We start from the raw sequence: 144,179 nt of genomic DNA, 5'->3' as shown, positions 1-144,179 counted from the left end.
GATGATGCGATGGTAGAGACATACTTTACATGGGCATTGTTAGAGTCAGTCTGTTCATCCCTCCGTCAGAGATCAAAACTCTTTTTGCATTTCATGTTTAGGTGTCCCATCTCGCTCGATCAGTTGCATTTTGTTAGGAGCATGCCATAAATCTAACGGAAGGACTTTTTTCATTCATCCCCCTGATGCTTTGCACTGCTGGCTCGAGTCTGCTCATCAAAATCAAGTCTTAAAAGTCATTTGCAGTCCTGTTTCAATTTCTAGGTCATAACAGTCATTTTAGTCATTAGGTCTAGGGTTAGTCAATTTGGTCTTCAACAAGGTCTAATAAAGCTAACAGTTCAGAGGGAGGTTCTTAATAAGTTGTTATTTCAAAGATTTTTATCGTCATATGGATGGATTGTGACTTTTCTTCAAAACTCTATTTTGAAGACAAGTCAACATTTCATTTTTGTAATAATTTTCCAAAATTTTCAGTTCTTGAAATCTTCAGGAACAGCCCTGGTCTCCTTTGCCAAATTCCATGTCAACTATTCCTGCAAAAATTTGCCAAGAATTTCATCATTTCAACCAAAAAATCAAGGAGGAAACAAAAAGACAGAGTTGTATTAATTGTGCAAAAGTGCCAATTTCAAAACATTACAAAAATGGGTTTTGAAGAACCAAAAATCAAATCAATATCTTTATAAGCTTTTGCCATGAAGATCAATGTCATTTTGCATGCCAAGGTCAAAGAAAATCATTTCAAACTGAATTGGGTGAGCAAGTGCGTGTTTTGGGGTGAAACTGCTTGCAACTAGCTGGTGTGACGCACAGAATAGGTGGCGCGTCACACTGGAAGCGCGCGACGCATTGGGAGAAACTGCCCAGTGTTATTCTGAACAGGCACGGCACACTGGGAGCACACGACGCACTGGGTTCTTGGCGCGGCGCATACAGTCCATAGCCCGATATTGCTTGAAATTTGTCCAAGTTGCTCATTCCTTACGTGAATTTACCAGGTAGGGCCTTCTTCTTGATGTTGCATCAAATTTTGTGATAAGTGTTGGTGGTTTATGGGTGATAACGGTTGAAACAAAAATCCAAACCCTACATCTAAAGTGCCTTCAAAGGAAGATTGCTGTGGGTTCTTAAATCTTTGATTTGTCACCAAGGACTCTCCTTCTTCCCCATTTCTCCCTTGTTTCATCATTTCCTACCCCGCCCCACTAAGCTCATCAATCCTACATTTTCTTTCCTACATTCAAATCCCAAAACCCCAAAACCCTAGCCCTTATAAAAATCTCCCAACCCTATACAACAATCCCAAACCCTAAACCCTATTCCCATACATAAAATTCCCCTCCTCTCCCCAATAAAATTTATTTCAATATTCCCTAATCCCCTACTTTTTTCCCCTTCCTAACATTCCCTGGTTGCATTTTTTTCCCCTTGGTGGAAGAATCCAACTACGTTATAAAAGAGCAATACACAGTTTCATCACCAGCACTCATTTCTCCAAGGCAGTTTATATAGCAGTAATTATGTCATCCGATCCTTCATATGACTATGAAGGGGAGACCCAAAGTGACTCACTTATGGAGGGACATGTACCCAGGAGGCTTTAAAGCGGTGGCAGACACATCATTACTTGTCCTGGAACTTGGTGTGCAAAATGAGAATCAAGGTGAAGAGAGCATTAAGGAGGAAAAAAGTGGATGAAGGACTTCAGATATTGTCCAAAGCCTCCTTGGCTCATCATAGTTCTTGATAAAGAAGGTCCAGCCCAAATTTCAAGAAATTTGGAGCAAATTTTTCATTTTGAGAAATTTTTGCACTAAAAAACAGGGTTTTTCTCCTTGTGCACCGCGCCACGTGGTGCACGCTTTTGATAGGAAGCTCCAAATTCAAAAAAGTTTATATTTTTACATTTTTCATGAAAAATCATGAATTTTGGTGCATGCCCAAGAAGTTTGGGCAAGTTTTGAGTCCTCAGGAGGTCAAGAACACCCTAAAAATGACCTCTCTGCCCCTAATTTCACACACAGGAAGCAGTCTTGGGAGATTGCAGTTTTGGAGGGGTAAATGGGCACCAAATTCTAAAATTCTCCTTGGGTTGGAAAGTAGACAGGCAGGGCTTTCCAACAAGCACACTTGGGCTCAATTTTGGATTTAGGAAGTGCCTCAAACTCAGCCTGAGAGTGGCGCAATGCATACAGATTTTGGCACGGTGCATAGAGGATTTTTGCTCAATTTTTCACCTTCCAGCTCAGAAATTCGGCCAGTTTGACTAGTTTTTCTTTGTGATGTAATTTTTGATCTATCTTGACGTAATTGTAGGTTTTAACCCTGTACAGAAATTACCTGCATACGAATTCTAAGACACAGAAAATAAACAATGCGAGAGCATAACACATAAAACACATACACATAGATTTTCCCCTGGATCCAAAAACTGGGACTACCAACTTGATTTTTCATTATATTCCTTTCATTGTTACAATACATATTTATACATGCCGAAGCATCCAATACCATGGAATGAAAACCATTGCATCCAAAACCATGGACCGAAAACCATAGGTAGGTTCGCCCAACCTAATATAGGGTCCAAAAAAAATTTTGCCGAGGTGCTGCCCCGGACCCCGTAGAGGGGGGCTACCCGCCCCACTCAAACCCCCCAGATAGGGGGGGCTACCGCCCCCGCTGTGACCCCCCCACTGCGCAATCGGCGCAATGGAGGGGGGGCTCCGCCCCCCCTCTAACCCCCTGGTTCACTACGTAGGTTAGTCGTGGAAAGAATATAACACAACCCAACAATCTCCCACTTGTTGTTTTCTTTCCACAGGGGGCCACAGGAGAGCTTAGGCATTTTTCCAGCCCTGAAATGCCCATTGTTTCTCTACACCAAGAGAACTTCTCAGAGCTCACAGATTTTGTCAATGCATCTGCAGTATTCTTCAAAGTTTCCACCTTTACCAGCAACACCTTTTTGTCTTCTATCATATCCCTCACAAAGTGATACTGAACTTCAATGTGCTTTGTCTTTGAATGATAAGCAGGGTTCTTTGCCAAGAAAATTGAATTTTGGCTATCACGGTCTATTCTTATAGCTCCCTGTACTAACCCCATACTTGAACACAATCTCTGCAACCAAACTGCTTCCTTGCTTGCATGAGTGGCTGCCATGTATTCTGCCTCTGTAGTTGATAATGCCACTACAGATTGTTTCTTACTCATCCAACTAACTGCAACTCCAAATAGGTTAAACACATACCCACTTGTAGATCTTCTCTGATACACATCTCCATCCCAGTCTGCATCAACAAAGCCATGAATATCCAACACTCTGTCCAATCATGGTCTTCCTTGGTAGCACAAACCATAATCACTAGTGCCACGCAAATACCTGAACACCCACTTCACTGCTGTCCAGTGCTCCTTCCCTGGTTTTGACATAAACCTGCTCAATACTCCCAACGCATGTGCAATGTTTGGTTGAGTAAAGACCATTGCAGACATCAGGCTACCGACTGCACTCACATATGGAACATGGGACATGTCCTCTTCCGCTTCTTGTGTCTTGGGACACTGTTCAGCAGATAACCTCACACCTACAGGAATAGGAACCTTCACCGGTTTACTATCCTACATATTAAAGCTCTGCAGTATTGTCTCGACATACATCCTCTGGTTTAACCAGAGCTTCCTCTTTTCCCGATCTCTTTTAATTTCCATGCCCAAAATATAGTTTGCAGCACCAAGATATTTCATGTCGAATTTGGAGGACAATTGGGTCTTCAAATCCTGGATAATTTCTTTGTCATTTCCAACCAGTAACATATCAACCTCATACAAGACTAGATAAATAACACAGTCACCAATTAATTTAAAATACACATAGTGGTCTGCTTTGCTTCTGGTGAAGCCAAGTCCCCGTATAAATGTATCAAATTTCTGATACCACATCCTTGGTGACTGTCTTAACCCATACAGAGACTTCTTTAACTTTCATACCAGTTCTTTCTTACCCTTCACCGCAAAGCCTTCAAGTTGCTTCATGTAGATTTCCTCTTCCAAATCCCCGTGAAGAAATGTTGTCTTCACATCCATCTATTCTACCTCAAAATCAAAAGCAGCAGCAACAGATAAAAGTAACCTAATAGAAGTTACCTTGGCAACAGGTGAAAAAATATCACCAAAATCAATTCCCAGCACCTGGGAGTAACCTTTTGCTACCAACCGAGCTTTGTATTTCTCCACCTTCCCTTCTGCATTTGTCTTCTTTTTGAACACCCATTTGCTGCCAATGGGTTTCCTTCCAGCCAGAAACTCCACCAAATCCCAAGCCTCATTTTTGTGCAAAGATGCCATTTCATCAACGATGGCCTCTTTCTAGAGTTTTTCATCCTCTGAATCCACTGCTTCCTTCACAGTTCTGGGATCATCATCAATAACAGACAAAGCAAAATTTGAACAGAAAGCAGATGGACTATACCTTTCTGGCTGCCTTCTTTCTCGAATTGATCTTCTCAGAGCCGAAGTTTGTGGCTCTTCATCTTATGATTCCTCCTCTGTTGTAGAGTCTGATTCTTCCTCCTTTAGCTCAAACTCTATCTTCTCAGGTTCCTTTGGTTGGACTTCATGTTTAATAACATCTTTCACCTCTCTGAACACCACATCTCGGGTGTACACAACCTTCCTTGTTACTGGGTTCCAAATCTTATAACCCTTTAAACCATCCTTATACCCAATAAAGATGCACTTTTCAGATTTACTATCCAACTTGGTTCGTTTCTCCTTTGGAACATGTACATATGCATCAAATCCAAATACCCTCAGATGTGAAAGAGAGGGTTTCTTACCAGTCCATACTTCTTGTGGAGTCTTATCCTCCAACGTTGATGAAGGTGACCTATTGACAAAGTAACATGCAGTATCCACCGCCTCTACCCAAAATTCCTGTCCTAACCTGGCACCACTGAGCATGCTTCTTGCCCTTTCCATCAATGTCTTGTTCATTCTTTCTGCGACTCCATTTTGCTGAGGTGTATATGGAGTAGTCTTTTGCCATGCTATACCACACTTCTTACAGAATTCTTCAAATTCCTTGCTGCAAAGCTCTCCACCATTATCTTTCCTCGACACCTTTATCTTCTTCTCTGTCTGATTTTCCACCAGAGCCTTAAATTCTTTAAACCTGTCAAAGACTTCAGATTTCTTCTTAAGGAAATATATCCATGTATTCCTTGAGAATTCATCTATAAATGATACATATTACACAGACTTACCCAGTGATGGAACCTTCACAGGTCCAAACACATCACTGTGCACAAGCTCTAATATCTGTTTCGCCCTCTTAGCACCAGAGGGGAAACTCACCCGATTCTGCTTCCCATATAGACAATTTTCACAAAATCAAAATCCGGAGAGCTATTACTCATACCTTCTACCATACCTTTACCATGAAGTATTTGAAGGCCCTTCTCGCCAATATGTCCAAGCCTTTGATGCCACAGCATGGTCTTCTCTCCAGAGACCACTAGAATTTCAGCTCCACTTTCAGGAACTACAGAACTGTTGCACCCATCAACAACAGTGCTACCTTGCAGCTTGTATAGAGTTCCAGTCCGAACTCCCTGCATCAATACCAGTGCTCCCTGAACCATCTTGCAGGTATCCTTCTCGAACACTATTTTTACACCTGCATCATCCAACTTGCTTATAGAAATCAGATTTTTGGCCAATGCAGGAATATGCAGAACACCCGGAAGTGTTCTAACCCTTCCACCTTGCAACTTCAACTTTACTTTTCTGCGACCAATGGTTCTAGCCTTCCTATCATCTCCTAAGAAGACATCACCACCATCATATTTATCATACTCACAGAACCACTCTCTATGGGGAGTGAAGTGAAAGGATGCACCTGAGTCAATCAACCATGCCTCATTATCTACATGCGTTCTTGAAGAAGCCAAGTACACATCCCCACCTACATCTGAGGTGGTTTTCACCTCTGCAGAAGGAGCATCATCAGATCCCTTTCCTTTATTAGGAGCTTTAGATTTATAGTCCCTTTTGAAGTGCCCTTCCTTTCCGCATTTCCAGCACACCACCTTTACAGGTTTTCCTAGAGATTTAGATCTCCCTCTAGATTTATATCTCCCACTCGATGACTTATTTTTGTTTCTATTCTGGGACCGTCCTTGTACAGAAAAGGCATCACCATTCTGGCTCTCCATATTTTTCCATCTCATCTACTCTGTCAGCAAGGCTGAGACTATTTCATCAAACTGCAAAGCAGTTGCATTGCTACCTATTGCAATAACCAGACTATCCCACGAGTCTGGTAGAGAACATAACAAACTGATGCACTTATCTTCATCTGAAATTTTAATATCAACAGACGGTAACTGAGTTACCACAGTATTAGATGCGTTCAGATGCTCTGTCACTGAGTCTCCATCTTTCATCCTCAAGTTATACATCTTTTTCTACACGAACAGTTTATTCACCAGAGACTTAGATTGGTACAAAGTCCCTAACTTGTCCCACAAAGCCTTCGTCGTAGCTTCCCCTAATACATTCAACAATACTGAATCTGAGACACGCAATCATATTGTGCTCTTTGCCTTTCGATCCAACTTCTTCCATTCTTCATTGGTAACTCCCATTGGTTTAGTACCTGGATCTACCACGAACCACTGATCTTTATCCACCAACAGATCCTCCATCTTGAGTTTCCACAACTCAAAACTCTGACCATTGAACTTCTCGATCTCTATCTTTCCGCTGCTCGCCATTTTCTTTCACCACTAGAATCGATCTCACAGATCTCCCACTGAACAGGGTCTACCACAGGCCTGATCGAAACCCCTCAGCAACAAAGGTGTCCCCTTGAAGCCAAAACAGCTCTGATACCAAATGTAGGTTTTAACCCTGTACAGAAATTACCAGCATACGAATTCTAAAACACAGAAAATAAACAATGCAAGAGCATAACACATAAAGCACATACACAGAGATTTTCCCCTGGATCCCAAAACCGGGACTACCAGCTTGATTTTTCATTATATTCCTTTCAATGTTACAATACATATTTATACATGCCGAAGCATCCAATACCATGGACTGAAAACCATCACGTCCAAAACCATGGATCGAAAACCATAGGTAGGTTCGCCCAACCTAATATAGGGTCCAAAAAAAATTTCCTGGGGCGCTGCCTCGGACCCCGTAGAGGGGGCTACCCGCTCCCCTCAAACCCCCCGGACCCCCCCGCTGCGCAATCGGCGCAACGAAGGGGGGGCTCCACCCCCCCTCTAACCCCCCGGCTCACTACGTAGGTTAGTCGTGGAAAGAATATAACACAACCCAACAATAATTGGATAAACATGATGTAATTTTCGCACTTATTTACTTCTTCTAGAGTATTCATTCACTAAAAAGTGAAAATTTAATGAATGAATCAGTTTCCTAGCATATAGGGGTAAGTTGTTTGACTACCTAGATTTCAGTTCCTTGTTTAGAATTAGTTCAAACAGCTCCTAGAATGATGAGCTCGACCCCTAGAGGCAAGGGCATAGGTTTGGCTTGCCTATATTATGTAATTTCTAATTCATTTTTAGGGTTGGACTCTTGGGAAAAGTTTGGCACTCTATTGTACATTCACTTCTACATTTTTGGCAAAGGAAATACCAGGGTTTTGCACCATTGTTTGGGATCCATGAGGCTTTATGTTTTGATGGTGTGCTTCTCTGAGTAATTGTAAGTTCATTAATGTTATGTGTATCATTTTCCTGCTTCTTCTTCTGAATTTGAGCAAATGAGTGATTAAGGTAGGATCCATAACTGCTATGCTCTACCTTTGAATTTGTTTAAACTTTCATGTTTTCATTTGTTTAAGGAAAATTCTTGAGACTCTCTTGCTCTCCTTAGCTCTTCACCAGTCTGATCTATCCATCTCAGTCACTTTAAAGCATCAAAATGATTGCCTTCCTTGCCCCAATTAGAACTCCGCAGAAATTGTGCCCCATCCCCGAGCCCAAATTTTCCTTTCCCATTTTTCAACAAAACTCACAAAAAACAAAATCAAATGCCCGCACTTAATACCTAGCCTAAGATCAGTTGCAAATTTAGTCATCTCGAGCCTCATCGATTACCTTTTGCCAAGATTGACCTGGAGAGAGCCCTCTCCTGTCCTCGTAGGGCTAGCTACATGGCTGAGCGTGGTTTGATGTGGACCTAGAACCTTGTCTTTTCAGCCTAAGACAAATCTAGGCTCTAACAGGCACCTTAGTTAGAACCTCACTGAAATTGGTTGCCCATGCTGCTATACTGAGTAGGCTTAGGAGTCCTCTTTAGTCCCGCCATGACTTGTGCATTGAAGACACATTCTCCTTTCTTCCGTGCTGATTTTTGGCCTTATACCCTAGAGGCTCCTTTGTGTTGAGTTGTACTACTACATTGAATTTTGACTATTTGCACCTTTTGGCCTTGAGCCGGCTTCACCTGTACTCGTGTTTAAGCCACTTATTTGACCATGTCTTCTACAAAATCAACCATGCAATCACTTAGCTTGAAACTTGATGCATCCTTTGACCCATGGAAAGAACATCCCTTTGAGTGTCCTTGACCAGTTTCACCTCCTTGCATTGAGCATCGAAATGTTCCCATCCTAGGAACTAGATCATCTATTTCTCTGACCCTCGTTCTTTCCATTGCATTATAGCATTCTTTTATTCTTTCTCCAGCATAAAAAAAAAAGACAAAAAGAATTATATTTTCCAAAAAGAGCGAGAACAGGACAACATTTCCATATTTTGTTGGTAGCTAGAGCTAGTCGTGATGCCCTTGAACAAAGCACTCAAAAGAAAGTCTCTCCTCCATTTTGGGTGGGATTTTGTTTGACTTAGGTATGCCTTAACCTTGTTATTGAGTCAGTACTCCTCTGGTTGGTTACCTCTTCCAATCATCTGTAGAGTTTTCTCGTGCTTCCTGCATGAAGAACTTATATAGAGTTATCATATGCTGCGATATAGTCATCATTGAGTCATGCTTTTGTTCAAGGGAAGTTAGCCAGAGTCGGCCTCTCTGCAGTATCCCTTGACCTATTTTTCAGTCGGCCATCCCTGGTTGTCAGTTTCATGTTTGTCATCACATCAATTATATCGGTCCTTTGCTCATGCCAGTTTAAGAAGGTCTCCATTGACTTCTTGCTGGTAGGTCTTGTCCTTATTGACGACGACATATTTCTCTGAGGGCAGACCTAGAGCCACACCCTGGCCCTATTTTCATTATTTATAGGTCACCTTGTCCTTAGTATTGATCAGTATCATGGGTCTTTGACTGAGTGGTTTCCCTTTTGTTCGACATCGGCTTTCATTATCACACATTGGGATTTGTGCAGTGCCTCGGTTTCCATTTGACCCTATCGGTGGATTCCTCGCCTCTGTGTCAGCTTTCATTATTGGTTGGTTCAGAGGGTTTCTATCGTGTGCTAGCTACATCTTGTGTACACTAGAAATGTGCTTCAGTTGGGTTACTACATCTTTTTCATCTGATTCCTTCCACATTATTGGCCTGTGGGTTACACTCATGCTAGATTGATGAAGGATGCCTTAATGCCTTCCTTCTAGTGGATCTTTTCCTATTGACTACAGCTCATTTGCTCTGGGAAAAAGATCTAGAGTCCATTTGGCAGTGCCTTGGGGTTTGCAGTCATCAGTGGCAGATTCCTTCACTATCGACAGTCGGAAACCATCATTGTCCCCTGATTGATAGATTCTTCCAAGTGTTCAACTTTAGCTCATTTATTCGCACTTGTTAGATTATACTAGGTACCCTGACTCTCATGTTCATTATCAGTGAGTAGTCTCGCATTTGTTAACGGTATACATCAATTACTGGTAATCAAACGATTTCTCATGTGGTCAGCCTCAGATCATTTATTCCCATTGTGTAGAAATGTACCATGGCGGTTGGTGAAGACCTCGAGTTGCATTACATGTCTTGGTTCACTTGTCAGTTTCTCTTGTTGCTGCTAGTTGACACCATCCGCCATATATGTTACAGTTCTTCATAGCGACATTTTATATGCTGGCATCTGGGATGTGATGTAGTATCATTTTATTCCATCATGTTCATTTGGTATTGTTGGGATCAGTTTTTGACATCAGTGATTAGCTTCATCTTTTAGCTTCATTGATCGTCTTCTTATATGTGATATTCAGACATGTACTTTTTCGATCACAATCAGATGATCCATTATGTACTTTTAGTTCTTTGTACTTGTATACATAGTGGATCTGCTTGTACTTGATATGTAGACATGCTTTACTTTCTCTAAGCATGGGTATGCCCACCTAAGACAACATTTTCTTTCTGATCTCTTTAGATGGCTTAGCAGGCTGAACTCTGGTGAAGTCCTTCTCAGTTTTCACAAGATTATTTCAATACACTTAATACATTTCAGCCATCATGTACCCCTTTTGACCTCATATATTATGGGTAATCTATTATAGAACTCGTTATCACCCCAAGAAACTCTCCTAGGTTGTAGCTTGGAGATGCCTAGGAACATATAACTTCAACTTATTGTTGCAAATGGATGAATGGAAGGAATGATGCTTGTTCAAGCCCGATATCCACTCCTACTTTGTTTAACTCCAGAAATACGTGAATAGCCCCCAACTACAAGGCTTTAGACCACCAATTACTCACAGTTTAAGGATTGGGTGAATATGCAGAATATTGACCACACCAGCAGATGCACAAAACCATGTGATGGTCGGCTGCAACTAGTAAAGAAGTCTGCAAATCTAATCTACCAATGCACAGACAGGATGACAGCTCTCTGGCACCAGAAGAAGAGAAGCTTGAGTAACTCATTCAATGATACATACAAGACTTTAACATAGAAATAGGATGACAGCTATTCTAATGCTAAACGTCAAGAGTTCAGGAATACAACATATCAGGCACAACTTAGAAGAGGAAAGAAATGGAAAGTGAGCAATTAACAACAAAAGAAGCTTGTATTAGCTGAAAATGATGACGAGACGTTGCAAGTATCAAAATAGTTACAGTTTCCATAAGTTGAACCTTACATCAAAACATCAACCATCAACCATCAACCCTGATTACATCTTATTTTTGGGTATATATAGAGTTTCATTACAGAGGAACTTGGCCAATTTAGGTATGGAGGGGTTGTAATTGACCACCAACCGCATTTAACTACTGGGTTGAGTCTCTGAGTGTGCTTACTTGTCTTAGTGAGTGAATTTGATCTCCTCAGGTGCTCCGCTGTCCTCTCAGGTGGCTGGAGTGTCATATAGGGTGAAGTTCCATAACTGTTAAATGCAGTTACCTGTTCAAGCTCTGTCCTTTTCCTTCTCAGCCATACTTTTTGTTAAATATGGTTGTTGAGGAGCAACTACGAGTGCTACTAGAAGGCCAGTCACCTTCGTCCTTCGGACATATGGAATGGTCAAGGGAATTGGACTGCGTGGCAAACGGACGATCTGGATGAGGGAGAAAGATCGGCCGTCGGATCGGAAGGATAGACGGTGAAGATGACTTGGCAGAGGGCATCGAAAGAGGTGGGTTTGGAGTGAACATGAGCCGTTGGATCTCGGGCAAACAGACCCAACGATTAATCAGAAGGAGAAGGCATATGTCAATTATCTGGTGAGTACAGAGGTTTACGCAGTAAGCGGTTTTGATCGCACTGTCATTGGATGTTGGGCAGTAAAAGGGTGAGGACGCGCGACCCCATTCAGTGTGCGACACATGGTAGTGGGAAGAGAGGAAAACCACCCTCCATAGCGTGTCAACGGGTCATTACTTCATGGGCACAGTGAGAGTGAATGTCGTCCAATCATGGTGGAGATGATCAGATGACGAGGGATCAATCGTGCAGATTTTCCATTAGATGTGATGGGAAACCATTGGATCGAGAGGCGGAGATCGATGGCGGAGGTTACAGGTGAATAGTTTGTGGAGGCACAAGGTCATATGGGATGCGGTTTTATGAGGTTTTGGGTTTTAACACCCGGGGCTTAAGAAAGAGGGGTGTTGCTGGTTTTTAGAAGAAAGCGGAGGGAATGGAGATAATGGAGGGTATGAGGGGTAAGAGAAATGTGAAAAAATGACCATTGGGGGCTCATTTGAAGTATAACCGAACCAACCAAACTTCTTTCTGATCCTCCAATATCAACGATATGTAGCAAAGCTAACACTAACTCCTTCTGGGGATGAGATCCTCCCTGTGAGGCCTCAAGAACTTTAGACCAGTGCCTTTCCTGTCAAAACTAGATGACCAAAATTTCCTAATGCTCCATTGGGCATGGAGTCTAATTAAGCTTACATCTAAACTAATAAAACAACATATTTACAATTTAAAGGCATGAAGACCTTAAACAATATAATTTTTCAAAAATTGCCCATTTACTGGGCCATCAAAAGTTGTCTATCCTTCCATACTTTGCAGCATGAAAGTATTGTTCCCCTGGATCTGAGTGATGACAAAAGGTCTCGTCCATAGGGCATCAAACTTCCCATGATTGCCTTTCTTCTCTTTCAGTGCATCCCACTTAAGAACCAAGTCTCCAACCTGAAAATTATCTGTTTTTGCCCTCCTGTCAAGGGCTTCCTTAATTCTCTTCTGATGTGCCGCAGATCTTTCAACCAGTTGTTCTCTGATTTGATACACTTCTGCCAAATCACTGATCCTCCTAGCCATGTAATTTTCTTCATTTTGTCCTTCCTGCAAGAATTTTTCCATAGGGAGAGCTAACTGAATTGGGAATACGACCTTAGTTCCATAAACCAACTTGAATGGGGAATTCCCTATGGATTTCTTGGTTGTGACTTTGTCAGCCCACAATGCATATTTCAGCTTGGAATCCCAATTCTTTTTGTTGCCTTCCAATAGCTTTTTAATTATCCTTATTAGTCTCTTGTTGGAAGATTCTGCTAGACCATTCCCTTGAGGGTAATATGAGGTGGAATGAACCAGCTTAATGCCCATTGAGTCACACATGTCCACCAATTCTTTTGCCCTGAAGGCTATTGCATTGTCTGTAACTAAATTATGTGGACAGCCAAATCTGGTGAAGATATTCTCTGTCAAGAACCTCATGACGACATGATGATCAACCTTTCTGGTAGGGATGGTCTCAATCCATTTAGTGAAGTAATCTGTGGCTATTAAGATCCATCTGTGCTGGCCACTGGAATGTGGATTGATTTCTCCAATGAAATCCAAACCCCACTGTTGAAAAGGGTCGCTAGCATGTATGGGTTCTAAGGGCAGGGACTTCAATTGTTGTTTCCCTTCAAATCTTTGGCACCTATCACAAGATTTAACAAAACAAAAAACATCAGATAATAAGGTGGGCCAATAGTACCCAGCTCTAAGGATATTATGGGCTATAGTTTTCCAATAGTGGTGTCCTCCACACATGCTGGAATGAAACTGCTGCATGACTTTAATGGACTGTTCTTTGTCCAGACACCTCAAAAAAATTCTAGAGGGGTCCCTCCAATAGAGCAAATTTTCATGAATGCAGTATTTGGCTGGCCTGAGCTTGATAGTTATAGCTTGGCTTGAACTAAGGCCTGGAGGAACTTCTAGCTCCAGCAAGAATTGAGCTATTGTAGAATACCATTCACAAGAAGCTAGATTTTTTGCCAATGATTGATTTTTCCCTTGTTCAACTATCTCCTCTTCTATCTGACTATTCTCTGAATTCATGATTATAAAGTTCATTTCCAACATTCTGCAATTTTCTTCAGCCATTAATCTAGCAAGGCCCTAAGCTCTGACAAGCTTGGTGGGCTTTAGTTTATGCTAAATTCAATCAGCTTTGCAATCCATTTAGCCCTTCTTCCATCAGCATTTGGCTGCATTAGGACATATTTTACTGAAGTAGAGGGCACATATACAATTACCTTGGAATGCAGAATGTAAATTCTGAAGGCTTTCAAAGATTTGATAAGGGCATATGCCTACTTTTCAATGATATCATACCTCACCTCAGCATCTCTTAAGTTTTTGCTAAAAAATGCCACTGGATGTTCTGAACCTTCCTCATCTGCTTGCAACAAAACTGCTGCAAGGGTATCATCAGAGGCAAATGAAAATATATGGAACTCCTTGTTGTAATTTGGGCTGATCAAAGTAGGAGCTTCCATAATAGCTCTCTTGATGGATTCAAATGATCTTCTTGCTGCTTCGGTCCATTTGATTTCTGACCCCTTTTTCAACATGGAGGTAATGTGTTTTACAAGTTCTGCAAAATTTGGGATAAACCTCCTTACAAAATTTATCTTGCCCAGAAAGGACTGGATATCCTTCTTTGATCTCGGGACAGACAAAGTCTGTATTGCTCTTACTCTTTCTGGGTCGATTCTAACACCTGCAGCAGAAACAACATGTCCTAACAACTTGCCCTCTTCTAAAGAAAACTGTGACTTTTAAGGATTGACTGAAATCCCAAACCTTCTGCATTTCAAAAATAGTTTCTTCAAATGCTGAAAATGGTCATGATGGCTGCTGGAGTACACCGTTATATCATCTAGGTAGATAATGACAAACTTATCCTTCACTCCTACAAATGTTATATCCATATCTCTCTGAAAGGTGGCTCCAACATTCATCAGCCAAAAAGGCATCTTGGAATAGATAAAAGTGCCCCAAGGAGTGGTGAATGCAGTCTTCTCTTGGTCATCTGGATGTACAGCAACCTGGTTATACCTTGAAAATCCATCTAGGAAAGACATCACTTTGGCTCCTGAGACTTTCTGCAGAAAATGCTCCATCTTGGGTAGAGAATAGTTGTCTTTCTTAGAGCATTTGTTTAAGTTTCTGAAATCAACGCAGATCCTGAATTCTCCACTTTTCTTCCTTACCACTACCAAATTGGCTACCCATTTTGAATATCTGGGAGGGACTATGATTTTGGCAGCCAGTAACTTCTTAATTTCCTTTTCAATTAGAGGAAGGAGCAAGGGATTTATGGGCCTCAGCTTCTACTTAAAAGGGATGGTGTCTTTCTCTAAAGGGATTTTATGCTAGATGATATTTTTGTCATATGTTTTCATGTCACTATATTCCCAGGAAAAAACATTAGCAAATTGCTTCATTAAATTGCAGTACTTAGAACTTTGGGCAGCAGATAGATGGGTGGACAGATTTATGTATCTTGGATGCTCTGGACTCCCTATGTTATGCTTATAGACTGCAAATTGATCTTCTTTTTGGGCAGCCTTATAAGGCACATCATTCTAGTCAAACAACTTTTCTAAGGGAACTAGACCTTTAGGTATCTGATTGTTGGGCAGTTGGACAATGCTATCTTTTCCAATTTTGTTTCTAAGCTAGGGCTGGAGACTTTATTCCAAGGCTTCATTCTCTTGGTCAATTTTCATTTTGGAAAATTCATCAATTACCTGAAGAAACCTATTTACCTCATCTTCATCCTCAAAAACTTTCCAATGCTGGACATTATCAGGCAAGGATGGTCTATATTTCATCTGGACTTCATGAACTAGTCTGGGAGGCATGGGAGGGATAAACATGCTAGCAGATACAGCAAGGGAATCAGCAAGCTGATTTTTTACTCTAGGGATATATGAGATACAAAAATTATCAAAAGAATATTTGAGTCTCCATACCTCATCTCTATATGCTTTTAGCCTTGGGTGCTTTTCTTGAAATGTTTTGTTCACTTGATGAATGATAAGATCCGCATCTCCAAACACCTCTATGTTTCTGATTCCTCTGTCTTTAGCTGTGTTAAGACCCAATATCAGAGCCTCATACTCTGCTATATTGTTGGTGACTTGGAAAGCCAGCTTAAAAGACAGATGTGTGCTTTCTTGTTTTGGAGATATCAGCACTACCGCTGCTCCTGCAGTTTCCCTTGAACATGCTCCATCAAAAAACATCTCCCAAACCTGATTTCCTTACTCTCCCAGGACCTGGACTATTGGTTTCTTGAGTTGCATGGAGGCCTTCTGAGATTCTTCTATTTGGAGAATACATGCTCCAAAGTCAGTGTCCACAGCGTAGATAGGATGATTGGAAGGATTCTTCTCATCACTGATGATGTAGGCCAGTTGTGCTTCTCTGTACAATCTCCTGCTTTCTCCCCCAAAGACTAGGATAATGGCATAAGATAAGTCATTTTGTAACGTCCCACCTAGTCTCTTAATCGATCCTCTGGACAACAGCATGCCAAACTTGGGAGGGACGTCTGCTACCACAATGTCCATCATCATGCTCTTCATGGGCAGCTAAGTTAGGGTAATAGCCTAAATCTTTGATTAATCCCAGACATTTGACCTTTCTTGAATCAAAGGAAAATAGATCATGATACGGTCTGGTAATATCAAGGCCTAACTCTTCCATGACAGCTTTGGGCATCAAATTGTGGTTGGCCCTTGTGTCCAGCAGGAAATTGTGGAGGATTTTGTCATGAATGGTCAAGGAGAGATAAAATGATGGAGAATTATCATCAGCAAGTTTAGTCATTGGGCTAAGGAGAACTACAGGCTTATCATCTTGCAAATTGACGTAGTCAGTGGAGGCTTGTGAGGCTTTCAGCTCAAGAGCATCAAGGATAGGCTTTCTAAAAACTTCACTCTTTGCAAGTTCTATTAGAGGCACAGATATTTTTAACTTCTAGACTTCTGATTCAAAGCTGAAAGGGGAAGGAGACTTGTCCGGACCTCTTACCTCTTGAGTTGTTGCTTTGAGGATGACTAGGTCGGTTGTTGACCTTTTATGTTTGGTGTTCTGATGCTCTGTGGGGATAACAGCTCTTTGGATATGACTCTCCTTGACATTGCTTGTTCTTGATATCAAATTATATCTTTGTTGTTCATCAGTCTGTATAACAGCCTCTCTATCCCACTCTTGACTAGTTTGATCCTGGAGTAATGATTCTTCATAGGCAGCCAATGTCAAGAAGGCAGCACTGCCCTTATCTTCCATGCAATGAATTTCATCCTCTTCTTCAAACTGCTCCTCCTCCATGACTACATTTTGGAAAGGAGCCTTAACCTTTTGTTCTTCACCAGCTTCTTTACCCCTCTGAATGATTTGCAATTGTTCATTTGCTCTTCTAAATGGATTTGGATTTCTTGGAGCAAATGTGTTTGGAAGCCTTGCCTTCCCTGAACTCTGCTCAACTGTCAGCTTAGATATCTCAGCAGCCAATGACACTATCATTTTAGTCATTTTGTCCAACTTAGGTTATGAAGATGAAGCAGAGGAAGTAGAAGCCTCACCTCTCTACCTCCTTCTATCAGCATGACCTTTGAGCTTTTCTACGGCCATGATATTAGATTCTACCTCTAGGACTGCATCCTGCATTTCAACTAGAGTGACACATCTTCTTTCTCTCAAAAGTAGGCAAAAATCAGAGTCAAAAGCATTGGCATAGGTGAGTTTGGCAGAGGTGGGTGTAGGGTTTACTTCAGCTGGTATCTTACTATACATATGATTGAATATTTTATTGAAATCAGACAATAATTCCCCATTTTCCCTCTTCAGGTTACCAAACTCGGTATGATAATAAAGCAGGTCTTTCTTATTCCCCCAATGCTTCAAAAATGCATCATCTAATGCTTCAATGTCTATTATAGACCTAGGGGCTAGTTATCTGAACCATTTCCTAGCCTCTCCATCAAGGCTCTAGACAAATACTCTCATCCACACATCATCCTCACTGATATCTAGGTTATCAGCATAACTATAAAAAGACTCAAGATGTTCTTCGTCTGTTACTCCCTTTCTACCAGTTAACTTAGGCATGTATTTTTTATATTCTCCTGCAGGCATGGCATTGAAAGGAACAGGCAAGACCAGGGGTCCATACCTTGCAGCTATGATTCTTTCCATCTTTGTGGGAGCTTGTTGGCCTGCCATGATTGGGGTAGGTGGATGGATACTAGAAGTTTGAAAGGTAGGGAGCTGTGAAATGAATGACAGAGATGAAGGAAAATGATGGACTATGTGGGAGGCTGTCTTTGGATTGAGATCCAAAGGGGAACTTATTGAACAGGGAGCTTTATGAATCTCTGGAATGATTTCTTTGCTAACAATGCTAGGCTCTATACTCTCAACACGTACATGCTCAACTACAAGACTTTGTTGCAGAGATACATAAGATTTTTTAGACTTACCTGATCGTGATTCTCCTTTCTGTGATGTTCTTCTTTGCTTAACAATATTCTCAGGGTCAGGCACTGGGTCAGCTGGTGATTTCTGAGGATTTCTCTGAGTATGCTGCACAAACTGAGCCAGAACTGCAATGTGGAGTCGCCACTAGGTTGGTTCTCCTGTAGAGTCGCCAGATAGATGATTACAACCAGAAATGTCTCCAGAATTTGACTATCATCAAAGCTGGAACTGTGTCATTCTCCCACGGAAGCTGAGCTTCAATCTCCTCTCCCCGGCAACGGCGCCAATTATGTTATCACCCCAAGAAACTCTCCTAGGTTGTAGCTCGAAGATGCCTGGGAACATATAAATTCAAATTATTGTTGCAAATGGATGAATGGAAGGAATGATGGTTGTTCAAACTAGATATCCACTCCTACTTTGTTTAACTCCAGACATGCATGAACACCCCCAGACTATAAGGCTTTAGACCACCAATTACTCACAGTTTAAGGATTGGGTGAATATGGAGAATACTGGCCACACCAGCAGATTCACAAAACCATGTGATGGCCAACTGCAACTAGTAAAGATGTCTGCAAATCTAATATACCAATGCACAGACAAGATGATAGCTCTCTGGCACCAGAAGAAGAGAAACCTGAGTAACTCATTCAATGATACATACAAGACTTTAACACAGAAATAGGATGACAGTTATTCTAATGCTAAATGTCAAGAGTTCAGGAATACAACATATCAGGCACAACTTATAAGAGGAAAGAAATGGAAAGTGAGTAATTAACAGCAAAAGAAGCTTGTATTAGCTGAAAATTAAGATGAGACACTGCAAGTATCAAAATAGTTATAGTCTCCAGAAGTTGAACCTTACATCAAAACATCAACCATAAACCCTAATTACATCTTATTTTTGGGTATATATAGAGTTTCATTACAAAGCCACTTGACCAATTTAGGTATGGAGGGGTCATAATTGACCACCAACAACATTTAACTGCTGGGTTGAGTCTCTGAGTGTGCTTACTTGTCTTAGTGAGTGAATTTGATCTCCTCGGGTGCTCCATTGTCCTCTTAGGTGGCTAGAGTGTCGTATAGGGTGAAGTTCCATAACTGTTAAATGCAGTTACCTACTCAAGCTCTGTCCTTTTCTTCTCAGCCATACTGTTTGTTAAATATGGTTGTTGAGGAGCAACTACGACTGCTACTGGAAGGCCGGTCACCTTCGTCCTTCAAACATATGGAATGGTCAAGGGAAGTGGACTATGTGGTGAACGGATGAGCTGGATGAGGGAGAAAGATCAGTCATCAGATCAGAAGGATAGATGGCAAAGATGACTTGGTAGAGGGCATCGGAAGAGGTGGGGGTGGAGTGAACGTGAGTCATTGGATCTCAGGTGGACAGATCCAACGGTTAATTGGAAGGAGAAGGCGCACAATAGTTATGAAGTGGGGACGTAGGTTTATGCGATAAGCGGTTTTGATCGCACCATTGTTGGAAGTTGGGTGGTAAAAGGGTGAGGGCACGTGACCCCATTCAGCGCGCGACACGTGGTAGTGGGGAGAGAGGAAAACCACCCTCCATCGCGCATTAACGGGCCATTACTTCATGGGTGCGAGGAGAGAAAATTCCATCCAATTGTGGTGGAGATGATTAGATGGCAGGGGTTCAATCATATGGATTTTCCATCGAATGTGATGGGAAACCATTGGATCGGGAGGTGGAGATCGACGGTGGAGGTTATGGGTGAATAGTTTGTGGAGGCACAAGGTCGTACGGGGCGTGGTTTTATGAGGTTTTGGGTTTTAATGCCTGGGGCTTAAGAAACAAGGGTGTTGTTGGTTTTTAGAAGAAAGTGGAGGGAATGGAGATAACATGAAACTGTGAAGGTGTTTGACTAGCCTTGGTATCACTAAAGAAAAAGAAGGGGCATTGAGCATGATAATATATTGGAAAGAAACAATTTTTCTCAAGATTTTTTCCTTATTTTATTAGTCATTTTGGATTTAAGGAATACAATATATATTGATAATGGTGCAGTGAGCAGTTCTTTTTTTTTCAAGGGCATGGATGCTTGATATATCGTATGAAATAAGGTTGAAAATACAAATGGTGATATTCTATATGGATAAAATATAGTTTTTCTCTTTACCACCAGAAGTACTTTTTTACAGTACACAGATTTTTTCTTGCTAGTAGAAGTATTTTTCTATCAGCAGAAATAATTTTTTTACAGAATGCATTCAATCATATCCATGGTGGGAATAGTTCTCACTGGCAAGGAGAACTATCCTGAATGGTCCCGGATGATAAAACACACCCTAATTTTCAATGAGTTGTGGAAAGGAGAGTGTGTCAGAGACAGAGACAATGAACTAGTACAGCCTACCTCAGACAAAGAGCTCGTCATTTGGGAAAACAAGAACAGAAAATCTTATGCATTAATCGCAACATCTGTAAATGAAGAGGCGAGTCGCCATATTTCGTCATATTCAACTGCCTTTGAAGCCTTACAAATGCTTAAAGAACTCTATGACTCACATTCTGCACTTGAAGTTGTTCAACTCATGATTAAACTCTTCACTCTTGAACTGCAAAATAATGATCCTCTTGCTCTTGCATCTGAAGTAAATTCTATAATGCATGATATCAAATCCACTAAAGTTGAATTGGATATTCCACTTATTGCTTTTCTCAAGGCACGTTATCCTACTTACTCCAGTTATCTTGAGTCATTGCAAGCAAATGGAAATCCCAAAGATATAACCTTTGACTCTCTTGTGAAAATTTTTGTTGAAAGAGAGAAAGCTTTTGGAGAGAAGACAACCCCTGAATCTTCTGAAGAGGCTGTGTGCCTTTCTCATAAAGAAAAGCATCCTGCTCAAGATTCTACAAGAGGAAGAGGTGGTCGAAGAGGAAGAGGAAGATATTTCAGAGGCAGGGGGGGCAGACATTCTCAAGGAGAAAAGGCAAATTTGCACTACATTCGCTACAAAAGAAATGGATCACATGATGCCTCTACATGCAAGCTACCATGGGACAAAATTGAGAAGAAAAGAAACCAACAGAAAGGTAAAACTGATGATACAGACAAAGGTAAAGCACATGAATCCGCTCACTATGTTGTGGCACAATGTAACATTGGAGTAAATGAAGATTTGTTTAATGCTTCACTTGCTTCTTGGAAAAATGATTGGTTGCTATATTCAGGAGCAACCTGTCACATGACTCATAGAAAAGATTTTTTTGAATATTTCATTGACAATGTTGATGGAGTAGTATACTTGAGGACCAATCAAAAATCAAGCCATCAGCGCTTGGCACAATCAGGCTTAAACTGCCTGGTCTTCCAGACTTTCTTCTGCATCATGTTCAATATCTCCCACAACTCAAGAGAAACTTGTTGTCCTTGGTCCACATCTGCCAACAAGGTCACTCCCTTCATATGTTTGATGGCAAGCTTGAGGTAAGAAAATCATTTGACCACTCACCTGTCATGAGGGGAATAGAAGAAGAAAGGCTTATCAAGCTGCAACGAACCTCTTCTTGTGCACAACATTTCTCATCATGAAGAAGGTACACTTCCATCAAGTTTATTATGGCATGCTAGATTTGGACATTTGAACTATGACAGTCTCCGCTTGTTGAAGAAAAATGGTGTTGCTGGTTTGCCTACAATTCCTAGGAAACTTAAGCAATGTGATGCTTGCATTCTAGGAAAGCATAGCAAATAGTCTTTTCATCATTCACATTCAAGAGCACATAGAAAACTTGAACTCATTCATTCAGATTTATGTGGTCCAATGCCTATTCCTTCTGCAAATGGAAATAAATATATCATGACATTTATTGATGACTACACCAGAATCTGTTGGGTTTATTTATTGAAGAACAAATCTGATGCTTTTCAAACATTCAAGAATTTTCATAAATGGAATGAAAATGATGCACAATCTTATATTGGGTCTATTCACACTGATAATGGAAAAGAATACACATCAAATGAATTTGAAAACTATCTTCACCAACATGGGATCAAACATCAAACAACTCTGCCTTATAATCCCCAACAGAATGGTGTAGCTAAAAGAATGAATAGGACAATCATAAATATGGTACGATCCATGCTTTTCTTCAAAAATGTAAAGATAATGTTTTGGGCTGATGTTGTTCTATGTGCTACATATATAAAGAATAGATGTCCATCTAATGCTATAAGAAACAAGACTCCATATGAAATGTGGTATGGACCTGTTCCTTCGGTAAAGGGTCTTAGGTACCTAGAAACAAACTTGGTGCTAGAAGTCGTAAGTGTATCTTGCTAGGGTATTCAAACACCTCCAAAGCATACTGCCTCTATGATGAAGTAAATAAGAAGTTTGTTGTATCTAGCGATGTAATTTTTCTCGAATCATCCAAAACTAACAATGTTGTTGAGCGGAAACTTGATCACTTGGATAGATTCACAAAAGAAAAATCATTTCAAGAATTTGATAATCAGATTCTACATCTTGAAGGGGGGATTCCTATACTAGATCAACATGTGGAATCTTCTGCTAAAGAACACTCTCCCCCGCATGAAACTCCAACAATGGATGATGCTTTAAGTGATGTAATTGATAGAATTGGGAGACTCAATCTTGATTCAGTCCCAACTCAATCAACGGAGCAGCCTGGACCATCTGAGAAAGGTCCCCCAAAATGGCAGACAAAGACACTTGAAAGTGTACATCCTGATGAAGTTGGAAAGACAGGAACCAAAAATTCAAACCGGCAAAATGGAGGTGATGTAGATGACTCTAATTCACCTGTTGATATGGATGTTTCTTATGATTGTGAATTGAACTTGTCTACATATTTTGAACCAACTTCCTTCAAAGAAACTACTTCTCATGATGAATGGAAAGAAGTGATGCAAAAGGAGTATGATGCCCTCATAAAGAATGGCACTTGTAAGCTGGTTGATCCTCCATTAGGAACCAAACAAATTGGTTGCAAGGGGGTCTACAAGAACAAGTATAAAGCTGATGGCTCACTTGACAAGCACAAAGCTAGGCTTGTGGCAAAAGGTTTTGCACAAAAGGAAGGGGTCGATTTTGAGGAGACTTTTTCCCCCACAACAAAATGGGCTACCTTCCGGACGCTCTTTGCACTAGCAACTCAGAACGGTTGGAAAGTCCATCAAATTGATGTAAAAGATGCTTTCTTGAATGGAGATCTAAAAGAGAACATTTTTATGTCCCAACCTAAAGGATTTGCTGTGAAAGGACATGAACATAAAGTATGAAAACTTGTGAAGTCCTTGTATGGCCTCAAACAAGCACCGCGAGCCTGGTATGAAAAACTAACTAAGCATATTCTGAAACTCAATTTCAAACATTATGATCTTGATGATGCAACTTTATTTGTCAAGAAAGTTGGCAAAAAAGTTGTATATCTTGTGGTATATGTAGATGATCTTTTGATGGCAGGGAACAATGAAAGCTACATTGCATCCATAAAGAAGGAATTGGGGAAAAGTTTTGAAATAACTGATTTGGGCTATGTTCATTACTATCTTGGCATTGAAGTAACCCAACATCCGAAATCCATATTTCTTTCTCAAAAGAAATACATTGGAGATCTGTTGAACAGGTTTGGCATGACAGAATGCAATCCTCTTACTAAAAGCTCACATCTATTGAAGGAAAAGAATTTGAGGATGCAACAAAGTATAGACAGCTTGTAGGAAATCTCAACTACCTAACTACTACCGGACCAGACATTTCGTTTGTTGTTGGAATCCTCTCCAGGTTTATGCAAAAGCCTTGTGAGGGACATTGGTCTACTGCAAAAAGAGTTCTAAGGTACTTGAAGGGAACTCAAGACTTTGGAATCAAGTATACACAGGTGGACAACTTCAGTTTGATTGGATATTTTGATTCAGACTTCGATGGAGACAAAGAAACTGGGGTATCAACTTCAGGATATGCTATGAGTCTTGGATCAGGAGTTGTCTCCTGGAGATCACGCAAACAATCAGTTCCAGCAGATTCCACAATAGAAGTAGAATACGTGGCAGCAGCTGAAGCAACAGAAGAAATTGTATGGCTCAGGAAAATTCTTGAAGATTTGCAGGTAAAACAAGTACAATCAAATCCACTCATGATTGCCAATACCTCTGCAATAAAGTTGGCCAAGAACCCAAAGTTCCATGATTGAACGAAGCACATCAATACTAAATATCATCTGATTCAACATCATGTTGAGGCCAAAACAATCCATCTCCATCATTGTTCCACAAATGAGCAAATTGCAAACATCTTCACCAAAGCGCTTGGAAGAGAAAAGCTTGAACGATTCAGAATGATGCTTGGACTCACCAACATCCCTTCAGATTAAGGGGGGGAATGTTGACACCTAATCCTTGTGATTGGGTGAATTTATGTAAATAGATAAATAGGAAATATGAACAGTCATCGGGAGACGAACTGAACAGTCTCTCTCTCATGTATATAATGAAGACCTACCTGATGGAATAGAACACATGAATCATTTTGCCTTATGGAGTTACTGCCTAGCCTGACAGAAATTGACTAAATTTGGGTCAGAGCTTCTCATCGAGTAGAGAGATAGGTTATTCACATGTAGGTTGTGCTCATAGCGAGAAAGAAATTATAATACATATCTATTCAACTTATTAATGAAAGCAAGTTTAAGGGGTTTCTAGCAGTTGTTTTCCCTTGGAAAAATTATCTGCATGTGTGTTATTTATTATAGCATGTGTGTGACTATTGTTCTGAATTGTTAATTAAATTTCATAGATCAGTAAAGTAAGATTGTGTCTCTTGATTTTAGATCAAACTTCTTGAGTATTTGCAATTCTATCACCATGTTTCTAGATGTAGACATTAGGTCACCATTATAATCATGTTGATATTGGATGGCCTTGGTTGACCATCATTGATCATGGTTGGCCATGGTTGATCGTTGTTAATAAATAATTAATATTAATGTTATAATATATATATATATATATATATATATATGTTAATGTTATAATATATATATATATATATATATATATATATATATATATATATATATGCACTATAAACTCTAATACTAAACCCAATATTACAAACCCTAATATTAAACCCTATATTATAACCCCTAATATTAGAAACCCAATACTATGACCATAATGGTTGAGCATATTCAACTAGGTTTGACCATGGTTTACAACAATTAATAGTGGTTGACTAGGTTGGCCATGGTTGATAATGGTTGACCGTAATGGCTGATGATTGTTGACCTTAGTTGGCTAAGGTTGAGCATTATGGTTGAGTATAATTGATCATTATAACCATTCTAACACTATTGATATTGGTTGACCATGGTTGGCAGTTGTTGATCACGGTCAATCATGGTTGACCTTAGTAGACATTAGTTGACCATTCTAATCATGTTGATCTTGGATGAACTTTGTTAACCATTGTTGACCTTAGTTCATTTTCATTGACCATCATTGGCCATGGTTGATCATGATTGACCATATAGACCTTGATTAACCATTATGGTTAATTGACATTATTTGACTATGTTTGAATATTATAAATACTAATATTATAAGTCATATGTTATAAAACCTAATATTAATCCCAATATTATAAACTGTAATTTATTAAAGCTTATTTTATAAACTCATTATTATCACCATAATGGTTGACCATGGTTAAAAATATTCAACTAGTTTTGACCATGGTTCACAATGGTTGATCATAGTTTACCATGGTTGATCATGGCTCACCATGGTTGATCATGGTTGACCATGGATAATCATGGTTGACCATGGTTGATCATGGTTGACCATGGTTCATAATGGTTGGCCATTATGAGTGACCATATTGGCTAATGATTATGGATGATCATAATGGTTGACTATGGTTGACTATTATGTTTGACCTTGGCTCAACATAGTTAACCATGGGTGACGATTCTAATCATTGTGATATTGGTTGACAATAAAGGTTGGCCTTGACCATCGTTGACACATTTATGACCATAATGACTAACCATGGTTAACCATTATGGTTCAACATGGTTTTCCATGGTTAACCATTATGGTTCAACATGGTTTTCCATGGTTGACCATTATGGTTGAGGTTTTTCGATGGTTGATGATTATGGTTGAGGTTTTTCCATGGCTGACCATGGGTAACCCTTATGGCTGAAAATGGTTGACCTTGGTTGGCCATGTTTGAACATTATGGTTGATCATAATTGATCATTCCAACCATTTTGATATTGGTTTACCATGGTTGAAAATGGTTGATCATGGTCGACCATGGTTAACCTTTGTCAACATTGGTTGATCATGTTCCACCATGGTTAACCTTGGTCAACATTGGTTGACCATTATAATCATGTTGACATTGGATGACATTGGTTAACCATTGCTGACCTTGGTTGATGATCATTGATCCTCCCTAGACATGGTTGACATTATTTGATCATGGTTCCTCATGGTTGACTATGGTTGATCATGGTTGGCCATTGTTGGACATAGTTTGCTATGCTTGCCCATTGTTGGCCTTTGTTTTCCATGGTTGATCACGGTTCACCATAAAGGCCTTAATTAATTGTTATGGTTGATAATGTTCAGAATTGGCTGACTTTTTTTTTACTATTTTTCTATGTTTGAGTAATGTGGTTGACTATGACTGATGATGAATACTAACTAAGAATATTATAAGGTGATAGTGTTTGACCCAAGTTGAATAGTGTTGACATTGGATAAATTGCAATGTAATGTAGCATTGCGACAATGTTTGTCAGATTGACCATGTTTGACCATATTAACCATTGTTGGCAATGTTTATCATGAGTCGACCATGGTTTTCAAAGGTTCATTATGGTCACTATGGTTGACGAAAGATGGACATGATTGAAAATGGTTGACCTAGGTTTCCCATGGTTGAACATGACTGGTCATAGTTTCACATATTCAGGCATGACTGACCATAGTTTTCAATGATAGATTACGGTTGTCCATTTCGACAATGTTTAACCACGATCAACCATGGTGGATCATGGTTGACAGGTTTTAGCCATTCTAACCATGGTTAACCTTAGTTGGCCATTAGGAATGGGTAGAGAAAGGGATATTCTAGGTTGAAAGGGATGACCATGGTGGATTATGGTTGACTATGGTTGACCAAGGTAAATGTTGTTGATTATGGCTAAATAAAGTTATGTATCATTGAGCATGGGTGATAATGAGTGACCATGTTGGCAATGTTTGATGATGTATTACCATGTTTGAGTTTGTTTTACCATGTTATATCACGATGCAAGAGCATAAAAAAAAATATCTTATTTTCTTAAGACCAAGGGGATCATTTAAATTTCTAACGAATCTTACTTTCCCTCAATTCTATTGTGTATAAATTAGAATTAGCAGGATTTTTGTAATGAGGCCAAGTGCCCTGATTATGGGATGGATTCTGTTAGGATATTTTGATGAGTTAGTTTGGGCTATGTGATTCTCTATAAATATTGACAAATGTCCAATTGAGATGTTAGGAATTTTTTTGTTTGTTGGGATCCATGTTCATGCAATCTAGGATATGTTAGGACATATTTTGGCTAGTAAATAGAGATATGTTTATGGAATAATGAGTTCAGAGGATAAGAGTACAAGGGGGGATTTTGAGCTTGTCGCACTCAGATAGAGAGTGTAATAGCTATTGTAAATATTATTTTCTTGGAAAACGAATGTAGTAGCAATTCTTCCGATGTGTATGTGTGTATAGCTTCTTCATATGGCTAGATTGTGCATGTAATTTTATCGGTCTGTTATTAGTATTAATAATATCTTGTCAGGTAGAGAAAGTGTAGTAGTCTACAAACACATTTATTAATTTTGAGTCGAAGCTTGAAAATGGGAGTAATGGATTGAAGGGAACAGGAAGACTAAGAAAGCTTAAACCACAAGCCCATAGTGTGTGTGTGTTAAGTTCTCAAGAGAATGAGACCGATAAGATCCAGGAGAAGGAATAGAGAAAGGAAATGCTCGCTCAGGTACAAGGTTAAAGAATTTGGACTTTTTAGAAGCTAAAATTCCATAGAACTATTGAGGGGTTCAATGTCTAGAGGGGACACATTATTTGTGTGTGAAAGAGCCTAGAAGACTAGGAATAAATAAGACGTTGGGAACTCTAAAGTTATTGTGCCAATATAGAGTGCTAAAAATCGAATCATGGTAAGTAATGTTTGTGAATGAATTCTGTTTTTTTTTTTTGACGAAAATAATTAATCCCACTATACTTTAGAATCCTTCACCTAACAGCCCTTCCGAACATGAAAAATCATGCTTAGTTAAACATAACATATACACAAATTCAGAGAGGTTACACATGAGTGCTCGTGTAGTCGGAACACTAGTCAGCCCTCCATAGACAATTCACCTAAAAATATAAAGGAGCCAGATAATTCTGATCCCAACGTCCAGAGGGACCCATGAGGTCAAGCCCTACTTTAGTCTAGCTTCAAGGCAAGTCGACTTCAACCTTTGTTAGTTTCATTAAATTAGTTGTTGTGTTTCACCATGACATTTTTGAATCCTCACCCAGACTAACAATAGCCATAACCTAGGGTCAGCCCTGACAACAACATCATAGTGGGGTCCATGAGTTCAAATTTCAAGGAATAAGATCCATGGATAATCATGCTTAGGCTGAATCTGAGATAGGAGTGTGGAAACAGATTTTGGAAAATTTTATAGGTATAACCATATAGCAAAGATGAAGGGTTCAAAAAGATATTTTCCTTTTGTGTCTATGCATTTCTTTTATTGGTAATTAACTCCATTAAATATGTTATGAGCAAGGTCCTGGCCCTTGATGGTGATTTTTGTTTCAGATTTTATGTGAGCTAGGATTCAAACATAAAGAATTTGGTGTCTCATTGTATAGAAGGTACTATTGAATTTCTAACATGTTTGAATTGTATCAAGTGGTATCAAAGTCAAATCTAAACTTTCATTTGAATAAGAACTGTTGAAGACGAGAGTTAGGGGGAGAAGGTGGAGCAACATGCAAGGTGACTTAAACAAAGGTTGTTGTATGAGGCAAGAGAATGGAAGTGTCAGGAACACAAAGGAAGAAGAAGGTAGAAGATAGAAGTTGAAGAAGGGGGAGAATGAGTTTCTCAAGGAAGTGACCAAGGAAGTCTACAATAATAGACAAGACAGTTGATGGCAGAAATATTTGTGAAGAGTGTCCAAGATTGAGGAACAAAGCTCATAAAATAGCAGAAGGGAAGAGATTGCATCAAGGGAAAGAGTTAGATGAAAAGGAATAAATCCCAACCAAGTGAAGGGATCTCAGGTACAAATATATTAGAAGTAGAAGGAACTTAATAGCTAGTGACTCATAAGGCATTGTGGCAGTGTGTAGCAAAAGGTAAAGGAATGTGGAAAAGGAATTGTGATAGAGAGGCTACATAAAGAAAGTGATATTTTAGCTAATGTTAGAATAGAGGGGACAACTTCCAATTACAGTTGGGTAGAAGTTGTTGTAGGAAGTTCCACAATTGCAGTTGTGGGTAGAATTTCCAAGAGAGGTGAGTAGAGAAGCAATATCAAGAGGGTAAGGAGGCTAAAAAATTCCTAGAGAATGACTATGATACCAAAAGACCAAGTCCTGAAGGAAAGCTCATGGTGAGGTGTCTTGTGGAGGCTTGTTGGTAGCTCACAATGAGTAAGGAAAAGCTCATGTAGAAGGAGAAAAAGATGGCCATTGTTGTTCATAAAGAAGTTCTAGGTGTATGCCATAGTGAAGAGCAGAAAACTGCCTAAGTGGATGGCATAGGAAGAAGAATGAGTCAAGAGGAATTTGACCATAATTAACATAAAGGAGAGAGTTAGCGTAATTTGATTTAAAGGAAATAGTTTGCATAATTTTGTAGCTCCTAGAAGAAATGGAATAATCCTACCGAAAAGGTCGGGTGTTAGTTAAGAAGAAGGTGAAATGGCCTCTATTAGAAAAGTGGGTGAAGCATATCTTAGGTGCTTCATTATAGATGAAGGAACAAAGGATGATAGAGTATGAAAGGAACATTTTTCACTTTTTTGAACCCAAACAAGGATCAATCCCATAAGAGGATGATGACAGTGGTGAAATGATAATTGTCTTAGTTGATACTATATTTCTAGCTAAGTTTTCGTTTGAATTTGCAAGCACTTAGTGTCATCATGATGAGCAAGTACTAAATATTACGAAGGATGTAGTACCTCAAGATAATATGAGCTACATGGCTGTATAATAGTAGGAAGAAACTGATTTAGATGATCGATAGTCTCAAGGAATTATCACAGGGGAAGTCGATGCCGAGTTAGCTCATGAAGATAGCATGGAAGAAGGTTATAAAGGAACTTAGGCTAGAACCCTTTAAGTATGTTAGAGGAAGAGTACACTTAGATCTATATTTAAATGGTTATGTATTCTCTTACTGAATGTTTTATGGATATTTTTTAAACATGTTTTGTCATGGATTAAAGTCCTATGGAAGTTGGGAAAATAAAGGATACCACATGTTTTGCAGATGTGTGGATTGGATCAATGTAAAGATGGTGGAGGAGGGCCTAACAAGAAAATATCGGCTCGATACATTTTGGCTAATCCAAGGGAGGAGAAAAGGAATCAATGACAAGAAGACAACCAAGAATCCATCATAAAGGGATATGATAAATCATTGTATAATATAATTAGGAAAGGGAGAATATTGTCTTATGAGGATGTCCATGAAGAATGGCACATAGAATTACCTGAAAGAGGAAGAAACCAAGGCATAGTTAGAGACAACCATACAAAGACTTGTAAAGAGCAAACAATTGTCGTGTGGAACAATAAAAATAGTTTCATTCAGGAAGTTGCGGGAGATGAGAAGAGAATTCAAGGAGGAGCTCATAAACATGATGAGGCAGAGAAATATGAAGTTTCCAAAGAAATCCAAAAAAGTGAATTTTTTTTATGTAACATGATTGTTGTATGTGCGGATGTGACTAGGATTGAGAAATTTGGAAGGGACGATAAACAACCTTCCATGAGGATAGTAAAAGAGTTGGAATGGAAACCATATACCCTGAATATTAATGAAATAGTTCTTGGAATTCCTACAGAGAACAATGTGGAGCTAAAAGGGAGTTGTAAAGGATGGAAGATTGTAGCATACATAGTTAAGTTGACCATCCATAAATCTGAAGATATGACAATTTTTCTCCAAGTGATGGTGTACATAGTTGACACCAAACAGGCCTTCGTGATTGATTCAAAGGGATGAGAAATATATAGATATCGTGAATATCGACAAGAAGAGGAGAGTCAAATCAAATAAAGAAACAATGAAGAAGTGTTGGACTAGTTGATACAGAGGGAACATTTCCACATTAACAAAAGCATGAAGTTTTATGAGGGTGAAGATGCAGAAAGTTGCACAATAGAAGCAACCATACATTGGTGTACAACCCTTATGGTGTTGTTGCAATTGGAAGATGGGTGACGAATGCTGGTAATAAATGCAGTGAACTATAGGACAAGATTAACTGTAAGAGATTTCGACAATGGAGTGAACAAACCATAACAGAACAAGGAATGGGACCTTGGTCAAGCAACAAAACTAAAAGAATAGCGAGGACAACAACAACATTTTGTATGTTATCCAAGAGGACCAAATGCATTCAAGACATATGACTAGTAGGTCATCCTTTTTTTTTTGTCTAGGGAGTCTCATGCAGGAACATCAACCTAAATATATTATTTGCTTAATACCAAAAGGATCATGTAAATTGTGGATGAAAATCTTACTTTCCTTGATTTCTATTTTGTATAAATTAGAATTAGGAGGATTTTTGTAATGAGGCCATGTGCCCTAGTTCTAGGAAGGATCTAGACATTAGATTATTATCATATTTTGATGAGTTGACATTTTGGTCTCAGTGAATTTGTGTAAATATTGACAAATGTCTAATTAAGGCGTTAGGCAGTGTTCGAGCACAGATGTCCAGAAATCTGGGTAATGTTAAGAGATATTATAGATAATCAATAGAGATGTATTTATGAAATAATGAGTTTAGAGGATAGGAGTTCAAGTGGGATATTTCAAGCTTGTAGCGCTCAGGAAGAGAGTCTATCATAACTATTGTAAATATTCTTTGATTGGAAAATGAATGTAGACCAAAAAAAATAAAAAAATTCCATGTCTTTAGGTGTGTAGCTTCTATGTATGGCCATATTGTGCATCTGATTTTATGTTTGTTATTAGTATTGCTAATACCGTGTGAGGTAGAGAAAGTGCATTACTATAGATAAATTTTGAGTCAAAGCTTGAAAATAGGAGTAGAGGACTCAAGGGAACACGAAGAACGAGAAAGCTTAGACCACAAGCCCACAGTGAGTCCGTGAAGTTCTCCACAGAACGAGACCCATAAGATGCGGGAGAAGGAAAAGAGAGAGGAAATACTCGCTTAGGGCCAAGGTTAAAGAATTTCGACTTCTCAAAACTCAAAATCCTATAGATCTGTTGAGGGGTTCACTGTGTAGAGGAGACAGAATATTCACGTTTGAAACAACCTGCAAGACAAGGAAGTGATAAGCTGTCGAGAACTCGTGCTAGTAAAAAGTCCCGATCGAAGGAATCATGATAAGTAAAGTATGTAAATGAATTGAATTTGTTTTTGGGGAAATATTTAATGCCCTTGTACTCCAGAATACTTCATCAAACAACCCTTCTAAAGGTTTAAAACCGAGCTCGATGGAACAGAACATATACACAAATTTATAGAGGTTTCAAGTGGGTGGTCCCGTAATCGAAACACTAGAAGTTGGCCCTCCATAGCCAATTCGCCTGAAAACAGAAATGATCTAGACAATTTCGACCCCAACCTCCACATGGACTAGCGAGGTGAGGTCCTAGTTTAGTCGGTCATCTTAGAAAGTCAGCTCTATCCTTTGTAGTGTCATTGAATTGGTTGGTGTGTTTTGGTGTGAGACATTTCAATCTGGAATAACAGCGTGGGCACGAATTTTGGAAAATTTTACAAGCATAACCATAAAACGAGGATAAAGTTGTCAAAAATGGATTTTCTTTATCTGTGGAGGCGTTGTTGATTGCTGATTGACTCCAGTAAATATGTTGTGAGCAAGGTCCTAACCCTTGAATGTGATTTTCGTTTGGGATTTTATGTGAGCCTGGATTCAAACATAAATAATTTGGTGCACCACTGCATAGAAGGTACCATTGGATCTCTAATGCATTTCAGTTGCGTCATATTAGAAGTACTAGAATGTAAGCATGTTATTTATTAATGTTAATCATAATCGGGATCATGCTACTCCAATCATAATACTATTTATATGAACAATGTTAATATAATACTAAAATTGACAAAGTTGACATTGTTAATCATATTGTTAGAGTAAATAGAACTGGTAATTTTATTATTAATTATTAAAAATAAATATTATTAATATTATTTATCAATATTAATGTTGATACTATTTATATTAACAAAATTAATGTCATTAATAATATTAATATTTTCTATTGTATTAATATTATTATTCTTAATATTATCGATTAAATATTATTAATGTTAATATTATAAAATTAAATGTTATTAATAATATTAATGTTATTATGTTAATAATTATAAAAAAATTAGTATGATTAATAACTTTACTAATATTATTTGTCTTCAAAGGAATCTTATCATAATTTTAGTTGTAAAAGTAGAAGGTTGTCCATAATAGAGTAGTATTTCACTCTTTCAAGATGTCTCTCGCTATATTATTATTAAAAAGTATAGTACTATTTCACTCCTGTGTATGAGACCCCCTTGTTTGTGGGAGAAGGGACCCACCTCCATGCAATGATTGGATTTCTAAGTCTACAAAGGCATACATACTCTACCCCTCCAGTTTTGAACATGTAACCTCTTAAGAAGAAGCACATGCTCTTAACCATTAGGCCTACTCAAGTTGTTATATTATATTAATCATACTAAAACTTAATATTATATATTATATTAAAACTTAAAACCTAAAATGAATATTACAGTCTAAAACCATATTAATATTGATTCTAAAACCATGTTAACATTTTAGGAGTTTGATGAAATTGCAATCATTAAATAGAATAAAAATATATATAGGCAATTACAATTTTGAAATGCACACTTTTAGAAATGTAAACATGATAATGTAACATTTCAGTCCAACACTTTTTAATATTTTTAATTTTAATTTTATTTCTCTAATCTTAGTAAGTTGTGATAAATGACTACTACAATACATTTTTAATACGTGTTTTGTAAAAAAATAATTTATGTATGCTTCAAACATATGATCTAGTTATGTAAGGAAATTAGTGGTGTGAATTCCATCCATTGATGTAGAAGTGACTACAAGAATATAGTATCATCTTTAAATTTACACCATTTGATCAATTTTTTAAATTAAATAAAAGATTAAGGTGCCTAATTAAAATACATATATTTTTTTTAATAATTAATAAATATAACAAGATTATATATATATATATATATATATATATATATATATATATATATATATATATATATATTCGATTGAAATATTATACTTTTATCATAAAATATATAAATTCATACAAATGTCTATAGTATAAATAAAAAGCATATACATTTAAATTATATAAATTTATATATTAATAAATAATTATATCAAATATATAATATTTCCATAAAATATTAAAGTATTATATAAAATATATAAAAATTAAAACAATATATTTGTTAATTTTGAAAATATAATTGTTAATTATATAGATAGACCCCCTAATTAAAAGGTACATTTTCATTAACATAAAAAATAAACATATAAACATTGTGAAAATAAAGATAAACAAAGGTGAAATCTTGTAGAGATTTTTAAAATCTTGAGTTTAAGTTGTTTAATTTGTAGAATTTTCAGGGTCCTGAATCTATTTGTGAATTCAAAATTGTATTTTAAGCAACCAAAGATGACATTCTTTCTTAAACTTGTATCATGAGATTCTAACCAAAAAAACTATTTAGTCTATAAATTAGACTAAACAAATAGAAATGAAAAATATTATTTATAAAGAAAAAGTCATGTTCCATGTAAATTAACAATAAGACTACCGACATTCTCCCAATGCTAGCTTAACTTGTATTGGACTTTCCATAATTGTCAAGTTTTATGTTAGTGTAGTCAACCTAATTTTTTTTAAACCCAACAGGTTCTAATATTTAGGGTTTTATTGTTTTATTTTTATTTTTTTATTACAAATCTTTAAATTTTATATGATTTCATAACAAATTTGAAAGAAATTTCATTAAAGTTTTAGACAAACTTAATGAAATGGTTCGAGTTAATGTATGGCTTGTTTGTGTGCAGCTTGAAATTTTTGATAACTACAATGAATATATTCGAACTACAGTGAATATATTCACCCATGAATGAGATTAGGTGAGTTTCTAATTTAATCAATTCTGTTCCCTTCTTAAAACATATTTATTAAATTTTTTATATTAATTATATTAATACTTATAATTTACTTAATAAAATATCTATTTATATTTTTAATATCAATAAAATTAAAAAAATAAACCAATACATTAATTTATCATTTGTTTAATGAATCCCACAAGGTATAGAATAATGGGTGACAAGTTTTTATGTTAAGGTATTTCTTAGTGAAATGGTTATTTGCTTGAAAATGTGTAAACAAATGCTCAACCATGTTAAGCGTTGGCGTGGCCTAGAAGAGTGCAATCTCAAAGTGTTTTTATGACATCATAAAAGGTAGTCTAAGAAGGCTACAATAACATCTGGATTTGAAGAAGAAATGGTGTTGTCTACCGACACAACAAAGTCGCCATTGACAAAAGATTTTTTGTTGGAATCAATAAAAAAAATTAAAAAATGAGAATGTTGGAGTGTTTGAATCACTTTTTTATCGTGGAAAATGATTCAACACCATCAACATTGTCTAGGGCACCCAAAATCTTGAAGTTTGATCACTGTAACCCAGATTTTATCATAATCTTAACGTAATTTTTGTAGTTTCTTTAGACTACTCATTATCGTACCCTCATTGAACAATACCATTATCATAAATTGAATTCCAGATGAATTTTACTTCGTCGAATATTGGGCATACCTTATCATAAATTGAAGTCAACATGAACTTTACTTCCTTGAATATTGGGCTTTACTTTTATTTATTGTGCTCAATGGGGAACTAGATATTGTCAATATTTAACTCCCTCGGATATGTGATATTGGATTTTATATTTATTTATGGTCGTTAAATAGGGGAATTATATATTGAATGTGAATATACAACCTTGACTAGATTCCACACTCTCGGCCGATGGACGAATAGTTATACCTGGAATATTATGGAGTTTAGTGTAGTTCAATGAAATAGTTAAGGAGTGTGCTTAATAAATTGAAGACATCAAACTAAATGTTCACCATAGATTGGAATATGGTTCACTTGATGGGAACATATCACAACAAGCCCATCAAAATATGTGGAGTCACTAATAGAGAACACTTACCTCGTAATAACAATTTATATGCAGATACAATGTATGTTAAGAAAATAGTTGAATATAGCAGTGAGGTACATATTGCAAATAGGTAAGGGGTTCATGTTTCGTAGAGTTGTTTGGTTGAGAAATATGTACTAGTATTTGCACTAAATGTTGTAAAGGAAACATCATAAGTTGGTAATGCATGTGGAAGAAGAGCATAGATGAAAAAACATGTGATATAACTATAGCCGAATATGAGTGCAAAGAAATTCTTAATGTTAAATGTAATACAATCAAACAATCTACTAAAAACAAAGGCATGTGAAACTTCCCTCCGAGGTGCTTAATCCAAGAGCTTATTTTGATTGAAAATTGCATCAGAGACTGGAACTTTGTCTTTCATTGCCTCAACCATACTGAATCCTTCACCCTTATATGGTAATGGTCCCAAATAAAATTTCTCTACAAGTATTCTCCATAGGTGTTTGCATTTATACACATCTCCATTAGCACAATTAAAGACATGGTTCTTTGGATAAGGATCTTTGGCATCCCAAATTTATTGTTATTTAATAAATTCTACACCAAATGCATTCATAAATTTTTCCCACCATATATTTTTCCATGGGTAATTGAAAGACAACCCCTCATGTTTGCAAATGGCAATGTAAACACACAATGTTCCTAAAACATTCATCAATCTCCAAGGAGAGAAGCCAAATATGTGTGTTGGAAAATGAATGGTCCAAGTTAATCCTTATTTCTTCATTGTAGCCTCATAAACAATATCCAAGAAAGTGTAGAAAAAATTATGCACAAGTAACCTAAGAAGCACTTCATGAAAGGGTTCCTCATTGGGATGATATTTGTGTTTCTTTATCGCTGCATCAAATGGACCAATATAATGTTTAGCCCAATCTGAAGACAAATATGTTGTAAATTCACTGCATTAGGAAGGAGGGCATATAACAAATTACTCAACATTCTTCCATTGTACACATAGTTATGCTGCTATGTCTCTCTACTGACCCAAACAACCCAAAAGCAATAGGTGACATCCTTCAATCGTGAGGTATTTTCTAAAGTTTTCTCTCTATCTAAAACATCACATTGAACATATTCCACTAGACTATCTAGAGACTAATCTGTCTTAGCCCTCCTAGCAACTCCATAAACTTTCCAAGGTCCACCAGGAGTTTCATACAAACCCAAGATTTCTCTCAAGAAATTTCATACAATTCCTCTTGCCCATATAAGCAACAACGCTCCCTATTTCTTCTTAGATTCCACTCTCGAGCTTTCGGTAATTGTTTGGAATTTTCTCTGCATTGAAATAGGTACAAATTACCCAAATAGAAATCAACATTGCAATATAATGAACTAACAACAAAAATTGCAAATGCAACAAGATGCTTATCATTTAACTGATCCAAATAGAGGTTTGACAAACACATCGAGATTGTGAAGCCAAACTATGTGTATTCAAGTTCATACATGAGTCATTTCTATGTTGTAAAAATACACAACATAGATTTACAACCCAAAGATACATATCAAACAAAGTTGAAATGGATCTATGTTAATATTCATATTAAGTGCAATGTACCTTCAATTCACCTATAGAGACAAAAGTGTTTAAATCACATAACGTCACCCAATGGTATTTAATGCATTCTACTTTCAATCCACCCACCCATAAATACAGGGAGCGTTGATGAATCCTTCACCCTCACCTTATCGAGCACCTCAATTTGTTTGACCTCAACATATGCAACCTAGCATTGATATTGAAGTTGGTTTACAAGAGTCTATGCTAATGTCTATATTTAATGGACCCTAGATTCAATGAACCCAACCCCTCGTGTATAGCACATGGCTCTCCTGGTATAATACCCTAACCCTAAAATCCTAAATAATTAGGTAGAAGGAAGAGAGGATAATACTATCATTACATAAACCTAAACCTGAAATCCTAAGAAATTCATGGACATGAGCACATTATCATTGGTGAATATTTTTTGGTTGTAGCTATGTGAGATATATTTTAATCCTACGTGTCTCCGAACCCTTTATGGATCATGAGAAAGACAATAAGAAATAAATATGTGTTTTCTTGTAGAACTTTGTCTCACAAGAAAAAACATATTTGCCATCCAAGTAATTTAATGAAAAAAGTATGAAGCATGATTATAAAAACACTACCCCTAAATTAAATGTGAAAATAAAAATGAAAAATGTAATTTTTCATACAATGATTAAAATATCAAAACAAATAAACATGAAAAAAAAACTATATTATTATAAAAACATTACCAATTAAAAAAAAGAAAATTACTATATTAATAACTATCTCTCATTAACTACATAATATTAATAATGGACACTTTGAAAAAGTCATTTAAAAAGAAAATATAATCTATACCATTCAAAGAAATTAAAAATTAATATCCATTACACAAATAACAAAAAATGGCTTATATTTACTCACATTCAACCATTTAATTTCTTAATTTTAAAATCAAATAAATAAACTAAATTTAAAAAACTTATACAAAAGAAATTACTTCTTACTTAACTCATGCTAATTTTTTAATATTATTTGCTTTTAATATTATTTATTTTCTCTTTTCTAAAATTTTAATAGATAAAATACTTAACTAATGCTAAGTTTTTAATATTATTTGTTTTTAATATTATTTATTTTCTTTTCTAAAATCTTAATAGATAAAAGATATATTATTATGATGATGATGATGGTGGTTAACGTCCACTCAGACCAAATAAATGGTGCTATAAAATATCTTTTAAATTTTTCCTTTATAATTATTTTAATTAGAGTGTTTTTTTAATTACTTGTTAAGCTTCTAAAAATATAAAATAAATACCAAAATAAGATTTTAGGTTCAAATTCATAACGAGATGATTAGAAACTCATTAACTAAAAAAAATTCATATAATTAAAAAAAATCAATATACAAAATAAAACAGATTAAATGTTAAAATTCACCCTAAAACTAAAAAAATCTAACTATATATGAAATCTTTTATTTAAAAATAAATTCATTTATTTAATCTCCTTACCACTTAATTCACAATGAAATATACGGCAAGAAATACTCCGCAGTTTTCTAAATAAAATAATTAAATTAGAGCTTGTATTTTATCCGCAACGATGGTTCGGACAACTTAATCCCCAATATCCGGATAAAATACAAATTTAAATTGCAAATTCCATATATTCCCAAAACTTGTCCGAGGCAAACATTGGAAAACGACAACATTTTATTTTTTCATCATTATTTAATGCAATATTCTCCCACCCTAGATATTTTTGGCTTCCTCGGATTCTCATTGAGTACGAAGTTCCCTGAGATGAGTATTCCGCCGAGCGGACACCTGATTGACGGTGAAGCGAGCCCACAAGGATACAATAATAGTAATGGTGGAGGATTTCATGAATTATTCCCATACAAGCTCTGAGCCATGACAACTGTTATCAGATTAAAAGACAAATTTACAGATGGCAGAATGATATGAAAAAGTCCTATTGTTTCTATCAATTGCTCCTTTACTTTGTGAGAATTCATTCACAGTGCGCGTGAGTTGGATGTGTGTGGGATTGAGCAGAAGAATAATAAACCAGGTAAGTTATGAAATCCTCCATTGTTTCAGATTATTTATAAAGTCTTACAATTTTTTGGTATCCAGTAAATTTTTGAGCAGAGAGGTTTATGGTATAGCCCATATAATGTGAAAGACATTTCTCTCATCAAAATTAAAATTTTACTCCTGTCTAACAAAACCAAAAATTTAAAAAAATATAAAAATTATGTAAAAAACATTATCATAACTCATATCCTTTGCTGCATATAACAAGCACTGCAGGCCCAAATCCCTGTTTTTTATTCTTTAATCTCCCATTTTCCTTTACCTTTTAGTTCATTCATCTTTCCCATTGCCAGTGATCAGAAGTACTTCATGTCCTTGAAACCAATGGTCTAGAGAAGAAAAAATAAAGAGAGAACTAAAGAAATCAATACTGCTTTACTAAGCTATTGTCTGAGCTCTCCATAGAGCTAGTGGTACAGAAACATGTTAGGACTTTTGTCCCCTGATTTCTGTCTTTAGATGCCAGTTCTGATTGTGCGTCTTTTCCACCAAAACTCCCCTGTCCTTGCACCTAGCCTCATTCTTTTGAAACTCATGCCATACAGGCGGGGCAGAGTACAGCATGAAAGAAACCCCATTGGATGGCTTAAAACTCCATCAAACCTCATGAGTGAACGAAAGCCGTATTGAATTAAAGAAGATATGAGATCCAAAATCAGATATCACTGTTGCGTAGTTTCAAATAGTTATTTTCATATTTCACCACCAATATGATTCAACGAGGCAATTTTTTTTTAATCCTCTCACAAACAAATTAACAATGACAATGCACAATGAAACACTGTGGTGGTGATGCGAATTCTTTTAATCCTCTAACAAATAAATTGACAATGACAATGCACAATAAGACACTCTGGCGGTGGCAGCTGGGGGAGTACTTCTCCTGGGGAGTAAATTTTTAGGATAAAATATGAATAGAATTCGAGATTGATTGCATCTCTCCAACTTTAAATCTTAACGATAAAATTAATTATGAAATGTTAAGAAGTAATTAAAAAATATTTGTGTACACATATTTTTATTGTATAAAATATAAAGAGAATTCGAGGCTGATTGCACAAAATTTATGGCATATGGCATGAACTTGTTCTGGCTTGGCTACATTTGTTCTGGTGCAGTAGGATTTCTGTATTAGGAGAAATTATTGAAGCCGCTTTCACAATGGATTTTGAAAAAGTTGTCTGGACATGCTGCCTTCTTGTATTGGTCGCTTTGCAGTCCTATACAACCTACACAAGCAGAGCCCGCAAATGCAAGAATCACATCTGTGCTTGGCTACAGCGGTACTCTTCCTTCGGATCATTATGGAGGGTAGGGTTAATCTTCATCTATATTTGTTTCATTGTCAGCTTGTTTGAAGTGCCTTGAAGTTAAAATTCTGTGAATGATTTGCCTCTGAATATGATCACAATGGTGACCACGAAATTTCTTGTACCATTATTCTAATGTGTTTACAATGATGTTATTTTATTAATTTATATTGGTGCTGTGTAGATATGTTATTTTATTAATTTATATTGGTGCTGTGTAGATATGTAAAGATAGATGAGACTAGTGGAAAGTACCTCTATTACTACTTTGTTACATCAGAATGGAATCCAGCGACAGATCCAGTTGTTCTTTGGCTTAACGGCGGTCCTGGTGGCTCAAGTTTTGATGGCTTTGTTAAAATTCAACTTTCTAGGTTCACGATTTGTTTATAACTTTAGACATTAAATCTACAGATGTTTAGATAATTATGTCCATTGAGCATATCTCAGTTGGTTGTATGTCATTGACCAAGTGGTTGGCAGGGTTTATGTTAAGCCTTTAACTAATCTAGGTAAAGGACTCAGATTTATTATAAATATAGGTGTTCAGAGAGAGTGGGACATCCCACATCCTAATTCTTATTTCAAAATTTGTTAGTTTAATGTGGCAGCTTTAGCTGTCTTTTGGTCCTATGGTATTGTTTCTTTCTGTTTAATGATTATTTGTCACCTCAGTTCAAGTTTCATTGTGACTTGATACTCCATTATTTTCATTATTTTAACAAAGTAATAAAATTTAAAATAAAATTATTTTATTATTGAGTCTAGAGTCTTATTCTACAGCCCAGTATGAAGTGTAACCCTGTCAGTCTATTTTTGTTATTGAACTTAGAGGCTTATTCTACAGCCTAGTACAAAGTATGACCCTGTCAGTTAGTCATCAAAGTTGAAATTTTTCTCATCTCAATCAAAATAAAATAAAAAATAAAAAATATTAAATAATTATACAAAACCTTTAAATAATGATTACTCATAAAAAAAATTACATAGGAAAAAGCGCTAATTTAAAATAAATCTATGCTAAGTTCAACATAATTGTATTTGATTTTTTGAAAAAAAACTCTATATTTCAGCTCAACACCCAAATGATTCAGAGATCTGTTTACTCTTTTACAGAAGAAAACTGCCAACGTCCTAATTCAGAATGTCTCACTTTTAACAGTAACATTGTGCACTTGCAGGTCCCTTTAACTTTAAAGCCGGAGGAAATGGAAGTTTGCCGAGACTACAACTGAATCCATACTCTTGGTCAAAGGTATTATTCAGTGTATATGGATGAAGCTAATTAGTGTACAGCTCCTTTTATTTCTCTGAGTTTACTTCTATTTCTAGTGAGTTTATTTCTAGTTGAACCATTCTTTTTTTAAAAATTTGATATATATATATATATATATATATATAAACTTGTCACTGTAATATGAGATCTAATTCCTAACAGGTTATAGGTTCAAGATGACGGTTACCTTTAGGGAAATAAATCTATAAATTATTTCAAAGAGTGTTGAGATTACTATAAAATTATTTCAAAGAGGGTCTAATCTCAAACTAACTTTATACAATCATCACGGTAGCATCCACTTTCGACAGATTCAAAATAAATAAATAAATAAAAATCCATGTAAACACAAAGTTTCCAAGTTTCGAGCTCAGACAAGAAAAATTTCAGGAAGAGCACATTGAGTTAAACCAGTCATCAAACTTACCCCTTTTTATTAAGTGCTAGGTTGGATTCAGCGGCGAATATTGAGTTAAACCATTCAATAAACTTACTCTTTCCTTTTATATTGATTAAGTGCTAGGATGGTTTCAACGGCGAAGAGTTATAGAACTTATGGAACAATGAAATGGCTAGTTTTTCTCGTCAATCGAATTATAAATCCAATTCTAACTACTATATTATTCTTTTATAAACCCAGGTATCAAATATTATCTATCTGGATTCACCACGTGGAGTTGGTTATTCATACTCTGAAACCCATAGTGATTATGTTACTGGCGATCTCCAGAGAGCTTCAGATACGCATCATTTCCTTTTGAAGGTCTTCAACTTTTCCTTGAAAATCAATTACATTGTTATTTCCAGATTCACTAATATTAGAGGTGCTTAATATGTTTTGCATCGCTTGGAGTTTTTTGATTGAAAATAATTAGCAATCTAGTATTATACAGTAAAGGTGTAGAAGTATATTTGATAATTCTGCAGACATCATGTATTTTTTTTAACAAACACAGATCTGTTCTTGTTGGCTCAGCCATGGAAATAAAACTCATTTCGTTAATGTTCAAGCAGTGGTTTGAAGAATATCCGGAGTTCATTTCAAATCCGTTATATCTTAGTGGAGAATCATATGCAGGAATCTATGTTCCAACTATAGCATTAGATGTGGTTAAGGGTAAGGCAATATGGATTCCATTTAACAAGATATTTGGTATAAGTTTAGAATGGGTGAACCATTAACTCACATTTTTGGACTTTTGTGATTATGTTATGCTATAGGAATTGAAGCTGGGGTAAAACCTGTTCTGAATTTTAAGGTAGATGGCTTTCGATTGTTTAGCACTGAAATTGCTAACAATCTTGCAGTCTGTATATGTTCTATAAACTTGAACCTCATTTGGCTTTTATCGATGCTGAGCTTTCAGGGTTACGCAATAGGAAATGCCTTCAAAGACAGAAAATTTGATGGCAATTCGTTTGTACCATTTGCTCATGGAATGGGTCTTATATCAGACAATCGATATCAGGTAATTTCTTAATTTTTTTTTTCTTTTAAAAACAATAAATGCGTCCCTCTCATCGCATCCCTCGCTTTTCTCTACCATAACTCAATTCCTACACAGGTTGGCACTTCTCTACCACAACTCAATTGCTACACAGGTTGGCAGTTCCAAAATAGTAAAACCTAATCAACTAGTAATATGAATTAATCTTGTAAAATTTACTTTCACCGTGCACAACCAAGTACTAGTAATGTGCAGTTAAATTGACTTTTGGGTTTCAATGATGTCTATATTGTTCTCTACTGTCCAGATGATCAATTGTCTACATATTGTAGGAAGTGTTGGATGCTTGTAAGGGGAAGTATTATGATGTCGAAGATGATGATTGTAATAGGATACTAACTGTAATAAACGAGGTACCGTCTTTTTCTTTGTTTCAATTTTCTTTAATTCGTAAGCCCTTCCACTGTCGTGAGAATTTTTTCATGGTTTGGCTACATGATAAAACCTCTAATTTTGTCATTGAATGTGCAGAGGCTTTCAAGACTTAACGTTTATAACATTCTTGAGCTATGTTACCTTGGGATTGAAACGCAAGAGGCTAGTGGCAGTAAAGAAAACTTGCCTGAAAGTTTTAAGCTATTAGGCCAGACTAACCTGAGCCTTCCAGGAAGAGAAAGTATGTATGGCCTTCCCGGGCAGGACATCAAGTGTATGGTAAGGATTTGTGGGACATTTTTATGAGGAGTATTAAATATGTTCTCCAAAAACAGTTAAACATATATAGACTGCAGATTCAGAAAATAAGGACTAGAATCCGTTTACAAAATAAAAACAAACACAACTGAATGCGATAAAAAAGAATACTAATGTCATTAAAAAACCAAAGCCGCAGATTGATTAGTGGGGGTGACACCACCAAATGCCACAGACTCATTCCTAACTGACAATATGCAATAATACACATGAAAGGGCATTACAATGCATTTTTTCATCAAATTTTATATCTTAAATGTGTGAATATAGTAGTGGTTTTTGTGGCATCTACCTATCCTGCATTGAATTGATGAAATTTAATCTGTATGCCAAGTTCCTTACCGTCCCATCCTTCTTATTGACTCAATATTAAACACATCAAAGTGCTTTGGTTGATATTTTACAAATTCCAAGATGGTATTGACAAGTCTTAATGAGCTAGCATGTTTCATGTTTTAACATTATAGAATAGACAATGTAGTTGTAGAAGTGATGCTATAAATCATCTATTAGCTATTAAATTGTAATGCGCTAGCATGTTTTAGGTTTTAACATTATAGAATAGAAAATGTAGTTGTAAAAGTGATGCTATAAATCATCTATTATCTATTAAATTGTAAAATTTTTCAGTATATTTATATTCGGAATAGTATTTATAAAAAAAAATTGAGGTAGTTGTAGAAGTGATGCTTTAAATCATCTATTAGCTATTAAATTGTAAAATTTTCAGTATACTTATATTTGGAATAGTATTTCTAATTTTTTGGTTAGTATTTATAAATTTCCTCACCTTATTAATTCAGATTTGCCTTCAGATTTGCTTTCTCTAAAACAGCTCCGTTCACTTTGTTAAATCAGGACGTTAGAATTGCTACGATTTGGTGTAACGAAAAATCTGTGAGGAAGGCTATTCATGCACAAACGGTATGCTCTTTAACTAGAGATGGCTCCTTTCCCATTTATATATAGCTCCTTTCACATTTCTACGCCTGTTCTGTCCTTGCATGTCTGCCTTCATTTGGGTGTATGTGCGGAGAGATATATCACTTTATCTATACCCCGGTAGAGAAAATGGGGGTGAGAACCGAGTAATTGACGTAAACAGAAGTTCTGCTGGCTTTACACTATTTTTTTTTTTTTTAAATATACTTGTGTTATTCGAACAGAAATAAAAAAAATATAATGTCAGGGGTATTAAGCAGCACATTTGTTAACCCTTACATAAAACTTTCTATCTTCTTAATGGATTCATAGAATAAAACGTATTAAGAGAAAATTCAGAAACTAAAACATGACTATGAAATTCGGCATATGAGCAGACTCCATAATTGGGCAACAAAGCTTATTTTGAGAGCATATTTGGTACACCATTGTTTTCCCTATAGTACAACAAATCTTCCTCTGCCATGATTCTAAATGGAGAATATTGAGTTCAATTTTCCCATTTAATCAATCTACTATCCCCTAGAAACTTGAATGCCTTTTTTAATTCACATTACGAAGTTGCTTCATTGATCTATTCCAATTTTGCACTAGATTATCACGTCCTAAGACAAGAATAAAACAGCTCCTGCTCCGCACCCTCCCTTTCACTGACTCCATAAAAAAACCCCACAAACCCCACACCTCTCCAGTAGAAATTGCCAGTGCCCTCACATACCTTCTCTTTTTTTCTCTCACAGGCTTAACTTGTTGAAGGTAAGAAATCCTTATGTGATTAGTAATTAAACTAGAAAAGACAACTGAATTTTGAAAGAGGGCTCCATTCAGGCCTAATCAAATTCCTGGAAAAGAAAATTCTGGAAGAAACCTTAAAGATGAAGAATTGAATCTCTGAACCCAGGTGCACTAACACTATTCCACAGAAGAGCCAATCCACCAACTATTTAAAAGATGGAATCACATTATTCCATACAAAGTTCACATTTATTGTCCATCTGTGGCTCACATACTTGTGGAAATTTTTTTGATTTACTATCTCCTTATGCAACCCATGTAGCTCTACCCTTTAGCTTCCCATGAATCTCTTGCTCTATGACATTTATTTTTCCGGGCTAGTCAAAAGTCACTCTCCTCTGAAGACCATATTTGACATATGCCTTTTAATACAATCTAAGAGTCCAATAAACTCTTCCCTTTTCTGTTTTATCCACCTACACGTTGCATCTTTCAACAACTTCAAGTTTATGGAGAATTATTCCATTGGAAACAATCTACTATTATGTGTCTATATGATTCCAAGAAGTACTAAAGTCTGGAAGCTTTCATCAAAAATCCATCTTCTATTAAATTGTAAAGGATAAATATTATTTTCATCCTCTCCCAATTCGAAAAAGATCAGCTAGATTCACAACTTACCTAAGAACTAAATAGAGAAAACTTTGAATTAAGGTTTGCCAAAGAATGAAGAGGAAAGGGTGGAGCAGATATTTATCTTCTCACTGATCAAAATAGCTAAATAGATTACATGGAAAACATGAACAATAAAGGACTACAGTGGAACTAACTAAACTAAATTGAACTATCCATGACACCTAGCAGAAAGTGAGATTAATATCTCAACATCCCCTCCTAATCTCAATTGTTACAAGGAGAAACAAGTACAATGCCTAATTTCTCTTTTTAAAATTCAAATACATTTTTTCCCAATGGATTTGTGAAAATATTTTGATATTTGGAACCACAAAAAGCAAGTACTATATCCCCATCATTGACTAGCTCACTAATAAAATGAAAACATGTGTCAATGTGCTTGCTCTTTTTATAGAAAACATGACTTTTTGATAAAGAAGTTGTTGAACTTTTGTCACAGAAAATAGGAGTTGGCTCCTTTTGAAAATTTGAAATATCTTTCTTGAATTTGATGCTACATATTCTGCCTGTATATAAGATATTGAAATGAATCGATGTTTCATGGATGCCGATGACATTAGATTGGTTCCAAGATGAAAAGCATACCTTGAGTTGCTTTTAAGAAAATCTAAACTTAGTGCATAATCATTGTCTTTATAACCTCAAAATAAGCAATCTTTACTGTGTGAATAGAAGAAGTCATAGTTTATGGTCCATGGAATATACCTTAATATCCTTTTTGCAACCTTCGAATGAGAAATATTTGGTGATTGCATAATCATGGAGAAAAAAATTGTTGCAAACATGATATGAGGTCTAAGTGCAATGAGATTGATCCAGATTTCTTCAGCTACCAAAATTAACCAAGATTTCTTACTTGTGTGATGTTAGCAGAATTACGTATAAAAGAGTATAAAACAACCACATGAGCATAATAAAAGAAGAGGAAACATAATGAAAATCAACACATGAGAGGACACAAACACATTGATAATGAAGTTCACTGAGTGTGGGCTACGTCTCTGAGCTCTCGTGTCAAGAGTGGGAGGGGGAGTGGGGGGCTTCATTAATGCTACAAGATGATGATGTACATGGCATAATCTTTGTCATTACAAGGATACACTCCCTCAATCAGAGTGGCATGTCTCTGCACGAGATGTTCTTAAGAATTCTCACTCACATGGGAAAAATCCCACAATAAGAGTGGCGTGCCTCTCCACGAGACATTCTCCCTATAGGAACTCTCACTCAAAAGCGACATTCCTTTAGCATGAAAAGCTCATCAAATATCACAAGATGTGGCATACAAGTATCCCTCAGCATAATGGTAATCAAGGATCTCAACAACAAAAACATCATCTCAGCGAATCAAGGAAAAGCATGAAATCACTACATCATATACCTCCACTCTCAGAAATGACCAAAAACTTCAAAGCTCGGCTATTGAAATAGACTGCACCACTGAATTACTGGTGATGAGTGGTGCAAAATCGACTGTAAACTTGTCCACTTCTAACACTATCAAATTTTGGACCCTCGGGAATGTTGAAGAACCCCCAAATATTCCTTCTTGAAGATGGCTAGAAAATATGCTCCTTGGATAAATATTCTGAGCACACCACTGCACTCCCTACAAAATTATGAGAAAAATGACTATAAATTCGGCATCATTCTCACACTGGCAAAATTCAGCCTCCAAGGGAATCTAAAGATTCTTCATGATTCTCCAAAGATTCTTAGCTATTAGGCACCTACAATTCTGCTGCTCAGATGGAGATTATGACTGCACAATTGGAGTCATGACGATAAAACAAGAAAAAATGACCATAAGCATGACACATTCTGTCACTGACATCTCTCGCCTTCAAGGGAATCTTTCTCAGCATCTTGTGGATTCATGTTCATGGTACCACACGCTCAGGGGTTCATGGTTACACCGCTGATTCTGTTCTTTGTCGTTGTTTCCCCGACTAAATGATAATTTTGGTTTAAATAATAAATCCTAGTGGACATATAAACAAGTGTTGTTGGCACGTTAGGTAAGGTGATGGAATAGAGGTGGGGAGGTCAGGGGTCCCAACCTTACCGACACCCCACCTTGTTATATGTTTTAACAATCATTTTAAAAATGGGCTTGTTTTGTAATTAGCACTGGCGGTTATATGTTGTCATTTAATGTTTGTTGTAACATTATATGGTAAGGTTTAGGGTCAGTGGGGTTTGACTGCCCGCCGACCAAACATGTTTAATATCTATTTTTTTTAATACAATGTGTTACATCGTGGAATGCATCGGAGGTGGTGACCTGCCAACCTAATTTTTGTTTTTGACAATTTTGACCGGGGGTGGAAGCCCACCCACCATATATATATATATATATATATATATATATATATATATATATACATATATATATATATATATAGATGTATATATATACGTATATATATGTATATATATACATGTATATATACGTATATATATACATGTATATATACGTATATATATATATATATACATGTATCTATATATATATATATACATGTATATATATATATATACATGTGTATCTATATATATATATATACATGTGTATCTATATATATATATATATATATATATATATATATATATATGTATGTATATATATATATATGTATATATATATATATACATATATATATATATACATACATATATATATATATATATGTATGTATATATATATATGTATATATATATATATATATATATATATATACATATATAGATATATATATATATATATATATATATTAAATAACTAATATTGGCCATTTTCATTTTAAGTAGGCAACGATTTCACCCGTCATGGTGGTCAGATTTTGTGCACCTAGTCTCGATTAAATTGTTTCCTCGTTAAGCCTACCACTTCACCAAATTTTACCAAGCCTTTGATCGTGAATATTTGGAGCATAAGGACTTGGACTTGAGTGTCGTTTGCACCGTTGGAATCAGGGAAACGAGCGCAATGATCTGGTCCTAGTTTCACTCCCATATGAAAAAAATTAAAATTGAGCTATTTTGAACTGTCTTTGACCTTTGAGTGCCTCTAGAGCCACTTGGATCATTCTTCCAAACCAAGGAGATTTTGGTCCTCGAAAAACATGAAAATATTCTACAACTGCTATGTACAAGTTTCATGATAGGTCACCCTTCTTTCTCCTTCACCTTTGTCCTTCAGAGCCATAAGTGATGAGCCAAAACCTACATACTTTGTAAACCTATAGTATAATATTTTCAAATTACATGCTCAATTACATGACCAAAAATGACTCAAGCATCCCCATATTTTCCAAGATTTTATAAGACATACTCTTTGGTTAAGTTTACATCATAATAGAATTTAATACCTCAACTATCAATCAAAGTCCAAAACATCATTGTTGCTTTAACAAATGATGGAAAACACATCATCACTTTAGTTAAACTGAAACATATGATTTAAAAAATGAGGCCATGACAAGCTACCATTTCTAGAAAAACCATCTCTTACTCAACAAAGTGATCTGCGAGGAATGTGGTGAATTTTCTTGTTGAACACCTTAACCTGTTGGTTTCTACAAGAATGATTCATCTTTAATACATTTTTCTGGATGGAGCCTCCAACATGTGGCTCTTTGATGTCCACCTCTATTGCAATGACTTCAAAAAGTCTTCCTCCTCCAGATCTTCTTAACCTGCTTCCTTCCCCGATGTGGAGAAGGTCTTTCACGCCTCATCCTCTTTCTTGTTTCCATTCTCTTCCAGCACTCAACAATCACATGGTTATGTAAACCACAAAAACTACATGATTTTCCATGCCATGATTTTTGCTCATCATTAACATGTTTGTAATCAAAATGAACATTAGAATATTGAGACTATTTATACCTCTCATAACGGTCTCTAGCGTAATTCTAGTGCTGAGAGCTTGCTTTAGCTCTTCCTCTACAATGTGCATTGTCATGGGAGGATGGTGGTGTGTTCCAATCATTTTCTTTCCTGGATGGTTTCAACAATGTCTTGGAAGCTTCAAACATCTTTGAGCACCTTACTTCAGTGTATCCAAAACCTGCAAAATGAGGTCTTTATACAACCTCCAACAATTGAGTTATTCCTTGGCCATTAACACCAAGTTCTCCTCCTTTGTACCCTATCATGGTAAGGAGACTCATGTGAGTTCCTAAAATGGGTACCTCCATGTTTCCAACAGAAATAGTGTCATGTGAACATAAAATTGAAGAATGATCAACACATTTACCTCAATTGTCGATTCTGAAATAGGTGACGATGGATTCTCTAAGTTTTCATTGCGCTTCAATTCTTCCAAGGCCTCTTCCCTGGCTCGTAGCTCAAGCTGTAGTCTCTCCTTCTCCTCTTTCTCTTCTCGTAGGAGTCTCCTCAATTCAACATTATTTGCTTAAAGGCTTTCATTTATCTCCTCATCTCAGTGACGAGAAGACGATGAAGAAAATGAATATAAACTTGAGGGAGTCGATGGATCATCATCCTCTAATATTTCATTCTCCCATTCCCCTCTTGCCATCTTCTCCTCATAAGATTCATACATTATGTCTACCATTTTTGACATCCTTAGGAAGACCTCGTACATATATTTTTCATCCTGCATTTTTATTTCTTGTTGCACATTCAATCATTCACACTCACAATTCACATAAGCGTGAAAACAACCCTGATACCAAACTTGATCCATATCTCTTCAGTGAATGAAATTAACCAAGATCTATTACTTTTGTGATGTTAGCAGAATTGCATATAAAAGAGTATAAAACAACCACATGTGCGTACTAAAATAAGAGGAAACATAATTACGATCAGAAATTCAGAGGATACACACACATATAATGGAGTTCACTATTGTGAAACCAACTCAAGAAAAAGATAAAAAAGATAGATCAACGCCTTAGAATTCAGCCTCTTTGAGGGGGCAACCTCCTTTACATTACATAAATGAACAATTCTTGGATGATTCAAATGAAAAACATCCTTTCTATATATAGGAGTCTAAGGAGTCACAATATAACCCAGATGACCTAACAATAATAATATAAAGCCACAAAAATAACAATAGAGGGATTCTATCGGGCACAGTAATAACAATATGGGGATAATAGGGGCACAACTACAATAGTAATGGGGTAATCACTAGTATTATAGGGACCCAACATGCCCCTCTCCTTCAAAAAATTGTTGTCCTCAACACTTGAGAAGTTCTGGATGCTTCTTCATAAAATTCTCATCCTCCCATGTGGAATCTTCAGCGGATAAGTTCTTCCACTTGATAAGATACTCCGAAATTGATCGATTTCGTAGCTGTTGAGTTCTTGTTTCTGTGACTGCTTCCGGTTCCAATATAATTTTTCCTTCCTCGTCAAGTTCTGGAAATATTGTTTGAACTGGGAGCTTGTCGCCTATAACCTTCTTTAAACATGAAACATGGAAAACTAGGTGCAATCGAGAAGCTGCAAGAAGCTCCAATTTGTATGCCATAGTACCAATCTTTTGCAACACCTTGTATGGACCATAATACTTTGGTGATAATTTATTATCCTTCTTAGCTTGCTTGAGGGACATTTGCTTATATGGTTGTAGCCGTAGGAATACCCAATCACCTACATCAAAACTTCTTTCACTGCGATGTTGATCTGCCTGTTGTTTCATTCTATTTTGTGCCAACACGAGGTTATCCTTTAAGAGTTGGAGGACTTGTTGTTGATGTTCGATGTGATGTTCCACTGCTTGAACCTTAGAATTTTCTCTTAAATATGATGTGATGGATGGTGGCTGATACCCATAAAGTGCCATAAATGGGGTCATTTTTGTTGCTGTATGGAAGGAAGTGTTATACCACCATTCAGGCAAAGGCAACCATTTGACCCATTGTGTCTGTTTATCAGATACAAAGCAACGAAGATATCCTTCCAAACATTTGTTTACTATCTCAATTTGCCCATCAGATTGAGGATGATAAGATGAGCTATGAGCTAACTGAGTACCAAGACAAGAAAATAATTTTGTCCAAAAATTTCCAGTGAAAATGGGATCTCTGTCACTTACAATAATCTTTGGGTTTCCATGTAGCTTTTGAATTGTTTCCATAAATGTAGTAGAAACTGTACTGGCTTTAAATGGATGTGATAATGCACAAAAGTGTGCATACTTGGTAAGTCTGTCAACTACCACCATGATGACACTCTTTCCCTCAGACTTGGGTAAACCTGTGATAAAATCCATTGAAACCTCCTCCCAACGTTGGCTTGGAATGGATAAAGGTTGTAATAGACCCAGTGTCTTAATTGTTTCAACTTTATTTTGTTGAAAAACCAAACATTCCGCCACAAACTTTTGAATATCTGATTTAAGGCCATCCCAAAAAAATTCCTTCTTAACCCTGTGGTAAGTTTTTAAAAATCCTGAGTGCCCTCCTAAGGGAGAAGTGTGCAATTCCATAAGAATCTTTTGTTTTAGCTGGGAATTCTTACAGAGGTATAAGCGATCTTTGTACCATAATGAATCATTTTGCCAGCTAAATGTATCAGATATACTGGAATCTTGTTGTAACTTTCGAATAAGTGCCCACACTTCTTCATCATTCTTCCATTCCTCCCTTGCTTCATTTATCCAATCTGGTTGGATAATAGAAATGGTGCACAACAATGCTTCCACATCCTCATCCTTTCTTGAGAGTGCATCTGCCACCACATTTTGCTTCCCTTTTTTGTAGATGATTTCAAAGTCAAACATCTTTGTGACCCACTTTTGTTGCTCTTCAGAGGATAATCTTTGTTCTAAAAAGTATTTAAGGCTATCATGATCCGTTTTTACCTTGAAGTGTCTTCCCATTAGGTAGGGTCGCCATTTCTTAAGTGCATGGAGTATTGCCAACATTTCCTTATCATAAATAGCTTTGATTGGACGAATTTCAAAAGCAATGGGTCTTTCATCTTGCATTAAAACAACACCAATTCCATTTCCTGAAGCATCACATTCCACAATAAAGGTTTTTGTGAAGTCCGGTGTAGCTAAGACCGGTGCTTGGCACATTGCCTCTTTAAGATGTTCGAAGGCCTTTGTTGCTTCTGGAGTCCATGAAAATGCATCTTTCTTCAATAATGTTGTTAGAGGTGCTGCTATTCTCCCATAATTCTTAACAAACTTGCGATAATACCCTGTCAACCCGAGAAATCCTCGCAGATGCTTTATGGATGTGGGAATTTTCCATTCCTTAATGGCTTTAATTTTGCTAGGGTCTACCTTAACTCCTTCATGAGATACAATATGACCCAGATATTCCACCTCTTGTACTCCAAAGAAACATTTGGATCTTTTTGCATATAATTGTTTCTCCTCCAATAGTTGTAGCACCCTGTCAACATGTTCAACATGATCCTTCCAAGACTTGCTGTAGATTAGTATATCATCAAAAAATACTAACACAAATTTTCTAAGGAATGGTTTGAAAATTGAATTCATCAAACCTTGAAATGTTGAAGGTGCATTGGTAAGGCCAAAAGGCATGACCAAAAATTCATAATGACCCTCATGAGTTCTAAATGTTGTTTTCGGAATGTCTTCAATCTTCATTCTGATTTGATGATATCCTAAATGAAGATCCAACTTGGTGAAGTAAATTGATCCATGCAATTCATCCAGTAATTCATCAATGACAGGAATGGGAAACTTATCTTTAATAGTGAGCTTGTTGAGCTCCCTATAATCCGGACACATGCGCCATGATCCATCCTTCTTGTGCACCAATACTACTGGAGCAGAGAAAGAACTTTGACTTGGTTGAATTATACCAGCCTCTAGCATTTCTGCAACCATACGTTCAATTTCACTCTTTTGGGCATAGGGATATCTGTACGGCCTGATGTTTGGAGGAACACTTCCTGGAATCAGATGAATAGCATGATCATGATCACGAATAGGTGGGAGACCTTTGGGAGTCTCAAATACCTTGGAATGATTGTCCAATACTTTTTGGAGATCTGGAGAAATAGATGATTCCACTGTGGAAACATCTAGCGAACATAATTGTGCAATTACACCTCTTTGTTCCTTTTTTAGAAGCTTTGTCATACCGTTAGAGCTGATTATCTTTCCCGGTTTCCCTGCAATACCCCTTAATTCAACTTCCTTTCCTTCCACAGAAAATTTCATGAAAAGTTCTTGAAAATTAAAAGCTATTGTACCCAAGGATTGTAGCCATTGGACTCCTAGTACAACATCAGCACCTCCCATTGGAATGGAAAGCATTGGGCTAGTCAATACATATTCTCCCATGGATAGCTTGATATTATGGCACTTTCCCGAGAAATTTATTGTTCCTCCATTTGCAACTATCACTTGACACTCTGGTGCTGGATATAAGAAGCAATTCAATTCTTTTGCTACCTTACAATGAATAAAATTGTGGGTACTTCCTGAATCAATCAACACTATTACCTTTTTCTTCTTGATTTGTCCTTCTATCTTGATGGTTTGAGGAGTGGTAATTCCTGCCAATGCATTACAAGATATGGTCGGATTCATTTCTTCTTTATCTAGGCTTTGTTCCTGGAGTATATCCTCTTCTTTTGACCTTTCTTGCTCCTTTTCTTCTTCCTCTTCACAATCTATGTAGAATAATTTCTTCTCAGCACACTTATGAACTTTAGTGTATTTTCTATCACAACTGTAACAAAGCCCTTTTGCTCTTTTTTCTTCCAATTGTTGTGGTGTCAACCTTATAGGTTGTGGAAGACTAGGGGCAACAACACTTCCATGTTTATAGTTGTGACTGGTATGCTTCCTAGTTGCCATAATTTTGCTTTCCATTTTTCTTGCTAACCTGAATGCCTTCTCTAATGAATCAGGTTCCCAAAGGTGAACATCATGTTGGATATTATCCTTTAAAGACCCTATGAACACATCAATCCTATGCTCCTTTGGAATATCTTTTACCCTTATGTTCAATTTTTGGAACTCCTCAATGTGCTCCATTATTGAACCCTTTTGTTTGAGACTTATCAATTGGCTAAAAAAAGTGTTGCTTTTTGTATCCTCATAATGTGCTATCAATTCTTCTGTAAAAATTTCCCAAGTGATAAATTGTTTACGAGAGCAAAGCCATTGATACCATACAAACTGATTTGGTTCCAAATATAAAGTTGCAATACGTACCTTTTGTGTGTTTTGTACATTATTGAGATCGGAAAATTGCTCCATCTGTAATATTCATGATGCGGGATCCTTGCCATCAAACTTCCTCATATCAATTTTTGTAATATGGTGGGTCTTTGATTCAACATTAGAGTCATGGAATCATGATTAACATTTCTTTTGTTCTCATCATGAGTTTCCTTTACTACCTTTTCACCATTAGTGACCATTTCTTGTAGCAACTTATTCATATTTATCTTCAATTCTTCCATGTCTGTCTTCAAATCTATCTTTAAATCATCCATCTTAGCTTCCACGTCATTCATCTTAGCTTCTACACCTTTCTTTAAAAAATCCATCTTAGCTTCTACGCCTTTCTTTAAACCATCCATCTTAGATTCTGTTCCTTTTTGTTCAAGGGACAGTTGTTGCACTTGGTCTTGTAATTTTGATATATCATGTTGCATTTCTTCCTCTTCTTCATGAGTCATGCTAGAGCTTTCAGGTTCCTTACTAAGTGTTTGCATTTTCTTTCCTCGGGGCATCAGTTATCGATAATAATTCTCTACTATGCCCTTTGAATTCCTTCAAAATAAATTTTCAAACCAAGCTTAAGCAAAAATTTAAGAAAATCTACACACCTTTTTTCACTTTGTAGGAGCTCGATATTGCCTCTGATGTATCTCTGTACTTTCCAATCATCTAGATCTGAATTTATGACTTGTAGTAGCCATCTGTGTCCTCTTTCCAATGCCACAAGTCTGACCCAAATTGGATTCTCCAAGGAAGAGTTATGCGAAATCTCCCACAGTGACTTGATTATAGACTAGTTCAGTAGAGCGAACTTGTACGACGTGCCACGAGTCACTATTTCGACCTTTGGATCTAAAAAATGCATACAAGAAACTATAGTCCATCCTCTTTCTGTACCTTGTTGCAAAATTTCAATCCGATCCTTAGAGAGAAAGTTATGACACTTTTCCCCAGGTCACCTGTTTGGAATGTAATTCAGGATTCTGCGAAAAGACCAACTTCCTCAGATCATATCTCCGAAAATATAGCGCGAACAACTCTGAAATTCGGGCTCGAGGTTCAGCGCGATTTATTCTAAAATGGGTTTTTTTTGCAACTTCTGAAACATCACAGAAAAAAGTTATAGCGAAAATTCCATGATTACCTGTTTGGAGCAGCGAAACCCTAGAATCCAAAGCTCTAATACCGAATGTTATGAAACCAGCTCAAGAAAAAGATAGAAAATATAGATCAGCACCCTAGAATTTAGCCTCTACGAGGGGGCAACCTCCTTTACATTACATAAATGAACAATTCTTGGATGATTCAAATGACAAAACCTCCTTTCTATATATAGGAGTCTAAGGAGTCACAATATAACCCAACCAACCTAACAATAATAATATAAAGCCACAAAAATAACAATAGAGGGATTCTATGGGGCACAGTAATAACAATATGGGGATAATATGGGCACAAAAACATTAATAAGGGGTGCAACTACAATAGTAATGGGGTAATCACTAGTATTATAGGGACCCAACATTAAGCCAATGTGGGTTACGTCTCCGGGCCCTAGTGTAAAGAGTTGGGAGGGCACTTCATTAATACTACAAGATGATCATGTACATGGCATAGTCTTTGTCACTACAAGGATAAATTCCCTAAATCATAGTGGCATGCCTATCCATGAGACATTCTCAATAACTCTCACTCACATGGGAAAAATCCCTCAATAAGGGTCGTAGGTATCTCCACAAGACGTTCTCCCTATATGAACTCTCACTCAAAAGGGGCATTCCTTCAGCATAAAAAGCTCATAAAATCTCAAAATATGTGGCGTACATGTATCCCTCAACATAATGGTAATGAGGGATCTCAACAACAAAAACATCTTATCTTCAAATCAAGGAAAAGCATGAAATCACAGCATCATATACCTCCACTCTAGGAAATGGTTGAAGAATTCAAAGCTCAGCTGCTTAAATGGATTACACCATTGAATTCCTGGTGATGAATGGGGCAAAATCAACTGTAAACTTGTCGAATTCTGACGCTGTCAAATTTTGGGCCCTCAGGAATCTTGAAGATTCCCCCAAAGATTCTTTCGTGAAGACGGTTGGAAAATCTTATGCTTGGATGAATATTTTGAGCGCATCACTACACTCCCCGCGTCATTCTAAGAAAAATGACTATAAATTCAGCATCATTTCGACACTAGCAAAAGTCAGCCTCCAAGGAATATAAAGGTTCCTCATCATTCTCCAAAGATTCTTAGCTGCTGGGCACCTCCATTTCCACTGCTCAAATGGAGATTCTGACTACACATTTGGACTCCTTATGGGAAAACATGCAAAAATGGCTATAAGAATGACAGATTCTGTCACTGGCACCTCTAGCCCTCAAGGGAATCTTTCTTGGCATCTTGTGAATTCTTGTTCATGGTTCCACACATTTAGGGGCTCATGGTTGATCCACTGGTTCCGTCCTCTGCTGTGGCTGCTCCGATCGAATGACAATTTTTACTAAATCCCAGGTAGAAATATCAACAAGTGTTGTTGGTGTGTTGGTTAAGGTGATGGAATAGCGCTAGGGAGGTCGGGGGTTACAACCTTGCGGGCACCCCACGTTGGTATATGTTTTAACAAATGTTTTAAAAATGAGCGATATTTTGTAATTAGCACTGACCATTATATGTTGTTGTTTAATGTTTGTTGTAACATTATATGGTAAGGTTTGGGGTCGGCGGGGTTTGACCGGCCACCGACCAAACATATTTAATGGCTATTTTTCTAATACAATGTGTTATGTCATGGGGTTCGCTAGGAGTGGTGACCTACACATGGGCTTCACTGGGGGAGCAATACCATATCACGTGGGTTCATATTGGGGGATATTTATTGTGGAAAAAATGACATAATATATTGGGGTATATATACGGGGTAGACGGTTTTTATATTTGAAGGTATAAAAAATGGAGGCGAGAGTTAATGAAAAATATAAAGGGGTATAAAAAATGTTAATGAAAAAATGGATACCTACAATATATAGTTAAAGTAGGGGTTTTTAAATTGGGACGCTGCATTGGGTTTGTATTAGTATGGGGTTAAATAATGTGACTTTTAGAGGTATTTTCTAATATGTAGTCAAATTAAGGGTATTGTTTAATATGCAATGAACGCAAGTGATATGTCAGTGGTTCATTGAGTGAAGCCCCTATGGTGACCTGCCGACCCAAATTTTTTTTTTTTTTACAATGTTGACCAAGGGTGACAACCAACCACCCATAATATATATGTGTATATATATATATATAAATAACTAATATTGGCCATTTTCAATTTTGTCGAAAATAAGGGTCATTGACATTTTAAGTAGGCAACAATTTTGATTGTCTCGGGTGCCAAATTTTGTGCACCGAGTCTCAGTCAAATTGTTGCCTCATTAAGCCTACCAATTGGCCAAATTTTACCAAAACTTTGGCCGCGAATATCTGGAGCATACAAACTCAGATTTGAGTGTCGTTTGCACCATTGGAATTAGGGCGACGAGTACTAGGATCGTGTCCTCATTTCGCTCCCATATAATAAAGTTTATTTTTGAGCTATTAAGAACCCTCTTTCACCTTGGAGCGTCTCTAGAGACACCTGGATCATTCCTCCCTACTTGGGAGATTTTGGTCCTCCAAAAACATTAATATAATTTGCAACTACTATGTACAAGTGTCATAACAAGTCACCCTTCCTTCTCCTCTCCTTCACCTTTGTCCTTGAGGAACATAAGTTATGAGCTGACACCTGCATCCTATGTAACCCTGTAATAAAATCTTTGTAAATTACATATTCAATTACATGACCAAAAATGACCCAAGCATCCCCATACTTTCCAAGAGTTTATAAGACATACTCTTTCGTCAAGTTTACATCAGAATAGAATTCAATACCCCAACTATCAATCAAAGTCCAAAACATCATGTTGCTCTAACAAGAGATGGAAAACACATCATCACCTTTACAACTTAAACTACAACATACGATTTATAAAATGAGGCCATGACATGCTACCATATCTAGAAAAATCATATTTTACTCAACAAAGTGATCCATGAGAATTGTGGTGGATTTTCTTGTTGAGCACCTTCACTAGTTGGTTTCTGCATGAATGCTTCATCTTTACGATGTTGTTCTGGACAGAGCCTCCAACATGTGGCTCTTTCATGTCCACCTATGTTGCAATGATTGCAAAAAGTCTTCTTCCTCCAGACCTTCTTAACCTGCTTCCTTCCCTGATTTAGAGAAGGCTTTACATGCCTCATCCTCTTTCTTCCTTCCATTCTCTTCCGACACACAACAATCACATGGTTAGTAAACCAAAAAAACTACATGATTTTCTATGCCATGATTTCTTCTCATTATTAACATGCTTGTAATCAAAATGAACGCTAGAATACCAAGACTCTTTATACCTCTGTTGATGGTCTCTAGGGAAATTCTAGCGATGATATCTTGCCTTAGCTCTTCCTCTTCAATGTACATTCTCATGCGAGGATGGTGATGTGTTCCCACCATTCTCTTTCCTCGATGGTTTCAACAATGTCTTGGAAGCTTCTAACACCTTTGAACACTCTCATTCAATTTATCCCAAACTTTCAAAATGAGGCCTTTGTACAACCTCCAATGGCTAAGTCATTCGTTGGCCATTTACACAAAGTCATCCTCCTTTGTACCCTATCTTGGTAAGGAGTCTCATGCCAGTTCCTAAAAGGGGTGCCTCCATGTTTCCAACATAAATAGTGTCATGTGGACATAAAACTAAAGAATGATCAACACTGTTTACCTCCACTGTCGAGTCTGAAACAAGTGATGATGGCTTCGCTAAGCCTTCATTGTGCTTCTATTCTTCCAAGCCCTCTTTTGGGGCTCGTAGTTGTAGTTGCAGTCTCTTCTTCTCCTCTTTCTCTTCTTGTAGGAGTCTCCTCAATTTAGTATTCTCTGCTTGAAGGCTCTGCTTGATCTCCTCATCTCAAGGACGAGAATACGATGAAGAAGATGAATGGACACTCGAGGGGGTAGATGGAGCATCGTCCTCTACTCTTTCTTTCTCCCATTCCCCTCTTTCCATCTTCTCCTCATAAGATTCTTACATTATGTCCACCATTTTTGACATCCTTGGGAAGGCCTCGTACATATCTCTGTCATCCTCCATTTTTGTTTCTTGTTGCATGTTCAATCATTCACATTGGCAATTCACATTAGCGAGAAGACCACTTTAATACCAAACTTGATATGGATCTCTTCAACTACAAGAATTAACCAAGATATTTTACTTCTATGATGTTAGCGGAATTGCATATAAAAGACTATAAAACAACCATATCTGCGTACTAAAAAAATAGGAAACATAATGACGATCAACAAATCAAAAGACACACACACATATAACGGAGTTCACCTAGTGCAGGTTATGTCTACAAGCCTTGGTGTCAAGAGTGGGGAGGTCACTTCATTAATGGTACAAGATGATGATGTATATGGCATAGTCTTTGCCATTACAAGGATAAATTCCCTCAATTAGAGTGGCATGTCTCTCCATGAGACGTTCTCAAGAAATCTCTCTCACATGGGCAAAATCCCTCAACAAGAGTGGCTTGTCTCTCCACAAGACGTTCTCCCTATAAGAACTATCACTCAAAAAGGGGCCTTCCTTTAGCATGAAAAGCTCATAAAATCTCACAATATGTGGTATACAACTATCCCTCAACATAATGGCAATCAAGGATCTCAACAACAAAAATATCATCTCATCAGATCAAGGAAAATTAAGAAATCACTACATCATATACCTCCACTCTCAGAAATGGCTGAAAAAATAAAATCTTAGCTAATAAAATGGACTGAACCACTAAATACCTGGCGATGAATGGTGCAAAATCAACTATAAACTTGTCCAATTCTGACATTGTCAAATTTTGGACCATTAGGAATCTTTAAGACTCCCCCAAAGATTCCCTCTTGAGGATGGCTAGAAAATCCACTACTCGGATGAAGAGTCTGAGAATACCACTATGTTCCCTGCAAAATTCAGAGAAAAATGACTAGAAAGTTGACATCATTCCGACCCTGGAAAAATTCAGCCTCCAAGGGAATTTAAAGATTCCTCATGATTCTCCAAAGATTCTTAGCTACTAGAAACCTGCATTTTGATTGCCGAGATGGATACTATGACTGCACATTTGGACTCCTGATTAGAAAACGTTCAAAAATGACTATAAGCATGACAAATTCTATCACTAGCACCTATGGACCTCAAGGGAATCTTTCTCGACATCTTGTGGATTCTCATTCATGTTTCAACATGCTTAGGGGCTTATGGTTCCACTTCTCATTTTTGTTGGGTTGTGTTATATTCTTTCCACGTAGTTAATAGGGGGTTTGAAGGGCCCCCGTAACCCCACTTTATGGGGTCCGGGGCAGCGCCCCGGAAAATTTTGGTTTTAGACCATATGTTAGGTTGGGCGGACCCACCTATGGTTTTGTGCATGATTTTCGAACATGTTTTTTGGACGCGATGGTTTTCGGTCGATGGTATTGGACGCGATGGTTTTCGGTCCATGGTATTGGATGCTTCAGCATGTATAAATATGTATTGTAACATTGAAAGGAACATAATGAAAAATCAAGTTGGTAGTCCCGGTTTTGGGATCCAGGGAAAAATCTCTGTGCATATGTGTTTTATGGGTTACGCTCTCGCATTGTTTATTTTCTTTGTTTAAGAATTCGTATGCAGGTAATTTCTGTACAGGGTTAAAACCTACATTTGGTATCGGAGCTGTTTTGGCTTCAAGGGGATGCCTTTGTTGCTGAGGGGTTTCGCTCGGGCCTGTGGTAGACCCTGTTCAGTGGGAGATCTGCGAGATCGATTCTAGTGGTGAAAGAAGATGGCGAGCAGTGGAAAGATAGAGATTGAGATGTTCAATGGTCAGAATTTTGAGTTGTGGAAACTCAAGATGGAGGATCTGTTGGTTCATAAAGATCAGTGGATCGTGGTAGATCCAGGTACTAAACCATCAGGAGTGACCGATGAAGAATGGAAGAAGTTGGATCGGAAGGCAAAGAGCACAATACGATTGTGTGTCTCAGATTCAGTATTGCTGAATGTATCAGGGGAAGCTACGACAAAGGCTTTGTGGGTCAAGTTAGGGACTTTGTACCAATCTAAGTCTCTGGTGAATAAACTGTTCCTGCGGAAAAAGCTGTATAACCTGAGGATGAAAGATGGAGACTCAGTGACAGAGCATATGAATGCGTTTAATACTGTGGTAAGTCAGTTATTATCTGTTGATATTAAAATTTCAGATGAAGATAAGTGCATCAGTCTGTTGTGTTCTCTACCAGATTCGTGGGATAGTCTGGTTATTGCAATAGGTAGCAATGCAACTGCTTTGCAGTTTGATGAAATAGTCTCAACCTTGCTGACGGAGGAGATGAGACGGAAAAATATGGACAACCAGAATGGTGATGCCTTGTCTGTACGAGGACGGACCCAGAACAGAAACAAAAATAAGTCATCGAGTGGGAGATCTAAATCTAGAGGGAGATCTAAATCTCCAGGAAAACATACAAAGGTGGTGTGCTGGAAATGCGGAAAGGAAGGGCACTTCAGAAGGGATTGTAAATCTAAAGCTCCTGATAAAGGAAATGGATCTGATGATGCTCCTTCTGCAGAGGCAAAAACCACCTCAGATGAAGGTGGGGATGTGTACTTGGCTTCTTCAAGTACACATGTAGATCACGAGGCATGGTTGATTGAGTCAGGTGCATCCTTTCACTTCACTCCCCATAGAGAGTGGTTCTGCGAGTATGAGAAATACGATGGTGGTGATGTCTTCTTAGGAGATGATAGGAAGGCTAGAATCATTGGTCGGGGAAAAGTAAAGTTGAAGTTGCAAGGTGGAAGGGTTAGAACACTTCCGGGTGTTCTACATATTCCTACATTGGCCAGAAATCTGATTTCTGTAAGCAAGTTGGATGATGCAGGTGTAAAGACGATGTTCGAGAAAGATACATGCAAGATGGTTCGAGGAGCACTGATATTAATGCGGGGAGTTCAGATTGGAACTCTGTACAAGCTGCAGGGTAGCACTGTTGTTGACGGGTGCAATAGTTCTATGGTTCCTGAAAATGGAGTAGAGAATCTAGTGGTGTCTGGAGAGAAGACCATGTTGTGGCATCAAAGGCTTCGACATATTGGAGAGAAGGGCCTTCGAATACTTCATGCTAAAGGTATGGTAGAAGGTATGAATAATAGCTCTGTGGATTTTGATTTCTGTGAAAATTGTGTATATGGGAAGCCGAATCGGGTGAGTTTCCCCTCTGGTGGTAAGAGGACGAAACAGATATTAGAGCTTGTGCACAGTGATGTGTTTGGGCCTGTGAAGGTTCCATCACTGGGTAAGTCTGTGTACTATGTATCATTCATAGATGACTTCTCAAGGAATACATGGATATATTTTCTTGAGAAGAAATCTGAAGTCTTTGACAGGTTTAAAGAATTTAAGGCTCTGGTGGAAAATCAGACAGGGAAGAAGATAAAGGTGCTGAGGACAGATAATGGTGGAGAATTTTGCAGCAAGGAATTTGAAGAACTTTGTAAGAAGTGTGGTATAGCATGGTAGAAGACTACTCCATATACACCTCAGTAAAATGGAGTCGCAGAAACAATGAACAAGACATTGATGGAAAGGGCAAGAAGCATGCTTAGTGGTGCCGGGTTGGGACATGAATTCTGGGCAGAGGCGGTGGATACTGCATGTTACCTGATCAACAGATCACCTTCATCAGCGTAGGAGGATAAGACTCCACAAGAAGTATGGACTGGTAATAAACCCTCTCTTTCACATCTAAGGGTATTTGGATGTGATGCATATGTACATGTTCCAAAGGAGAAACGAACCAAGTTGGATAGTAAATCTAAAAAGTGAATCTTTATTGGATATAAGGATGGTTTAAAGGGTTATAAGCTTTGGAACCCAGTCACACGGAAGGTTGTGTACAGCCGAGATGTGTTGTTCAGAGAGGTAAAAGATGTTATTCAACATGAAGTCCAACCAAAGGAACCTGAGAAGATAGAGTTTGAGCCAAAGGAGGAAGAATCAGACTCTGCAACAGAGGAGGAATCAGAAGATGAAGAGCCACAAACTCCGGCTGTGAGAAGATTAGTTCGAGAAAGAAGGTAGCCAGAAAGGTATAGTCCATCTACTTTCAGTTCAAATTTTGCTTTGTCTGTTACTGATAATGATCCCAGAACTGTGAAGGAAGCAGTGGATTCAGAGGATGGAAAACTCTGGAAAGAGGCCATGGCCGATGAAATGGCATCTTTACACAAAAATGAGGCTTGGGATCTGGTGGAGTTGCCGACTAGAAGGAAACCCATTGGCAGCAAATGGGTGTTCAAGAAGAAGACAAATGCAGAAGGAAAGGTGGAGAAATACAAAGCTCGGTTGGTAGCAAAAGGTTATTCCCAAGTGCCGGGAATTGATTTTGGTGATATTTTTTCTCCTGTTGCCAAGGTAACTTCTATTAGATTACTTTTATATGTTGCTGCTGCTTTTGATTTTGAGGTAGAACAAATGGATGTGAAGACAACATTTCTTCACGGGGATTTGGAAGAGGAAATCTACATGAAGCAACCTAAAGGCTTTGCGGTGAAGGGTAAGAAAGAACTGATATGCAAGTTAAAGAAGTCTCTGTATGGGTTAAAACAGTCACCAAGGATGTGGTATCAGAAATTTGATACATTTATACGGGGACTTGGCTTCACCAGAAGCAAAGCAGATCATTGTGTGTATTTTAAATTAATTGGTGACCGTATTATTTATCTGGTCTTGTATGTGGATGATATGTTGCTAGTTGGAAATGACAAAGAAATTATCCAGGATTTGAAGACTCAATTGTCCAAATTCGACATGAAAGATCTTGGTGCTACAAACTATATTTTGGGCATGGAAATTAAAAGAGATTAGTCAAAGAGGAAGCTTTGGTTAAACCAGAGGAAGTATGTCGAGACAATACTCCAGAGGTTTAATATGCAGGATAGTAAACCGGTGAAGGTTCCTATTCCTATAGGTGTGAGGTTATTTGCTGAACAGTGTCCCAAGACATAAGAAGAGGAAGATGACATGTCCCGTGTTCCATATGCAAGTGCAGTGGGTAGCCTGATGTATGAAATGGTCTATACTAGACCATACATTGCACATGCAGTGGGAGTATTGAGCAGGTTTATGTCTAAACCTGGGAAGGAGCACTAGACAGTAGTGAAGTGGGTTTTCAGGTATTTGCGTGGAACTAGTGATCATGGTTTGTTCTACCAAGGAAGACCAGGATTGGACAGAGTGTTGGATATTCATGGCTTTGTTGATGCAGACTGGGCTGGAGATCTGGATCAGAGAAGATCTACAAGTGGGTATGTGTTTAACCTATTTGGAGGTGCAGTCAGTTGGATGAGTAAGAAACAATCTGTAGTGGCACTATCAACTACAGAGGCAGAATACATGACAGCCACTCATACAAGCAAGGAAGCAGTTTGGTTGCAGAGATTGTGTTCAAGTATGGGGTTAGTACAGGGAGCTATAAGAATAGACTGTGACAGCCAAAGTGCAATTTTCTTGGCAAAGAACCCTGCTTATCATTCAAATACAAAGCACATTGATGTTCAGTATCACTTTGTGAGGGATATGATAGAAGACAGAAAGGTGTTGTTGGTAAAGGTGGACACTTTGAATAATACTGCAGATGCATTGACAAAATCTGTGAGCTCTGAGAAGTTCTCTTGGTGTAGAGAAGCAATGGGAATCTCAGGGCTGAAAAAATGACTAAGCTCTCCTGTGGCCCCCTGTGGAAAGAAAACAACAAGTGGGAGATTGTTAGGTTGTGTTATATTTTTTCCACGTAGTTAATAGGGGGTTTGAAGGGCACTCGTAACCCCACTTTATGGGGTTTGGGGCAGCGCCCCGGAAAATTTTGGTTTTAGACCATATGTTAGGTTAGGCGGACCCACCTATGGTTTTGTGCATGATTTTCGCACATGTTTTTTGGACGTGATGGTTTTCGGTCCATGGTATTGGACACGATGGTTTTCGGTCCATGGTATTGGACACGATGGTTTTCGGTCCATGGTATTGGATGCTTTGGCATGTATAAATATGTATTGTAACATTGAAAGGAACATAATGAAAAATCAAGCTGGTAGTCCCGATTTTGGGATCCAGGGAAAAATCTCTGTGCATATGTGTTTTATGGGTTATGCTCTCGCATTGTTTATTTTCTTTGTTTAAGAATTCGTATGCAGGTAATTTCTGTACAGGGTTAAAACCTACAGTTTTGTCCTCTACTGCTTTTACACTAGTTGAATGATAGTTTTGGTTTAAATACTAAATCTTGGGTGGACATATCAACAAGTGTCATTGGTGCATTTTTTAAGGCGATGGAATAGAGGCGGGGAGGTTAGGGTTTCCAACCCCGTTAGCACCCCACCTTGGTATATGTTTTAACAAAAGTTTTAAGAATGGGTGGGGTTTGTAATTAGCACTGATGTTATATGTTGTCGTTTAATGTTTTCTGTAACATTATATGGTAAGGTTTGGGGTCAGTGGGGTTTGACCACCCACCAACCAAACATATTTATTATATATATTTTTCAATACAATATGTTATGGCATGGCGTCTAGCAGGGGTGGTGACCCACTGACCTAATTTCGGCCTTTTTTTTCACAATGTTGATAGGTGGGGGTAGGGTAGCAGCATGCCCCCCATAATATATATAATTTTTATTTTTATATAACTAATATTGTCCATTTTCAATTTTCTCAAAACTTATGGTCATTAGGCATTTTAAGTAGGCAACAATTTTGCAAGTCCCAGTGGTCAAATTCTGTGGAGCGGATCTTGGTCAAATTGTTGCTTCGTTAAGGTTGCCACTTAGCCAAGTTTGACCAAAAATTTGAATGCGAATATCTGGAGCATACAGACTCGGATTTGAGTGTCGTTCACACCATTCAAACCAAGGCAATGAGCAGTGTGATTTGGCCCTAGTTTTGCTCCCATATGAAAACATTGATTTTTGAGCTATTCTAAACCCTCTTTGACCTCTCAGCGTCTCTGGAGTGACTTGGATCAAAGCCACTTGGATGAAATGAAAATGAGTGTCAATGTCCTTTCTCTTTTTGTGGAAAAAATGATTTTTTGATAAAGAAATTGTTGAACTGTTGTCACAGTAAATAGGAGTTGGCTCCTTTTGAACATTTCAAATATCTTTCAATAATTTTCTCAACCACACTGTTTGACAAGTTATTGAATTTGATGTTGCATATTTTGCCTCTATAGAAGATATTGAAGTGATTGATTGTTTCATGGATGCCCATGAAATGAGATTGGTTCTAAGATGAAAACCATACCTTAAGGTTCTTTTACGATCATCTAACTCCATGCATAGTTATTGTTTGTATAACATGAAAATAAGCAATCTTTAGAATGTGAATAGAAGAATCCATAGTTTATGGTCCCCAAAATATATCTTATGATCCTTTTTGTAACCTTCCAATGAGAAATATTTGGTGATTGGATAAACCTGGAGATAAACTTGTTGTAAACATGATCTCAGGTCTAACTGCAATGAGATACAACAAACTACCAAGTAGACTTTTACACAATTTGGGATCAACTGTTGGTGTTATGTCTTCCTTGCTCGGCTTGGTGCCTTGAGTAATTAGTATATCAAAAAATTTCAATTGGTCATTTTTAACTTTTGGATGCAAATATTTTTGTTGACCAACAAAAATGCAATTAGAATATTGTTAAATTTCAATGCCTAAGAAGTATTTCATGACCCTTAGATTAGTCATATCAAAATATGTTTGTGTTGCTTCTTTGAAGTCATCTAACATCATATTTCTTGTATAAATAAGATCATCTACTTATAGGCATACACTAAGAATTTTACCTTCATGAGTGTTGGTATAAAAGGTTGCCTCATGGCTCCTTCTGCAAAAGCCACTTTTAATGAGATATATGTCGATGCAATTGTACCAAGCTCTTGGAGCTTTTTTCAAGCCATACACATATTTATTCAATAGGTATATCTTATCCTCTTGTCTTGGAACTTCAAAACCAGGAGGCCGCTCTACATAAACTTCTTGCTGCAATATACCATTAGGAAGGTGTTATGCAAATTATTAGTTACTATAATTTAATGAAAGGGCATGATCAAAAGATTATGTCTTTTCTTGAAAAGTTACCCATGGTGATATATATGCCAGGGACCTTCATTGTAAAATAATCATTCAATAAATAATAAAATATATATGTTTTCTATCATTTATATGTTTTTATGCTCCATTTGGTATCAGAGTGGGTCGGTGCTCAGTTCATTGCTGGAAAGATCACAGTTTTTTCCAGTTGTTATTCACCTTCATCTCTCCATTACCAAGTATTTCATTCCCGAGGTTTCATCATTGTTATGTTCCCATCTTGCATTCCTCCGCTCGTCAAACCTATTTTCCCCTCAACATACTCCATCCACTAGCACTAATACCCCCGCACTTCATTCATCAACCCTCCATCAAACAGTTGAGCCAAGTTAGCATGTTCCAACCAAGTCGTCCACCTTCTACGCTTCGTTTGATGCCATCCATTGTTGTATTTTGTTTACCCCTGACCATTCTGTTGCACTACCCCACGTATGCTCCAAGTTGTCGTGTACTATTTCCATTTTCCTCACATCACTGTAACCCCTCACCGCCATATTTTTCGAATCCTAATCATCGTGTCTTCTCTGTTGACATTGGTCTCCTTCCCATCTTGACCTATTTGGTTATAACCTTGTGAAATAAAACATTGAAATTAAAGATTACACATTAAAATTAATAATTAATTAGATGATTTTATATAAGACAATATATATATATATCTATATATATATATATCTATATCTATATATATATATATATATATATATATATATATATATATATATATATATATATATAGATATATCTATATATATATATATATATATATATATATATATATATATGTGTGTTTAAAATTATATAGTTAATTATATAATTAATTTATTAATTTAAAAGTAAATAAATAAATAAATTATTAAGGTTAAGTTAAGAAAAAGGGTAAGCTCAATAAGTATACTCCACATCATACTTTCTCAATGTCTTTATCAATGGTGATGGCTGATTTTAATAAAAAATTGATATATCTTGAAATTAAGGTGACCGGACATGGTGAAAAAATCAAGGAGCTCTACGGTACAAAAAAAATAGAGTGATAAGGATCATGCAATCCTTTAAAATAACGCGGATCTAAATTATAATCAAGCAATGTTGATGTTGACATGTATTTGTGATAAGTTGAAGATTACACTCGATTAAATACCCAAGAATAATGAGGCTAGTCAACATCTCAATTCTCCGAATACATTAAACTTGTCAAACTCACATGAGAGCCCTATGTCTCCAAAAGCATTGTCCACCCTGGTGAGCACCAGTATTGCAGTAATAATGCTGCATCTCCTGGGTTGCCTACTTTATTCTTATCAACCCGGTAGTTCATAACAAACTTGGAAGCCATGGTGCTGTATGCACAAGTATTAGTTCTTACTGCAGGCTATCACTTGGTCAGCTGGCACAAGATCACTAGGAGCTCAAGCCAACTTCTATGGATTCCAGAAGAAGCTCTGTATGTGATGAAAGAAAGGAAAGCTTATTCTACAGAGGCTACTCTAATTGCAGAAAGGAAAAAGACTGAAATGTAAAGTAAACCTAGCAAACCCTACTTAACCAACTAATCCTACATTTGCAGAAAGCACTATGAAAACCATGAAATGAATGCCATTACCTACTCAAGGAAGTAAACAACATCTTCTCAAGCTATTTCTAGAAGTAAATGAGCAAAAAAACATATTTTTGGATTTTTATGTATTTTTATGTGAAATTGACATGCATGTATTTTATTGTGTGTGAAGGTGGAAGTGAATAGGTGGTGTTGAAGGGAAACTTTGGGATTTGTGGGGATGTAGGATGGTGTGGATGGGTCCTAGGAGGTCTCGGGTGGCCTTCTAGAGGATTTTCCCACATTCGGCCTTCAAACGAAAGCCTACAGGAAAATCTACAGGAGGACACAACAGATCTACAAGAGGTCTACAGGAAGATGCCGAGAGCCGTTTTGAATGTTTTGAGGGTGTGAGAGTGGGTGGAACAGGTAGGTGAAGGTTGGGATGATGTGTTAGGGTGCCTAGGGTCCACCAAGAATCACTATTAAAGGGAAAGATGATTGGGAGAGAGGAAGAAGTCCTATGGAAAAATGCAGAAAACTAAGGTAGATTTGAGGTGAACTTTGGGTGACCTGTAGGGCATGGATCAAAGAGAGAATGTGATGGCTGATAGGCTGACCTGCTGTGAGGAGAGATCTGCTGCAAAAGAACTGGCATTCAACCAATAAGATCAAGCAAGCAATGAAGTGAGTACATCTAAAAAATAGAATTTTGCATCAAGCTAGCCTAAATTATGATCCATGGAAGTGAATGCCGAGCAATGCTACAAGAAAAGAAAGCATGGGAGAAGACTTATTGAAAATACAGAAATGAGCATGGTGGAAGAGATCTAAAGCAAAGAATTAACCTTCTAACACACTTGCAAACACTAGAAATCCTATGGAGGAGGAAAATATATGTTTTTGGGGCAGCAAGATAGTCTTTGCCTCAATTCATAGTTCCAAAGGGAGGAAAAGAGGCCAAGGCATTGTTGCTAGCCTTTTAAATATTCTTTCTATCACTGCTTAACCTACTATAGAAAACACAAATGAAAGCAAACTACTAAACCATAAAAAAAACCTATTCTTAGCCAAGAAAGAAATTCATCTAACAAAAACTAATCCATAAACTGAAACAAGGCATATAAATACAAATAAAGAGGAGCTTGGCTGCTTGGATTGGGCCCTAACCCAAGAACTTTAGCCCTTTGAGGTAGCTTAGTGCTAGCTCAAAAAGGATCTCATATTTATTATCAAACAGTAATAGGATTACATGAAACTGTCCACAAAAGTAAGCTCAAAGTTGAGCAGAGTTTTACAATAGAAAAAGTACAACAAAAATTCAACAAAAATTCAACGATAGTGAGGCCCTAGGCCTCTCTACTTATACAATTGAAGCTCCCAACAACTTCCTTAAACTCAGGGAGGCTTGGCTCCCAAAACTCGAGATAAACATAAGTTATCCTCCACTTGCTCAACTGCCTCCTAGTGCATAGATTTGGCCGTTTGTACTCCGAGCTGCATGAAGGGGAATTCAAAGTGGGGAGCAATAAATGAGGGGGATTCCCTGCTATAAATCCTCTCCTTTGTCCAATTCGAATTATTGTTGCAAATTTTCCATTGAATCTTTGAATCTGTCTTCAAAATTCAACAAAAGTCTGAATTAAACACATATTAGACCTCATGGCCTCATAACTAACTCAACTCACTCCATAAGCATAAATATAATAAAAAAACATGAAATAGGCTAAGAGAATGGTTGATTTAACTATGTTAGGAGGAAAAATGAGCGCATATAATTACCCATTTATGGGGCTCATAATCACCCCCCTACTGAAGGTGTTGCTCATCCTCTGAGCAACTCAGTCCATCTCCTCATCTTTGATGGCCCTGGTGGCCTCTCTAGCATCCCAAGATTCTGATGTTGTTTCCTCTTCCTTGTCGTAGAAGCTTGATTTTTTTTCTATATCTTCCCACTGCCTCTGCTCTTCTTCTTTGATTCTCCCTTCTAACATGCCTAACAGCATTGGTGGACTCAGTTTGAGGCCAATCCAATTGACCTGCAGCCTCTGCATTGAGTGCTTGTACATTGGCACTCTCCTTAGTGCCTCCTTCATCTTCATTGGGGAATGATATTCCCCGATATTCAGACTGTGTGGTAAGGTGTTCCATCTCCTCATACATGCATGAAAACACTCATCCCCAAGTAACCTTTCCATGTCCTCAAAATGTGCAATGGATTGTGCTTGATCACTTATATATCTAGGGGCAATTTGAGGATTATTTGCAAGTAGCTAGTGTGTGTTGATGAGAGCCATGGGATCTGATGGCTCAACTCTGATCATTAGTGGCTCATTCTGCTCTTTGATCATCAACCTTTTTACTTCAGTTGCCCTTAACTCTTCATGGTTCATCCAGGAAGCCATGGCCATTAGTTGTAGGTCCCCTAGCCTAGCATTGGGATCCCACACATTCATGTCTGTGAGGGCCATATTATGCAGGTAAAATTCTACCATTTTTGCCTTATCTTCTGCTATGCTTTGATCACATAGGTCCATAAAATCTCTATAATCTTGAAAAGGAATTGTGGCTCTTTGTGCCAAAGTCTTTATCTAAAACTGTAGCCATTGGTCCTTTAGGTATAATCCATAGGATTTTGTTGGTGTTCTACATTGCAGTGCCTCCATGGATAAGCCAGCCATACATGCCAGCTGGGTTTGTTTCTCCTTTAGCTACCTTCTTAACAATTCATTTTCAGTTTGGAGTTGGCTTCTTGCAATTTCCTCCCTATGTCTGATAGCACTTAACTCCCTACCCATTTCTCTAAGTTTGTTCTACATGTGGCCAACATCGTCAACTCCCTTGGATTTGGCTATTTGCATCCACCTATGTGTTCTTATTCTTTCCTTTCCTAAGTCAAATAATAGTGGGATTGCAAATGTTTGTTGAATTATCCTTCCTCCTTCAAGGAGATGGTAATAGGAGGCAAGGTTGGGCTGGGGATCAGGTTCTTATGGCTTTGTAGCTTCCTCCTTCCCCTTTGGCTACTCTTCCATTGTTTTCTCAAGTTGTTGGGTCTCCTATAGCCTTCACATTGTCTCCTATAGAACTATCTATGCCTCCTGTAGGACTGTTTTTGGGTCTTGTAGTTGCACTTTTCCTTCTAGGTTGAAGATCTAGGAGTCCCTCTTTCATACGTGACAGGGGTTTTAGAGGGAGATTCTTCTTCTTTGACAATGGGTGAATCTTCAATTGTAATAGGCACTGTTGAAGATGGTTGGGGTTTTCATGTTTTTATCCTTGTGCTTTTCCTGGCCTTGAAATACATGGAGGCTTGTCTTTTTATCTTTTCTTTTGGTTTAATTGGTGTGTTGAGGGAAGTGAGGGTAGTTGTTGCCTCTCTTTCTAGAGTCTTAGGGGACCCTTCTCTTTGTTTTTCCTCTGCTGCCTCTTTCTCTCCACCTTTTGTCTCTTTTTTTTTATCTCTGGTTGCTCTATTTCTTCCTTTTTCGTCTCTCCATCCTTCTCCTCTTCTATCTTAGTTTCTTCCTCCTCCTTTTCTTGTCTTGCTGAGTCATCAATTGCTTCACCTTCTACCCCTTTCTGCTCTTCTTCCTCACTGTCAGAAGGACTTATATCATAGGTGAGGGCCTTTATGTCATCTTCTGCTGTCATGTTTCTGAAGACTTCCCATGCTATAGGGAGTGTGAATGTATGGCGGGCTTCTTCCACTAAAATTTTGATTAACCCATGGTGAGCCATCTGATCTAGACACCCCCTCTTAAACTTAATGCTAGAGTCTATGAGGGACTATAGGAGGAAATAGGGGATGTTGAGTTTCTGGGGTGTTGGAGTGTCCATGCCATATCTCATCTCATGAAGGATTCTAAAATGGTAGCCATAGACTATGCTATACCTCCCCTCACAGGAAATATATTTGATGATTTGGTAACTAACCTCATCCCAAGTGTAGGGTATGCTTGTCTTTCTAATGCCATTTTTATCTTCTATAGGATGTTCATTGTTTTGGAAGAAGTTTTTCTTGACAGCCTGTCCAATTCGTTTTTCATCTTTTCTCCAAGGTAATCCAAGAGGAAGGGTAGTAACCCTACTGATAAATTCTAGGGTTATTTCCATGAAAAAACCTCTAAAAGTGACAGTGGCATGGGTTCTTGAGTGAGGGACTAAAGAAAGGGCAAATTCCTGAGAAATTTCCTCATCAAACCCTCGGAATTTCTCAAAAAAGGTCATCCAATTTTCCCTTGTGAATATGGCTACTACTTGGTGATGTTCATGGAGCCCGGTTGAATTAGCGGGCTCCTTCCTCATGAATCCTCCTTTCATTGTGCTTATACCCCTTTTGAACACCAAATGTAGAGATGGAAACAACAATTTTGAAGAAACAGGAAAATGGAGGAAAACTGTGTTTTTAAAAAAAAGCAGGCATAATTTTTTTATGTAATTCCTCTTCTTATATGGACTCACTTCCTCCCTAAAATGATATCATTCCTTGCACATATTGATAATCAAGGTGGGTATGCATGGAACCTACCTCCTCAAGCCAGAAATCGAGCAAAAAACCCATGTTTTCTTCTTAAAAACAACTCACTGCCCCTCAGGTAGAACTGCCTATAGGTGCTCCTGTAGAACCTATAAGTGCTCCTGTAGACAATGCCGAGAGTAGAAGAATGGGTGATATCGATGGAAAATGATGGTTTCAAGGCTGTGGGGTGACAAGGAGGTTTCTACAACGAAGTTTACGACGATAGAATGAAAGAAAAGGTGGTGAGAGTGCTCGAGGAGGAGTACTTATTACTTCTTTTAGATGGCAAAAATGTACGTTGGCCATACTTGGATTGTTGGTCACCACCTGCCTTGTCATCACGGTTTCTTTCCACAATCACCTCTCATTATTGCATCAGAGTTTGCATACCCTTAACTACCTGTCCTCGGTATCTTTCTCTGAGTTGACTATGCGCACGTGTGGGTGACATCTTCGAATGAGTGCAGTCAAGTAGATGAAGGTGGCCAAGTTAACTGGCCACCTTTTCCTTGTTCAACCTCAACCATCTCATTTTCTCATGCATATCTTTCAATTACACAAATGCAAACAAAGGAGCGGGTTAGTCACTTACCTATGAGTCGCATGTATGTGCTGTGAGGTATTTTGGCTCCTTTTACTGTTGCATGCTTTCATTTCCTTTGTTGCATGTTATCAGATTTCTGATGTGTGGTTGTTTTCCCTATGCAGGTTTCCTCTAGCTGGATCTAAGCTTCATATGTCTCCTTCGATCCTCATGGCTTCACTTATTTTACTTTTGTAGCTTGATTTTAATGGGATTAGCTGCTATTGAAATTCCTACATGAGCTCCTGTAGTTGCTTCTCCCTTTGAAATTTCAGCTTTTTTCTATGCTGGGAGTTGTGAGGATGATTCCAGAGATGCAGATGGAGATGGAGAGATACTAGGTAAGCTACAGGTGATATTTGAGGTGTTGTTTCCTCTCTTATTTTTGTTTTTTTTCTTTTTTACTAAAAACTGGGTTTCTATGTTTTTCTGTGACAGGATGGGAAAAAAATGATGATGATGATGTGATGCAGGTGTGGAGTGGATGGCAAGGAGGGTTGATAGCTGTAGGAGGGTCTATATGTTCTTCATGAAGCTTCCTATCGCATAAAACTTCTTTTTGGAACCATTTCTGGCTCTCTCTATTCCCTACAGGACCCTCCTGTAGAAAACACAGGGCCTCCTGTAGAACACAAAATTTCTGAAAAAAAAGAGCACAGTGGGGTGGAAGAAAGGTCAAAAATGAGGGAGAAGAGTGTGGAGGAGATGAAATAGGTGCTAGTGTGAGTGTCAGGGCTTTGTGGCATCTTCTCTTGCTTCCTGTGGTCCTCTTGCAAACCTACAATGAACATTAAAATTCAAATTTTTTTTTTGGAAAACAACTAGGGTGTCTCAAGGAGGTTTTCACCCTAATTGCCTGCCCTAGGCACCACCAAGGGAGGTTTTCACCCAAGGATCTCATTCTCTTTTTCTTGTTTTTGTTTTTGGCATCACTGGGCCTCCTCAAAAGAGGTTTTCAACCCAATGATGGGACTCAAGCGCCTCGTGGAGGTTTTCACTTGAGTCCTTATTTTTTATTTTTTTTTTTATTTTTTTCTTCAATGAGTGGGTGAAGTGGAGGCTAATAAATGCTCCACTACCATCACTGTCTTATTCAAATCTTCTATGAACTCTCTCTTGGAGAAGGGCTTCTTGAAAATTTTCAACCTATGTCCATTAACAAGCATGGGGATAGCTTCCTCATCAATGGTTCTGATCAGAACTGAACCATTGTCATTGCACTTTTCCATAGTGTAGGGTCCCAGCCATCTTATCCTCAGCTTGCCTTTGAAGTCTTTATACCTTGAATCATATATCAGTGCCCAATCTCCCTCTTGGATTTGCTTTTCCTTGATATTTTTTTCATGCCATATCTTCCTCTAAAGCTGAACTACCTCTATGTGGAAAAGGGTCTGCAATCTTTGTTCATCCAATCCATTGAGCTGGAGTAACCTTTCCTTCTGTGCATGGCTGAGGTCTAGGTCCAACTGAGCTTCCATCCTTAGTTTATTGAATTCATATTATATTGACAACAAAGCCTTCTTCCCATAGACCAGTTCATAGGGTGTGAACCCTATAGTGGTCTTCCATGTTGTGTTGTAGGCCCAAGTGGCCTCAACTAATCCATCCACCCAGTATTTTCTGCTGCTGCTCACTACCTTGGTCATAATTTCTTCCAAAGCTTTGTTAGTGACTTCCACTTGCCCATTGGCTTGTGGATTGTAAGGGGTGGAAGTCATGTGCTTGATTTTATGATGTGTGAGCAGGTCTTCAATCAAATTGGAAGTGAACTGACTGCCTTGATCTATGACCAATTCTATTGGATGCCCGAACTTGTAGAATATGTTTTCTCCCAAAAGCTAAGCTGCTTTTTCCTCTGTTGCTACTTTGATTTCTTTTGTTTCTGCCCACTTTGTCAGGTAATCGATGCACACAATGATGTATTGCTTCTATTTTGAAGGAGGGTTAATAGGACCCACAAAGTCCATACCCCACTTCTTAAATGGCTCAAAGGTCACTTGAGTTTGGATGGGCATCTCATCCTTTGGAGTAGGTTTCCCCATCCTTTGACATCGATCACATTGGCTGGTGTATCTCCTCACATCTTGATGAAGAGTGGGCCAATAGTAGCCTGCTTGCAATATTTTGAAGGCGGTTCTATTTGCTGCAAAATGACCTCCACAAGGCCTGTCATGACAGGTCAGGAGAATGTTAAAGACTTCCTCCTCCTGACACATATTCTCAAGATCTGATCTAGGCCAAGTTTGAAGAGATTACCCCCAATCCAGGTGAAAGGGGCACTTTTCCTTACTATCTTTCTCTTCTCTTTTGAGGTGTGCTGAAACCAAGTAGTTTGCTATATCAGCAAACCATGGAGAGAGTATTGAAATAGCAAACATATGTTCATCTGGCATTTGGTCATCCACCATTCCTTCTTCACATGTAGGCAAGTTTACACTAGACAAAAATTCATCAACAACATTTTCTTTACCAGGCTTCTCAATAATGGTTAGATCAAACTGCTGCAGTAAAAGAAACCATCTAATAATGCGAGCATTTACATCTGGTTTGCTCATAAAATATCTAATTGCAGCATGATCAGTGTGCATGAAGGTTTGATAGCCTGTAATATAATGTCTGAATTTGTTCAAGGAATGCACAACAACTAGGAGTTCCTTCTCGGTCACTGTGTAATTTAACTTTGCCTTCGACAAATTTTTGCTTATAAAGTATATGGCATAAGGCAAATTTTCATCAATTTGTGCTAAGGCTACCCTTATTTCTCTGTTTGAGGCATTTGTGTGAATGTGAGAGGGTAGGGCCTAGTTTGAACCTCTGAGAATTGGGGCAGTTACTAACTTGATCTTCAAGGTATCTAGGGCTTCTTGACAGTTCTAGGACCATATGAACTCAACATCTTTACCTAAAAGGCCGAACAAAGGAGACACTAGCTGTCACACGGAATCTGTCAAGGGTGCGGACACGACTGACCTTCCTAGAAGTCTAAGACATTCTAATGACAAACAAGACAAAATGGAGTGATCTTTCTCTAAATACACCTTTTACAACATGAAAACTACAAGTGTTTAGGCTTACCTTATTCCAAAACGCTGTTGTTGAAGTCCGTTCTTGACGATCCGGATGAGCTCCTCCTTCAAGTCAATTCCTGCAACCACAAACAATCAAACAATTACCAAGCACTTGCATTTCATATAATAAAACATATATTCAACATGCAGACCAAGGAACACATGAAATAACTCATTAACACAAGCTATTGAGAAAAATAAACCAGTTTGTATTAATAACGAAACAAAGAAACTCTTACAACCTGGCCTTGGTGTTGTGCAAGTTCCTCCTAGGGTCCATCAAGGGTTTTCCTCTACTTTGACAAAGCTCACCCTCTCCCAAGTAGAATCAAGTGAAGACAATCTCTCCTCACAAAGGCTCTAATGGAAGACCTAAATCCTGCAGCATTTACCCAAAGAAAATGTATAGCTCCAACCTCTTCTCCTTCTGGCTCAATGCCTTTATTTATAGTGCTGTAAAGAGGTTATTCAGGTCCACTATCAATGGGATCATCCCCCTCTATGGGTGGGATAGCTCCCTTATTGATGGGATAAGTTCCCCCTTAATAGAGATACATGAACCAACTGGAGGCGCATCCATTTCATCAAACCGACCTCTAGAATGTTCTAGAAGTAACCACAAGTAACTTTTTCAAGATAAAACTCGCGCATTTTGCCTTTTACAGAGGGACGCACCTGTCCCTTAACATACAGAGCGTCCATGGACGCAGATTTTGTGAACATGGTCAGCGTCCCCGCAGGTAAGGCTAGAGAGAACCTGCGACCCCAGAGATAAACATGATTTTTACAAGACTTTCTCTCTTCTTTGAGTTTGAGATGGATAACAGAGGCATGAGACTTGCCTAAGAGGGTAGCATGACTGTTGATTTGAGCCATACTAACTGTAAGTAGTCAAGGTGACATTTTTTAGTGTAACAGATTGCCCCCTAAAGTGCGAAGCCTGGAATAGAATAGGGTTTTGTAATTCTAGGAAGGGTGAAGCGCTTTATCATTTCAAGGATTGCCTTGTGGATGGCCTGGTTGGAACCTGCAATTTTCAACACAAAATACATGGATAAGATTATATCATCACTGAGGTAGGCATTCCCATACTCAGATTCAAAACTTTAACTAATGGACTAACTATTCTGATACAGGAATGATCTTGCAGTACATCATTTTTATAGACTTTTGTAGACACAGTATGGACGCAGCCATCTGTTTATGATAAGTCTACATAGACAATGAATACAAAACTCCTCGCAGCCTGGATGGTAGAAACTAGATCCAGGGTCTTCACTTCTACTTCCCGAATTGGTACGATTCTAGCCATGTGATTAAATGATTCGATGTCGAACATGGTAGAAACCACTTGATTACCAGTCAATGATGTAAACTGTTAACAAGCGTGAGAGAAACCACCAGTAATGTCAATGGTTCTCAAAGTACCAAGCACAACCCGTGAAATGTGAATAGATGTTTTGATGTCGAACACTTCACGGAATCCTCTGATCGAAAGTCAATGATGTAAACTGACGTCAAAGGCGAGAAACCTGCCATTGATGCATGCAGACTTCAAGGTACTGTCGATTCCTAAGTCATCTTTCTAGATAATGTGTCGATGTCGATAGAAAGCGACCCGTTGCAGGCAAGCCCGCAACACGAAATCATTGTTCAAGTTGAAGAAATGTTGCTGTAAGGACTGACTCAGGGATGGTCAAATGGATGACAAGTATTTTGCAGATGAAAGTTTTGCTTGCAGACCTCTTGAACACATAACGACACAACAGATGGTTTGGTGACGAATAACTCAAAGTTGATCCCTGAACCCGGTTAAAGATTTTCAAAGTGATTTGGTCAACTGTGAGGTAAAAGATTTCCCAACCCAGGTGAATGAAAAGTGTCGTGTTCAAGAGTGGTAATAAAGTTTCTTCTGAGACAAAAGGTGACAAATAGGTTCATTCTTCTCTCTTTTCCCCCACCATTTCTGGCAAGTACCTCTTTATTTTTAACAAGCTTGAGGAGGATAACATATGCTTGATTATAAGCTCATCCTTCGGACGAGTCCAACCTAGTTTAAATTCGAACCCTAGGAAGGAGTGGTTCGTTCCTGTTTGTAATTGAACAGGTCCTTTACTGTAAAAGTTTAACGAGCCCAGTATAGGAGAAACTCGGCGTTTTTCAATTTTTAGAGAGTCTGAAAAAACTAAAGGAGACTCCACGTTGAACTTTTTCGTAATTTGTGTCCCTCAAGCCCGAAAAAGTATAAAATAATACCTGGGGGAACCGCTTGATCTTGCGACCAAGGAGTACTTTCATAATAGTGTCGTTGACCTGAAAAGTAAAAAGCGATCAAAGACACGTCGTTTTATTTCCTTATCGAGTTTGAAACGACAAAAACCCGGCAATCTTTTCCTGATTTTGCGGTCAGAAAAGAGCTAAAAGGGGACCGTCTTTTAATTCCGTTTTAACGAGTGAAAAAGAAACACTCGGCGATCTTTTCATGTTTTAGGAGTCAGAAAAGGGCTTAAAAGATGACTCTGAAATTTTGTTTGTGAAAAATTACAATTTCCCTCGAAATCCCTTCGTCCTGCACAAAAGCGACACATTACTCATACCTGTTTAAAATAGGCAAAAATACATTTGAAAACATCTTTTCATGGTAAAAAATGAACTAATTCATCCAAAAAACCTATAAAAAGACCTTTTACCATGTCATTTTTACCGTTTCACTGTTGAGGTTGAAAAAGGAGCTTTTGACAAGAAACTTCCCGTGGTTGCTGCGGAAAATCTGACCGTCGGAATCGAACGCCGCTTCACCGAGGTATTTTACACATCCCACTCTTCATTTTTATCCGTTTAGTTTTTTGTTTTTGGTCTCTGTTTCATTTTTTGGGGGGGTTTTGGGTTCAAAATGCGCCCCTCGGCGGACGCAGGTGCCCTTCGGGTGACCTGCGTCCCCCGACTTTTTCTCACACGGGAAAAAGGTCGGGGGACGCAGTCCGCCTTCAGGCGAGCTGCGTCCGGACGCCCTGTGCTACAAAGCCGGGGTGCGTCTCCCGCAAAGGGCGCATTTCAAAACCCCAACTCTCTCAAAAAACCACCAAAATTCTCAAATTAATTTCTAATTGACTCTTTTGATGTGCAGGGCCTAAAACATGTTAGACTGGAGAGAGAGAGAGCACGTAGAGGACGATGAAGCTGCGATTAACCACCAACCCTCTCTGGATGCCTTAAGAACATGTGGATTGTACAAATATTGGACCATACCGGGCATGAGGGGCCAGGTAAGATTTTTGGAATGGCTGGTTGAGCGATGGAACGTTCAAGATCAATGTTTTTACATTGGAGGGCACCAGCTCGAGATAGAGCCCTCGGATGTATACTTTCTCACTGGCTTGCCAAACAGAGGTGAGCAACTCAACCTTGCGGGGACCAGGCCGGGTGGCCAATCCCTTGATGATCTCCGCGAGGAGTGGTGCAGACCAGGGACTCGCCATAAAAAAGGCGTGGAGATAAAGCACATCGCTCTGGCGGAACTTAGAGTTATTGCATTTACGGTCACTAGGATTTGTGGCGCGGCCGCCTTGCACATTGCTTCCGGATCCCAAATGCGGATGGCAGTTGACTGTTACCAAGGCACCATCTTCAACTGGTGCGAAGCTGTGTCGGCTCATATGAAGAGCCAACTAACCAAGGCAAAGAACGGACGACTAAAGACTTTTGGATATGGGCCTATAGTCGTGAGCTTTGCCTTGGAGAGAGTTCCTATGCTGATCCCTCAGCAACTCACTGTTGATGACTTGGGTCCTCGGGAGCCAAAGCTTGTTCGATGGGTTGCGGTGATGGCCCGGCATCCTGACGAGGGTGCTGCAGTGGTTCGATTCTCAGACAGTTACTTCGACTGGCTAGAGGGCCAGCTTTTTGTGATACAAGACTTTCCATATGCCGGAATGGATTTCAGAGGTGATCCGGACATGGTTCTTCCACAGGGAGAACAATGGGATGACAGAGGTACTTTCATTTTCACAAGTTTTCTAATTATGTATTTTTTATTTTTCATATATATCGTCTCAAAGTAACAGTAAAATTTTAAAAATGCAGATGTTGGACCACAGCGTCCAGCCAATCTCCGGCCTTACGACAGACGACATCCAGCTGCACCGGCACCGGCCCCACAGGATGCGACAGCAGAAGTACTAGCTGATTTGGAGCATGATCTAGAGCGTCTCACGGCAGATATACCTGAGACTACTATGGACGATATTCCTATGAGGCTTCAGCGCTTCGTAGTCGCGGTCCCTGGACCGTTTAGGAGATTTTTGCGTAAGGTAGCCCGCGCAGTGGTGTCGTACAGAGAGCACCACCAGTGATTGACTAGTCACTTTTGTAGTCACATGTGACATTTTTGACTTTTTGTACTATCATTTTGCCGATCATAAGGTGTGTTAAACCTATGATCGAAGACGATGTATATATTTTTGGACACACTTCTATCTATATCTATATATCACTATTACCGGCTTATCTTGTTTAACATGTATGATGAAATGTCTTTAAATTTACTTGCATGATTATTATAAATGTCTGTCCAACACTCGAGAAGCAATTGCATCTGCTAATGTATTCAAAGACCTTGGAATATGTTGATATTCAATGTAATCAAATTCACGTTCCAAGAGACGCACTCTCAAAAACAACCTTAATAACACAGGATTTCTAATGGCATAAACTCTATTAAGCTGTAATACAACAAGTTCAGAATCTAACCTCACTATCAAACGTCGAATTCCAAATGAAATAGATTCGGATAATAATTCAACCACTGCACTGTATTCTGCAATGTTATTCGTTGTTTGACCGAGGCTTACCCCATGCATAGAAACTAACTCGTCAGAGGGCGAATAGATAACCCAAGCTGCGGAAGAGATATTCCGTGTACTACGACAAGCACCATCAGCAAATCCAATGTATGTTTGGAGAGGCGTCGACATCTACAATATCAAGAGTAAAACCAAGATGAGCCAAAATAATGACGAAAAACCACACTTGCTAAGCTAAGCACACTGACTAAACTAACACACTTGCTAGCTAGAAAGGAAATCTAACCTATCTAAAAATTTCTCCATCCATCATTTTAAGCATAATACCTCTTTAGGTAAAGTCCATTTCTGGGTTTGCCCAAAGAGTCCCCATCAAAATCAACTAACTCATAAGCCCCTTTTGCTAGCTTTCGCTTTACAATGTAGGGCCCATGCCACATGGGAACGAATTTTCCGGCACCTAGCTTATCGTTAGCTTGATCATATAATAGTACTAGGTCTCCTTCCGAAAAACTTCGAGGGGTTACATTTTTATCGTACTGAGCTTTCATTCGTTTCGCGTGAGTCTCGATAGCTAAAGTAGCGTCACGTCGAGTCTCATCTAATTTAGCCAAGTATAACAACCGTTTCTCCTCTTCGGAAGTAGCTGGAAGTAATTCGACAGCCATTTGAAGTGATGGGATTTCGCACTCAATAGGTAACACAGCTTCTAAGCCATAAACTAGCTGAAAAGGGGTGAAACCTGTTGAATTTTTCACTGAAGTTCGATATGCCCATAGCGCCGAAAATAACATGTTATGCCAATTCGTTCGATGGATACCAATGATCCGTCGAATCATGACGACTAGAACTTTGTTGATTGACTCAACCAAACCGTTGGCTTGCGGATAATAAGGTGTAGAGCTATCGTGGCGCAAACCAAGCTGGCTTGTAAGCTCAGTCATCATGACATTTCGAAAATGGCTTCCATGGTCCGTAATGATTGCTTGTGGGACACCAAACCTAGTTATGATATGATTGAATACGAAAAGTGCAGCTGTCTTGCCGCTTGCGTCGAATGTAGGCATCGCCTCGGCCCACTTAGTAAAATAATCAACCGCAAGGATGATATACGCATGCCCCCCGGCCGAGTGAGGGTTACAAGTAATAAAGTCAATGCCCCATTTGGCGAATGGACCAGCGGCAATTATAGGGTGGAGAGGAGCAGGTGGAGCGCGCATCTTGCGATCAAACACTTGACAGTTGTGGCATTTTCTGACGGCAAGGATACAATCTTTAAACATAGACGGCCAGAAATAGCCAGCGCGCAACACCTTCTGAGCTGTGGCATACCCAGACATATGACCGCCACATGCTCCAGAGTGACAATCATTCAAAACTCTCTCAGCCTCATCGTGAGTTAAACAACGTCGAAAAACTAAGTCTGCCCCCAGGCGATAAAGTGTATCTCCAATAATTCTGTATTGCTGGGATTGAAACCGAATTTTTCGACGGTTTTCCTTGGAAGCTTCAGGCCGAAAGGTTTGGGTTTGGAGATAGATGATTATATCCCCATACCACGGATCTACAGTGCTAATAAGAAACAAAGATTCGTCCGCAATGGACTCCTCTGCCACAGTCTCTGTGTCAGCACTCGGGAAATCACACATCAATTCCGCGAAGACTAAAGATTTCTTAGACTTGGACTTCTCAAACTCCAAGTCGAACTCTTGCAGGATGACGATCCATTTAGAGTACTTGCCCCCTAGCAGTTGTTTTGTCAAGATATAAATCATAGGGTTGCAATCCGAAATAACAGTAGTTTTGCGGAGAAGAATGTAGTGACGAAAACGCTGGACAGCTTGAACGGCTGCCAGGGCCAATTTCTCCACATGTGAATATTTTAACTCAGTTGGATTTAAGGTTCTGCTAAGGTAATATATCACATGCTCTGCCTTGAATTCATCTTCTTGAACTAACACCATTCCAATGGTGGAATGCGAAGCTGCGAGGTATAAGAAGTAGTCCTGGTTGTAGTTGGGAGGATGCAATAACGGTGCATGGGTCAACGCGTGTTTTAATGCATCAAAAGATTGTTGAGCAATCTCGTCCCAAAAGAATTGTACGTTCTGTTTCAACAACCGTGTAAAACCTTTAGTGACCTCGGCGTAGTTAGGGATGAATCGGCGTAAAAAGTTCGCTTTCCCTTGCAAACTTTGGAGTTGGCGCAAACTCGAAGGAGGAGGCAATTGGATGATAGCCTCGACTTTCGAGGGATCGACGCGAATGCCGGTTTTGGAAACAACAAATCCCAGCAATCGACCTGTTTCTATACAGAAAACACACTTGTGGGGATTCAACCGAATTCGATAATGCCTACACCTCATAAAGATTGCTCGTAAATGGACAAGGTGATCAGCTCGGTGTAAAGAATGAGCAGGCAAATCATCGAGATAGGGTTGCACAATGTGCTTGATGTCATGAAATGCATAAGACATGGCCCGTTGAAAAGTAGCACCGGCATTCTTAAGGCCAAAAGGTAATTTGCAATAAGCAAATGTCCCCCATGGACAAATGAATGCCGTTTTTGGTTGATCGGCAGGTAGAATATTGATTTGATTATAACCTGAGAAACCATCCATGAAGGAAAACATCTCACTTCCGGCACAATCATCAATAATTTGATCGATATAAGGCGTAGGATAGTTGTCTTTTGGACAAGCTCGATTGATATCCCTATAGTCGATACAGATTCTTATTGTTCCTTGTTTTTTATTGACGGGAACAATATTCGATACCCAATCCGTTAACGGGATCGGATAAATGAAACCTGCTTTCAACAGCTTTTCGACTTCTGCTTTGATTGCAGCTGCTTTTCGAGGGTGAATCTGACGCAACCGTTGCCGAATGGGTTTAGCATCCGGGTAGGTTTTGATTTCATGAACAACAATGGCAGGATCGATTCCTGGCATTTCTTCGTAGGACCAGGCAAACACGTCGCGGAATTCTTGGAATAGGGCCTTGTAAGTTTGGATTTCTTCTTCAGTACATGCGGCACCTATATGAATGTTCTCCTCGATTCCGGGCTTCACTGAAATATCAATGGGAATAGTACGAGAAATATTCCCTAAATTCAGCTCTGAATCAGAATGTTTCGTTGGATCCTGAGCGTCTTTGACATATTCAGCGGTAAAGATAGATGAAAAATCATTTTCAAATGCATCATCCTTAGGTAAAAACGAAGATCTGTGATGGAGATCTTCCCATGGTAGATCATCTACACTTAGGATTTCGCGAAGTTGTTCGTCAGATGACACTTCTTCGGGAAACGTTATCCGTTCTAAGGGTGAGGTGAAAAGTGACTCTTCACTGACCACATTCATTTGGTCGGTTGAATGAAAGTCGGTAAAAGACATAAGAGCTTCATAAGCAATCTCATACGGACTCAACGGCATAACATCACCGAGTGAGTCTAGCTCAGAGTCAGAGGGAACATACCAAGGATCATCATAAATAATGTTTTCTGACGTGATCATATGAATTGTTGCGAACGAAGGGTCTGCATTGAGTGGAGGGAGAGGAAAAGTTCCCAGTAAACCGGAATCCTTAACTAAACCTACACCAATGTCCCTATAAGGGATTGTCGTTTTACCAACATGCTGGATAGTTTCTAAAGAGGTTGGGTCGGATGAAAAGTATGTCAGCTGATCAATAGTCACGATCTTACCGTTATGTGGAAACTTAATGACTCTGAAGACCGATGAAACGACCGCTGTCATAGCATATGACCAACTTCGACCCAAAAGAAGGTTGTAGTCTAGAGGGGCATCAACCACTTCCACATCCAGACTAACGGTTTTACCTTCGACCCCTATAGGCAATTCTTGTAGAATACCAAACGGACGGAACCCACGGCCATCAAAGGCCTTAAGGATGGTGGGGGATTGGTTCAACGAAGGAGAACCAAGCGATCTCCAACATTGAATCGACATAATACACGTAGAAGCTCCCTCATCAATCACAGTCCGATGAATAGGCCTGTTTTTGACTATCACTGGAATTTGGAAAGCCATTTGATGGGGGAGACGCGGTGTACTACTTTCTAGATCAAAGATCATTAGGTTCGGGTCCTGAACATCGACAGCTCCAATAGCCGACAAAAGCAATTTTCGTTGCGCTGGACATGATTGCAGCACTTCGAGTGCCGACATTGCTGAAGGTGAAACAGCTAAGTCTTCAACAATGTTGTAATTCTGGGCTGCTCTCGCATGTGGATTGAAAGCAGACCTTCGAAGTACACCCTTGGCGGGCGGCTTAATCACTAAGTCTGGGTTAGGTTTTTCGATCTGTAGTGGATCGGAACCAGGAGCTGAGGTTGATGGGTTAGAGTGAGAAGATTCTGCTTCTTTACCATCAACAGGAGCCTTACTACCATAATCTTGCGATCGAGTCGCAATCCTGACATGAGACATCATCAAAATGGGTTCTTCACTGGCATTCGAAGAAGAACCTATCATCTTATTTTCCTGCTCGGGAAATGGATTTTTTAACACAGCAGGAGTCGGAGAACCTTTGACTATTTTCACTACCTCGGCCCGATGAGGGCAGTCTCTCGTAAAATGATCTTCTTCACAAATAAGACAAGGATAACGAGGTTTGCGCTTTTCGTCATTGGTTTCCGACTTTTCCGTTTTCTCCTTTGGAGCCTTGTCTGCTTTAGCCTTCTTCTTTCCTTTCTTCTTTCCACCGTTTTTGGATTTGGCCGTAGATGACTCTACAGCGTGAATGTCGGCGGTAAGTTCAGGAGGAGAAGACTCTCCTGTCGGAGAATCAGGCAAAGTGATAATTGGAGTATTGGAGGTCTTGGAAGACTTCTTCTTACTCTTCGTAGTCACGATACCGATCATACCATCAGCGGCATGAGATCCCGAAGGAGCAGCAGCGATTTGGTTTGACTTTGGAAGATCCGGAATTTTCTCGTGTAACGTACCCGACTGAGTGTAAACTAAGTCAAGGTATTGTGCCTGAGCAATGACTTGCTCCTCAGTAACTACGCCGGCCTTAGCTACATCTTCAGTAATTCTTGGTAATAATGATTTTACAAACCATTCAGCTAAAATTTGGTCCGGGATAAAAACTTTCACTAATCTTCTTCGACGTCTCCACTCATGGATGTGATCAGAAATGTACGTGGATGTCGATTGTTTTAGCGAAGTTAATAATTCTGTACCATTATCGTATCTGACTGGTAACTGAAAATGAGTTAAGAATGAAGTAGCTAACTGGCTAAAGTTGTAAAAAGAAGCCCGTGGCAACTCAATGTACCACTTGGCTGCGAGACCAATGAGTGTACGCTGGAAAAGACGTAAGCGGATAGAATCATCTGAGATGGAATTTGATGCACACCAGAGGTGGTAAGTCATCACGTGATTAGACGGATCCTCTCCAGACTTACCTTCGAACTTGGGTATATCGCTGGGCAACTTATTTGGCATTGGCGGCCAGAACGGAAGATATTGAATTGGATCGTTCGTTAGGCGCGTCAAGTCGGGTAAATCTAAAGTCGCAATAAACGGTAACTGCCGGTTAGGATCTCTAAAACTCTGAGTCACAATACCAGCCCCAGGAGGAGGATATCCAGGATAACTAGGAACAGGAGTCGCATTTGGGATATTATATCCTCCTGGAAAACCAGGATTAACCGGACCGTACTGGGGTTGCTGAGGTGGTTGATAAGTGTACCCAGGATACGGTTGATACTGGTAAACCGGTTGTTGGGCAGCTTGCCCAGGTTGATACTGTCCCTGGTACGGAGGTTGAACAAATTGAGGTTGAGTAGTAACAACCGTACTTGTACCAGGTTGACCTGCAGGCATCTGGACTGTGGTTTGAACCGTGGGTCCAGACAACGGTACAGATGTCTGAGGAGTGGTTACAGGGACAGTAGAAACCGGAGCTGCCGATACTCCAGAAGTAAGCATGGTAGATGAAGCGGTAGTTGCTGCAGCCGTGTGAGGTGGAGTACTAGGTGCAATTGGCGGCTGAGTAACTACAGAAGTTACAGGGGTCTGAACACTTGACTGGACAGGTTGCGGTTGCTGGGGTGGACCAGGAACTGCAGGTTGTCCTGCTTGAGGTACCGACTGTATACTTGGTTGCGACATCTGTTGACCCTGTGACGGATCCCATGTTAACATTCCAGGGTATTGACTCGTAACAGGTTGAGGATACTGAGATCCATAGCCGTATTGAGGATAGGGTTGATAACTGTAAGGTGTAGTCCCATATGATTGCCCTTGAGGTGGTTGATAACCTTGACCAGGGTATTGACCCGTAGGTTGATAACCTTGAGGTAAATACGAATACTGGGGTTGACCTTGACCTTGAGGTTGGTATCCTTGAGGTTGATACCCTTGGGGTTGATACCCTTGGGGTTGCCATCCTTGAGGTTGCCATCCTTGAGGTTGATACTGATACTGAGGTTGACTTTGGGGTACATATTGAGGCTGGGGTTGATACCCTTGGGGTTGATACCCTTGAGGTTGCCCCCCAGTCACAAATGAAGTACCTTGAGGTTGCCCCCCAGGCATTAACGAAGGTTGCCCCCCAGGCGGTAATTGGCCACCTTGAGGTTGGTTAATGGGAGTTGAACCTGACATCATATAAACTTCACCTATACTCAATGGTACATTACCACTGTTTCCAACTAATAACCCATGATCAATGGGTTGAGGAGATGCTCCCGCAAAGGTACCAGAAAGTGATTGATACCCAGTAGGAACAGAAGGACCGCCATGTAAAAATGATTCAGGACTTTGTGAAAACACAGATGACTGACCAGACATATTTACAGGAGAATGAATTCCTCTAGGTGGAACCGGAGTACGAGGTGTAGAAAAACCTACTGAGTTGTCTAAAAAATTGGTTAATGCAAGGTACCAAGATTCACTTCTAGGAGGACTGTAAAAGATGGATTCACGCTCCCTTAGATCAAGGGTAATTAGATCTTCAGAATCAGAAACGCCTATTTCTTCCTCTGGAACAAGTTCTTCTATAGCAATTAATCCAACAGGAAGATTTTCGGTGATAATTCTTTCTATTCTTGGTGAATCAGGAACACTAGGAGTTGGAGTAACAGGTTCTGAAATTTCAGGTTCTTCGCCTGTTTCACTGGCAGATGAAAAACTACCAGCAAGCTCGGAAACTGTAACAGCTTCGGGATTGTAACCTGTTTCTAATCTTTGGTAATCTGGATGGACTACCAAGGAAGATTCTCCTTCTTCAGGTGATCCTACTCTACTGCCACTAGGAGGAGTTACAAGGACCTTTAACCCTTCTAAATGACCCGGAATGTCTTCAGGAGATTCACCCCGCGATTTACGGAGTTTTCTTAACAAATCTATCCCGGTAACAATCTCAGGAGACTTGCCCCGAAGTCTACGGGACTGTCTCGGTAATTCCGCCACAATTAAAGATTTTAACTACAACACACGAAAACAAAGTAAAAAATTTCAAATCAAACCACCTAAAGTCTTCTAAAGAACCAATCAAATTTGAAGCACACGCCTAAATAATCTAGAGCGTCAAACCACACACAAACAGTAGTCTTCCGGACCAAAAGCGCTAGTTGGTGATTAGGCCCAACCTCGCAGGATTCAGTACAGAAATAGTGGGTGGAACAGTTACCCCGGCAACCTGCTTAATGAATAGACTGGACCAAGTTCCTCCACTTTAACCGTCTCGAAGTGAAGCGAACCCCCCAGAAAATCCAAGTGAGTATAACCGACGTCTGCTCCAGGTACAGTGGGACCTTCCCTCCACCGTCACCTTGGGTAGAATCCTAGATATTATGGCCACTAAGGTTACCAATCACAACAATTACACCTGGGGGAACAGTCTAAACTCCGACAGCACGCAAGGGCAGAGTAGCAAGCTCCAATCCCCTTACCGGCTCCTTGACAACAATCCAAGGTTTACCGATAAGTGACCCCTGGCTCCTCGACAATGGTTAATCCGAGGTTTACCGTTTGTAATACGTACTGCCTGGCGTCGTTCCCAACGAGGGAGGAATGATCCCCTCACTGGTTCGGACACGAGCTCGTGTTTCTCCTTTAAGAGGAGCTTTCCCAGAATGTAACTGAAACAATTGGATTTGTTCTACTCAAGATAGACTATCTGTTTGGTTTTGTAGTCTTGGAGAGTTAAGTACTCACCTACTCCAAGACCCTAGCCTAAGCTATGTTGGTGCTTCAGAGCCCTAGAAAAATAAAGATTACTAGATTGATTTTAATTTAAGCGTTACTTTTAAGGTTGTTTCTTAAGTCAAAAGGTGATGGAAGTGAAACTAGTGGTGTGTTGACTCGACTCGAAACCACTACAAAATGCACCTAAAATGATTTATCCACTACTTTACTTTTTCGATGAATTGCTTAACTAAAAAGTTGAGAGAATGCAATCTTTATAAAAGCAACTTCTTAATTGAAGACAATCAAAGAAACAATTCGTTTTTCTTTTCCAAGCATAAAAACATAACTTCTCTTTACATGCACGAAAAAACTCTTTTCTTCTTTTGAAAACAAAAAGCTACTTGAAACAAGACTTTTTAAGAAGATGTTTTTGTATTTTTCTTTTAATAAAGCAAATAAATCTAATATAACCAAAAATCAATCTTAACAACTCTTAAAATCTATGAAAATGCACTCATAAGCAAACTAAAGGCAAATTTACTCTAAGCAATCTTAACGAGGCCAAAACTAACAATGATTATTTCTAAGGTGTTTTACTTGATCACAATCAAATCAAGGACTAGCTTATTGCAGAACCAAAAACTAGTCAAAACAAAATTCTAATCTTTTTGTCCTTTTTGAAAATGGAAATCAATACTTTAAAAACAAGCAATTCGAAATTTGACCCAAAACAACTCAAATGACAAGTTGCTCAAACAAGGAGACTTTACGACAGGCTCAACTTCTAAGAAGGTTGACTAACCAGAGATATCTAAGGCTGGACAACTTTCTACTATCAAAGTCACTACAAAGCCTTTCCAAAAATCAAACCCTAGGTCTAAACTTCGTTGAAAACCACTAAAACACTCAAAGCTCACAAAACTAGTTCAGGTGAGAATTCTTGACAGGGTACTAAAGGATCTGGGCAGAAAACACTAAGAAAAAACAAAATCTAAAAGTAATTTAAAGCAAAAATGGAATTTTCTTAACTTTTACAGGAAGACGCAGGCCACCCGTTGTCACAGGTGCGGCCCCGCACTGTGCAGTCGACAACAGCGCGTCCAAGGACGCACTGTGCAGCACACAGAGACTGCGTCTTTCTGGAAAAAGGAAGAAAAACTAAAGCCAACTAAATCTACAGCTAAGCCACCCAAATACTAATTCTCACAGTCAAAAACCAGAAAATAAAAATGATTTTCTCAAAGCAAAGTTCATATAAAGGAAAAGACTCTCTCATTAATGGATTCCCCAGCGGAGTCGCCAATTTGTCACACGGAATCTGTCAAGGGTGCGGACACGACTGACCTTCCTAGAAGTCTAAGACATTCTAATGACAAACAAGACAAAATGGAGTGATCTTTCTCTAAATACACCTTTTACAACATGAAAACTACAAGTGTTTAGGCTTACCTTATTCCAAAACGCTGTTGTTGAAGTCCGTTCTTGACGATCCGGATGAGCTCCTCCTTCAAGTCAATTCCTGCAACCACAAACAATCAAACAATTACCAAGCACTTGCATTTCATATAATAAAACATATATTCAACATGCAGACCAAGGAACACATGAAATAACTCATTAACACAAGCTATTGAGAAAAATAAACCAGTTTGTATTAATAACGAAACAAAGAAACTCTTACAACCTGGCCTTGGTGTTGTGCAAGTTCCTCCCAGGGTCCATCAAGGGTTTTCCTCTACTTTGACAAAGCTCACCCTCTCCCAAGTAGAATCAAGTGAAGACAATCTCTCCTCACAAAGGCTCTAATGGAAGACCTAAATCCTGCAGCATTTACCCAAAGAAAATGTATAGCTCCAACCTCTTCTCCTTCTGGCTCAATGCCTTTATTTATAGTGCTGTAAAGAGGTTATTCAGGTCCACTATCAATGGGATCATCCCCCTCTATGGGTGGGATAGCTCCCTTATTGATGGGATAAGTTCCCCCTTAATAGAGATACATGAACCAACTGGAGGCGCATCCATTTCATCAAACCGACCTCTAGAATGTTCTAGAAGTAACCACAAGTAACTTTTTCAAGATAAAACTCGCGCATTTTGCCTTTTACAGAGGGACGCACCTGTCCCTTAACATACAGAGCGTCCATGGACGCAGATTTTGTGAACATGGTCAGCGTCCCCGCAGGTAAGGCTAGAGAGAACCTGCGACCCCAGAGATAAACATGATTTTTACAAGACTTTCTCTCTTCTTTGAGTTTGAGATGGATAACAGAGGCATGAGACTTGCCTAAGAGGGTAGCATGACTGTTGATTTGAGCCATACTAACTGTAAGTAGTCAAGGTGACATTTTTTAGTGTAACACTAGCTTACTGAAATCTTTAATGAATCTTCTGTAATATCTAGCTAAGCCTAGGAAACTTCTGACATCTCTCACCTTTTGAGGAGGGGGGACCCTTTGGATGATGGCAATCTTGTTGGGGTCCACCTGCAGTCCTTGTTGAGATATTGCATGACCTAACATGGTCCCTTCAGTCATCAAAAATTTGCATTTTTCCATACTAAGGGACAGGTTCATCTCAATACACTTGTCTAGAACTTTTCCTAGGTTAGATAAAGCTTCCTAAAAATCAGAACCATAAGGAGTAAAATCATCCATATATATTTCTACTGCATCATGAACTAATTCAGAGAATATACTCAGTATCGCTCTTTGGAAAGTGGCTGGAGCATTACACAAACCAAAAGGAAGGACCCGGTATGCAAAGGTACCCCAAGGACAAGTGAAAGTGGTCTTATCTTGGTCTTCTGAGCTGATTTGAATCTGATTGTACCCACTGAACCCATCTAGGAAGGAGAAATTTGTTTTCCCTGCCAGCCCATCTAACAGTTGATCTATGAACGGTAAAGGAAAATGGTCCTTTTTAGTGGTTTTGTTCAATTCTTGATAGTCGAGACAGATTCTCCACTTGTCATTTTTCTTTGGCACTAGCACCAAAGGAGAGACCCATTCACTGTCAGAGATGGGGTAGATGAATCCTGCATCAAGCAATTTTTGCAATTCTTCCTTAACAATATCTTTAAGTGCTGGATTCATCATCCTTTGAGGCTGCCTGACTGGTTTGCAATCTTCCTTGATGTATATATGATGAGTACATACTGAAGGGTGCACTCCCTTCATCTCCTTATAACTCTAGGCAAAGGCATCTAAATGCTTTCTCAATAAGTTGCACAACTCCTTCTCTTGGAAAGTGGATAGGGATGGATTGATTTTCAAGGTTCTTTTTGGGTCAAACTCTATATTCTTAACATGAAGAGAGGTCGGTTCGGCGACACAGAGATCAATTAAGGGGTTGTTTTGTGTTTCTCTCACTATGTCCTCTAATGGTAAGATATCGGGGGGTGGATTCTGGATCAAATTTTCAATCATATCATCCTCATCTTGTGGTTTTCCCCCCATGGCAGTTTCTAATGCACAAAGTGATGCAGAATAAACTTCAGCCTTATCCTCCTCCTCCAGCTAGAGAGGTAGATCATGTTCTAGCAAGGGTTGGGCAGGAGGGTATAGGATTAACTGCTTGGACATATGCCCGTTCTTGATGGTCATGTTCCCAGCTCGACAACTGATGTAGGCATTGATAGTAGCCAACCAGGGTCTTTCCAGGATAAGAGAAAAGCTCATTGGTTGGAGAACTAAGAAATTAGCAAGGTACTCCCAAGAATCTATGGAGACCATCACATCTTCTACAATCCCTTCAAGGGTCACGGTGGAGCGGTCTGTTAGCTGCAATACTGTCGTGGTCTTCCTCAAGGAGCTCTGGAGGTTAAGTTTGAGCATTGTGTCCTTTGTCATCACATTAATGGTGGCTCCCAAATCAATCAAGGTATGTGGGATCATGGTGCCATTGATGTGGACATCAACTACTAGGCTTCCAGTGTCCAAATATTTCAGACAGATTACCTGCCCCAACATCAGGTCGGACAGTTTTCATATGACATTAATGGTTGGGGCATCTCTCTTTCACCTTCATGGATGCCTAAAGCACTTCTCTTTGATCAACCTATTGTAGATAGGCACATCTTTTATGGCTTGGAGAAGTGGTATCTTCACAGATAACTGTTTCAATTCTCCCAGAAGTTCAGTTTCTTCTGGGGTAGGTTGTGTTGTCCCCGATAGTCTCTGAGGAAAGGGTGGAATTTCTTTAGGTTCACTTTCCTCTTTATCTTCCTCAACCTCCCTAGGTGGAGTCTGTCTATTTGGGATAACCTTCCCACATCGCAGGTTAATCTCTTGAATCTCCACAGCATAAGTTGGGCATGATGGTGACTCACTATATACTTGTTGAACCTATCTATTGTTCGGGTTCGAGTTCAGCGGGGTAGGAATTTAGGGTTGCCTTAGTGGAGAAGGAGGCAATGGTTGTGGTTGAGTAGGTGGTGGAGGAAAAAGAGCGGGAGGAGAGTTGTACTGGGGCCTCCAACCCTAATGAGATGCATTCCAGTGAGGTTGTGGTTGAACATAGGATTGAAATGAATGAGTGGCTGGTTGGGCATGATATTGTGATAGGAAGGATGAAGGAGGGGGCGTGGACCAGGAAGGATGAGCAAGAGGGCCCCAAGAAGATATGGAAGTGACTTGGTTGGGGTTGTAGTATGCTTAGGATGTCCCTTGCATCCCCTGTTGGTATGGTCTAGGTCCATGCGGTCTCCTTTGGTTCATGAAATAGAGTGGTTTAGTGGCTCCTTCAGCCCCTTGGTATACATATTTAAGTCTGGGCAAGGAAGGGCACTTATCTGTAGAATGATCTTCTTCATAGACTGAACAAACCTCTATAGAGTTCAATGGACATTCCTTCCTAGGATGCCTCTCAATGCATCTAGGACAAAAGATGGCCAAAGCCATCTCTGCTTCCTCTTGTTTTCTTTTGATATGCAAGGTATCAATTTGGATGGGAAGAGTCTACAACATCTCACTTTTGAAGTCTTCCAGCATGTTTTCAATTTCACCTTTAATGGATGAATTGGAAGAGGATGTACTGGCCATGGGTTGACTCCCCCTAACTTTCTTTTTGGCTGCTCTAGGATGGTTTCTAAAAACAGTCTTTATGTCCTCATAAGATAGTTGGTAGATGTCTCCCCCAGCCAGTAGATGGAGGCTGTCTAGAAGGTCTTCTGGAATTCCCTTGAGCAGGACCAACTTCAGAGATTCAGAGTCAAGTGTACACCTAGCCCTTTTGTAGCTGAGTTGGAACCTCTCTTCATAATCTTCAAAGGATTCATCACTTCCCATGGTCATTCGGAAGATTTCTTCTTTGGTATCTTTTGACCTACAGTAGTCTCAATATTTGTCATCAAAGGCCTGCTGCATCTGAGGCCAAGTTGTGATGCTATTGCCAGGTAACTCCATGAACCAGTGCAATGCTACATCCTTGAGAGTAGAAGGGAATAGTTTCAACTTTTGCTCGTCTTTTGCATAGTCATAGGTTCGACAAATGACAAAAAACTCAAACAAGAAGGTGTCAGGATTTTCTGTAGTCAAACCATAGAAGTGAGGTAGGGTTGAAGGACTTATATTCTTCATTTTTGTGTTCCCATTGGTCTCCCTAATGGGAAAGGTACCCTCTATTCTCTCTCCATTCCCCCTATAATTTTTGTTTTCAGCCATTGGCTCAAGAGGGATGTCTTCTTCTTCTTCTTCCGCTATAGGTTCTTTAAATATCTCTAGTTTTTCACCTAAAGGTTCTTCTTGATCACTGCCACCGAAGAAGAGAGAAGGTTGGCTGTATGAGGTAGTGAGGGTGTTGGACAAGAATTTTCCTGAATTATCTCTATTCCTACGAGGCATGAAAGGAAATATTTTTGGTTGGTTTTTGTTTTTTTTCCACTAATTGTACCTGCAAAACTGAAATGGATTGAACAACACAAATTGAAACTAACTGAAATAAACTTGCTGAAATGAAATTTGAAAAATTGAAAAGGAAAGCAAGGAAATGTAGAGACGGAAAGAAATGACTAGTCTACTCTTGCTGAAATGAAATTTGCAGAATTGAAAAGGAAAGCAAGGAAATGCAGAAACTAAAGGAAACAACTATTCTACTTTTGCTGAAATAAACTACTTAGCAGAATGTTGCGATAGAATATAGAAGAAAGCAGTAATCACAAAATACTCTGACACTTCCCCGGCAACGATGCCAAAAAGTGGTGAGCACTAGTATTGTAGTAATAATGTTGCAACTCTTGGGTTGCCTACTTTACTCTTATCAACTTGGTAGTTCGTAACAAACTTGGAAGTGACGATGTTGTATGCACAAGTACTAGTTCTTACTGTAGGTTGTCACTTGGTCAGTTGGCGCAAGATCACTAGGAGCTCAAGCCAACCTCTATGGATTCCAGAAGAAGCTCTGTATGCGACGAAAGAAAGGAAAACTTATTCTACAGAAGCTACTCTAATTGCAGAAAGGAAAAGGACTGAAATGTAAAGTAAACCTAGCAAACCCTACTGAACCAACTAATCCTACTTTTGTAGAAAGCACTATGAAAACTATAAAATGAATGCCATTACCTAATCAAGGAAGCAAACAACATATTCTCAAGCTATTTCTAGAAGTAAATGAGCAAAAAAACATCTTTTTGGATTTTTATGTGAAATTGACATGCATGTATTTTATTGTGTGTGAAGGTGGAAGTGAATAGGTGGTTTTGAAGGGTGACTTTGGGCTTTGTGGGGATGTAGGATGGTGTGGATGGGTCCTAGGAGGTCTCGGGTGGCCTTTTGGAGGCTTTTCCCACATTCTTCGTTGAAAACAAATCCTACAGGAAAATCTACAGGAGGACACAACAATTTACAGGAGGTTTACAGTAGGATGCCGAGAGTAGTTTTGAAGGTTTTTAGGGTGTGAGAGTTGGTGGAATAGGTAGGTGAAGGTTGGGATGATGTTTTAGGGCACCTAGGGTCCACCAAAAATCTCTAGGAGAGGGAAAGATGATTGGGAGAGAGGAAGAAGTCCTATCGAAAAATGCAAAAAACAAAGGCAGATTTGAGGTGAACTTTGGGCAACCTGTAGGGCATGGATAAAAGAGAGAATGTGATGGATAATAGGCTAACCTGCTGTGAGGAGAGATCTACTGCAAAAGAATTGACAGTCAACCAATAAGATCAAGCAAGAAAGGAAGTGAGTACATCTAAAAAACAGAATTTTGCATCAAGCTAGTCTAAACTATGATACATTGAATTGAATGCTGAGAAATGCTACAAGAAAAGAAAGCATGGAAGAAGACTTATTGCAAATACGGAAATGAGCATGGTGGAAGATATCTAAAGCAAAGCATTAACCTTCTAACACACTTGCAAGCACTAGAAATCCAATGGAGGAGAAAAATATGTGTTTTTGGGGTAGCAAGAGGGTCTTTGCCTCAATTCATAGTCCCAAATTAAGGAAAAGAGGCAAAGGCATTGTTGCTAGCCTTTTGAATATTCTTTCTATCACTTCTTAACCTGCTACAGAAAACACAAATGAAAGAAAACTACTAAACCATCAAAAATAACCTATTCTTAACCAAGAAGGAAATTCATCGAACAACAACTAATTTATAAACTAAAACAAAGCATATAAATACAAACAAAGAGGAGCTTGGCTGCTTGGATTGGGCCCTAACCCAAGAGCTTCAGCCCTCTGAGGTAACTCAGTGCTAACTCAAAAAGGATCTCATATTTATTATCAAAACAATAATAGGATTACATGAATTTATCCACAAAATTAAGCTTGAAGTTGAGCAGAGTTTTAAAATAGCAAAATTACAACAAAAATTCGACCCTAGTGAGGCCCTAGGCCTCTCTACTTATACAACTGAATCTCCCAACAACTTCCTTAAAATTAGGGAGGCTTGGCTCCCAAAACTCGAGATAAACATAAATTATCCTCCACTTGCTCGGCTGCCTCCTAGTGCATTGATTTGGCTGTTTGTACTCCAAGCTACATGAAGGGGAATTCGAAGTGGGGAGTAATAAATGAGGGGGATTCCCTCCTATAAATCCTCTCCTTTTTCCACTTCGAATTATTGCCGCCAATTTTCCATTGAATCTTTGACTTTGTCTTCAAAATTCGATAAAAATCTGCATTAAATAGATATTAGACCTCATGGCATCATAACTAACTCAACTCACTCCATAAGCATAAATATAATAAAAAAACATGCAATAAGCTAAGAGAATGATTGATTTAACTATGTTAGGAGGCAAAATGAGCCCATATAATTACCCATTTATGGAGCTCATCACACCCCCATCAAAAAATAGTTAAAATAATTTTGAAAATATGCAGCTCTGGAATCAATACTCAAATATGCAGCTTTCAAATCAATACCCCTTCTTCACTCCATCAGTTTCTACATATCAACGAAGAGAAAAAATTGAGCTCTACAAATTTGACAATAATGAGAAGTGTCGTGTTGCATGGTTCAATAATACAAAACAATATTTCGAGATTTACGGTATTGAAAATGATTATGAAAATATCAGGCATACGTCGATGCAAATGGAAGGAAAAGCATATAATTGGTATATGTGGTGGAAGAAGACGACACTTGTTATCAGTTGGAAGAAATCCAAAAATGCATTCTTTAACAGGTTCCAAGGGGTCAAGGAAGAAGAGTTCTTCTCAGTACTCACCAAACTACAACAAAAAGGAGATTTGGACGAATACACTAGAGAACGGGAAACTTTAACTACACGAGTACCTGGATTATCATAGAATCATCTCATTCAGTCATACATAATGCGACTTAAACCCCATCTCCATGTCAAGCTTGAGATTCATGACATCACTTATGTAGAAGTAGCAAGATAGAAGAAAAAGTCTACTAAAAAGAAGCACGAAATTATGTAGTCGCCAAAAGTTGAAAGAGTATATTCGAGACGAAGATTTCACCAAACTATGGGCATGAATAATAGAAAATATGTTCCACCACATCGTCATGAAGGAGAAAAAACTAACATGGAAATGAAAGGAGTGAAAGAAGGCAAGTGTAAACGTTGTGGTGAAAAATGGGACCCTTAACATATATGTGCTAAGGGAAAAGAAACCAAGAACCTGTATAAGTGTGAAGCAAATCATGATTCAGAAAGTGAAGAATCAGACATAAAAGAGATCGAAGATTCTCAACAATTTTCTCCAGAACTAAATAACGAGAATATGATGCAAGTGTCATTATCAACCATGACAAGTATATTGTAACCCCAAACATTAATGTTAAAAGTTTATATCAAAAAAATCAATGTAATGGTTCTAATCAATATCATTAGAACCCACAACTGCCTATACTCAAATATGGTAAAAAAGCTCAACATTTTCACATTTCCTATGCCCAACATGAAAAATATAGTAGCCAGTGGTAAGAAAATTGAAAAAGTAGAGAAATGTCATAAAGTCAAATTACAGATTCAAGACTATAATCTACAATATTCATTGTACATTGTATCTTTAGGAGGAGTTGAGGTAGTCCTAGGTATCTAATGGCTACAAACCCTAGGCACTTACTCTGTCAATCATCAAAATAAATTTACGAAATTTAAATGGGAAGGGAAGAAATATAAGTTATATGGGTTCCAACCACCTGAGAATAAAATTGTATCATCATCCTAGATGATTAAAATGATTCTAAAGGGAGCACCAACTTATTTAGTGCAGTTTCATCAATTAGAGATGTTAACTTCAAACCTATCTAATGAAGAGTCACCTGAATTTAAAGAACTAATTCAAGAGCACGAAAAAGTGTTTCAAGACATTCCAATGAAGATGCCTCCTAAGAGAGAAATCAAGCACACAGTCGACGTGAAATCACGATCAAATCCCATGATCATCAAACCATATCAATATCCACATCATCAAAAAACCAAAATCAAGATATTAGTCCATGATCTTCTAAAGTGTGGTACTGTAAAAAAAAGTAGAAGTCTATATGTTTCTCAAGTTGTATTAGTTCGAAAAAAAGATGGATGGTTTATAATATACGTAGACTACCTAGGACTAAACAAGATAATGATTAAGAACAAATTTCTTATTCCTTTCATCAATGAAATGTTGGACGAACTACATGGAACTAAATACTTTTCAAATTTAGGTTTGAGATCAGGATACTACCAAATAAGAATAAGGTTGGGAGACATAGAAACTTTGTTCCATACACATGAAGGTCTCTATGAGTTTAAGGTAATTCCTTTTGGTGTAACTAATACTCCAAAATTATTCCAAGCCACCATGAATGATATATTCGTTCCATCTCTAAGGAAGTTTGTGTTAGTGTCATTCAATGATATTCTAATTTAAAAATATGGAAGGATCATCTACAACATTTAGAACAAGTTCTCACTATATTAGAAGAGAATTTATTTTATGCCATGAAATCCAAGTGCACTTTTGTGAAAGAGGAAGTAGGGTACCTCGAACATATAATATCCATGGAAGGAGTAAAAGTAGATCCTAATAAAATAAAGGCTCTAAGAGAGTGGCCCAAACCAATTAACATATCCAAAAGCAAGGGGTTTTCTTAAGGTTAAATGGATACTATCAAAGTTCTATTAAAAAATATGCCCATGTAACTGCACCCTTAACGAAACTTCTAAAGAAGAACTCATTTCGATGGGATGATGAAGCGGAAAGGTGTTTTAAATACTTGAAGAGAATTATGTCTAATACACCTATATTGGCAAGTCCAGACTTTTTAAAACCATTTGTAATTGAATGTGACACTTCAGAATTTGGCATACAAGAAGTATTAATGCAGATGGTCTTCCAGTCGCATTTTAAAGCACAAAGCTCAACAAGCAAGAGCGTCTCAAGTGTACATACAACAAGGAAATGATTTCCATTATGAACGACATAGTCAAGTGGAGACAATACACTTTTGGTAGTAAGTTCTCCATACAAACAGATGATAATAGTCTTCAGTACCTCCTCGAGTAGAAAACACTCTCTGAAGAATAACAAAAGGAGATTGAAAAAATCGTTGAATTTGACATGGAGGTATTATATAAAAAGGGAAAGGACAATTTAGTGGCATATGCTCTCTCTAGAAAAGATGAAAAAGCATCCTTGTTTTCAGTCTCAGTTATAATCCTAGATTGGCTTAATGAAATACGAAGTGAGTATGCAAGAGATTCAGAAACAAGTGCTATAATCAAAAGCTGTCATCAAAATTCAAAATTTGAATGGAAAAACAATATGTTGTGGTACAAGGGAAGGATTTACCTAAGTCCAAAGTCCAAATTTACAGTCAAGGTTCTCAAAGAGTCTGATTATTCACTGTCAGTTGGAAACGTAGATTTCTTCAAAACCTACTATAATGCACGTCAATCATTTTTTTGAAGGGAATGCATACTGATATTCAAAAATATGTTGCAGAATGTGATCAATGTCAATGAAAGGAAAATGAGACTGTTATGACTCCAAGTCTGCTCCACCCTCTAAATATCCCAAACCAAAAAAGGAAAGAAATATCTATGGATTTTATTGAAGGGTTACCCATGTCAGATAGAAAAGATAAAATTATTGTAGTAGTAGAAAGACTCACAAAGTATGCACAGTTCATAAGAATGAAGAAATCATATTTAGCAAAAGAGATTGTCGAGATATTTTGTAAGAATGTCTACAAATTACATGGATTTCCTAAATTTATTGTCACTCGTAGAGATGCCATGTTTAAAGGGAATTTTTGGAAGGATATTTTCAAACATGTTGGAACATACCTAAACATGAGTTCTCCATATCACCCTCAAATAGACAGTCAAACAGAAACTGTTAATAAGTGTTTAGAATCTTACCTTTGTTGTTATGCAACATACAAGAAAAACAAGTGGGCTTTGTGGTTACATCTCACTGAATGATAGTACAATTTAACTTATCACACTTCCACAAAGATGGCCCCATTTCAAGTTCTATATGGATATGAACCTCTTAAACGGAAGGATTTGGCCATTTCCGAGACAAAAGTTCCAGTAGTTAAGGAGAAATTAGATGAAACCAAAAACATTTTTCAAACATTAAAATAAAATCTAGGTATTGCGATAAATCACATGAAGCGATAGGTCAACCGACACAGAGTAGAGAGAGAATTTGAAGTTGGATAATGGGTATTTTTTAAAATTTAGCCTTACATGCAACTATTCCTAAAACAAAAAGGAAAAAAAAAATTGGTGACAAAGTTTGATGGACCATATCATATTAAAAAGAGGATCATCCAAGTAGCATATAGTTTAAGCCTTCTAGATAATAGTCAAGTTCAAAACATTTTCCATGTATCTTGTCTTAAAAAAGCATTGGGTAAACACTAATCAACATAGACAATGGTTCTGACACTAGACGATGGAGGAAAGTTCATCTTAGAACCAGAAAGAATTGTTACCACGAGGGAAAGGAAGTTGAAATATCGAGTAATTAAAGAGTACCTTATCAAGTCGAAGAATCTACCAAAAGACGGAGTGTGCTCGGAGATAAAAGAATTTCACTAAAAACACTTGTCCTTATGTATGATTTGAGGAAAAAGAATATTTTTGAGATGGAGGCAATGTTATGTAAATAATTAATTAGTATAACTTAAAGAAAGGGCACAATCAAAAGATCATGTCCTTTCCTTAAAAGGCACCCATGGTGATATATATGTCAGGGACCTTCGTTGTAAAATACTCCTTCAATAAATAATAAAATATATATTTTTTTCTATCGTTTATGAGTTTTTATGTTCCATAAGGCAGATTTTATATCAGGCTGATAGACTTTCCATTTGTGTTAAGTTGTTGATAAAATGGTTTTGACATAGGCTAACCTTTCTATTGTACCAAATGTTTTGCCATATTCGACATCATATTTTTGTGAGAATCCTTTGGTAAACGACCTTGCCTTATGTTTCTCATTCTCTCCTTTTTCATTCAACTTAGTCTTATATACCCATTTTACACTAATTCGGGTTTTGTCTCTTGGGAGATCAGCTAATTCCCAAGTCTGGTTCTTCTCTATGGCAACAATTTCTTGGTTCATTGCATCAACCCAATGATTTTCTTTAACTACTTCTTCAAAATGGGTTGGTTGAGATGAAAGAAATGAAAACATATTTTGTTGGTGAAATTCATGCTCCTGCTCATATATTTCTATGATGCTTCTTATTTTTTGACTGCCTTCTGAATATTTTGAATCAATAGTGGATTCACTACTTGAAGATGTACCATTTAAAGAATGGTGTGGCTCTTCTTGAACTTGCAATATTGGTGGCTATGGTGGATAAAAAGTTTGATTTGAAGCTTCACTAATATGATCAGACCAAGCTTTATTTTCAAAAAATTTAACATCTATGCTTAAAACAGATTTCTTGGTAACTGGATAGTAAATTTTGTAGGAATTTGGCTGCTCATTATGGCCTACAAAAATACATCTTTCACTCCTATCATCAAGCTTCTTTCCTAGTTGCTCAAGAACATGTTAAAACACTACTCATCAAAAAATTATAAAGTGAGATACCTTTACCTTTTTTCCCATGCTTCTTGAGGTACTGTATCTTGGAGACTGGTTGTTGGAAATATGTTGAGAACATACATTGTTGTCGAAACTACTTCAGCCCAATAGTTATTTGACAACTTCTTCTCATGAATCATACGTCTAGCCATGTTCATGATCGACTAATTTTTGCTTTTTTCTACTCCATTATACTGTGGAGTATATCTTGTTGTGTTTTCCATGATTATTTATTACTGTTGACAAAAGGATTTTAAGTCATTATAGTTGTATTTTCCTCCTCTCTCTGATGTATGTACTTTCAAAGGCTTTACACTCTACTTTTATGCGTCTACTTTGAAATGTTTAAATCTTAAGAAAATACCTGATTTGTTTTTGAGAAAAGACTTTTACCAATGGACTATGTTTGCATTGGGCCATATATATCTACATGGACTAGCTCTAAAGGCTCTTTTTCTCTAGAGGAATATTTGGGAAAGCTACCTCTTTTATGGTTGGATATAACACAAATTTCATAATTACAATAATTTTCATTCATAACAGGGAGACCAATGATGATTGAATGTTTCTAAAGACGACTTAGAATGAGATGTGGCCATACCTAAAATGCCATAACTAAGACTCATCTATTCTTGACATATTTTGGACTAAATATAGTGAGATATTTCAGCTTCTAAGAGTCAATGGAAACATCCTATTCTTGGTTTTTTCAACCTTTTCTATCATTATTATATTTGGAGGTTTTTCATATATATAACATGTGTTCCCTTGAAATATTACATCATAACCATGTTCCATCAATTTTCCTACACTAATAAGGTTATGCTTCAGAGGTGGAACATAATAAATATCATAAATGTATTTATGTTGATTTTGTTTAGTAAGAATAGGGACAATACTTTTCCCTTCAACTTTAATACAAGAAAAATATCCAAGTGTAATTTCTGATGTTATGGAAGCATCAAGATAAGAAAGAAAATTTTATTACCTATAATATGATTGTTGCAACTATTGTCTAGTAACCAAAGATCCTCGCTATCAGTGGCTACAGAAAGATTTCATGAAAGAAACGTTGTTTCAGTGGATTCTCCTTCATTGTTGGAGAGATGGAAACTGCCTCTTTGCCGATATGACTATTTCTTTCTCCATTCATGTTCATAATGCCCAAATTTCTTGGAGTAATAACATTGTACATTAGATTTTCTCCATGTTCTAATCCTCTCAGTTTAGTTTTTTGGAGGTCTCCATTTCTCTATTGCATGATGATGTTTTAATCTGAATCTACCTAGGACTCTGCCTCGCTTGCTACCACCTCTATATCTTCTGCCTCTGCCTATACAAAGAAAGAGATGTTCTTTGAAAGCTTTTTCAATGGAATATTCTACCAAGTTAACTCTTGTCTTATGTGAGAGAATTGATCCAGTAAATTGTTCTATTGAGAAAGTTGTAAAGTCTTTTTAATCTAGAATGGTTGTTACAATCATGTCATATTTATTGGGCAGACCTCGAAGGAATGTTTCAGAAATCTTCTATTTTGTAATGGTTTTGATCCAGGCGGATGATTGTGGCCACCCACCTATCCCACTTGGACCCCCATAACTATCTCTTTCAGTCTTTCAATTTCCTTAATTGTAAGACAATTTACTATTTTTAGCAGTTTTTCGAGTCCTGAACTTCTGGAGCCATTTTAAGGCCCTAGACAAAGTTTTTTGGGAAATATGGGAGAAAAATGTGTCCAGAGACCAACATTATTCTTCCCAAACTTGTAGTCCTCATATAGATCTTTCTAACAAGCTATTGTGCACGTCAAGCAGAGATCATATGCCAAAGTTACGACCCCGGGAAGTTGATGTACCAATTTACTCGAAATGGGGCCCATAGTTTGGCGTTTCATCTCTTAGGGTTAGGTTTTTTGATGTTTATGGTTTTCCATTGTTTCTCAACAATAAATAGGCCTTCTATCCTCATTGTAACAAAGTTTAGAGGGATGTAGCTGCCACATATCTTCTAAGAGATAAGCTACCATTGCCCTAGCTAGTTTATTTACATTTTTGTTTGTAAGCATATTTAAGTATTTTACAGTAATGAAACGAAGTATTATTTCCACTGCATATCTGTATTTATGATATTTTTTGTACTTTATTTCATTTTTGTTTAAATCTGGATCAGTGGTATCAGAGCGGTTTGCCTTTTCTTTGTTTTACTTTGCATGTCCCCAATGAGGTCAGGATATAAGGAGTTAAGGCTTGAACTAGTCGAACCTTTGCAAAATTGGCCTCGCAAATCCTGATGACCTCCCATGGTGGATGAAAAGAAAGACGAGGGGGCAAGAGATCCTATCAAAATATATCTCGAATAAGCCCTCGAGTGACAAAGGAACGTGATGATGGAAAACTTTGCCCAGATCCTTCGACGGCTACCCAGAGACGATGCATCGGCTTCTGACAGCTACTCTGGAAACGCCACACCCTTTAAGGTACAAGTTAACTTTGAAATCCCCATATTCGAGGGTTAGATAGATGGAGATGCTATAGATAAATGGTTAAATTTGCTACAAGGGTATTTTTTTGTTCATGATTTTTCCCGTTGGGAAAAGATTATTTTCGATGTTCTCAAAGTAGCCCCCCATGTCAAGGACTGGTGGGAAACCTACTCGAGCTAAAGGCTGAAAGTATGGGTTCGCTATTTTCAGCCACACCCACTTGGAATTCATTCCAAGATTCCATCAAGGAGTAGTACTACCCTGTCAAAAGCTATGAGGACAAATACATAAATTGGACCATGTTGTAGCACGGAAGGGACCAAGACGTGCCAGAGTTCACAAACATTTTTCATACCCTTCGCACAAAGTTGGGTATCAACAATTCTGAGTTGCATTTGGTACGCAAATACTGTGGATGCCTACACAGATACATCCTGGATGAGATGGAATTGCTGAACATATCCCCGCTCGGCACGACATACCGATACGTCGTCAAGTTTGAGTAGAAGTTTAAACAAAAGAAGCGAGACTTTGGATCTGCTAATCTGAAGACCAAAGGACAAAGCCAAGCCAGGGTGACCCAAGGAAACCCATCGAAGCCACATAAAAATAACACCACCACAAAGTCAAAGAAGGACACAGGAAAGTGGTGTGAGTTCCATAAGAGCCCCACTCACAGCACAAGTGAGTGTCGGACCAAGCAGTCGCTGGTGGCCAAGTTGAAGGCTTCAGAATCAGATGCATGTTCTGACCCTGAGTCAAGACTGGACAAGGGGAATGCCAAAGGAAAGCAGATCATTGACATAGAGCCTAGTGCCACTATTGCCACCACCAAGATCTAGAAGAACGAGCCTAAAGATCCAAAGGAGGGGGAGCATCTTTTCCACTCACAAATGTGGGTGAAGGGTTCACCGCTACAATTCATTGTTGAGAGTGGTAGCCAAAAGAACCTCATTTCAGCAGAGGTCGTGAAGTGGTTGGGCCTATCAACTACACCACACCCGTAGTCGTGAAGTATAGGGTGGCCTCATCAAGGACAATATCTCTGAGTCCGCTAGCAATGCCGCCTTCTGTACATCATCAAGCTCTTCAAAGATGAGGTATTGTGTGATGTTACACATCTGGATGTTTGTGATGTATTGTTAGGCCAACCATACTTATGGAGGTGACATGTTGTGTGTGACTCAAGGCCTCGCACTATTATTATTTCTTTGGGTAATTCATTATATAGGATACTAGAGGTAGCCCCACCTACCACCACCTCTTTGATATCTGCTAAGAAATGCAACAAGATCATCTCCCAAACTAGGAAATTCATTTTCCCCTACCCAAAGGGACAATATATCACCGCTCCATTATGGAAAATGTAAAGTACAAGCAGTGATATGATCAATGTTAGGTACCACATAAGTTTCAGGTGGGCAACAAAGTCTGGTTTCATTTGCAGAAAGAACACCTTACAAGAGCCCATCAGAACCTCAAACCACTTCGACGTGGTCCTTACAACATTACCAAGGATGTGGGAAAAAAATTCTTTGGAGCACAACATTCCCCCATTCCTTCGCTTACACTGAGTGTTCAATATGGACTGCCCTCGACCATGCTTCCCACCATTACTAGACACATTAGATATTTTAGAATAGCTCACCAGGGACCAAGTTCAGCAGATGGAGGAACTCAACGGAATGGGGACCATTGCTTCCTAAGGGGGGAGGACTCATCTAGGTTGATGTTGGTGGCCACCCACCTATTCCACTTAGACCCCCACAACTGTTTCTTTTAGTTTTTCAGTTTCCTTAATTGTAGCACAATTTACTATTTTTAGCAGTTTTTCGGGTCCTGAACTTCCGGAGCCGTTTTGAGGCCCTAAAAAATGTTTTTTGGGAAATTTAAGAGCAACATTGGTCCAAACATCAATCCATGAATTAATTTTTCTCTTTTGAAATTTGTAGTCCTTGGATAGATATTTCTAACGAGCTATTGTGTGTGTCAAACGGAGATCGTATGCCAAAGTTACAACCCCAAGAATTTGTTGTACCAATTTACCTGAAACGGGGCCTATAGTTTGGCATTTCATTTCCTAGGGTTAGGTTTTTCAATTCTTAGGGTTTTCAATTATTTCTCAATAGTAAATAGGCTTTCGAGCCTCATTGTAACATAGTTTAGAGGGATGTAGCCACCACATCTCTTCTAAGAGATAAGCTACCATCACCCTAGCTAGTTTATTTCCATTTCTATTTGTAAGCATGTTTCAGTATTTTACAGTAATGAAATGAAGTATTATTTCCACTACATCTATGTATTTATGGTTATTTCTTTACTTTATTGCGTTCTTGCTTAAATCCAGACCAGTGGTATCAAAGCGGTCTGTTTTCTCTCTATTTTTCTTTGCATGTCCCTAACGAGGTCGGGATATAAGGAGTTAGGGCTTGAACTGGTCGAACCTTTGCAAGACCAGCATCGCAAATCCTAACGGCCTCCCATGGCGGATGAAAAGAAAGAGGAGGGGGTAGGAGATCCTATCAAAATCTTGCTTGAAGAAGCCCTCAAGCGATAAAGGAACGCTATGATGGAAAACTTTGCCCAGATCCTTCAACGGCTACCCAGAGGTGACGCGTCGGCTTCCAACATCTACTCTGGAAATGCCACACCCTTTAAGGTACAAGTTAACTTTAAAATCCCCATATTTGAGGGTTAGATATATGCATGTGTCGTAGATAAATGGTTAAATCTGCTAGAAGGGTATTTTTATGTTCATGATTTTTCCAGTCAGGAAAAGATTATTTTCACCCTTCTCAAAGTAGCCCCCCATGTCAAGGACTGGTGGGAAACCTACTGCGAGTAGAAGGATGAAAGTACGGGCTCACTATTTTCAGCCACACCCACTTGGAATTCATTCCGGGATGCCATCAAGGAGTAGTACTACCCTGTCAAAATCTATGAGGACAAATACTTAAAGTGGACCATGCTGCGGCGGGGAAGGGACCAAGACGTGCTAGAGTTCACAAACATTTTTCATACCCTTCGCACACAGTTGGGTATCAAGGATTCTAAGATGCATTTGGTACTCAAATACCATGGCTGCCTACATAGATACATCCAAGATGAGACGTTATTCCTGAACATCTCCTCGCTCGACACGACATCCTGATATGCCGTCAAGATCAAGTAGATGTTTAAACAAAAGAAGCGGGACTTTGGATCTACAAATCCGAAGGCCAAAGGACAAAGCCATGGCGGGGTGACCCAAGACAACTTGTCGAAGCTGCAAGAAAATAACAACATCATGAAGTCAAAGAAGGACACATGTAAGTGGTGCGAGTTCCATAAGAGCCCCACTCACAACACGAGTGTCAGACCAAGCAATTGCTGGTGGCCGAGTTGAAGGCTTCAGAATCATATGCATGTTCCAACCCTGAGTTAGAACCCGACAAGGGGAATGGAAAAGGGAAGAAAATCATTTACGTGGAGCCCAGAAACACTGCTATCACCACAAGATCCAGAAGAATGAGCACAAAGATCCAAAGGAGGGGGAGCGTCTTTTCCACTCACAAATTTGGGTGAAGGGTTCGCTAATGAGTTTGATCTGGTTGACTATTCCCATGACTCTAGTCATTAAATGGTCCACATTATCTGTGCCTGTCATCTTTAGGGTTTCGAACCAAGATCTCAATGTCTTCAATTTAACAGGCTTGACTATATCATTGCCTTGATACACAACTTTCAATATTTCCCAAGTTTCTTTTGTTGTGGATGTGCTAGTTATCTTGTCGAAGATAGAGTCATCGACTAAGTTTTGTATCTAAAATTTGGCTCTATGCTCTTTCTTTTTTAGTTCAATAGCTTCATTCCTCTAACTATTGGTCATGGTCGCACATGCTTCTTGGATCGACTCTAAATACGTGTTCTGAAGTGTATCCCAACACTCTTGGGCTTGTAGAAATATCTTCTTTCTTGAAGACCAAAACTCGTAATTTTTGCCAAGCCTAGTCGAGGTCTATGTCATAACGCTAGAGGAAGACATTTCTTCAAATACTAATGTGCACGCCTTTTTAAAGTCTTCTTTCCAAAAAAAATTCTTTAAAAATGTAGCGCCCTCTTTCTTTTTTTATGACAAATTCAATTTTTTTATTATTTTTTTTTAACTTTCAAATATTTTTTTTCAATAATAAACTCGTCTGTTTTAGAAATAAACGGGCCAGAAGGTTTATTGAATTAATTTTAAATAAATTAATACAAAACCCAAGTCTTAAAAAAAAACTTTAAGTTGAATGAAGTCCCTTTTTAGTGTTTCGTTTTACATATGAAACCTTCAAACGAAATGTGAGGGATCACTTCAACTAACGAAGGCAGAAAAAATTTCTTTGACCTTGCTTTTAAAAATCAAACTCGTAGTTTAAAAAAACATTTTTATTTCTAAGTAATATTGATCTATTGATATGGTACAAAAAAGGTTACAGAGAGGCCTAGCCTCAGAGTTGTTGATCATTTGTCATCATCAAAAATTGAAACTGTTTGTTTTGGACTGCCCCAACATAGGGGAAACTAGTCCAGAAGCCCTAAAGACTGCCCCCATTATGGGGGAAACCATCCCATTGAACCAAAACAAAACTATAGTCGAGTAGACCTTGGTTTTCCTAAAAAAAAGAGAGAGAATGCATTTATAGAACCCAAAGATAGAGACATATCCAAGAGACAGCGAGACATGTCCACCTGGCAGAGACTCAACCAGAAGACCGGGACACATCCAAAACCACAAAACCACAAAACAATGAGACACATCTACCTGGAAGTAGGACGCATTAGCGAGAGGCCACGTGTTAAGCTGGTGGCCCCTCTGGAGCTGGCTCCTCCTCAATTCAGCAGGAAAATTGATACCAATCGTCATCCTCTTCAGACACGCCTTGAACCTGCACTGGTGGAGCCTCCTTAGTGCCTTCTGCGTCCATATGCCTCTCAAAAGTGTCATTCTGCCTGCTTTCTGATGCTTTCGTGTTCTTAGGCTTGTCATCCTCAGCTGAAGAGTTGCCAACTTTAGCCTTGCCATGCAGAGCCTTTCTGCTTTCATTTTGTTTCTTGTTGCCCAGAATGTTGATCCCTCGGCTACCAAGCACCTCCCTGCTCTGCTTGTCCCCGTAGCTAAACAGAGGAGCTTGCATCTCAGACTCTTCCTCGAAGGAAATTGTGACAGTCGCAGTGATAGTAGGCCTATTTAAGGAACTACGGAAGTGAAATTGAGTGTTGTGAGGGGTAGGATAAGGAGGAAGTGGGAAGTCCGCAGAGCGAACAACATTGTCCCTCCTTCCTCTACCGCTTCGGGTGTTCGGGTAGCGATGAGTGGGATAAATGAGTGGATTGGGCATCTCAGTGGTTGAGTCTGGGGAATCAGAGGCGGAGCTGGTCGAAGCCTGTGAGCGGATAAAACCTCCATGAGTTCCTCCGCGTCTACTGCGCATGCGGTGCTTGAGGCGAGCCATAGTAGAATTGTAAGATATATTGACGCTGAGGCGAGTCACAACAGAGGAGTTGGAGGTATGGCGACGCTGTGGGTGAGCAGGGGAGGTTGGGCCTCGGTCTAAAATACAGTGACTGGAATGAGAAAAATGGAAACCATTACCAAGATCCAGGCAAGGAAGAATCAGGTAGCGACTACCTATTACAGTGCGAATACACAGTTCAGTGGCTTACAAAGAGCAGACGCCATGGAGAAGAGGAGGATTAGCAAAACTATCTGCAGGGGCCATGGCTATGAGGGAGGTGAGTTTGTCATAGCTATCAGAGTCATTAATTATCGCCTGCAATGTGTTATGAATTCGGCAGAGGTGAGCTGTCGGGACAAAGTAGGTAGCCAGATGGCACTCCATTAAGCCGACAGTCTGTCTTGTCACCTTAATTAACTCTGTTGACACCCGCATCCGAGTGCATTTTCTCTCCATTAGAACTTTCCTTTTGCACCAGATCATTGAAATTCTGCAATTTATGTGTGTTGGCTATAGTGCTAAGAGTTCCCACATGAAGAGTCCTACCACTACCAATGTTGATGTTTGCTAAGAAGTCTGCTACTTTGTTACCATTCCGACGAATGTGCCTAATGGTTACTGCTCGATGAATGAGTAGCCACTGTTCAATCTGTTCCAACCTTTCCGCCAATCTCCAACTACTACCCACTTTGTGTGCTGGAGTTCCCTGTAAGATCTAGTTGACCATGTTAATTAAAATCTGAGAGTCCCCTTCAATGATGAGTAGGAAGAACCCATTGCTCTGAGTAAGGAGAAGTCCTTGCCATATTCCTTCTAATTCAGCCGAGTTGTTTGTGTCCCAACCAATTGACCCCATAAATGTTTGGAGAACATTGCCCTTGTGATTTTTGAATATTCCTCCAAATCCTGCTTTACTTGGATTTCCTTTTGACGCTCCGTCAAAGTTGAGTTGTACCATGGGTGGTGGGGGTGGAGTCCATCTGTCAGGTGTTGCTCCAGATGGAGAGATTTTTCCTTGGTGTGCCTGCTTGTGGTTCCACTAAAGGTTCCAATTCACCCATATATTTTGTTCCTGTGGAGTGGAGGGGAAATCCTCATCAAGCCAAGTTTGGAGCATCAAGGTTTCTCATATGTTTTGACATATGTTGTTCCATAGAACTTCTATGGGAGAGGAGTGGTCCTTGAAGATGAGACTATTTCTCTCTTTCCATAGTGTCCACATGAGGAAACTTGCTATTAGCTTCCATACGACATTTAATATTTTGCTTTTGTAAGGATGAGATGCCCAAGAGCGAATAGTGCTGGTGGAATTCTCCTTATTTTGTCCATCTCTTTGACATCTGAAGCTGACTTTCTCCCAATGTTGGGTTACTAACAGACATGAGTTTAGGTGATGTTCCATAGTTTCTTCTTCCTATTTACAATTTGGGCAGATGGAAGGTCCACGAAAACTCCATTTCCTCAGATTATCCCAAGTAAGGATTCTGTTTTGGCACAGCTAGAGGAAGGCGGAGATTTTTGACCAAATTGGGGGATCCCGAACTTTGTTTGAGAGCCTATCCTTGACAGTATGGTTCCTATTATATGATATGCTTCTTAGGATGTGAAGGTTCCTCTCGTTTCATAACCCCATCTAATGATATCTTTCTTATTAGAGTGTCGTATTTTCCTGTTTGAGAGTTCTATTTCCAGGCTATCTTTGATGGACTGTGTGCCTCGCCAAAGAATGGGGTTCGAGCTTAGCCATTGTCTGTAGCCTTGGGTGTGAGTGGCCTTCCAAATTTGATCTACTTTAATCATCGGTTGCTCTACTCAATCCTGAAGCTGGTGGGATGTGATTCGGTCCTTCAATTTGGGTCTTTGCTACCATGAGTCCTCCCAAAACCTCGCATTATCTCCATTCTTGATTTCCCAAAAGCTGTGTTGTTGAATTAGATCTTTATGCTGTTTGGAAGCATTCCAGATTAGAGAGCTTGAGCCAACTTCTTTGAGACGAATTAAATCATCTACTGGTCTATTATTAGCATATTTTGTCGTCTAGAGGATTGCCCATGGAGTATGTGGGTTCGAGATCCATTTCCACCAGATGCATGCTCCCATGACCATGTCACTATGCTGAGGATCACGTAATCCAGTGCCTCTAGAAGTTTTTGAGTGGCAAACTGTTTCCCACTTTACCAGAGCCCATTTTCTCATTTGTTTCATATTTCCCCATAGAAAATCCCGTTGAAGATTTTTGATTGCTTTGAGAACCCATTTGGGTGCTGCCAGTACTGAGAAAAGGTAGAGTAGCATAGATTGTAGCACTGCTTTGATTAGTACTAGGCGGCTCGCCATGTTGAGAGCTCTGAAGGTCCATGAAGAGATACAGGCTTCCAATTTTTCTAAGAGTACTTTCCAGGATGAGTGCTTTAAGGTAGAGGCTGTCATTGGAGCACCCAGGTATTTGGAGGGGAGAGACGCAATCAAGAAGCCCAGAATTCTGGCTATGGAGGATTGAGTGATGGAAGGTGTGTGAAAGAAAAAAACTTGGGATTTTGCTTTGTTAATGCAGGCACCAGAGGCGTCTGAAAAATCAGATAAAATGGACTTCAGTTTGAGGGCTTCTTGGACTGAAGGATGACCAAATAACATATTGTCATCTACGAATTGCTGGTGGGTGAAAGCAGGGGTATATGGAAAAGAAAGGCCACGTAATTGCTGGGTATGAAGGGCATCTTTGATGTATCGTCCAAGACCTTCCGCCATTATAACGAACAAAAAGGGTGAGAGAGGGTCACCTTGTCGGATACCTCTGGAAGGGTGGAAGGGGGTGGATGGGATACCATTGACTAGAATTGAGAAGAAGGTTGAGGTGATGAGACTCATAATCCACCTAACCCAAGGGGGGGTGAAGCCAAAGGCGAGCAACATTTTTTGAATATATTTCCAGCTTAAAGTATCAAAAGCTTTTGAGAGGTCGATTTTTAGGAGCATACCTGCCTTTTTGGACTGCTTTAAGGAGTGAATGATCTCATGAGTGAGAATAATGCCATTCGTGATCTGCCTTCCTTCCACATATCCTGATTGCTCTGGTGATATAAGTAAAGGAAGCAAGGGCTTGAGGTGTGTGGCAATAACTTTGGAGACAATTTTATATATGACATTGCATAATGCAATAGGACGGAATTTTTCCGGGGTCTGGCTATGCTCCTCCTTAGGGATGAGGGTGATGAAGGTGGCATTCAAGGATGGAAGCATCCATCTACTTACTCTGGATTCCTCGACTACTTGCCAAACCTCCTCCTTGATTAGATCCCAGAAGTTGTGAAAGAAGTCTGAAGTGAAGCCATCTGGTCCAGGCACTTTCCCTACTTTGAGCTATCGCATAGTTGTCTCCACTTCCTGTAAAGATATAGGGCTGGGAAGGATTTGATTGTGTTCCTCATTTATGGTCTTAGGAATATTCTTAGTGATTTTCTCTATAGCTGGAAGCCAATTAATCTATAGTTCCTGATGCACCATTTGAAAGTGGGCGAGGAGTTCTTGTTCTATATCTTCATGCTTTTCTAGTTGTTCCCCTTGTCGATTTTGGAGGTGAGTAATGTTGTTGTGCATTCTCCTTTGGATAGTGGTGCGGTGGAAGAACTTTGTATTGCATTCGCCCTCTTTAAGCCATCTGATTCTCAACTTTTGTTTCCAAAGTATCTCTGCCTGCTTTGCTCTTTCTGAGATTTGCGTTTGTAGGTGGCGTTCCTATTCTGCTAGGGCTTCAGATCTGCCTTCAGCTATGATTCTCTGCTGTAATTTTTGCATTTCTTGTTCAAGAGCATCTTGTGCTTGGAAGATATTGCCGAAGGTAAAGTGATTCCACTGTTTTATGTTTTTCTTGAGATTTTTTAGTTTTTGTTGGAGCTGATACATTTTTGTGCCTTCCGGTGGATTGAAGTTTTTCCATACCTCTGTAATCAGGTTGTGAAAGTTTGGGTCATTCAGCCAGAAAGCTTCAAAGCGAAAGGGCCTGCGAACATTGTCTCCCGGTCTTTGCCATTGAAGTCTAATAGGCTAGTGGTCTGAGCCAGAGAGTGGCAAGATAGAGGTCGAGAGGTCCCCTCCAAGATGTATTGCATTGTCAAAGAGCAGGAATTTGTCTAACCAAGAGGCTATTTGGTGGGCATCTGCACGTAGCTTAAAAAAACATTGGTTGTGTGAAGGTGTTAAAATTCAAGGAGGCTTCCAAAACAAATAAACCTTCGATTTTGGAAACCTTGTTTGTCATTTGCACAATTCCGATGTCTTTTTATGAGAAATTTTGTGCACTCCTACCATGGACTAGTTCGGACACCATGTCAAAGAATGAAGAGAAAAGTATGGAGTAGATATTTCTTTTCTTATATTAAAAATAGTTAAATAATTACATGAAAAACATCAAAAATAAATTACTAGAGTGAAACTCGACTAAATTTAAGTAAATCAAACTGTCTATAACACTTAACAAACAATGCAATTAATATCTCAACAATATTTACTTCAAAAAATTCTCTAATCTCTTTCCCATATCTTGATCACCTTTTTGATTGTGATCAAGCTATATCCACACACACTACTGCTTCCATCCAGTGTCTAAAAAAATCCATCCTGCAAATCATTCCTTCCATGCACTCCCCACACTTCCTACGGGTCAGAGTGAAATTCAAATTACCCGCAATTATTAAATTTCCGTTTTCTCATAAATTCGTGGAAACTATATTTATTTTTTGTACGATCTGTGCCATAGTCTATGGCCTTTAGTGTTCAACTAATGTGTTTTTGCAACAAAGCTTTCTGTCGACAGTGTTGAGTACCCGATAAATCTGCCATTCCTACTTATACTAGTTTCGCACAATTTCATTTTTTCCTTACCAAAAACCATGGAAAAAAACTCTACTTCACTTTATATATATATATATATCTATCTATATATATATATATATATATATATATATATATATATATATATATATATATATATATATATATATATATATATATATATAGATATATAGATATATTACAAGGAATAGGCGAATATTTCATTCCACTTACGGTATCTCACAACTCCACCTGCCTAATTGGGTGTACTAAAGCAGATAACAACAAGAGCAAGTACACAAATTGTTTCTATAACAGATTTGTACTGGGAATATTACCAGCCCAACGCACTGTCCGAGAGGAACAAAACTTTGGATTGGGACAAATAAGTTATAAGAATCCAAGGGTAATCATCATTACTTGACAAAGATATAATAGTAAAATAAACTGAAACATAAAACTAGAACCTTATTGTTAGAAATAGAGATTGTTTGCACAACACATGTCACACCATAATAATTTTATTGATTTCACACACATTACATATATATAGGACATAACACACTCACTTTGACACATCTATATTATGACTCCATCTCTTAGCATAGGAATCAAGAATTTCTAGATTGACTCCTCGTAACTCATAATGGCAACTATACATGACATGGAAACATTACTTCCAACACCCTCCCTTAATGCTTACATGGAAAAAACATATTAAGACAATAATAATAATATTTATGACTGGTCTTCACCAACACTCACATCCACTCAAGAATCTTGCAAACATTATTCTTTCACCACCACATCTTCGAGTTGTCACTAGACCTCCATTTAAAACATAAACGTTTCAAACTATCATTGATGTGCTTTGCAGAACTAACATTTGTCAACCTCCTAGAGCACAACAGACCAATTTTGATATTGAACCATCATATGGAATTCCCACCATTTGTGAATCTACGACCCTCCACAGCCTTCATCAATTATCTAAGATAACATTCTGGGTATAGAATGTCTTCAGCGAACAATCCTACAACTTGACCTTATAAAATAACATGTATTGATGCTTCGAGAGCATGACGGGTCACACCATCTTGACCTTATTAAGAACTACATCTGACTAATTCTCGTGGAGCAAGATAAGTCACATTAGTCTATGCAATAATTGGCTGATTCTTTTTGGTTCTGCATTTTTTTCTTCCTTTTTACAGATAAATAATTTTACCACCCACACCAGAAACATCAACATGATTTCACAACTATTATTGTTATTTATATTTTTTAATTATAAATCACAATACCCAAACCCGAAAACTCTTTCTCTGCCTCTTTATAATATACCAAACTACCACGTCAATATTAAAATAGCCTTAAATAAATAAGGTTTTCACAAATCCAACTAATAAAAGAGACCAATTCATGTAGCTATCCACGAGGGATTATTTAATGAGAATGGAAAGTAGATATCCCAAATTGAGATAGACAAGAGCATACTTTCTTCCATCGCCGAGACCTTGATGGGGATAAACAGAATGAGAAAAATGTTCAACTGAGTTGAGGCTAGTGATGGCACTGAGGGCAGATTGGTTCTTAATTAATGGGTGAATCTTGAGCGTCTACCTCTCTCACACAGATCCACGATCCACAGTTGTCTCTGCGTATATCCACAATTGTGACAATGTCGCGACCCTCTTCCTTTGAAAACAGGATGCACAACTTTTATGCCACGCCCTATGCCACATGCTATGATAGGCGGTGCTTTGTAGATCTCTGGAGTTGTAGATCTCCTTGTTGGAAAACATTTTAGGGGTAGAGGAGAGGATTCTGGCTTAGAAATCAATCGCGACAAGGCGAATCTTATGTTACTGCAAGGAAATCACATATATACAAAGGCTTAATTAAAACATAGAAGATAAGTCACGACAAAATAGAGTAAACCTTGGAGCAACTAAATAAGGTTTTGGATTAAATTCTAATTCATGAAAATACATTCATATGAGATTGCAGCTCATTCATTAAGTAAAAAGAAACAGATTTACGGTGATTTACACTTCACGAGGGGTTGTGGAGTAACACACAGTAAAATACAGTAATGGTTGATTTCACACACCCACCAAAATTTGCTCCATGATTTTCTCTTCGCCTCTCAGACTTTCGCCCTCTCTGTCGCTCAACTATACAAATGACTTTTACTTTCATATTTATCAAACACACAATGTTGACTCATTAATTTATGTCAGAGAAAATATTTAAGACACATGATGGGCGATTATACAAAATGAGGGATTTCCCAAACTTGTAGAGGTTGCGTACTGCAACTAAGATTTGCACTGTAAATGTTTCACCCATACATATTACCCAAAGCTCATTAAGTGCTTTAACTCTCTGATGTGTTGTGGAATGGTCACCGTTGTACTAGTGCTCAGAACTTGAGTCCTTCCACTTGCAAACAAAATCTCAAACTACAAAAGTTGACTGGGTAAGTATGGTGGTTGTTAGTGTGTTTAAGGTAGTGGTTGGTAATAGTTTTCAAACACTCCCCGTAATCACAATTGTTGCCATTGACTATTCCCAAATAGTCTTTGAGATAAACAAAACTTTCATGTGCCAATGGCATTGTGAAAATATAAGCAAATTGTTCCTATGACCTGCAATGCTCCATGACAATTTCACCATTGTTAATCAACTCTCTAATAAAATGATATTTAGCATCAATGTGCTTGGTCCTCTTTTGAAAGACATAATTCTTTTACAATGAAATTGCGGAAGTGTTGTCACAGAAAATAGTTGTCATTCCCTCTTGGTCATGGCGAAGATCCCTCAACATCCTTCTCATCTAAACTGCCTGACATGTTGCTGTTGTTGCAGCGACATATTCAGCTTCTACTGTTGATAATGATACTCAGCTGCTTCTTGGAGGCCCATGAAATGTTTCTAGAACCCAAATGAAGAACATATCTTGATGTGTTCTTTCTGTCATCGACACTTCCTCGCCATTCACTATCAGTGTAACCAACCACCCAGAAATCATCTGTTGTGGCATACAAAATACCATATTCCTTTGTCCCATTGACATACCTTAGAATCCTTTTGGTTTCTTGCCAATGTGTTTCCTTGGGTTTCTCCATGAACCTCGACACCAAGCTCACTGCATACAGTATATCTGTCCTAGTGGTGGTCAAATACATCAAGCTACCTATCATGCTTTTGTATAATGTCGGATTGAAATTGTTGTTGCAATCTTCCTTGCTGAACCTCAACCCCATGACATTTGGAGTTGGTGTAGGGTTGTTGTTCTCCATATTAAATATCTCCAAAATGTTTGCTACATACTTTGCTTGAGAAATAAAAATGCCATTTTTTGTTTGCTTCACTTCTATGCCCAAAAAATATCTTAACAACCCCAAGTCAGTCATTTCAAATTCACTTTTCATGACTTCTTTGAAATCAGTGATGAGGAAATCATCACTGCCTGTAAAAATCAAATCATCTACATATAAGACAACAATAAGAATCTTACCATCACTCTCTTTGATGTAGAGAGTAGGCTCACTGTCACATTTGTCGAAACCATTGTCCAACAAGTAAGCATCTATCCTGCTATACCATGCACGCGGTGCTTGCTTCAGCCCATAAAGAGCTTTCCTCAACCTATACACCTTATCTTCTTGGCCTTCAACCTCATAACCATGTGGTTGTGCAACATAAACTTCCTCTTTCATCACTCCATTCAAGAACGTTGATTTTATGTCCATTTGATACACTTTCCATTTATGTTGCGCTTCAATCACCACATCTATACGCATTGTCTACATCCTCACGACTGGTGTAAACATCTCTGCATAATCTCTTCCATGTTGCTACTTGTATCCTTTGACAACTAGCCTCACTTTATGCCTTTCAATCTTCATGTCGACAATGCTCTTGGTCTTATTGACCCACTTTACTCCAATGAATTCTTTTCCTTTAGAAAGGTTCACTAACTCCCATGTGTCATTCATTTCTATTGCTTTTATTTCTTCCTCCACTGCCGCAACCCATGTTTCTTCTTTCAATGCATCCTCAAAATGGATTGGGTCATCTACATGACAAAATAATGCAAATAAGGAATTCAGATCGGTGCTACTATCAACTTCATCTTGCTCATAAATCTCATTTATATTTATGAATTTTGGTCTTCTTGTTCTTACTGAAGATGGGCTTGACATGTCGCTTGGTGTTTCGCTTTGTGATGTGCTTGGAGAAGAACTTGCTTGACTGCGCAGTGTTGTCCTATTATTTGTTGATGATGTTACTCGCTACCTACTTTGTTGTGCTTGAATAGGAGTAGAGGGAGTCACTATTGAGGAATTTCATGCTACTATTAAATTCCTCTTTGTCCTCATGTGGTATACATGCCTTGACATTGATTGTCTTCTCTAAACTTCCATCCCATGCTTCCTCTTCTATGAAATACACACCTCTGTTGATTATGACATTCTTGGTTGATGGATTGTAGATCTTTTATGCCTTGAATTCATCATTATATACAACAAATATGCATTTCTACCCCTTGTTGTCCAACCTCTTCCTCAACTCATCCAAGACATGTGCATATGCCACACATCCAAAGACTCTCATGTGAGTGACACTATGCTTTCTTCCACTCCATGCCTCTTCCGGAACTAGATTCTCGACAGTTTTGGTTGGACATTTATTCATGATATACACTGCACAAGGGACAACTTCAACCCAATAATCATTTAGAAAATTCTTTTCCTTCAACATACTCCTTGCCATTTCCATAATGGTCCAATTCTTACTTTCGGCTACACCATTTTGTTGAGGTGTATACCTTGTTATAAATTGCTTTTGAATTCCATGCTCCCTACAAAAATATAGGAAATGATTTGAGATGTATTCACCAACTCTATTAGTTCCAAGGACTTTGATGTAGTGTCCACTTTTCTTCTCAACAAGAGCCTTGTATTGGTGAAAGCGCTCGAACACTTCACTTTTTTGTTTTAGGAGACATATGCATGTCATCCTTGTGCAGTCATCTATGAAGGTCAATAAATAATGGATGCCAGCAATTGAAGGTGTTTGCATTGGTCCACATAAATTTGAATGGACAATCTCCAAAGGTGCATTTTCCCTTATTGATTTTCTTGTTGGAAATGTCTCTCTATGTTGTTTGCCCATGATACATCCTTCACATAGGCTATCGAGTTTTTTTATAAGTGGTAATCCCTTCACCATGCCTTTCCTATGCAGGAAATTCAAACCTCCAAAGATGAGTTGACCAAATCTCAAATGCCATAACCAATTTTCATATTTGACCTCTGCTTGATAGTTCACTTGTGTGAAAAATGCATCTTTTCTTTCATCCTCTTGTGAGTTCATTGATAGTTGTTCTTGTGCACCTTATTCCTTCAAATATGATCTTATATTTAGGGGAAACATTATATTGCTTGTCATCTAAACTTTTGGAATCAGCTGTCTACTTGGAGGCCTATCCAAAATTGTGCACTCATCATTTTTGAAAAAGACATTGTAGCCCTTTTGCATGAGCTATCCAATGATTATGAGGTTATGCTTCAGACGAGGGACAAAGTAAACATCTGAGATGTACTTCTTCTCCCCCTTCTTTGTTAGGATATTAATTCTTCCTTCGCCCATAACAGAGACTTTGCTATCAGTCCCTAATGTCACTTTATATTTCACGCTTTCATCTATATTGGAAAACATTTCTATGTCCCTCACATGTGGTTGCTACACCCTGAATATAGATACCATATATCACTTTGTTTTTCGTGTGCTACATTACAAGCTAAAAACATGCTATCATGGTTTTGATTTTGTTTTATGAAATTTACACTTGGTTTGTTACTAATGTCATATTTCTACTTTCTACATTCATTTTCATAATGACTATACTTCTTAGAGCAATGCCATTGGACTTGAGATTTATCATACCTTTAACCTTGTGCTTGATTTTGGCTTGGGCCTGGACTTGGATTTTGATTTCTACCACTTCCACTTGAGTTTGCAGGGCTACTTCTTCCACCTCTATGTGGGCTTCTTCCTCTTCCTCTGCCTCGATCTTGACCAAACGAAACTTGTGTCTTGAAGGCATGCTCCAGTGAGGAGCTTGTTGCTCTATTCAATCTATGTTCATGAGAAATAAATGATGCATGAATCTCATCCATTGAGAACTGTGAGAGATCCTTTGTCTCTTCTATGGCCAAAACAATGGCATCAAACCTTGCTGGCAAACTTCTCAAAACTTTCTCAATTATTCTCTTTCAATTAAGTGTCTCACCATGAGACCTAATTTGAGTAACGAACCCAATTACATGTGTACAAAATGAGTCTATGTTCTCATACTCTACAATACAAAGTGTCTCAAAGTCTCTCCTTAGAATTTATAGTTTTGTTGTCTTAACTTTTTCCATGCCTTGGTAGGATGTCTCGAGGGTGTCTCACGCTTGCTTGGACTTCGTTGCTACTGCAACACTTGGGAAAATACTTTCATGAACTTCATGAAAAATGTCAAAGAGAGTTTTTTCATCCTTCTTCCTGTTGTCCCTCAACAAATCCCTTCCTTCTTGAGACAATTCATTGTACTACTACATGTGTTGGTTCTTGAAAACCATTCTCCACAAAATCCCAAATGTCTTGAGAAGAAAAAATGGCCTTCATTGTAATAGCCCAATAATTATAAATTTTTTCATTAAACTAAGGTATATGAGGATTAGACAAGCTTGTGGTTCATGTAGTCATTTCTTAGTGAAAATAATAATAATAATAATAATAAATAAATAGATTCTACTTGCTAGTAAATACACTCCCAAGGAAAAAAAACAATGTGCCCTCAAAACATTTTTTTTAAAATTCTATTAAAAGAACTTGTTTTTACACTAACAAAGTTTAACCTGTTGTGATACCATGTTGGAAAACATTTCAGGGGTAGAGGAGAGAAGTCTTGCTCAGAATTGCGTCAAGGCAAATCTTATGTTGTAGCAAGGAAACCGCAACTACACATAGGCTTAATTAAAAAACATAAAATAACTCACGGGAAAAACATAGTAAAACTTGGAGCAACTAAATAAGATTTTGGATTAAATTATAATTCTTGAAAATACATTCATATGAGACTTTTGCTCATTCACTAAGTAAAAAAAATAGGTTTATGGAGATTTACACTTCACTAGGGGTTACTTACTTTCACCCTCTCTCTTTGCTCAACTATACAAATGAATTTTACTTTCATATTTAACAAAACATACAATTTTGACTAGTTAATTTATGTCATAGCAAATATTTAAGACACGAGATGGGCGATTATACAAAATGAGGGATTTCATGAACTTGCAGACCTTGCCGACTGCAACTAAGAGTTCTGCAGTAAATGTTTCACCCCATACATATTTACCAACCCTCATTAAGTTCTTGAACCCTCTGATGTGTTATGGAATGGTTTGTGTTGTCTTACTCCTCAAAAATTTAGTCCTTCCCCGTGCAAACAAAATCTCAACATGCAAAATTTGACTCAGCAAGTATGGTGGTTGTGAGTGTGTTTAAAAATTTAGTCCTTCCCCTTGCAAACAAAATCTCAACCTGGAAAAGTTGACTTGTCAGTATGTTTAAGGCGGTGGTTGGGATTAATTTTCCAACACTCCTTCAATATATTTTGCTTGGCCAATTTGATCCACACTAAAAATAAACAAATATTTCAATACTCCCTAATCCATGCGGCCCATGCCTCCTTGAGTAGAGTTGAGAGCGAAATGAAGTAGCTTGAATTAATTCATTGACAAAAGAAATAAACCTCATACACTCAATTTGAAAATGATTGTTGTGAAGTTTAGTTTGATAAAATTGGTGGCCCCACACACATTTTCGTCGGGTGTAAGCTTCTCGGTCTAAAGCAAAGAAATGATAAAATATGCTCTGCTATATAACAAGCTTCTAGGTGAGCAAAGAAATGATAAAATATGCTCTACTACATAATAATGACGTGTGCTATCCATGTACCGAAACCGTGCACACAAACAATGCTACCCAAACAAAACCTTTTTCTTGGAAGGCTCTCAACAAATCAACTCAATGCTTCAACAAGAATTTAACATACAGATCTAATCTTTCAAAGATACTACGGACATATTTACAAACAAAAAAATAATATAATATACTCACACAACACCATCTCTTACCCTATTTATTTACAAGAATAAAATTGAAGGCTTTCTCACATTTTCGTGGCCCTCCCTTGGGGGAGTCAAGAAAGAACTCTCATACCATATTAGAAATATGAAAGAGAGCCACAAATCACAACGCAATAATTTTATTGATTTTATAGACAATACATATATATAAGACATAACACACTTACTTAGACATATCTAAATTATGACTCAACTCATAGCATAGGAATTGACTTCTAGTACAACAACTATACATGACATGGAAACCTTATTTTTTACACTTACCAAAAAGACCAAAATTTTCCAAGCATAAATTTTTTTTCCCAAATTAAAAATAAACCCTCATAAAATACCAAACCTCATAAAATACCAAAGCCACCCTGAACAGAATATCTTACAAAACTCTCTAATCGATATGACGAGACATTTTCAATCAAGTCATGCTTCATGTTGCAGTAATAAGTCTCTCTCCTTGTATTCTAAAACCGACTAATGATATTTGTTGATCTCATATCGTTACTTTTGATTCTCTTCACCTTTTTAACTAGGGCAGTTTCACACAAGGTTTAGCATTTGAGATATATATAAAACAGTCAATAACAGAGCCAAGACATGAAGAATCTTTTAGGTTGTTTTGCAGCTATATTTTCATTTTGTATATCTGAGATTAATATACACTTGTCTCTAGCAATGTCATTTAGGTTGTTTAGCTACATTATGTTTCATTGAAGAAATTGCTACTTATGCAATTTTACTTGCAGGAAGAAATTGCAGGAATATGGCAGATGGCTAGTCACCGTCTTCATTACAACATAAATGGTGTTGGAAGCACGATCGTCTACCATAAATATCTTACGAGTAAAGGCTACCGTGCATTAATTTACAGGTCGATTGCTCCTTGTGCCCACATTCTTCGTAGATATATCTAAATTTTGTGATCATATATTTTAAAACCTCGGAACTTCTTTATTAGGATAATGATTTAGGATTATTCCTTAAAAGCCTTTATTAGATTATGCCACACTATTCGTTACTCGTCTCTGTAATGAATTGGTTAGTTTTAAAATGATCATAAATCCTTTTAAGCTTCCAATTTACTAAAAGCTTAGGATTAAAACTATCTATATAGATGTAAATTTGAAACATTTCTATTATTCAATTTTTACTAAAAGCTTAGGATTAAAACTATCTATATAGATGTAAATTTGAAACATTTCTATTATTCAATTTTTATTCTATCAAGGTCATATATTTTCTTTTGTATATTTCAGAAGGATCTTCGCTCGTTAACAATTTCACTCTTTGGCTTAAATGATCATTTGAGGGAAATGTAAATAATGTAGATTTCATACTGGTCATTGTCCAACCTTTATACTCTTTTACAAAATCCTAAAATATTCAAGATACTGTTTAATAATTTGTTTTTCTACAGTTCTTTAATGACTTCATATTTGTCGCTGTCCTGCCTCACCATACTCTACCTACTTGAATGAGAGTTAGAAGAAATCCTAGAATGTTACATTCAACATACTTGGTTTACTATTTTTTTGGCCTGGTATATAATTCTGTTTGGAGTTGTCTACCTAAGTGGAGGAATTGAGTGGACCATCAAAGTGGCTGGAATTTGGATAATAAAATTTCAAAAAATATTGTAAAGATAGTGTTTGAATCTTGTTTTTGATAGTGGAAATGGATTCAGCACCATCAAAAACAAAAACTTACAGGACACCTAAATTTGAAGTTTAACAACTATAACTTGGATTTGCAAAAATCCTTGCCAGATTTCTCTAAATATAACAGAGATTTCCATAACTTTCAAGGCAATTCCTCTAGCTAATTGGCAGTATATAGTGATTTTTTATATATTTGGAGTATCTTATATATTGATTTAACATTTTTTAGTTTTTAGTTTGAAATTTAAAAAATATAAATTAAAATATATGTATTTTTTATAAATTTTAATAAGTAAATGATGATTAATTAAATTCTAATTCTAAAATTAAATTAATAATAATAATAATAATAATTTTATGCTACTTAAATATATTTCATGTGATGATAGTGGCCACCCATTTTCTATGATCTTCACATCTGTATTTATGATGACAGTGGCCACCATGATATGGAGGTGCCTTTCACTGGAACAGAGGCTTGGATAATGTCCCTGGGTTATGCGATAATTGATCAATGGCTCCCCTGGATCCTAGATGATCAAGTCGCTGGGTAGGGACATGGTCACTCCTTCAACTGTGCTACACCATGTTAATTCAAACACGTTTAAATAAAATAGTGTGCCTTTTGAATTGTTGGTGTGCACAGATATACTCAAGAGTATGATCACAACTTGACCTTTGCAACTATAAATGTGGGTTGTCTTCTCTTTTTTATGATTTTGGAAAGAAACCAGATACAGGGTGAAATATAAAGATTTCCTCTTAAACATTATTTTTCATTGCAATTAACTAAGATGGTTTTTTTCATTTAAACTAATTACAATGTAGTCTTTGCAGGGATCTGGACATACCGTGCCACAATATAAACCTAAGGAAGCGTTAACATTTTATAAGCGGTGGTTGGATGGAAAGTCACTGTGAAACACCACATGTTTCCAAATTTTCGATTGCCTTTAATTAATCAAACTTCTTTTAGATTCTATTTATATATTAAGTTTGCAAATCTTTTATGTAGCTTGTCGTTTGTCCGAGTTTGCTGGCCCTTAATTAATCCAACTACTTTTATATTCTATTTACATTTAAGTTTGCAATTTTTTTTATGTAGCTTGTGGTCCCCCTGGTTTTCTCTTTATTAGCTTGTGAGGTGCAAGCTCTAGTATTGAAACAATTTAAGCCTTGGCAATTTTCTTCAATTGGATTATTATTCTCTCTTATAAATAACCATCTAAGAAAGAGAAATAATTAGAAAATAATAAATGTCTATCTTGTATGCTAGGTTATGCAAGAGCACAAACATGCTTTGTCTTGTGGGAAAAATCCTGATCGTTATTTAATTTCATTATGTGATTGGATACTTTACGGAAATGTGTTGTATTTTTGTATGATTTAATAATTCCATGAATATGAATATATATAATTGTTTTAGTTATTTAATATAATAAAAATTTTAAAATTATAAGTCTTTTAAATATTATTATTATTATTATTTACTTTTAGGTCCATAGCCAATTCAAAAACCAAATTGGTGTATAAGAATCACTAGTTTGTGGGAGAAGGGACTCACTTCCATTTAGCGATTTTAGTGGTAAGTGTATTAAGGCATACATACTCTGCCGCCCTTTAGTTTTGAACCCGTGACTTCTTAGGAGGAAACATATGCTCTTAACCATTAGGCCCACTTAAAAAAATTATATTGATGGTAAATGTGTTCATTATTAAGGTACTCCATGTAAAGAGGTCTTTAGTTCAAATCCTTTGAAGTGTTTATCTCACAAAAAGAAAAATACAAAATATTAAAATAGATATAAGTTTTGAAAATTAAAATATATAATAAAAAGAAAAATGATTATATATATATATATATATATGTATGTATATATATATATATGTATGTATATATATTTATTGTAACATCTTTGGTCAAAGTTCCATGTAATAAAGTTAATAAAGGAAAAATAATAACAAAGGTCATGGGACATGTATTCTAAGTTGAATGTTGGGCATAAAACATCCTAGTGTGGTTGTTCATTTGGTTTATTATGGCTAACGAAATTTGCAAAGGCAATGGAAAAGGATTTGGAAAGGCATAAGGTACTAATTGGCATTTTATTTATAAAAATAATGGAGATTAAGAGAAAAGGAAGGTGAAAGGTCACAACTTGCATGTGAGGATGAAAATGAAGGAAAATAATGGAAAATTGAAGAAAATAGAGGCTCCATTAATAAAAAAGAATTTGAGGACCAGTTGATAACTTTTTGTCAGTTCAGTTTTAGAGCTCCCTCTCTCTACTCTCTCTTTGTCACACTCTTAGAAACATAGAGCATTCTTGGAGCACTCTAGAATTGCTTTAAGGAAAGTGAAGGAAGTATGAAGAAGGAAAAGGGAAGAAAAGATCAAGAAAGGAATAACATGATCAAGAATCTAAAACAATATTACTTGAAGGTATCAGTTTGAATTTGTTTTTTCCTTGCTAGATGTGACATGCATGGTACATGCATCTGTGTTTCTGGTTCTCTTATTGTCATAAGCATTGGTTTTTCGAGGAGTGAAAGTGTTTTTCAGCCTTGCGTCTCCATTTTCGGATAGCCATGGTGTGGTGCATTCTCTTGTATTTGGTTGAGCTTGATTTCCAGATGGATTTGAAGCTGAGTGGGGTAGTTTGAGGACTATTCACGAGGAATACGAATCTCGGGATGGGATACACGGTAAAGTATGGATGTGAAAACCTCGATTGAGCCTAGGAATATCTTCACGAATGAATGGTGGGATACACAATAAATCTTAGTGGTGAATACCCCTGATTGAGCCTAGGAATCCATTAACTGGTAATGGTGTGATGCACGGTAAAGCCCAAAGGGGGTTGATGTCATAGACCTAGGAATACCTTCGTCGGTAATGTCAGGATACATTTTAAATCTAAGAGGTTGAGATGGACAAATTCCTCATAGTTTAGGTAGAGAGATCTGAAGGCATCTGTTATCACTTAAGAATTCTAATGCCAAAATTTCTCATACTAGCTTGATGATAAAGGTCAGTGTTAGTCTAAGTTTGATTTCGTTTTCCTTAGAGTCTGAGTCTTAGGAGGTCTTGAGTCAAGCATGCATTCTCATCCATCACTGGTCACCCTCATTCATCACCGATCTCATAGCCATGTGTCAGTTTGGTTTAAAAAAAAAAAAAATCATTATGTCCCACAAAGCCTTTTTAGGTGATTGCGTAGCGCATGTAACCATCCTGAAGTGTTTTCGCAGCGCATTAATCCTTTTAGCAGTTTCGCAGCGCAAAGGTTCATTAGGTGATTACGCAGCGCAAAAGTCCTTTAGGTGTTTTCACAGCGCGATAGGTTTTAGGTGATTTCGCAGTGCATTATTCAAAATTTACACTGACCGCGCTGCGAAATCGGAGATTCGTGCATTCTGCAGTGAATCTTTCCCAACTGTCAAATCTGCCAAGTTAACCTATGGCTACATCATTCATTGTCAGTTTATGCACTCCATACATCATCTCCAACCGCTTATCTCCATCATTGCAATCACTAGGTACATTGGTACACACGAAATACAAGTTCCAAGAAAGGCCAAGTGTGCTCGGTTTTAATGATGATTGTAGGCTTTGCATGAGAAACAAATCTACTAGATTTCAATTTGAAAACATCGTCATCAAGCGAGGCAGCTATCAAGTGAGGCAGCCATTCAAGCGAGGCAGAGTTGGGAGTTTGAGCAGCGCTAGCATTTCCAGCCTACAGGTCACTGAATCTTCATGGAGGGATCAGCAGAAAGGAAAGACCATAGATCAGGCAAATGTCTGAGAAACGAGCCTGAAGGTTTGGATATAACCTTGAAGAACAGAGAGGTCGAACAGGCATTTAAACAAGCTGGATGTTGGAATTTTTGCAAGAAGCTCCAGGGAGGACATGCACAAGTGACTAAGGAATTTGCACTGAATTTCACAGGGCTAAACTCAAAGGTTGGCATGTTGGAATTGCAGGTCTCACCAGACATGATATCCACAGTTACAGAAATACCAAGAGGGCAAGAAAATTGGTTCAAGAATTTCAAATTTGACATGAATCCATGCAAAGAATTTCTAAAACAGGAGTTCATTAACTCAGATTTGAGCAAGTCTGTTCCTAGAAGTTATGTTAAAGAATCATATGCTCAATTGCTTACTTGTATACAGAAGTATCTGACCTGTGAAGGGAGATATAACAAAGTGTATTCATACCATTTTAAATTGCTGTTGCATTTCACAGGGAAAACATCTATTGATCTACCTTTTTACTTGTTTCGCAGCTTAAGTAAAATGTGTGATAAGGTACAACTGAGAAAGGAAGCCTGTGAGACTTCACTATTCCACCATGGCTTGGTTAAGTTAATGGTTCTGCATGAACTCCAGAGGGTAGGCAGAGACTGGGACACATTCATATTCATGTCCAGTTTCAAGAGCAAGACCGGTCTCAGCCCTCTAGCAACAAAATAACCTTCAACAACAACCAGTCCTCAAACAGAAACAAGAGCCAAGAGGGTTTCAAAGTTAAAAGCAAGGAAACAAGTTGGAGAGTCTACCAAGCCACTGACTATTCAGGATACACCTCAGCAATCAAATAAAGAAAAAACTCAGGTCAAAGAAACTGCACATGAATCAAGCACAAGAGAAGGAGTTCAAAGAAGAAGGACTAGGAGTCAGGTGGCAAAAGAAAAGGGTAAGTCAGTGGCTATTGAAGAAAGTCTTGTTTCAAAGGGAGATTTAAATGACTTATTGCAAGCCATTGACATTGAAGAGTCCCCACTAGTGCAAGCTGATTTGATCGAGTCAGATAAAGAGAAGGCCAAGAAAGTTAAAGCCTCGAAGAAACTCAAATTTGATGAGCAAGTTGAACAATTTGTTTTCAAGCCCAGGAGACCCATAACGAGGAAGTTCAAACAAGTACAGGAGGTACCGCCAAGGGCAGATGAAACAGGGGAGGAAACACGACCTCATGAAAGAAAGGATAAAGGCAAAACAGTTGCCACTCAAGAAGAAGGTAATGTGGAAGACTTGAAAAAGAAATTAGGATTGGCCAACCTTGAAATTGCTAGACTAAAGAAGGCTGCTAGGAAATTTGCAGTTAAGGAGGCTTATTTCAACCAGATGCAAGCTCGGTGGGAGGACCAAAATTTTCAAATTCCTGAAGTGGTTGATTTTAGTGTTCAATTTCGTAGCTGGACTACTCCTGCAATAAAGGAAGCTCAGTTTATTAGAAAAGTCAATACAAACCTCAGGTCTGGGATCAAAGTCATGAAAAAACAAGTTGAAGACTTAAAGATACAGTTGAGCCAGCTACAAGAATCTCCATGAAGAAATCTCACTACAAGTAAGGCTATGTCTCAAAGTTTTGATGATTTTGCTTGGTATAATCCTTTTGAAGAATCAAACATTCCCTTCAGTTTTGGAAAGTCTTGAAACAGTTGGAAGAATGTTTTAACAACAATGTGCTCAAATAGTAAAATTTTGGGTTGAAACTGTGATTTTTGAAGCAACTCAGCAGTTTCGTAGCACGCTATGAAACTGTTGAAGGTGATGACTAAAGCTCAGCAGTTTCATAGTGCGCTACGAAACTGTTGAAGCTAAATAGCCTAATTTCAATTAACCGGTTTTGAATATGAGCGGGAATTTTTGAAAGGGGAATGTCTACAAGGTATGCAAGGCATCAGCTGAAGCTATTAAGATTCAACCAGGTCAAGACAGGTGGAGATAATATGTATTCGAATCCAACTTTAGATTTTTGTCATAAAGTGAGCATAATTACCACACTTCAGAATATGTGAAATAATTTGCAAGAATTTTGGCTTTCACACATGAAAACGGTGGACAACACATCAAGGACGTGGCAGTCTGCTCCATTTTGGGTAATTAAAAGATAAAGGATATACTTCGTTGGATCCGAACATTTGGAGGCAAACTAAAGACCGGTACACAGGGGTAGTTTCCTATGTTTCAGGGCATTGGAAAACATGTGACATTGAAGACAAACATGGAGCCTTGAAGACCCATCACAGCCAAACTAGAAGGGGACCAGATGTCAAAGAACGAGGATGATTGTAGACCAAGGCTGTTATGGAATTAGAGTCCTACTTGATTTAGATGTCTAGAAGGTCTAGTGGAAGTTTGTTACATTAAATAGGCAGTTGAAAGCTAAACAGATGTCATTAGAAGTAGTTTTCGAGTTCCCTTAATGTTTAAGGAGGAACTCTATATATAGAAGGATAGGAAATGTAATAGGGGTTGGAAGTTTATGTAAAAAAGCTTGTTGTGAAGCTTATGTAAAGACTCTGTCCTTTGGTAATACAGTAATGGTTTTTTGCTGCTCAAGAATCATAGTGACTTCAATGTATGAATTCCTCTTGTTGTCTTTCATGTTGTTTACAGTTTGATGAGTACTTGATTACTTAGAAATCACATGCTGTGTTCTAATTTCCTTCATGTACTCATATACTGTCCCTTTTGTGTCTGTTGTCCTTTATGTATATTGAAGTCTGAATGCCTTGATTTCATTGCAAAGCCAATTCACTGTTAATGCTAAATGACATATGACTCCATGAGCCCAATGGATGCTTGTTAATTTAGATTTTACCAGCCTCATTACTATTTGTTTCATAAAAGAGTTAGCCATCTCAATCACAATCACAAATCTTAAACCTTTTGAGAGAGCCCTCTCAGGCTAAGGAGGCTAAGCCTTAGCTAAAAGATTGGTCTAAAACAGTCACTTGAAGTCTTCCTGGTCTGCAGCCTTCCAGGGTTTGATTTTGAGATAACAGCTTCCATGCTTGTTTAGGGCCTAGCGATCTGGTGGGAATTATGATAAAGTATGGTTCTATTGGTGATGATTGAGGTGGTTTAGCCTTAGGAAGCCATGGTTGGTATTATTGTGAGTCCCATGTTCATGCTTGGAATATGACACGGGGGTTATTCATGCTTGTGGTATATGTTCTTGTTATATATGATTGGTGTTGGTCATTGTTGAATTTTTGTGACCATGTGAAACTTGATGGCATTATTGTTGGATGTGATTCATTCATGCATTGGTTATGAATGTTAGTGCTTATATGTTGTTATGCTAACATTGACATGATTATATGTATCGTGCATGAGATCATGGTATGTGGTTGTTATGGTCATGCATGTTATCTAGATGATCGTTGAAATGATTTTTATTTATTGACATGACTATAATTATACATGTCTTGTTCTACTCTTGTTAATCTTGTAGATGAGATATCCCCCCTTCAATTGTACTGAGGTATGTTGATTATGTTATGTTTCGATATAAGATGGTGTGGTATACTTGCAGGAAGAGATCATAGATGAATACAAAGATGGTATACTATAGTACATGAGACACTCCCTATGGATCAGATGAGCAATGTGGTGTTGGGCACTCTTCTAAATTAGTAGACACGTTGAGAATTTTGAAGGAAAAAATAAGAAGTTACAGGGGAGATAATGATAAAATCATGAACGTACGTGAGAAACAAGCATAAGTCAATGTAGTAGTCATTCATAATTTGTGAGAATTGAAGAGATAATGATTTCTTAGGATCAGCCATGGGAAGGAGGACAAAACTAATGGGACATATGGTTGTAGGTCTCATGGTGGGCACATGTCAGATAGGGATGACAAAATCAAATATGCATCCCGTTAGATGCTCCGGATATGAGAGGAGATGGACATAGATTCTATTCTAGTTTTGGATTGACAGACACTATTATCATCATTGTTATCATCATTACACGAGGAGTGATAGGGGATATTTTCTAGATGAGTTCAAGAAAGAAATTCCACCTACCTTTGAGGTAGATTTGAAGAATCCGAAGGATGCAGATGCATGGCTACTTAGGATGAAGAAATTATTTGAGTTTTGTGAATACATAGAGTATATGAAGGTCATAAAAACTATCTTCAACCTCAAAGAGAAACAAAACATTTGGCGGGAATATTTGAAGTGGTTTATAGATGTCACGATAGAAGAGTTTAGTTGGAATGAATTCAAGAGAATTTTTAGGAAGGAATACCTGTGAGAAAGGTACTACGAAAGGAAAGCCAACAAGTTTTATGAGCTAAAGTTGGGATTGATGACAAATGAGGAGTATACGACTAAGTTTATGGAGTTATTGAGGTATGTACTATATCTTATAGTCAAGAATGAAAAATTTCAAATATTTTTGAGTGGATTTCCATTAGCATTTAGAGATTGCATTAAGTATGATGAGCCTTCATCACTTGAGGAAGTTTTTGATAAATTGAAGCATTGTTATGAGAAGTCAAAGCATAAGACAAAATAACCACGGTGATGGAAAGGAAAAGACAAAGCTAAAGGTACACAACACCTAAAAAATGATCTACAAGGATCCATAAATACCATTTCCCTTGAAAATAACTCAAAAAAAAAGTATTCATATGGAAGTGAAACCATGACTAGCTCGCAGTGCTCGTTGCCCTAATTCCAACGGTGTGAATGACACTCAAATTCGAGTTTGTATGCTCAAGTTATAGTTTGTCAAATTCCTGGTCAAACATAGACAAGTGCTAGCCTTAATGAGGCAGTAAATTGGTAGAATCCCGATGCAAGGAATCCGATGGTTAGAAGACATGAAATTGGTGCCTCTTTAATTTTGCTAATATGCCTTATTTTATGGCAGACAGAAATGAAGTGTTGGTTTTTTTTCGAAACAAAAAATAATAAATTTGGGTGTCGGGTTGTTAAACCTACCACCCCAAATAGTTGGTTAATATTATAATAAAAGAATGGGTGTGTGTGGTGGGAGGGCTACCCACGATGGACTCGCCTGACCACCGGACAACGAATATATATATGTCTGTGTGTGTGTGTGTACCAATGTTGGAACCACATACTGTGGAACCACTAACTGTTGTTTAATATTATAATAATCACCAACCTTTGTGACCACCCACATGCCATGTATCTTAACCACAGGGTCTATCCCAACCACGCCAACTATTTGTTACCATATAAAAAAGAATAGTCAACCTTTATGGGAGTGATCTGAATTGGATCCTCAAACAATTTGATGAATGTTAAGAATGAATGACAGGCTTCAAGAAATCTTATAGCTATCAGAAATAACCTCTAAATAATGGCAATTTTCAGCTAGCACGGAGCAATGAGGACCTTCGGTCAAAGCGCATTGACCGTTGACCCATGGAGACCATGCATAGCGCAAAATGGCAATTAGGAAGCTTAGATCCGAAAATGGAGGCTATTTATGATACGTAATTAGTGCATTTCTAGGCAAAACCCCTCGAGAAGGAAAGGCCCCGAGCGCTCGGTCATAAAGGAAAACCGGAAAACCATGGGAAAGTGATAAAACCGACAAGGTGGGTCCCGCGCTCAAAACCGATGGAATATCGGGGGTATTTTGGGTGGTAAGCTAATTTGGCCAAGGACCCAGTGATTCCATACACTGAGTGACGTGTGTCCAGTGGGGAGAGAGACAAACCGCTTACATCGTGGACTAACGGTCGAGAAACTCAACCGCGCGATATAAGCAAAGATCGTAGGGTCTGGGGGCTCCAGATCAATAGCGGAGGTTCAACCTGATGGATGACTGGACCCAAGGGAGAAATAAACTACGACACATAAGATTTGAAGTCTGATTTGACCGATGAAATGACAGAAGTATCTGTTTCATAGGCATCTGGGAAATAACGGAGAAAATGATTGTTCAGGAAGAAATAACACTCAGTTTGAAAAGAGGCAAGTGGCCACCTCTCTGTGAAGCATTACATAGTGATGATGACGCAGGGCAGAGGAGTCCCAACGAAAGAGGTAGGCGATCTAGAGAGCCGGGAAGCCGAAATGAACAGTCAAAGGAACAAACTATCTTTACAGCCACGAGTTGGTAGAGATAGGACAAACAGTGAGGCAGAGAAGTAGTGAAGAAGTCGAAGGCCGAGAGACACAGAGAGGAAAAGTTGGAGAGGGTAGAGAAGTCGAGCTGACCATCAGAGTAATCGCATCATTGAGCAGAGAGATACCAATTGAGGTCGAAATTCGGTAAGGGGAGTATATGAACTCTAAGGACTTGGGAATTCCAAGTGTTGTCCTATTGATCATCCTCTATCAAGTGAGACTCAGATTGAGCTCGTTATTGTAAGACTCTGCTTTAAAACCATAATAAAAAGGCCACCACTGAAGGCTAGACCTGGAGACGTAGCCCAGGAGGATTGGGTGAACTACTTATTAAGTTTTATTGTGTTTATGTTTGCTTACTGTGATCTCCTACTGTTTCAAGTGTCTGTGTATTTCGAAATCTTATCGATCCATTGCACAAGATAACATAGACACATACACCATCACATGAGTCTGTAATACCTTCATTAATTCCCTTAGGTCACCTAGGGGTGATTTCAGATCAAGTGGTATCAGAGCTATAGGTTGTTAAGGTTAGACAATCTTGTGTTGGATTTAGCTGTTGAATGCTAACTAGATCGAAGCTCAAATTAGGAGAAGGAGAGTTGGTTGAAACTAATCCTGAAATTGGAAGAGTCTACCCTTAGAAGACAATGTTGGGGGAGGGTTTCATGGGCCTAGACCCTCAATTTATAGATAGTTTCCTGGCCATGAGATCCATGGTAGAGGAAATGTATAAGGACTTTAGAAAACATAAAGATGAGGAATCATCAAGCTCCAAACAAGCTAAAGGAGAAGAAGAGTCTCCCCTCCATGACCCCTCAAAAGGCAAAGGGAAAGAAGAAAACTTTCTCAAACCTACTAATAGCCTTGAACATGAAAAGAAGACATCTTTGATTAAACGAGATTTGATTTAGCAATATATGATGGAGAGTTGAATGAAGAAAAGATGGATAATTGGATCATACAAATTGATGTTTATTGCAAAGTGTAGAGTATTGACTCAGACAAGAGTAAGATTCAGCTGGCCAGCCTACGCCTTGGGGGTACTGCCTTGGTCTGGTGGGAAGGAAGGACCCAAGTAGACATGAAGAGACATGGTAAGACTCTTTCTATCTAAAGTGAATTTGTTTCTGTAATCAAAAAGCAGTTCTATCCATTGGCCTACATGCAGCAAGCCATGATGAGCTGGCAAACTCTTCGCCAATTGAAAGGGTAAAGTGTACAAGGTTACACCCAAGAATTTAGGAAGAGAGATTTGATTCTAGGAATCTCATTAGACTCACCTGAGACTCTGCTGAAGTACGTCGATGGTCTACATAGCTACATGAGTTACACTATCCTCATGTTTAATCCCACTAGTATAGATGAGGTATCTATTCAAGCTATGCATCTAGAAGCTAGAGGAAAGAATGGGAACCCAGAGGTTGGAGGATCATCCAAGCCCATTGCAAGCCAGAATAAGGAGAAAAGAAAAAAGAAATGGAAAGCGAGGAAGGCCAACACTGCATAGAAAAGCAAGACTTCATGCACTTACTATAAGAAGGATGGGCATGATGATGAGCACTGTTGGATTTTGCATCCAGTGCTGAGACCTAAGAAGTTTGAGAGCAACAAGAAGAAGATTGTTGTAGCTATTGAGAAAGATTTGGGGTCGGACTCAGGAGATGAACAAATCATTGCAGCCACAGGTATAAAAGGTAAGAATTCTAAAGCATCTACTAGTAATTCTACACAAACTACTATTAATGAAGAAAATGAGAGAAAAAGACATGAGCTTTTCTATATTTGAGTTATTTCCAAACATAAAAAGATTGATAATTTGTTTGATAGTGGCTCACAAGTAAATTTAATTTCTAAAGCAATTGTAAAGAAGTTGGGATTACTGACTACACCTCACAAGAAACCATACCCATTAGGTTGGTTAAGTGATAAAGCACAACTACAAGTGACTAGACAATGCAAACTCATGTTTTATTTTGGGTCAGCATTTGTAGATGAGGTTGAGTTATATATAGTTCCTTTGGATATATGTGGAATTGTTTTAGGAAGTCCTTACTTGTATGACAGAAAAGTTATTTTCTATAGAGATGAGAACAAGTATCTACTCGTTAAAGATGGAATCGAATACTTTTTAAGAGCTCATAAGCTCAAGAATAATTATACTCTCATAAACTCAATGTAGATGAAACGAATTGTAAATTCATGCAAACAATTTTTACTGATGGTTGTAAAGGAAAAGAAACCTGATAAAACCAATGTATTTGAGGGCTGTGATGCTAAACAACAAGCTAATTTAGAAAAGTTGTTTCAGAGTATGATATCTTCTTTCAAGAACCTAAAGGTTTGCCACCCAAAAAGGAAATAGTGCATGATATTAATTTGCAGCAAGATGCTCCATTGCCTAACATTGGGATGTACAAGTTGTCCACTTTAGAGAATGCAAAAATCAAGAAGTAGGTGCAGGAGTTGCTCAAGAAGGTGTTTATGAGACCTAGCACATCACCATGTGGGTCACCAAAAATTTTGGTGAGAAAGAAAGATGGCTTGTGGAGAATGTGCATTGATTACCGAGCACTGAATAAAATAACAATAAAATATCGTTATCCCCTTCCTCGCATAGATGATCTATTATATCAGTTAAAGGAAGCTATTTATTTTTCTAAGTTAGACTTGCATAGTGGATATCATCAGGTCAGAGTTGTAGAACAAGATGCATGGAAGACTGCTTTCAAAACAAAGCAAGGATTGTATGAGTGGCTGGTTATGCCTTTTGGGTTAACTAATGCTCCTACTACTTTCATGAGAATAATGAATGATTGCTCAGACCTTTTCTTGATGATTTTGTTATTGTATATCAGGATGACATTCTTATATTTAGCAAAACATGTGAAAAACATTTAAAGCATGTTAAGGAGACACTAGATGTTTTGAAAAGAGAAAAACTTTATGTTAAACTATCAAAATGTGAATTTGGCAAAACATCTTTGAATTATTTGGGACATATAGTAGGGGGTGTTGAATTGAAGATAGATCCCTCTAAGGAGGTAGTCATTGTAAACTGGCCTAAACCCAAATCTACTACAGAAGTTAGGAGCTTCTTAGGAGTAGCACAATATCGGAGAAAGTTCATTTCTAACTTTTCCTTGATTGCAGCTCCCTTACATGCTTTAACAGGATTGAACAAGGTGTTTTAGTGTGGAGGCAAACAGCAGAAAGCCTTCGACACCTTGAAAGAAAAGATTAGTACAACACGAGTACTAGCATTGCCAAATCTTTAAAGACCATTTGAGATCTAAACAGATGTCAGTGATTATGCCATGGGAGTAGTGTTGATACAGCACGGTAAACCCATATGTTATCATTCTAAGATGTTTAACTCTGCAGTCGTTAACTATCCCACATATGATAAGGAATTGTATGCATTAGTACAAAGTGCGAAAAAGTGTAAACATCACTTAATGGGAAAAGAAATAGTTATCCATATTGATCATCAACCAATTCAATATATACACTCCCAAACTAAGTTGCAGCAATCAAGACATTATAGGTGGATGGGGTTCCTACAGCAGTTTCATTTAGTCATCAAATATAAAAAGGGCATACATAATAAAGTTGCAGATATGTTATCTAGACCCATTACAAATGCATCTACTATACTTAAGCATAATTCTGTATTACATGAAGGTTACATTGAATAATATGCTCAAGATATAGACTTTAAAGATGTATATGCAACTTTAAGTCGAGGAAAACGAGTAGAAGAATTGGATTATCGTATTAAGGACCAACTCTTGTATCATTGTGGGAAGCTATGCATTCTACAAACTGAAAGAGTAAAGATAATTCGAGAAGCACACACTTCTCTAATATTAGGTCACTTCGGGGTAAGCAAAATAGTTTCACAGCTGCAAAAATTTTGTTATTGGCCAAAAGTGAACGAGATAGTTTCTAGATATGTAAGAGGGTGTACTATGTGTGCTAAAAGTAGGCCCAGCAATAGGAAACTAGGCTTGTACACTCCATTGCTAGTTCCTTCTCATCGTTGGGAAAGTGTTTCCATGGACTTTGTTGGAGGATTGCCTAAATCTAGGAAGGGTCATTATTATCTGTATGTTGTTGTGGATAGTTTCAAAAAAATATGTATCTTGATACCTTGTAATAAATAGATTACAGCTGAACAAACTGCAAAACTATTCTTCAACATGTATGGGTTCATTTTGGATTACCCACTTCCATTATATTTGATTGAGACACCAGATTTGTGGGGAAGTTTTGGTCAAGTCTGTGGGAACTGATGGACACCAAACTGAAGAAAAGAATAGCTTTCCATGCACAAACCGATGGCCAGACAGAAGTAGTGAACATGACAGTGACCTAGTTGGTCAGTGGATATTGCATCAAACATCCCAAGCTTTGGGATGAACATTTGTGTTATGTGCAGCATGCTTACAACTGAGTCAAACATTCTTCCACACATATATCTCCTTTTGAGAAATGTTTTGGTTTCACACCAAGGTCTCCCTTGGATTTTGTCTTTGGTAAGGACACAACAGTTGAGGGACACCGCGATATGGACAAGGAAACTAGGTTCATTGAACAAATCCAAGAGATCCATCAGGCAATACAGGAATAGCTAGAAAAGGTCCAGGCCAAATACAAGGCAAGACATGACAAGCATCGGATGGAGCATAGTTTCCAAGTTGGTGATCAAGTCTGGTTGTATATCAGCAAGGACAAGATGCAAGGTGAAGGTAAAAAGATAAAACCAATAAGGTATGGACCTTTCAGGATCCTTGAGAAAATTGGTGAGAATGCTTTTCACCTTGATTTACCAACTTATATGCACAACTACTTAGTCGTCAGTGCAGGCAGCTTGAGACTATTTGAACCTTCGTTAATTGAAGATCATAAAGAGCAGAGTCAATTTCCTTCTATTGATGGCCTGTTACTTGAATATTTTAATGAATTGCAGGAAGACACAGTTCTAGACAGGAAGGTGAGAATGATGTGTATGGGTGATGTTGAGTACCTTAGAATTGGGCTCAAGGGTTCAAAGCCAATCAGTACAAAATGGATAGAGATTGGATAGGTGAGAAAGTTGTATCCTCACTTATTCGATGCTTGAAAACCAAATTTTGGTGGTCCAAAATCTTTTTCAGTGGGAAGGTCGTGATCCAAATTGGATCCTCAAACAATTCGATGAATGTTAAGAATGAATGACAGACTTCAAGAAATATTATAGCTATCAGAAATAACCTTTGAATAATGGCAATTTGCAGCCAGCACGGAGCAATGAGGACCTTCGGTCAAACCGTGTTGATTGTTGGCCCATGGAGATCGTGCATGGTGCAAAAATGGCAATTGGGAAGCTCAT

General features: G+C 38.2%; 1 protein-coding gene across 2 annotated transcripts; it reads left to right on the top strand.

Annotated features, from left to right (window-relative positions):
* Window positions 1-40,065: 40,065 nt before the first annotated feature.
* Window positions 40,066-129,930, top strand: LOC149172617 (serine carboxypeptidase 1-like). 2 transcript variants are annotated; one of them, XM_089427752.1, is made up of 14 exons: window positions 40,066-40,396; window positions 41,641-41,733; window positions 42,914-42,987; window positions 43,649-43,771; window positions 44,023-44,125; window positions 44,230-44,267; window positions 44,376-44,477; window positions 44,789-44,869; window positions 44,988-45,170; window positions 46,068-46,133; window positions 127,979-128,103; window positions 129,327-129,440; window positions 129,537-129,582; window positions 129,728-129,930. In XM_089427752.1, exons 2-14 carry the CDS (start codon window positions 41,673-41,675, stop codon window positions 129,809-129,811), a joined length of 1,200 nt encoding a protein of 399 aa, XP_089283878.1. In that variant the 5' UTR covers window positions 40,066-40,396; window positions 41,641-41,672; the 3' UTR covers window positions 129,812-129,930. The 2 variants fall into 2 exon arrangements, with proteins under 2 accessions (XP_089283878.1, XP_089283877.1); XM_089427751.1 differs by lacking the exon at window positions 40,066-40,396 and having other exon boundaries at window positions 41,575-41,733.
* The last annotated feature ends 14,249 nt before the right edge of the window (window positions 129,931-144,179 follow it).

This window comes from Pinus tabuliformis, chromosome 4_2, assembly GCF_031772625.1.
Source record: "Pinus tabuliformis cultivar Carrire ecotype Pingquan chromosome 4_2, CPIR1, whole genome shotgun sequence".
NCBI classification, from domain to species: domain Eukaryota; kingdom Viridiplantae; phylum Streptophyta; class Pinopsida; order Pinales; family Pinaceae; genus Pinus; species Pinus tabuliformis.
This window is presented reverse-complemented; position numbering and strand designations above follow the sequence as displayed.

Excerpts from the sequence above, each read along its gene's own strand:
- LOC149172617 (XM_089427751.1), top strand. The coding sequence starts at position 41,610 with ATGCTGCCTTCTTGTATTGGTCGCTTTGCAGTCCTATACAACCTACAC. Across the intron at positions 43,772-44,022 it reads CGCATCATTTCCTTTTGAAG|TGGTTTGAAGAATATCCGGA; the intron begins GTCTTCAACTTT and ends ATGTTCAAGCAG. Across the intron at positions 129,441-129,536 it reads CTAGATGATCAAGTCGCTGG|ATATACTCAAGAGTATGATC; the intron begins GTAGGGACATGG and ends TGGTGTGCACAG.